General features: G+C 38.3%; 1 protein-coding gene across 1 annotated transcript; it reads left to right on the top strand.

Moving 5' to 3' along the window:
- The first annotated feature begins 51043 nt into the window (after window positions 1-51043).
- Window positions 51044-111678, top strand: MTMR9 (myotubularin related protein 9). Its single transcript, XM_058550405.1, has 10 exons — window positions 51044-51311; window positions 63600-63708; window positions 74538-74663; window positions 84945-85118; window positions 87220-87437; window positions 88321-88482; window positions 91030-91171; window positions 92957-93177; window positions 106109-106260; window positions 109523-111678. The coding sequence occupies exons 1-10, from the start codon at window positions 51130-51132 to the stop codon at window positions 109684-109686; spliced, it is 1650 nt and encodes a 549-aa protein (XP_058406388.1). The 5' UTR covers window positions 51044-51129; the 3' UTR covers window positions 109687-111678.
- Window positions 111679-144179: the final 32501 nt, after the last annotated feature.

Here is a 144179-nt window from a genome sequence, read left to right as displayed (position 1 = left end):
TTCAGTTCAGAAAGATTTTGAGCCTGGGGTTTGCTTCTTGAACAGCAACTGTCTCCAACACCTGTTTAAATAGTAGATTCAAAATAAACCACGTGATTAAAAGGCAAAGAAGTAAGCTTTGAGTTATTTCACTTTTGTCATTCTACGTGATACAAACTTGGAGTTTTTGTCTTTGTGTTTAAAATTTAAAACAGTTCCAGGTTATGGGATAAATAATTCCTGAGGATATAATATACAGCAGAATGACTATAGTTAACAATACCATATTATATATTTGAAAGTTGCTAAGACAGTTTAATCTTAAAAGTTCACATCAGAAGAAAAAAAATTGTAACTATGTGTGGTGATGGATGTGTTGGGGCCATCCCAAAATATGCCACAAGGGCACATTGATTATTTTAAACTAAAAGTTACTTGTTTTTACTTAAAGGTTTGATCCTTCTCTCTCTGTTTCTCCTGAAAGCAGGAAATAAATCTTCCATGTAAAAGGAACCCTCCCCACACCAGGATATAGCTACATCTTTATCACCAACGCTAGGGAATTCAGGGCCGAGAAGCCTGTATATACAAATCTTATTACTTTTACTAATTTACTACTTCAAGATAAACTCTGCTCAAATTCCTCACTAATTACGTACCCTAACCTAAGTTTCTTTGTTCTGTCATTTCCTCACAAATTTATTGTTTCTTTGTATAAAAAGATTTATAAACTGTCTGCTTTGTTCAGTTGGAAAGCATCATTTCTCTATGATTTCCTGGGTGCACATATTAAATTGGTTTTTCTCCTGTTACTCTAGTCTTATGTCAATTTTATTATTAGTTCAACCATAAGAACTCATGAGGGGTATGGAGGGGAATTTCCCCCTTTCTGACAGTTTTGGCAAGCCAGCAAGGAAAAATCCCTGGCTGGGAAATTGCTTTCTCCCTGAGGCTACTGCAGATGAAGGATCCTGGGATGTCTGACAGAAGCCATCAAAAAAATTAAGCATTTCTTACTACATCAGCCTCCCGGATCTCTGTCTGCGGGAATCTAGTCAGGATGAAAGTGGTGAGAATCATTTTTTTCCTATTTCTAAATTTAGATTAGCAGGAAAAAATATTTGTGAAATTAATTTCTTGGGCAAAAGCAACTCTGGTAAAGATTTGGGATGAGTACTCTTGTTTTCTGTTGATTTCATTTCTCCAAAAGATGGTCATTGTTTTCTTTTTGTTCCACCAGCTGGAGGATGTATATGCATCTGGCAGGCAGCCAAGTAAGCTGTGGATCTGAGCTTAGGGAATCAAAAATGTTGGGTGAACTTTTGGCTTGGTACGTCACCCTATTCTGTTCAAAAGTGGGGGAAATATGTGATTGCCTGTGTTTTAGAGTGGTTTTTTAAAACAGAGGCTCTCATAGATACTGCCTTTACTTTTTCAGGCTAACTCTGGGAGTAAACTATGGATCTTGTGAGGGCTGCATCCTTTGCCCTCTCCTTTGGGGATGCCTTTTGTATCCATGGTTAAGCCATAAAAAGGCTTATTGATTTGAGTCGTATTAAGATCCTATTTGCCAATGGCCAGATGATGGATCCTTTCACTTGGACAAACTTCTAAATTGGAAAAAATTTTCTAGAGGGCTCTCATATTGGTATTATAGCTAGCCATTAAGACTCCCTTAATAAGATGGAAGAACAAAAATTAGAGCAAAAATCAAAGTCCACTCCTATTTGCCTTCAGACATTTGCAGATATCATAAAAAATCAGGACACTGGAAATACAATCGTCTGGCACTTAAGTAGAAAAAGAAAAAAAAAATAACATAATAGCTAGACTTAGGGACTCCCTAACAAGATGAAAGAAGAAAAATTTAGACTTAAAATCTAATGTAAAACTCCCTTCTAAAATCTGGCCCCATCTGCCTGTTCTAGCTTCCCTTTCCTACAAGATTTACAGAGATTTACTCTAGCCTAATCTCTAAAAGTATACAGGTTACTCATGCAGGTTACTCTGCAGAAAATGAATTCAGCAGAAGCACCTGGGACAGGCAGTAGGGCTTGCTTTGCTGGGCTCTGTGATCAGGCTCTGCCAGCTTCAGGCCTTCCTACGCAACGTCCTTTGTGGATATATCCTAGAATCCCCTCCAAGGGAATGTATGTGCCCTGGACAACAGCCCTTTTACCTCCACTCAGTGGCCATCTGTAATGCCCAGTCAAGAGAGGAAAGTAAAATTTCATGTTGTCCCTTCCTTTCCAAATCCAGACCCACTAGTTATTTTTTTTTTTTAAGATTTTATTTATTTTATTTTTCCCCCCAAAGCCCCAGTAGATAGTTGTATGTCATAGCTGCACATCCTTCTAGTTGCTGTATGTGGGACTTGGCCTCAGGATGGACGGAGAAGTGGTGCCTCGATGTGCACCCGGGATCCGAACCCGAGCTACCAGCATCGCAGCGCGCGCACTTAACCACCAAGCCACAGGGCTGGCCCAGATGCATTAGTTATTGATGCTTTCTCTCTCAAGGATAGCTATTGCCTTCTTGCTTGTCTCATTTTGCCTTGCTGGTCTGAGGGATTGGCTTGGCTTTCTGCCCGCCTGGGACGCGCAGGCTGGTGGTTCTTTTGGCTGTCTTTGGGAGTGACTCTACATCTTGGGAAGGTAACAACCTTTGAGGATGCCTCTTGGGTGCATGCAGTTGTCTAATACTGCCAGAAATATTCACTGTTTGTCCCGGCTGAAAACTGACAGGGTATTTAGAAGGGCTTTTTTAGTATCTCTATGGCCCAAAATTGGCCCAATTGGAAGCTGACATTCAGAGCCTGATAGGAATTGTTTTATAGGCCTTCTTCCCAAAATTAAAATAAAACTATGTACCCAGAGTGAAAGAAGCAAATTAGGAATAAAGTAGTTGGAGGGGTAGATAAACCTATGATGTCATTTAAGTTACAACCCAATTTCTGAGGAATTGAGTGCAACTGTCCTTATCTTACAAATCTTGGCAAAACTGGAAATACAGGTCTGGAGGCAGTTCAGATGCCACCCATTCCCTCACCCATCCCAAAACCTCCGCTATTTATCTCAAAAGGCTTGTAACCCCTCCAGGAACTCTTATCTAGACCATCCCCAATTCCTAAGACTGAAGGAAAAATTTAAATAACAGTCACCCTGAAACTCCTAGGAAAAAACTTGCATTTATTCCCCCCTGTCTTTTGAAGTTGGAGATTTTACCATGTCTTTGGAATGTAAACACCCAGGAGATAACAGCCCACAATCAGCTGAGCCTAAGCCCGGCTAGCTCAATCAGTAAAGCTTGAGGTTCAAGACAAAAAAGAGAACAATGGTCATTTTAAATTGCAAGCTGCTAGAAAGGTTCTCTTGCCCAAAATCTAATTCCTTAACATTAGTTGTCTAGGGTAAATATAAATCTTAGAAGTCTTCTCCACAAATATTAACAACGAAAAAAATTTAAGCAGGTAATCTTAACTTGTTCCATCTGCTAGAGAGTTATAAACTAGTGAGTTTTGTATTGTACCTGATTCATGGCTAAATTTTTAAAATAAAGGCTATAAGATCTCTGTCTGTTTATACATATTTATGTATGTTATAGATATGGTATTTTTCTACCACTGGATGGTAGTAGCAAAATTATTTTCTAAAAGAGCTCTATTTAATTGACTTAAAGCAAGCACTTGTATAAATTATATCTAAATGTAATAGAAACTAATCCAAATGATTTTCAAGTTAACATGATGTAAAATAATTTTTGGTAAATAAAAGCTTATTTAAATTTGTTGGCTTAATTAAAATAGGCATGCCTTCAGAGTTATCAGTATTGGATATAATGCAGACACGTAACTTTTATTTTACCTGGGTTATTAGTAAAATAAACTCATGTTATCTCTGTTATAAGATTTGTCAGAAAGAAAAAATAACTTAAGATATGATGGCTAACTGCTTTAATGTCCCACGAAATTTTCACGAATAATGTTAAGTATAATTGTTAAGAAGAAGTGAATTATATAGATGTTGATGAACATCTGCAAAAATTATGTTTTATGCTGAGTACTTAAAAATAGCATCCAAAAATCTCTTTGGTAACTTGAAACTTTAGAGATCTGTTAAATTAAATTAAATGATGGGAAATTCTTTGAATATCTAGATCATTTCCAGATAAGATAAAATAGTAAAACATTAATTACTGAACAGAGGTTTATCTACTTTTGGCTTCCTATTGCAGAGAAACTAAAGATAAATTTGAGTCGATTAATAAACATGTCCTGTGCAACATTCAATTATTGCACTATGAAGAAACATATGTTTCTAGAAATTATAAGATGTGTTCATAAATTTGCCAATATAAAGAATATAGGTATAACATGCCATTCATAATTGCTTACTACTTAGTTTTCACCAGAAATTAAGCTTTCTAAGAGTTAAGAATTCTAATTAATATATATAATTAAAGCTACTAAAATAATAAGGAAAGAATGTCTGTATGCAAGGAAAATAAGATATATATATGTATTTTTTTGGTGAGGAAGATCGGCCCTGAGCTAACATCTGCCAATCCTCCTCTTTTTTTTTTTTTTGTGGCTGAGGAAGACTGGCCCTGGGCTAACATCCATGCCCATCTTCCTCCACTTTATATGGGACATCGCCACAGCATGGCTTGCCAAGCAGTGCGTTGGTGCGCACCTGGGATCCGAACCGGCAAACCTCGGGCCACTGCAGCAGAACGCGAGCACTTAACCACTTGCGCCACCGGGCCAGCCCCAAGATATATGTTTTTGAAAAAAAATACAAAGAGTGGAGATCTGCTTTTGTTGAGGGAAAGAAAAATAATTTTGTCCCAAAATAAAGCTGGCTATTTCTGAATGGATAAGAGAACAAGGGGCAAACTAAAATGGACATAAAAAATTATAGAAGATTTATGAATAAGGAGTCTTTGGAAAGAGATTTTGCGTGTGGTCAGGGCTAGCTAAGATTGAAAAAAATTTAATTAAGTGAATAAGTTTTAACATCAAAAGTAAGCTGGTACAAAATTAAGATTTGGTTTTCTCTCTTTATTAAAAATATAAAGTAAATAGAAAGTGAAAAAAAGAGAGAGAGAAATTTTACCTTGTGTGGCCAAACTAGCTAAAATTAAATTATTATTTTAAGAGTTTTTAATATAAGCTTTAATATCAATAGTGTACTTATGTAAAACTGGAACATGATATTCTTTTCATTTCTTAAAAGAACAAAGTTTTCTTAGAATATTGATCTGCCCCTGATAAGATATTATGAAAAGAAAGCAAAGATTTTATGTTTTGCCAAAATAATTTTCTGTGCTTTATTAGATCTTTGATTACTTAAGAAAACTGAATCTTCTCAATTGTAAGAGCTAAGTTTTGCTAACAGTTGTGTAGCTTTCCATATTTGCCTTTAAAATCTTTTATCATCACTGGTTAAACAGGTAACTAAGTATTGTTTTTATACCAACCTATGATCCTATTTGACCAGTGTTTAAAACCTTTTTGATATTTTTGACGAACTTCCCAAAATCAAATTCTAAATGAAGTCTTTTGACCACAACTAACTTTGAAGTTTTTCAGAGGGCCCCTGGAACATTTCAAAGGATGTGTTCTCTCTCCTTAAAAAAGGGAGATGTTAAACTAATTAGGCTTATTTGCCATGTTAAATTACATGGGAAGCATTGTCAAATAAGACATAACATTCAGCCTTCTTTATGTTATGTCTGTATGTTATAAGAGTTCCAGAAATTATGTGAAATTTCTGGAAGTCTGATATGTCCTGATATAAAATGTTGTCTGTTATCAAAATTGAGGCTTACAATACCAGGACTGAATCTGAGCATCAGGAAAAATGCCCTGGCTGACTTTCACGCAAAGGCAGCAGCAACAGAATCTATAAAGTTTGTGGCACATATGAATGAAGTCCACTCTGCTTCTGCAAAAAAAGTGACTTCTCGGGGCCACCCGGTGGCACAAGCGGTTAAGTGCACATGCTCTGCTGCGGTGGCCTGGGGTTTGCTGGTTTAGATCCCAGGTGTGCACTGGCACACCGCCTGTTAAGATATGCTGTGGCGGCGTCCCATATAAAGTAGAGGAAGATGGGCACGGATGTTAGCCGAGGGCCAGTCTTCCTCAGCAAAAAAAGAGGAGGATTGGCATCGGATGTTAGCTCAGGGCTGGTCCTCCTCACACACACACAAAAAAAGTGACTTCTCATTGCCAGACTTTTGCCATCCTGATGTCCTTGTAACATGGCAACAGTCTGCTCCTAAATCAGAATAATTAAGATGTGTGAACAAGGGCTATAAATGAAACAAACAGCCAGGGCTATGGGAAACCCACGTCAGCCACCTGGTTCTTCCTGGCTTCCTGGAAAACCCCATTTTTTGGTTTTTGCATTCCTTCACCCACCATATGAAAAACTACTTATGTCCCCAGACGCCTCAGGACTCCTCCATTTAGGTCCTTTGAGCACCTGCAGTTGGATTTAATTCACCTGCCGCTTAGTATGGGTCATCAATATGTTCCTGTTGTTGTATGTATGTTTTCTGGATGTTTTGAAGGCTTCCCTTGCCACAAAGCTGATGCTTTCACTGTGGCAAAGAACCTATTAGAAAATGTATTTCCCCCTTGGGATATACCTTCCACAATCTTCGGCTATCAAGGTACATACTTCACAGGGAAAATCACACAAGCCTTAACAAAAATCTTGCAAACTTCTTGGAATTATCACTATCCCTATCACCCTCAATCATCAGACAAGGTCAAAAGAACTAATGGAAAAACTAGATTCAAGCAGAACAAGAATTAACCACATGGGGCTAAATGAACAGATGAGGATGATTGTAATTTTTAAGACTTTTTATCTGAAATATTACTGTCTTTTAAAAATCTTTTGAGGGCCGGCCCCGTGGCTTAGCGGTTAAGTGTGCGTGCTCCGCTGCTGGCAGCCGGGGTTCGGATCCCGGGCGCGCACCGACGCACTGCTTATCTGGCCATGCTGAGGCCGCGTCCCACATACAGCAACGAGAAGGATGTGCAACTATGACATACAACTATCTACTGGGTCTTTGGGGGAAAAATAAATAAAAAATAAAAATAAAATAAATAAAAATAAAAATCTTTTGTTTTTCCAGATTTAAGGAAAACTTTTGTCTTTTCTCTTCAGCTATCTATGACTTATGGCAATTTGGTGAATTATACCTTTGTAAGCAGAATTGAAGCAATCACTTTTTCTCCCTAGTTGATCCCTCCAGAATTCAGAAACTCTCAGTTAGTATTCATATTTTCATGACAATATATTTATTTGCATAAGTTCAAAAAGAATCTGTTCTCCTTGTTAACAGGACACAATTGAAAATATTGGTTACATGACCAAGGCTTTGACTCAAATGTCATGTTTGAGAGAAACATGCATAAAGTCAGATATGACCAAACAGCTTTAAGAAACTAAGGTTGACTCTATGAAGCCAATAAAGCCCCTTGGGAAGACAGCCTGGGACCTTACTTACATATAGGGCTTCCGACAGCCTAAGTAGGTGAGCCAAGAGGGTCACTTCCTGGCCAGTGCAGAAACCTCAACATATGTTGGGAGCCTCAAGAAGAAAGGCACTCACCCAGATCTATAGGTATTACAGACAGAGTCTGATGGCAAGTCTTTGGTTTGGCTTTTAATCTCAAGAGGCTATTAAAAGTTCAGCCTAGAGATTCCTTATGAAAAGTTCCAGCAAAGCAAATTTCAAAGAGCCTATATGATCAATTGCTATTCTGGCTGTACTTGTGTAGATAACTAAGCCAAATTTATTAAAACTAGACTTATTTTGAAAGCAAATTAGTCTTAATTTGATTATATTTGGTAAAAAAAATGAGAGTGATTTTAGAGAGAAAAATTGTGTTTCAGTAGAAACTGTAATTCGCACTTGTTAATTTTCCTTGAAGTTTTGTTATTTACCTAAAAACTGGACTGGATCCTAAATTCTAATTTCCTCCAATATCTGGCTACAACTCTCTAAACTAACATTTCCAATTTTTCTCCCTCTTTTGACTTGGAATCATTGAGAACTAAAGCTGCCCTTTTCCTGGAAGCCCTGCAAACTGAAGCTGAACAACTTGATATAAACTTAGAGAGATCACCACAATAGCCCAAGTATTAGACATGTAAATAGACAATCCTCATGCCTGTTGCTGTGTAAGCCACTCAGAAAGTTTGCCTGAACACCTGATGACATCATCAGAGATATTTCAAACTGCAAAAGATGTTTCAACCCTGACGTCTAGAAATCTTCTTGACTGGCTTCCCTCTAGTTTCAGCAACTGATTTATAATTTGCTCCAACCATTAACCATTATTTTTATTTGTTTCCATAGAAATGCCTCTTATTAAATACCTGATGGCTTGCACCATAGACCTAACTTTGAGAATCCACCTGCATCACTGCCTTCTGAAATGAGACACAATTGTTTAATGGAAGTGACTTATTTTTTAAGACTAAAAGAGTAATTTAAAAGAATAATGGAACAATCTGCCAGCTCAACTTTTAATATATGAAACTTCCAGGAAAGTTTCAGAGGAGGGAACTGTTGGAGCCCAGAACTGCCCCAAAATATGCCACAATGGCATACTGATTATTTTAAACTAAAGTTACTTATTTTGGCTTAAAGTTTTGACCCTTCTCTCTCTGTTACCCCTGAAAGCAGGAAACAAATCTCCCATGTGAAAGGTACCCTCCACACACCAGGATATAGAGACATTTTTATCACCAGAGCTAGGGAATTCAGGGTTGAGAAGCCTGTATAAACAAACCTTGTTACTTTTACTAATTTTTACTACCTCAAACCTAAACTCTGTTCAAATTCCTCACTAATTACATACCCCAAACGTAAGTTTCTTTGTTCTGTCATTTCCTCACAAATTTATTGTTTCTTGGTATAAAGAGATACATAAACTACCTGCTTTGTTCACTTGGAGAGCATCATTTCTCTATGATCTCCTGTATGCACATATTAAATTGTTTTTTCTCCTATTAATCTGGCCTTATGTCAATTTTATTATTAGTCCAGCCATAAGAACTCAAGAGGGGTTAAAGAGAGAATATCTCTCTCCCAGACAGATGTTAACTAAACTTCTTGTGGTAATTATTTTGCAATATATACATATATCAAATCATTATGTTGTACACCTAAAGCTAATACAATGTTATGTGTCAATTATTTCTCAAAAAAATTTTAACAGTAAAACAGACTGAGACAGTGAGATCTAATATTTTCTATTGGCAAGTGCAAATTTAGTTCATACATGAAATATATTACTAAATTTGAATATATTTAAATTGAAATGTATTCTTTCTTTAAGGTGTGTGTTTTGAAACTATAGACTGAACCCAGAAAATAATGATTACTACTGAATATTACATGACTGTTACTAAAAGTAATTTTGTTGTATAGTGGAGGGGGGCTGTTAGAAATGATCCACTCCCAGGTCTTAATTATGTAAGGTTCGCCTTGGTCTTAAGTCCCACGTAATTTGCTTTCCACCTCCCTTTCTGGGAGGTGTCCAGTTGCTGACAGTCATTTAAGAAAGGAAGGGAGGCCTTCTTTATCAGGAAACTGGATCCTGCTTTAGAGAAGCTGGGAGAGTAGTGCTGGGCTGGGAAAAGCTTCTCAGAAGTGGAGAAAATGAGATCGGCAGCTCCAGCTGAGCCATGTGGGTTCCCTCCCACTTCCTCTAGCTCTTGCCAGTTTCCTAATCCTCTCCAAGGCCAAGCTCATCCCACTCCTGCACCTTCCTTTCATATAAGGAGGCCCTATTTGGGAAGATCTTAGAGTACCTAACAAATAGCTACTTTGGTCTGCAAGCTACAGAAGTGTTCAATTTGCTCATCCAAGACAGAGGAGCAGGGTCAGGGAGGGATGATTTATTGAAAGCCCTGCTGTGAGTATGTTCTGGCTATGAGCTCGCCTGTGATATATAATTTCATCCCTCCGTGGAACTTGGTCAGTTTTTACCCATTGAGAGAAACTGACAATGTTTCTATTCCTTCTAGTTGGCATTGTTGCAATGTTTCTGCTCCTCTGGTTTGCACTGGAAGCAAAGTTCCCGCTACCATATTGGAAGGCCTCTGGGAAAGCAACAACATCCCTTCATGTCTGCAGTGAGGGTTAAGCAGTATAGCCAACTCCATTCCCCAATAGCTTCCAAGCTAGTAACAACTATTCGCCATTTACTAAGGATAGAACTGCATGTCAAACAGTTGTATCTGCATTATTTCTAATTCTTGCAGTAATTTTAACTTATGGGTGCAGAAACTGAAGCCCAGAGAAGTCAAGCAAAGTTGCTCAACCTCACCCAGATAATGATATGAACAGCAAGCAAGCCCTCATGGAGAGTTCATGGAGTACCAGGCACTCCTCCAGGCATGGTATGGAAATGAGCTCTCTATTCCTCCCCCAGATCTTTTTTTTAAAGTTTTTACAAATTATTTTTAATTGTGGTAAAATACACATAACATAGAATTTACCATCTGAACCATTTTTGGGTGTACAATTCAGTGTCATTAGTGCATTTACATTGTTGTGCTACCATCACCACCATCCATCTCCAGAACTCTTTTTATCTTGTAAAACTGAAACTCTGTACCCGTTAAACAATAGCTCCCCAATCTCTCCTCCTTTCTCTCCCCAATTCTTTCAAGGCAGATACTATAATTATCCCATCCCCATCCTACAGATGAGGAAACTGAGGCCTAGGGAGATTCAGTAACTTTCCCAGATCACAGCTAGTCAGTGGCAGAGCTGTAATTCAAAGCCAGACGTTCTGGCTCCAGAAGTCCGGTGCTTAACTACTCTAGGGCCTCAGGGACGTCTAACAGCGCTATGCTATACTATCCTTCTGCTATTGACCCCATCCAGAAGACCGATAAATGGAGGCCTAGAAAGGTGCAACAAGTTGCAGATAAATCCTTGTAAAGGCAGAAGGGGGTTTTGCATTCGGACCCCTTGCAACCCATGCTGATTAGCCTGTGGCTTTCTGCAGGTCGATTAGATTAGAGCAGTGACCCATGTCCCTTGAGTCCTGCTCTCTGCTTCCATCCATATCTCAAAGCAGCCCTGGTCCTCCCCTCAGTCCTGTGTGCAGTCATGGGCTCCAGCTTGCCTGTGATGAAGGAAGTGAACTCCAGGCTTCAGGTAATGAGCGGCAGGCTGCATCCCAACTGGGACACCCTGCGTTGATCCTTCTGTCACTGCTGAGGAAGCCCCTCTTCACCCTTCCAAACCAGAGCTCACCTCTCTCACACCTCTGTCACCTATTTAACACTCGATGGAAGACCAGCTGGACCCTTACCTACATTCGGGGGGGGGGGGGTCAAGGAGGTGGCACAGTCCTGCACACACATTTCACATCCTCATCCTTATTTACTTCTACCAGCTTTTCCTTCCTATTTCCAGCCCTTAAAATGACCATCCCTGAGGAAGAGCGGCTTCGTCATGATGGAAGTTGATAAGGAGATTTTTCCAGTGGATCCATGTAAGATTGACGGCCTTCCTCGGAGAGGTAGAACGTTCAAACTCTAATTCATCAGCACATTCTGTGAGCTTTACCCAGAATAAATCCCACCACTGACCTCTGCTCCCTCCTCCACGAGCAACACCCTAGTCCAAGCCCTGCGTTCCTCGCCTGGCAGGCACTCTCTGAGACCTCTCTCAACCCTGCCACCTCCTGGGCCCAAGTGGCCAGAGTTAGCCTTTAAAAAGTCAGTCAGATCCTCCAAGGTCAGGAACAAGACAAGGATGTCCACTTTCACCACTTCTCTTCAACATGGTACTGGAATCCTAGCCAGAGCAATTAGGCAAGAAATAAATAGCATCCAAAGGGGAAAGGAGGAAGTAAAATTATCTCTGTTCACAGGCAACATGACATTATATGTAGAAAACCCTAAAGATTCCACCAAAATCTGTTTCAACTAATAAATTAATTTAGCAAAGTTGCAGGATACAAAATCAACACACAAAAATCAGTTGCATCTCTATACACTAATAATGAACAATCTAAGAAGGAAATTAATAAAATAATCCCACTTACAATAGCATCAAAAAGAATAAATACTTAGGAATAAACTTAACTAAGGAGGTGAAAGACTTGTACACTGAAAACTATAAAACATTGCTGAAAGAACTTAAGGAAGATACAAATAAATGAAAAGATATCCCGTGTTCATGGACTGAAAGATTCAATATTATTGAAATGTCCATACTACCTAAAGCGATCTACAGACGCAGTGCAATCCTTAACAAAATACCAACACGGTTTTTTTCAGAAAGAGAAAAATCCATCCTAAAATTCATATAGAATCTCAAGAACAAAGCTGGAGCACTTACACTTCCTGATTTCAAAACTTACTACAAAGCCATAGTAAAACAGTGTGGTACTAGTATAAAGACAGACATACAGACCAATGGAATAGAATAGAGAGCCCAGAAATACACCCTTGCATATATGGTCAACTATATGCAACTTAATTTTTGACAGAAGTCACTCAATGGGGATAGGACAGTCTTTTCCACAAATGATGCTGGGAAAACTGAATATTGCCAGGCAAATCATGAAATTGGACCCTTACCTTACACCATACACAAAGTCAAAAATTAATTCAAAATAAATCAAAGACCTACACACAAGAACTAAAACTATAAAATTCTTGGAAGAAAACATAGAGGGAAAGCTTCGTGGCATTAGATTTATCAGTGATTTCTTGGATATCATAACAAAAGCACAGGCAAGAAAAAAAATAGATAAATTTGCTACATCAAAATCTAAACCTTCTGTGTATCAAAGTACACAATCAATAGAGTGAAAAGTGGAATGGGAGAAAGTATTTGCAAATCACATATCTGATAAGAAATTAATATCTAGAATATATAAAGAACTCCTACAACTCAATAACAACAAAGCAAAGAACCCAATTAAAAAATGAGCAAATGGGCGGGCCCCGTGGCGGAGTGGTTAAGTGTGCGTGCTCCGCTGCTGGCGGCCCGGGTTCGGATCCCGGGCGTGCACCGACGCACCGCTTGTCAGGCCATGCTGTGGCAGCATCCCACATAAAGTGGAGGAAGATTGGCACAGATGTTAGCTCAGCGCCAGTCTTCCTCAGCAAAAAGAGGAGGACTGGCATGGGTGTTAGCTCAGGGCTGATCTTCCTCACCAAAAAAACAAAAGTGAGCAAAGGACTTGAATAGACATTTCTCCAAAGAAGACATACAAACGACCAATAAACACATGAAAAGATGCTCAACATCGCTAATCATTAGGCAAATGCAAATCGAAACCACAATGAGATACCACCTCATACCCATTAGGATGGCTACTATTAAAAAAAACACACACAGAAAATAATTGTTGATGAGGATGTAGAGAAATTAGAACCCTTGTGCATTGCTGGTGGGAATATGAAATGGTGCAGCCTCTGTGGAAAACTGTTTGGTGGTTCCTCAAATAATTAAACATGGAATTCCCATATGATCTAGCAATTCTACTTCTGGGTATATATTCAAAAGAATTGAAAGCAGAACTCAAAGAGATATTTGTACACCCATGTTCATAGCAGCATTATTCACAATAGCCAAATAGTGGAAACAACCCAAGTGTCCATCAATAGATGAATGGATAAAACAAAACGTGGTATATCCATACAATGCAATATTATTCAGCCTTAAAAGGGAAAGAAATTTTGACACATATGACAATATGGATGAACCTTGATGCTAGGTGAAATAAACCAGTCACAAAAGGATAAATACTGTAGATTCCACTTATATGAGGTAACTGGGTAGTCAAATTCATAGAAACAGAAAGCAGGATGGTGACTGCCAGGGGCTGAGGGGAGGAGAGAATGGGGAGTTGTTTAATAGATACAGAGTTTCAGCTTTTCACTATGTAAAGAGTTCTGGAGATGGATGGTGGTGATGGTAGACAACAATGTGAATGTACTGAACTATACACTTAAAAATGATTAAGAGGGTAAATTTTATGTTATGTATATTTTGCAAAAAAAGAAAAGTTAATCAGACCATTTCATATGTCTTCTCTGAGTCCCTCATGGTTTTCCATCTCACTCAGAATGAAATCCAAACTCCTTCCTCAGCTGAGAGCTGGCCCTACACTCCAGCCACACGGGACCCTGCTTTCCCCGCACGCGCCCCATACCTCCTGTCTCAGGGCCCTCGCTCTTGCTCTTTGTTCCCTCTTCATGGCAGGCTCTTTTCCCAGATAACCGCACGGCCCATTCCTCTATTTCCTTCAAGACTCTGCGTGAACATCACTTCCTTTGACCACTATGCTTAAAATAGCACATCCCTCAAACACCATATCATACTTGATTTTTCTTTATAACTTTCATCAGTACCTGGCATTATCTTAACCATTCACTAATCTCTTTATTGTCTGTTTCATCACTAGAATGTGAACTCCGGAAGTCCGGAGACTTTGCCTTGCTCGTTTCTGTGACCGCCTGAAACAGAGCTGGCCCACAGTAGACATTCAGTAAACATGAGTCGAACGGACTCATGAAGGAAGAATAGCACACAACAGACGTGTTGGTGAAACTGGTGGATGAGGTAGCACTGGGATTGGCCGAATGGTGGAATCAGGATCCCAAAAGACCTTGAGAGGCTGGTATGCTGGGCCTAAATTAAGAACTAAGAAACTTAACAAGTGTACTTGTAAAAGGTTGCACGTGGGTCAACAGCACAAATCAGCACAGGATGAGGAGGAAATTGGCTAGATAGCAGCAGCATAACTGGCAAAGACTTGGAAGCTGCATGTCGGCAGAAAGCTGCTGATGGGGTAGACGGGGCCTGCGGCAAGACCCTGTGATCTTAGCCCACACGGGGAGTAGAGTGACAGGGCTTCTGTCCTTTGTATGGGACACTCCACGGGGCAGCCCCATCGTTCAGGGCTTTATACTTTAAGCAGATGGAGGTTATTCAAGTATGTTCTGAGCACAATGACCAGAATGGCAAAGGCATTCAAACTCACATCCTGTAAGAAAGAATAGAAGGATCTGGAATGGTTAACCCATAAATGATAGATTTGGAAGCCAGAGAGAACTGAATCAAATTCTGCTTCTGCCTTTTATTAGCTGCAGCACATGGACAAAATTCTTACCTCCATGGTTCTTAGTTGTCTTATTGTCAAAGCCAGTGTTGTAGAAGGTAAAATATAACTGCTTGATAACTACAAAGTTATCATACACAGGGACCCTTACTGTGTCCTCTAGAAAATTTGAAGAGTGATCCATTTAAAATATATATCCAACTGTCCTCACTGAAATTGTCAGTGAAATGTCCTTTACCAGAGTTCGAATATCACGTGTCAATTTAGCATTTAAGTTTAATGCCCCCTTTTTATGAATTTTTATCCATGGGTGGGCATCCCAATTTGAGGCAACACATATATGATCAGAATTAAAACTAAACGTAAGTGATGGAATATCATGATAGTAGGAGCAGATGGAACATTAAGAACAGAAACAGCTCCAAACAAATAACAGCTTTTGTGTCTCTTCTGTCAGGTTGTTTTCTGGACAGTCTTGGTCCAGCAATCTTGGGAGATCCTATGCTTGCATCTTTTTTTTTTTTTTTGTGAGGAAGACCAGCCCTGAGCTAACATCCATGCCCATCCTCCTCTTTTTGCTGAGGAAGACTGGCCCTGAGCTAATACCTATTGCCAATCCTCCTCCTTTTTTTTTTTTTTCCCTTTTTCTCCCCGAAGCCCCAGTAGATAGTTGTATGTCATAGTTGCACATCCTTCTAGTTGCTATATGTGGGACGCCACCTCAGCATGGCCGGAGAAGCGGTGCGTTGGTGCGTGCCTGGGATCCGAACCTGGGTCGCCAGTAGTGGAGTGCGCGCACTTAGCCGCTAAGCCCCGGGGCTGGCCCCCTATGCTTGCGTCTTGACCAAATCCATCTTGAAGAGCTCGGTTTTAATTTTCCTGTAGGTTGTACCATTCAAGAGTTACATTTGGGAACACAGAGTTAATCTGCTCTCTGGTGGGTGCTCAAGGTCTGCTCCCTGTGGAGCTACTGCAGTGTCTGAGTGGACTCAACAGGTGTCCTTCCATTGGGATCTGAAGGCTATTTTTTCTCGGTGTTCCTCTTGTCTCTGGTTTCTAGTTCATGGCATGGCCCTCAGTGAGGCGTCAGGGGCAAGATAGCGGCGACTTGCTGAGGAGAACACTGGCCAGCTCAGTCTAGCTTTTACAAAAGTGGACAATGTCAGAATGTAACAGCTGATAGTTAGGGCAGCTATATAATGTATAATCCAAACTCGGACACTTTCGAGAGTGAAATGAGGGGGTGGGTATGAATAATTACACTGGAACAATGTATTAGTCAGGGTTCTCCAGAGATACAGAACCAACAGGAAATATACATATGTATAAATTATAAGAAATTGGCTTATGTTACTATGGAGGTGGAAAAGTCCTAAATCTGCAGTCAGCAAGCTGGAGACCTAAGATTGTTGGTGGTATAGTTTCAGTTCAAATCCAAAGGCCTGAGAACCAACAGCCAACAAGTGTAAGTTCCATTCTGAGGGTAGAAGAAGACCAACATCCCAGCTCAGTCAGGCAGAGAGAGAGAGAGAAAGAGGGAGAGAATTCTGCCTTATATACCTTTTGGTTTTACTGAGGCCTTCAACTGATTGGATGAGGCCCACCCTATTAGGAGTGCAATCAGCTTTACTCAGTCTACAGATTCAAACATTAATCTCCTCCAGAAACACATTCGCAGACACACCAAAATAATATTTAACCAAATATCTAGGCATTTGTGGCCCAGTCAAGTTGACACGGAAAATTAACCATTACAGACAACAAGCAGAAACTAGGACTGGAAAAACTAGGATGTACGATCACCCCAAGCAGAGTCCTGCAACGGGGGTACCACACTAAAATGCAGAGGCCTTCCAGGAGCTATTTCACAAGGATTTGTTATTTTCTTGTGCAAAGGAATGAATTCTCATGAGTATGAAAGATGAAAGAGAAGACCAAGACATTTCAGTTTCACCAACTGGGTTAGCCAATTTGGTTTTGACAATTCTATCAACCTGCTTCACTTTTTCCAAGTTTGGGAAATGTGGATATAGACATGGGTAGAGAAATTGTTAAGTGGCCCCAGTAACCTGCCTGATAGCTAAAAGAGCTTGTTCCGTCAAGTGAGCCTCTGTCCGTAGGGTGCACTGAAGGTGTTCTCCAGGTTAGAATGAATGACATACTGTACTAACATCTTTGCAACAGGATAAAGGCGGGCTTTGCGATGAAGAGGTGACTTCACCTAATCCGAAAACACACTCGCTTGGAGGACATGTTCCGTAAGTGCAGGGATGCAATTCACACGGACCTGGCGGTGCTGCTTGACGACCTCGCCACAACTTTACAGACATCCTAGGGTTATGCTGGTTGCAGGCGAGACAACTAGTTATACAAATGAAGATTTAATAAAATTTCCATACCACTGGGTATTCTCGTACTCAGGCGTTGATTCTTGCCTTTCTGGCCTGTGCTATGTCCCAGAGCTAAGAGTACGTGTATTCATCTAGGCGCCACCAAGTGGCCGTTTTGGGAAAATTAAAGATGAGGGGATTCCAAAAAACCTGTCAGGTTGTCGATATGGGGCTGGATCTTGGAAACAGCAACTAAAACTAAATTAAAAACCAGAAGAAGGGGATTTTTAGAACAGGAAAATTATTCTGTATGATACAGAATGATGAACACATGTTACTATACATTTTCCAAAACGCATAGAATGTACTACACAGAGAGTGAACTCTAATGTAAACTATGGACTTCAGTTAACATTAATGTGTCGATATTGGTTAATCACTTATAACAAATGTACCACACTAATATAAGATGTAAGTAATAGGGGAAACTGTAGGGTGGGTGGGGGCGGGGTAGAAGGAATAGATGGAAACTCTCTGTAAACCTAAAACTATTCTGAAAAATGAAGTCAATTAAAAAACAAAACAGAGAATTATCAATTTATTAAGAAAAAAGAAATTTATTAAGATAAAACAAAAATTTATTCTGATACAAGGTATTAGAAAACAAGAAATGTCCATTGTCTTCGCTCCGTTATTAACTAGCCTAATATATTTTATAACAACCACGTCTGGGGGTAATATTACAATCATTACGATTTTATATAAAGTCGGAAAGTACCCGAAAGCTGAACCCGAGTCCGTACCACTGTTAGCAGACTTTTCGAGAAGCCAGAGCACACTCCAGGGTGAGGACAATCTCTACTGGCTCTGCGGCCGGCGCAGAAGGAAGGTCACGTGTCCCCGCGGAGCGCGAAGAGAGCCCGCCGCCGGGCGCTCGCGGGCCTCTGCCGGGCCAGCCAGGCGCGCTCAGGCGTTCACTGTGACGAAGCTGGCGCCCGGCTCCTCGCGGGCGCCGCCTACACTGCGCGGCCCCACGCTAATCCAGGACAGGCGCTGTCCCGCCGCGGCGGGGACTCCTCCCTGCGGGCCCCGACGACGACGACGGGCCATCGCCCCTTACTCCCCAGGGCTTCTCCGATGCCTTGGCCCGAATGGCCTTGTGCCCAATGTTTAAATTGGCCTTGTGCCCGAACAATGTTTAAATGCCAACGCTATTTAACCCTTTGAAACTCTAATTTTATAAACATAATCATCTTAAACATGCTAGTAGGCAATGTATAATAGATCGGTTTTTACTATCTTCATTGAGTGTGGTAAAGATATATGTGTTTATGTGGACAAGAAATGTGGAGGCCAAAACCACAGGAGCATGTACTTGACTTTCTCTTTGTTTCTAAATTTAAAATTCTTTCTTTGGAGAATTTTCAGATACATAAAGGTTACTCCCTAACTACCTCAGTTGATACTTAAAGGTCTCAAGTCAATTAGGGATCTTGGGAAATGTATTTTAAGTTGACATTAAAGAAAATATAATCACTGTTATTATGACAAATTTGTTGGGGAAATACAACATTCCAGACGGTGCCGGTGGAGTGATTCTATAGGTTCCCATAGTCCGCAGTGTTTTACGTGAAGCCCTTAGTTGTTAGTTAAATGCACATGCTTACATTTACAGTCTTAAATAGTTCGTGTAAGTAATGATAACCTATATGACAAGTATAAGGAATTTAGGACATTCTACTTAGTTAAGCTTGTGGTAAAATAATAACTCCAAAGTCTTGCATAAACTAAAATGTTATATTTAAATTATATTGCACACTGTGATAAAATCAGAGAGAAGATATCTATCTTTTAAATCAAAATTCATAATTGATTAGGAGTATTAAGTGAACTTGAAATGTGGACTTTTATATAATTTTCTTGTACTTATTTTTACTAAGCAATATTAAAATTCTTAAAATTTTACTTAAAATTTTAACACAAAAAGGTTTTTGTAGAACCATTATCTGGTAATTGTTGGCCTAATGCTGATTGTATCTCTTTATTCCTTGCAATTGAGCAACAGGAACCTCTATGTTATTAAACTAAAGTTGCATTTTTCCTTTTCCTGATCCAAAAGCTTTTTAGAGAGAAATGGTTAGAAAGCAGGAATACTTTTTACACTGCTATTAATGACTTATTTATACATTGTTTTAAAAATTTTTTAAATTTTTAATTTAAAAAAATTTTTGATTTTTCCTTTTTTTTTCTTTATTGTGAACTTTTAGTTGTACATTATTGTTTGTCAGTCACCATATAAATGCATCCTTCACCTCTTGTGCCCACCCCCCACCCCCCTAGCCCCTGGTAACCACCAAACAGTTCTCTCTGTCTCTGTGTTGGTTTATCTTGCACTTATGAGTGAAATCATGTGGTGTTTGTCTTTCTCTTTCTGGCTTATTTCCCTTAACATAATACCCTCCAGGTCCGTCCATGTTGTTGCAAGTGGGACAATTTTGTCTTTTTTTATGGCTGAGTAGTATTCCATTGTATATATATACTACATCTTCTTTATCCACTCATCAGTCGAGAGACACTTGGGTTGCTTCCATGTCTTGGCTATAGTAAATAATGCTGCAGTCAACATAGGGGTGCATAAGCCTCTTTGGATTGTTGACTTCAGGTTTGTTGGGTGGATACATAGTAGTGTGATAGCTGGATCATAAGGTATTTCTATTTTTAATTTTTTGAGGAATCTCCATACTGATTTCCACAGAGGCTGCGCCAGTTTGCATTCCCACCAGCAGTGAATTAGAGTTCCTGTTTCTCCACAGCCTCTCCAGCATTTGTTGTTTTTTGTGTTGGTGATTATAGCCATTCTAATGGGTGTAAGATGATATCTTAGTGTGGTTTTGATTTACATTTCCCTAATGATTAGTGATGTTGAACAGCTTTTCATGTGCCTATTGGCCATCTGTATATCTTCTTTGGAGAAGTGTCTGTTCATTTCCTTTTCTCATTTTTTGATGGGGTTGTTTGTTTTCTTGTTGTTCAGTTGTGTGAGTTCTTTATATATTATGGAGATTAGTCCCTTGTCGGATATATGGTTTGCAAATATTTTTTCCCGGCTGATGGGTTGCCTATTCATTTTGGTCCTGGTTTCATTTGCCTTGCAGAAGCTCTTAAATCTGATGAAGTCCCACTTGTTTATTTTTACTTTTGTTTCCCTTGTCCGAGTAGACATGGAATTCGAAAAGATCTCTTTATGACTTGATGATGAATAGTGTACTGCCTATATTTTCTTCCAGGAGTTTTATAGTTTCAGGTCTCACCTTCAGGTCTTTGATCCATTTTGAGTTAATTTTTGTGTTTGGTGAAAGAAGGTGGTCTACTTTCATCCTTTTGCATGTGGCTGTCCAGTTTTCCCAGCACCATTTATTGAAGAGACTTTCCTTTCTCTACTATATGTCCTTAGCTCCTTTGTCAAAGATTAGCTGCCCATAGATATGAAGTTTTATTTCTGGAATTTCAATTCGGTTCCATTGATCTGTGTGTCTGTTTTTGTACAAGTACCGTGCTGTTTTGATTACTATCGCTTTGTAGTATGTTTTGAAGTCAGGGATTGTGATGCCTCCAGCTTTGTTCTTTTTTCTCAGGATTGCTTTAGCTATTTGTGGTCTTTTGTTGCCCCATATGAATTTTAGTATCTTTTGTTCTATTTCCGTGAAGAATATCCTTGGGACTCTGATTGGGATTGCATTGAATCTGTAGATTTCTTTAGGTAGTATGGAGATTTTAACTAAGCTTATTCTTCCAATCCATGTGCATGGAATATTTTTCCATTTCTTTAAGTCATCATTGATTTCACTCAATAATGTCTTATAGTTTTCATTTTATAGGTCTTGGTTAAATTCATTCCTAGATATTTTATTCATTTTGTTGCAATTGTAAATGGGATTGTCTTCTTGAGTTCTCTTTCTGTTAGTTCATTCTTGGCATATAGAAATGCAACTGATTTCTGTAAGTTGATTTTGTACCCTACAACTTTGCTGTAGTTGTTGATTTTTTTCTAATAGTTTTCCAGTGGATTCTTTTAAGATTTTCTACATATAATATCGTATCATCTGCAAACAGTGAGAGTTTCACTTCTTCGTTGCCTATTTATATTCCTTTTATTCCTTTTTCTTGCCTAATTGCTCTGTCCAGAACTTCCAGTACTATATTGAATAAGAGTGGTGAGAGTGGGCACCCTTGTCTTGTTCCTGTTTTCAGAGGGATGGCTTTCAGTTTTTCCCCATTGAGTATGAGGTTGGCTGTGGGTTTGTCATATATGGCCTTTATTATGTTAAGGTACTTTCCTTCTAAACTCATCTAGTTGAGAGTTTTTATCATAAATGGATGTTGGATCTTGTCAAATGCCTTCTCTGCATCTATTGAGATGATCATATGGTTTTTATTCCTTGTTTTGTTAATGTGGTATATCACATTGATTGATTTGTGGATGTTGAACCATCCCTGTGTCCCTGGTTTAAATCCCACTTGATCATGGTGTATGATCTTTTTAATGTATTCCTGTATTCGGTTTGCCAATACTTTGTTGAGGATTTTTGTGTCTATGTTCATCAGGGATATTGGTCTGTAGTTTTCCTTCTTAGTATTTTCTTTGTCTGACTTTGGTATCAGGGTGGTGTTGGCCTCGTAGGATGTGTTGGAAAGTGTTCCATCTTCCTCTATTTTTTGGAATAGTCTGAGAAGGATAGGTATTAAATCTTTGAATGTTTGGTAAAATTCTCCAGAGAAGCCATCTGGGACTGGACTTTTGTTTTTTTGGGAGGTTTCTGATTATTATTTCAATCTCTTTACTTGTGATCAGTCTATTCAGGTTCTCTATTTCTTCTTGATTCAGTTTTGGGAGGTTGTATGTGTCTAAGAATTTATCCATTTCTTCTAGATTGTCCAATTTGTTGGCATATAGTTTTTCATAGTATTCTCTTATCATCTTATGTATTTCTGTGGTGTCCATTGTAATTTCTCCTTTTTCATTTCTAATTTTATTTATTTGAGCCTCCTCTTTCTTTCTTGGTGAGTCTGGCTAAGGGTTTGTCAATTTTGTTTGTCTTTTCAAAGAATCAGCTCTTTGTTTGATTGATACTGTCTAATGTTTTTTTTGGTTTTGATTTCATTTATTTCTGCTCTGATTTTTATTATTTCCTTCCTTCTGCTGACTTTGGGCTTTGTTTATTCTTCTTTTTCTAATTCTGTTAGGCATAGTTTGAGGTTACTTATTTGGGCTTTTTCTTGTTTGTTAAAGTGGGTCTGTATTGCTGTGAGTTTCCCTGTCAGGACTGCTTTTGCTGCATCTCATATGAGTTGGTACAGTGTATTTTCATTTTCATTGGTCTCCAGATATGATTTGATTTCTCCTTTAATGTCATCAATGATCCATTGGTTGTTCAGTAGCATGTTGTTTAGTCTCCACATCTTTGTCACTTTCCCCGTTTTTTTCTTATAGTTGATTTCTAGCTTCATGGCATTATGGCCAGAAAAGATGCTTGTTACGATTTCAATCTTCTTAAATTTATAGAGGCATGTCTTGCTTCCCAGCATATGGTCTATTCTTGAGAATGTTCCATGCGCACTTGGGAAGAACGTGTAATCTGCTGTGTTTGGATGGAGCTCTCTCTATATATCGATTAAGTCCATCTTGTCAAGTTTTTTGGTTAAGTCCATTATTTCCTTATTGACTTTCTATCTGGATGATCTATCCATTGATGTAAGTGGGGTGTTAAGATCCTCTACTGTTATTGTGTTGTTGTTAATATCTCCTTTTAGGTTTGTTAGTAGTTGCTTTATGTACTTTGGTGCTCCTGTGTTGGGTGCATATGTATTTATAAGTGATATGTCTTCTTCGTGGAGTGTCTCTTTTATCATTATATATTGCCCCTCTTTGTCTCTCATACCTTTTTTATCTTGAAGTCCACTTTGTCTGATATAAGTATGGCAACACCTGCTTTCTTTTCTTTGCCTTTAGCTTGGAGTATTGTCTTCCATCCTTTCACTCAAAGCCTATGTTTGTGTTTAGAGCTGAGATGCGTTTCCTGGAGGCAGCGTATTGTTGGGTCTTGTTTTTTAGCCCATCCCACCACTCTGTGTCTTTTGATTGGAGAGTTCAGTCCATATACATTTAGGGTAATTATTGATATATGAGGGCTTAATGGTGCTAATTTATCACTCACTTTCTGGTTCTTTTGCATTTCTTTTGTTTCTCGTCCTGTGTATTTTGGACTACCAATTGAGTTTGGTAGCTCTGTATGGAGGTTCTCTTAGTTTTCTCTTTCTTTACCATGTGTGACTCTGTTCTGATTATTTGGTTAGTGGTCACCATGAGGTTTGTATAAAAAAAATCTCGTGGATGTGATAGTCCATTTTTTGATGGCCTCTGATTCCCTTAGACTAAGTCGATTTGATCCCTTTCCTCTTCTCCTTCTAAGTTATTGTTGTCACAACTTATTCCATCTTGTGTTGTGAGTTTCTGTTTAAAGTGATGAGGTTATATTTATTTTTGGTGTTTTCCTTCCCTTGATCTTTGGTTCTATAATTAAGTGTTTGCTAATCTATTCTGATAGAAAGCTGCAATTTTTCTGGTTTTGTTGACCTGTTTTCCTCCTTTTTCAAAACTTTGTATCCCCTTTCTCTTTTTTTTCTCAGACATGAGGGCCTTCTTGAGTACTTCTTGTAGTGGCGGTCTTGTGGCAGTGAACTCTCTTAGCTTTTGTTTATCAGGGATAGTTATTATTTCTCCATCATATCTGAAGGATATTTTCACTGAATAGTATTCTTGGCTGAAAGTTTTTGTCTTTCAGAATTTTGAATATGTCATTTCACTCTCTCCTAGCCTGTAAAGTTTCTGTCAAGAAATCTGCTGAGAGCCTAATAGGAATTCCTTTGTACGTTATTTATTTATTTATTTTTTTGTCTAGCTGCCCTTAATATTTTTTCTTTGTTGTTCACTTTTGCCAGCTTTACTACTATATGCCTTGGAGAGGGTCTTTTCATGCTGACATATTTAGGAGATCTATTGATTTCATTCACTGATATTTCTAGCTCCTTCCCCAGGTTTGGGAAGTTCTCAGATATTATTTCTTTGAACAAGTTCTCTGCTCCATTTTCCCTCTCTTCTCCCTCTGGAATATCTATAATCCTCATATTGGATTTCCTAATTAAGTCGTGTATTTCTTGGAGAGTTTCTTCATTTATTTTTAGTCTTAGTTCTCTTTCCTCCTCCATCTGGAGCATTTCTGCATTGCTGTCCTTGATATTGCTAATTCTTTCCTCCATATTGTCGGCTCTGAGGCTTAAGGCTTCCAGATTTGTCTTTATCTCCTTTATTGTGTTTTCATCTCTAAGATTTCTGACTGGTTTTTCTTTGTAGTTTCAATCTCTTCTGTGAATAAATTCCTGATTTCATTGAATTGTCTATCTGTGTTTTCTTGTATCTTGTTGAGCTTTTTTATGATAGCTATTTTGAATTCTCTGTCATGAAGAGTATACATTTCTGTGCTTTCAGGGTTGATTTCTGGGTGCTTGTCATTTTCCTTTTGGTCTGGAGATTTGATATATTTTTGCATAGTGCCTGTCGGTGTTGGCTTATTTTTCCTCATAGTGAAAATATCTGGTCATGGTTTCCTCTTGCTGCTGAGGGATGGAGGTCAAGAGCTGTGTATTCTGTGCACACCTCGATCTGTGGGCATTCTGCTTGGACTGTGGCTGAGCTGAGGCATGCCTGAGCTGAGGCACAGCTGAGTGGAGGCTGCTGGGCTGGAGCATGGGAACAGCTGGAGCTGGAGCATGGGAACAGCTGGGACTGGAGCTAGGCTGAAGCAGCTGGGGCTCAGGTGTGGGTGGGCAGAAGAAGCCAGAGCTGGAGGGTGGCTGAGCTTCAGCATGGCTGAGTGGAAGCAGCACGGGAACCGCTGGAGCTGGAGCATGGCTGGGTCAACGAGTGGCGGAGTTGAAGCAGCTGCAGCTGCAGCATGGCTGGGCTGAAGAAGCAGGAACTGGAGTGCCACTTGGCTGAAGTAGCTGTAACTGGAGCATGGCTGGGCCAAAGTAGCTGGTGCCAAGTCAGCTGGAGCCTGAGTGTGACCAAGCCAAAACAGCTGCAGCCATGGGGTGATTGAGCTGAAGTAGCTGGGGGCAGGGTGCAGTCGAGCTGAAGGAGTTATGGCTGGGCTGTGGTCGAGCTGATGCAGCTGGGGCTGGGGCGCAGTTGAGCTGGGGCAGCTGAGGCCCTGTGTGGTCGAGCAAGGGCAGCTGGGATCTGGGTGTGGTCAGGCCTAAGCCATTGGGGCTGGGCCGACAGGGAGCCAGAGCTGCTGTGGCCAGTGTGTGGGCACACAGGAGCCGCTGGGGCCAGGGCATGGGTGCATTGTCGCCGCAGGTGCCAGGGCACCAGTGAGCCACTGTTGCAGGTGCCAGTGTGTGGACATGCTCTTGCCGCTGGTGCCCGCCACCTCTGCTGGGGGCTGGGGTGCTGGGGGTCACTGCCGCTGGGACCGAGGCACTGGGGTGTAGCTGCTGCAGGGGCCGGGGCATGAGAGTGCTGCCAATGCTGGTGCCGGGCCTCTGGGGAGCTGCCACCTCTGGGACCTGGGCACGGGTATGCTGCTGCCACTGGCACTGGGGCTGGGGCCAAGCTGAAGTGCTGCTGAGCTGAGGCTGCAGGGCTGCTGTGCTGAAGCACTGGGCAGGCGGGGAGGAGGGGCACTTACATTTGCCTCCGTGGTCTCAGGATTTTCTTGCTTTGCTGTCACTCTCTGCTCCCCCAAAGGGCCAGCTTGTTGAAAGTACACTTACAACAGTTCTGCTCCTTCTGTAGGGGAATTCCCCATGGGCTGTGAGAGATCTTGGAGAGCTCTGGTTTTCCCACGGAGGGCTGCCCCTCCCCCCCTCTCTGAGAGCCACGTGGTCTCAGTCTCAGTGTCGTAGTCCTTGGGGAGGGAAGGGAGCTCCTCTTACCTCCTTCCACTTCCTCTGGGGATTCCAGCACCTCAGCCCTCAGGTATATGGTTGCATGGACGCCTCAGATGTCCCTTGTGTTGTGTGAATAACTTATGTTGGAATATGAATGTCCTTTTTGTTGTGTCTTAGAGGGGGAGAGTTCAATGGGGGAAGCTCACTCTGCCATGATGCTGACATCACTCAATCCTAATTTTTAATTTTAATTGTGAATTGTACTCACAGTTCTGGAAGTCCAAGATCACGGTGCCATCCTGGTTGGGTGAGAGCCCTCTTCCTGGTTCATAGGCACTGCCTTTTTGCTGTGTCCTCCTCACATGGTGGAAGGAATTTGGGAGCTGTGTGGGACCTCTTTTATAAGAGCACTAATCCCATTCATGAGGCCTCCACCCTCATGGCCTAATCAATTTCCAAAGGCCCCACCTTTAACACCATCACATTGGGCATTAGGATGCAACATGTGAATTTGGGGGGGACATATACAGACCATACCAAGTGGCATGGAAAAGGGAAATGGGAGTAGCTGTAGGTGGAACCAAGGCTCCTGATGTGACTTAAGGCAACCACTGCACTTTGGGAATTTTTACAACTTTAGATTTAAAAGCCTCTTGAAAATGAATTGCTTTGGTCATACCAAGTTATCCCTATGAAGGCCATAGCAAGTATGGGTTAACTAGTATACCAGTTTCATTTTTCTAGTTAGTTGTAAGACTCTTTTCCATAATGTATGAACACATAGAAATCAGGAGTTTCTTTGGAGAAAGATTTCTTTCCATAGAACCAGAACAACCCATAATGCAAACACTTACAAAGAGATTTGAAAATTCAGTCCCTTAGTCTCTCTAGACACATTTCAAGTGCTTAGTAGCTGCATGTGGCTAGTGGTTACCCTATTGGACAGAACAGAATGTTTCCATCATCACTGAAATTTCTACTGGACTGTGCTGATTTAGACCGTATTCTCTGAAACATATACCAGTTAAGCATTAACCCTATGTTAATTTGTGTGTTTGCCCTTAGCAGTCGGTTCTTCCTCTCTATCTCTCTCTTTCTTGTAACAGTTTTGTTGAGATATAATTCACATACAAGTTACCCATTTAAACCGTACAACTCAACGGTTTTTAGTATATTCACAGAGCTGTATAGCCATTACCACAATCAATTTTAGAACATTTTTATCACCTCAAAAAGAAATTTTATATCTTTAGCTATCATCCCCCTATGCCCCTGTACCCTCTACCTCTAAGCAACCACCAATCTATTTTCTGTCTCTATAGATTGCCTATTCTGGACATTTCATATAAATGGAATCATATAATATGTTGTCTTTTGTGACTGACTTCTTTAACTTAGCATGTTTTCAAGGTTCATCCATGCTGTAGCGTGTATCAGTACTTCATTCCTTTTTACGGCTGAACAATATCCTATTGTATGGATATACCACATTTTGTTTATCCATTCATTAGTTAATGGACATTTGGGTTTCTACCTTTTGGCTATCATGAATAATGCTGCCATAATCATTCTTGTACAAGTTTTTGTGTGGATATATGATTTCATTTCTTTAGGAGGGGATCGTTGGGTCAAATAGTAGCTCTATGTTTAGCTTTCTAAACTAAAGGAACTGCCAGAATGTTTTCCAAAGTGGTCGCACCATTCTAATTTCTTCAAATTCTTAGACTTATTAACTGACTTTTTGATTCTTTCCATCCTAAGTGGTGTCTCATTGTGGTTTTGATTTACATTTCTCTGATTTCAAGCATCTTTTTATGTGCTTATTGGCCATTTCTATATATCTTCTTTGGAGAACTGTCTATTTGGATCCTTGCTCATTTTTAAATTGGATTATTTGTCTTTTTATTCTTTAGTTGAAAGAGGTTTTTTATGTATTCTAGATACAAATCCCCTATCAAATATATGATTTGCAAATATTTTCTTCCATCTGTGTGTTGTCTTTTAAATTTCTTGAGAGTGTCCCTTGAAGAACAAAAGTTTTTAATTTTGATGACATCCAATTTATCTATTTTTTTTGTTGCATATGCTTTTTATGTAATATCTAAGAATCCATTTCCAGACCCAGCATCATGAAAATTTGTCCCTATATTTTCTTCTAAGAATTTTATAGTTTTAGTTCTTACTTTCAAGTCTGTGATTCATTTTGAGTTAATTTTTGTATATGGTGTGAGGCAGGGGTCTGGCATCATTCTTTTGCATTTGGCTATCCAGTTGTTCTAGCACCATTTGTTTAAAATGATATTCTTTCCTATTGAATAGTCTTGGCACTCTTGTTAAAATCAATTCACCATAGACACATGGGTTTATTTCTGGATTCTCAATTCTACTTCATTGATCTTCATATCTATCCATATGCCAATATCACACTATCTTGATTACCATTGTTTTGCAGTAACTTTTGAGTTCAGGAAGTGTGAGTCCCCAACTTAGTTCGTTTTAAAGATTGTTTTGGCTTATGGGTCCCTAGCATTTCCCTAAGAATTTTATTACCAGCTTGTCAATTTCTACAAGGAAGCTAGCTGGGATTCCAATAGGGACTATGTTGAATCTGAAAATCACTTTGGGGAGTTTTTTTTTTTAAATAATATTAAGGCTCTCAATCCATGAACATGGGATGTCTTTCCATTTATTTAGATCTTTTAAAATTTCTCTCAACAATGTTATGTACCTTTCAGAATATAAATTTTGTACTTCTTTTATTAAATTTATTTCTAAATATTTTACTGTTTTTGATGTAATTGTAAACGGAATTGTTTATTTTATTTTCAGATTGTTCATTGCAAGTATATAGAAATACAATAGATTTTTGTGTGTTGATCTTGCATCCTGCAACCCTGCTGAACTTGTTTATTAGTTCTAATAGTTTTTTTTTAGTGAATTCCCTAGGATTTCCTATATACAAGATTATGTTGAATGTGAATAGAGATAATTTTATTTCCTCCTTTTAAATCTGGATGTCTTTTATTTCACTTTATTGCCTAATTGCCTTACTAGAACCTTTAGTACAATGTTGAATAGAAGGGACAAGAGCACTTTGTCTCATTCCTGATCTTAGGGAACCAATAAGTATGTTAGCTGTGGGTTTTTCATAGATGTCCTTTATCAAATTGAAGAAGTTCCTTTGTCTAGTTTGTTGAGTGTTTTTTTTAAAATCAAGAAAGGATGTTGGATTTTGTCAAAGACTTTTCTGCATCTATTGAGATAATCATGTGGGGTTTTTTTTATTCCATTGATATTCCATATTACATTAATTAACTTTCAGATGTTGAACCAACCTTGCATTTCTGTGATAAATCCCACTTGCTCATCATGGGTAATTTTTTTATATGTCACTGAATTTGGTTTGCTAGCATTTTGTTGAGGGTTTTTGCATTCATATGTATAAGAGAAATTGGTCTGTAGTTTTCTTTCTTTTTTTTGAAGTTTTATTACCTTTTGGCAAAAAGTCCTTGTACATTTAAAGATAAAAGCAAAGTTACATTTAGAATTTATTTCATAGAAAGAGTCATCAGATTATATACATTAGCCATGTCACTTTGAGTAACTTTTCTAAATGGGGGTCTTAAGCTAAAAATGAAAACAAATAAAAACTTTTGGTTAGAATGTTATCCTCTTTGAGTAAAAGTTTCTGTATAACTTAAAGATGAAAAGACAACCAACATTTAGAATTGACTTCATAAACCAATTAATTAAATCTCACTTTGAATGTAGTATCTAAAATAATTTTAGCTTTATTTTCTCCAACCAATCAATATAAATCAAGATACTATGATAAATATGTACATGTTTTTTGTATCAAACAGAAAATAATTTTACTTATTCTAGTAGTTTATATTATCTTTATTAATTCAAATAGGTAAACAGAAAGGCCTTCCTTGAAGCTTCAGCACCCTTGGCAACCATCATAAAGGCAAAATACATTGACTTACATGCAGAGAGATAACACTATCTCTGCTCTGGTGAAAGTATAACATGGTTAGCAAAAAAAGAGAAATTGTACATGAATGCCCTTGATTGTTCAGGAAACTTGTTTTATATTTCAAAAACAAGTAGGCAAACAAGTAGGGAGAAAAAAATTTGGAAGTTGTATTGTCCCACAATAACAATGTGTAAGTTGTAACTCATATTTTCTTAAGATGTTCACAGGCTGGAGCTGGCCTGGTGGTGTAGTGGTTAAGTTTGGCGTTCCACTTCAGCAGCCCAGGGTTCGCTGGTTCAGATCCTGGGCATGGACCTACTCACCACTCATCAAGCCATGCTGAGGCTGTGCCCCACGTAGAAGAGCTACAATCTACATCTTTGACACACAACTATGTACTAGGGCTTTGGGGAGAAAAAAGAAAAAAGAGGAAGATTGGCAACAGATATTAGTGCAGGGCCAATCTTCCTAAAAAAAAGAAAGATGTTCACAGGCATTGCTGGGTGAAGCAGATATGTGAGTTATACCTGTTATTGTCCCCTTGGTTTTGTTGATGAATATACTGTTGGAGTAATATTAAGAATTATTTGTTCAGAAATTATAATGTTGAATGTTCTGGCTCTTGAAAAATAATGGAAGTCAATGGGTCTAGAGCCACTTGAAAAGGAACTTGATTTTGTATAATCGTTTCTGTTTAGAATTTTCTCCACATGAAAAATTATAATTTTTATACCTCAATTAAACAATTGTTTTTCTTTTATTTTGAAAATTACAAAATTATCACATGTGATAGGCTGAATAATGGCCTTCCAAGATATCTACATCCTAATCCCTGGAACCTGTGAATGTTACTTTATAAGGCAAAGGGACTCTTGCAGATGCGATGAGATTAAGGATCTTATGATGGGGAGATTATCCTGGATTATCTGGTAGGCCCAATCCATTCACATGAGTCATTAAAAGTGGAGAATGTTCCAGGTTAGGTCAGATGGATGAGACAGAAAAACAAGAGAGATCTCAAGCATGAGAGGGACTCGATCCCCTGTTACTGACTATGAAGATGAAGGAAGTGGGTCAAGAGCCAAGGAATGCTGGGGTCCTTATAAGAGGGAAACAGAAGGAGTTAGTCATGGTAGTAGGAGATGGGACAACAGAAACAAAATGTTGCAGTGATTAGAGGAGGGGGTCATGAAACAAGCAATGCAGTCAAAGCTGAAAAAGGCAAGAAAAACAATTCTTCCCTCGAGCCTCCAAAAGGAACCACACCTTTACTTTAGCCCAGTGAAGCTGATTTCAGATTTCTGATCTCCAGAACTTTAAGAGAATGTGTTTGTGTTTTTTAAAGCCACTAAGTTTGTGGTAGTTTGTTACAGGAGCAACAGGAAACTAATATGCCGCATTCACTGAAGAAAAGGTGAGAAATTCAGATAAGCCCCAAAATGGATCACACCACTCAGAGTTAAATGCTTGGTGAATATCTTATCAGATTTTTTTTCTATAAGTAAATATGCTCATTATAACTCAAATATGGTTTTATTTGCTCTTTTCATTTGATACTATGTCTTTCTGTGTCAATTTTTAAATATAAAATGTTCAATGCTCTTGTGGGTAATCCTTGTGTTTGGAAAAGGCTTTTCAGATATTTACTTTGGCTTTAGAATTCAATATTCAAGTTTTTGAAGCTACAGGTTCAGATGTTTGTACAGTGGTTTTCTTTTCTTATGATGCCTTTGGTTTTGGTGTCAGGGTAATACTGGCCTCATAGAATGAGTTGGGAAGTATTCTCTTCTATTTTTTGGAAGAGTTTGTGAAGAATTGATATTAATTCTTCCTTAAATGTTTGGTAGAATTGACCAGTGAATCCACTTGGGCCTGAGCTTTTCTTTGTGAGTAGTTTTTCGATTACTAATTTAATCGCTTTATTTGTTATAGGTCTATTCAGATTTTCTATTTCCTCTTGAGTCATTTTCAGTAGTTTGTGTCTTTCTAGGTATTTGTCCATTTCATATATTATGTAATATATCAGCATACAATTGTCCATAGTATTCTTTTTTGGTGTGTGTGTGAGGAAGATCAGCCCTGAGCTAACATCCGTGCCAATCCTCCTCTATTTGCTGAGGAAGACTGGCTCTGAGCTAACATCCATTGCCAATCCTTCTCCTTTTTTTTCCCCCAAAGCCCCAGTAGACAGCTGCATGTCACAGTGGCACATCCCTTTAGTTGCTGTATGTGGAACGCGGCCTCAGCATGGCCGGAGAAACGGTGTGTCAGTGTGTGCCCAGGATCCGAACCCGGGCCGCCAGTAGTGGAGCGCGCACACTTAACCACTAAGCCATGGGGCTGGCCCCATGGTATTCTTTTATAATCCTTTTTATTGATGTAAGATTGGTAATAATGTCCCTTCTTTCATTCTGATTCTAGTAACTTGAGTCTTCTCTCATTTTTTCTTGGTCAATTTTTTTTTTCTGAGGAAGATTCACCCTGAGCTAACATCTGTGCCAATCTTCCTCTGTTTTGTATGTGGGTCGCCACCACAGCATGGCCGCTGACTAGTGGTGTAGGTCCACACCCAGTGAACCAAACCTGGGCTGCCAAAGCAAAATGCACCAAACTTAACCACTAGGCCATGGGGCCAGCCCCTCTTGGTCAATTTTTTTCAATTTTGTTGATCTTTTCAAGTAACCAACTTTTGGTTTCATTGATTTTCTCTATTGTTTTTGTATTTTCTATTTCATTAATTTCTGCTCTAATATCTATTATTTTCTTTCTTATGATTGCTTTAGGTTTAGTTTGCTTCTCTTTTTCCATTGTCTCAGGATGGAAAGTTGGGTTATTGATTTGAGATCTTTTCTTTCTTCATATAGACATTTACAGCTATAAATTTTCCTCCAGGCACTGCCTTAGCTGCACAAGTTTTGGTATGTTATATCTTCATTTTCATTTATCTCAAAATATTTTTCAATTTTCATTTATACTTTGATCTATTGGTTATTTAGGATTGCATTGTTTACTTTATGAGTTTCTCAAATTACTTTCTGATTGATTTTTAAGATTTTATTTATTTATTTATTTTTCCCCCCAAAGCCCCAGTAGATAGTTGTATGTCATAGCTGCACATCCTTCTAGTTGCTGTATGTGGGACGCGGCCTCAGCATGGCCGGACAAGCGGTGCATCGGTGTGCGCCCGGGATCCGAACCCGGGCCGCCAGCAGCAGAGCACGCGTACTTAACCGCTAAGCCATGGGGCCAGCCCCGATTGATTTTTAATTTAATTCCATTTTGGTCAGAGAACATACTTATATTATTTCAGTCATTTTGAATTTATTAAGGTTTGTTTTATGGTTTAACATATAATTTATCCCAGGGAATACTCCATGTGCATTTGAGAAAAATGTACATTTTGCTGTTGTTGAGAGGAGTATTCTATAAATGTAGCAGATTCTATTTTTAAATTCAAAATGGAAAATTTCAAATGCATATAAAAGTAGAGGCAGTATATGATGAATTCTCACGTACTCACCACTCAGCTTTGACAATCTCCTACCTACTTGTGGGAGATTTGACAAGCAAGAACTCAGTGGTTCCTGATCATTCCTGCAACTTGGACTCTCTGGTCAGTGATGGACTCTCTGGCAAGAAGGTCAAGAGACACAGAGACCTTTTGTCATGCTGCCAAAATGTCTTCAGGTCAGGAATTGAAGTGCAAGCTCCAAGTATTGGGTGATCTCTGTTGAACCTCCAAAAATGTTACAGACAAAGGGGCAACAGAATTAAGCCTTGTCAAAATTTTATGGTATGCATAGTATACAGTCAAATAACAGATTCCCTGAGATTCTTGGGGGAGGGTTTTTAATGCAGAATTAGGTTGTTAACATTAGATTGTTTGCTAAAGTGATTGCTTATAAAATGTTAATTTGTCTAAACATTAGTTAAGACTTTGCTGGCAGATCTTAGCATGTCTTTGCTAAGTTGAGCAGATACTCTGTAGTTTTCTGTTTGGTTTCTATTAGTTAAGTACAGATCTCAGTTATTTTTTCTAAAGTCATACTTCTAACACTCCCTTTTATTTCTATAAACATATTAAAATATTTATTTTACTTTCTTTTCCAGTCTCTTCAGTCCTTTGTGAATATGTTTCTACTGTTTCTTCTTTCTCCTGACTCCTACTCATGTGACTTGTTTCCTCTTGTGTCTTATAATTTGTCGTTGTGAGACTGTTCCACGGAACCTATCTGTACTAATTTGACGAGTTTAAGGTGCATTCCTTGAGCAAATAATTACATTTGGTTTTGCAGGTGTCTGATATGTTAGCAATTTAGGATGTCTTTATGCTAAATTATCAGTTTGGTGTTTCTGGGATTCTCAGATAGTATACCTTCTGGCCCTAAACCTGTGTGAGGGAGAAATTCAAATTCTTAAACTTATTTGTCTTCTCTTCACTCAGAGGTGAGGTCAAGACAGACAAGTTTCCTTGCTATCTCTTTAAGAGAGGAAGGATTTTTTTTCCTGGATTACCTAATGAGGTGTGGCTTTCAGGTTCCCAGCCTTATGATGGAAGGGCTCCAGGTAGACTTCCCACCTGTTAGGCACTAGTCTTTGTCTCCTTTCTCCCTTAACCAAACCATTTAAATAGAAACTCCAGGACCCTAGATGTTCCTTACGCAGTAACTGCTTCAGTATCCTTGCTTACTTCTCTGAATTCATAATTTCCATTATTTTTGGCCTTTGAGGATTTTCTTTTACTTTTTGCCCAGCCAGTTATGCATTTAGTAATTTGTTGGGTTTTTTAAATATTTTAAAAGATTTGTTGTTTTTAAAATAAACAAGGGCCAGCCCTGGTGGCCTAGTGGTTAAGTTTGGCGTGCTCTGCTTCAGTGGCTCAGGTTCGGTTCCCAGGCGTGGACCTACATCATTTGTCTGTCAGTGGCCATGCTGTGGTGGTGATCCACATACAAAAAGAAGAAGATGGGCAGCAGATGTTAGCTCAGGGCGAATCTTCCTCAGCAAAATAAATAATAAATAAATAAATAAAATAGACAATTATAAGTGTTTTATACCAAAAGGGTAATTAGAGTTTGTAGTCTGCCATATTGCTAAAAATGGAAGGCAATAGTTTTGTTTTTTTACACTTAAAGCTTTATTTCAGCTAGAACTTATTTTTGTGATTAGTTCAAGGTAGGGCTAAATTTCAATTCTGTAGACTTAAATAGCATAAAAGGAGAAGTACAATGATCAATGGGCACAGAATGGGTGTGTGTTAGGAACTTTGGTGAGTTCAGTTTTAGGGGCAAAATGATGCACAAAAGCAAATATCAAGTAATAAACACATTGCCTTCAAACCTTTGGTTAATGTCTGCTATCCCCCCCAGGCCTGATTTCTTTTGACATCAAAGGTTCAAAATGACCTTTATTCTTTTTTATAATGCTTCATTCACTGCATTTCCTCTCCTCTCGTATGCTAGCTTTCTCCTATTGAGCTTTATCCATGAGGATCTTCTGTTTGCTCTTTATTATTTTACACCTGACTCCTCTGGGAAGGTAGACCTGAATAAAGATGGGCAAATAGGATGGTGGGTAGATTTTAGGATTTTGAACTGCGTTTAGGTCCACATAAAGGTAATCTGGATGCTGATAAATGAGTAAGTGTTGAATAGTTGATCTGTAAATTCAACCCCAAGTAAATACAGACACTTAGAACCCAGGATAAATCCCATTGCAATCAACTTCAAAGAACTGTCCTAATTCTTTGATGTATCAAATATGTACTAAATAAATAAGCCATTGACTAGAACTTGAAGGTGATTTTGTTATAGAGAGATTTAAATGACAACACACAGCCTTTTTAGAAATGAGAGAATGCTAAATGAAGACTATCTTCTATTTAAAGGTTAAAATATCCAACTTTGGAAGCCCTTCCTACCCTTTGATTAGAATAGAAAAGTTTACTATCTCTCCTTTCTTTTTTTTTTTTTTTTGTGAGGAAGACCAGCCCTGAGCTGACATCCAATGCCAATCCTCCTCTTTTTGCTGAGGAAGATTTGCCCTGGGCTAACATCTGTGCCCATCTTCCTCTACTGTATATGGGACACCGCCACAGCACGGCTTGACAAGTGGTGCATTGGTGTGTGCTGGGGAACTGAACCTGCGAACGCTGAGCCGCTGAAGTGGAGAGCACGCACTTAACCGCTATACCACCAGGCCAGCCCCTACTCTCTCTCCTCTTTGAGGACACTATTTTTTATGACAACCTAAATATTATAATTAAGTTATATCTATGTGATAGAAGTTCCAATATTCTATTTTTACTTTTTTCCTGCAGTGAAGCCTAGATATATATTTTTTTTATTTTCTGCCTCTCTACTCGGAAGGGGCCCATGTTTATTTATCCCCACCTTGCTGATATTCATAGAGCATTTGTCACAGTGTTTTCATAGTCCTAACTTACAGACAGTCCGATGACTACATATTCCTGATTGCTTTTACAGTCACTATTACAATAGTTCTTCACTTAGCTCCATGTCCGATTTCTGTGCTTGGCTGAGCACGCAGAATATTAGCAAATTCGAAGATGTCATCTAACAACAAGGAGATGGCTTTTTCCTCTCAGCTTTATTGAGATATTATTGACATATAAGATATGTAAGTTTAAGATGTACAACGTGATGATTTGATGCATGTATCTATTGTGAAATGATTACCACAATAAGGTTAGTTAACACCTCCAGGAGATGGCGTTTTAAGGCTGTCTTCAAGGCCTAGCCTAGATGTTTTTCCTAAAAACTCTTTTTTACTTAAAATGTGCAGAAGCACAATGAAGCCTCTAAATTTAGGTAGTTATTCTTATCTCAAGAATGGGCCTGGAGGGCTGTTTGGCAATCATCTGTGTCTTCTTGAGGTGTTCCAAGAATCTGGCATGGACCCAACTTATCTCTGTCTGTATGCTATCTTCCAAATAACCCACTTAAATTCAGAAGCTGGACTTCTCACTTGGAACTGAGAATGCGATGATATGGGGATGTTTCGGTGGCCATCTCAGACGCCTAAAAGACTCACAGGCAGTGACTGGTGGGATTCCTTTGACAGGTATTATAGTTCAATCTGATGCAGAGAAAAGATTACAGGTCTTAGAACCAGGTGGTCTTGGTTCAAATCCGAACTCCTCCCCAGCTGAGTCATCTGCAACAGGTCATTTTAAGTTCTTTGAGTCTCAGTTCGTTCATCTGAAAACGGGGGAATACTAACCACCTCACAGTATTGTTTTGAAGATTAAATACAATAATGTATGTGTGGTAGGCTGAATAATGGCCCCACAGACATCCAGGTCCTAATCTCTGGAACCTGTGAATGTTACCCTTTATGGCAAAAGAGACTTTGTAGATGTGATTAAGTTGAAGATCTTGAGATGGGGAAATTATCCTAGTGAGCCCTAAATTCAATCATAAATATCCCTATAAGAGGGAGGCAGAGGGAGAGTTGACTACAGAAGGAAGAAGACAATGTGGCTACTGAAGCAAGATGCTGTGAAGATGGAGGCAAGGGCCACAAGCCAAGGAATGCAAGGAATGCAGCTCTAGAAAATGGAAAAGGCAAGGAAACCATTCTGCCCTAAGGCCTCTGGAGAGAGTGTGGCCCTGCCGACAAATATCTTGATTTTAGCCCAGTGAAAATAATTTCAGACTTCTGACTTCCAGAACTGTAAGAAAATAAATGTGTATTGTTTTAAGCCACTAAGTTTGCAGTAATAGGTTACAGCAGCCATAGGAAACATATACAGTATGTAAGGGGCTGGCACACAGTACATGTTCGATAATTCTTGGTTGCCCCACTTTCCCCATCATATACATATTCTGGCCACCATCTGCTGAACACTCGCTGTATCAAGGTGTGATGGCACCCGCAGCTTCACAACCACATGCCGAGCTTATAGAACAAGCTTAGGCTCCCAGAGATTCTGATTCAGTAGGTTTGAGGAGGAGACTGGGAACCTGCATGTTCTCCCACTCCTCCTACCCCCGCAGGAAATCTCGATGTAAATGTTTTGCACCCCACAGTTTAAGAAACACTGCCTATAGCCAATAATGATCTGCTGTCACTACCAAGGTCACCCCAAGGGGATGGAGACAGGCAGGAGGAGGGTCTCAAGCAAAAGCAGTTTAAAACATGCTCTTGAAAGCAGTCTCAGACATCACAAGGGTGTCCTCCTCATTCCAGACCTGCCTTTCTAGAGGACCCGTATAGGTCGTCCTGGAATGAAACGGACTATCCAAATGCCCTTTCCTGGAACCCATAAAAATGATCACAGGGAAGACATTGGCAAATCCTCCTAGGAACTGATGGAATCTACATTTATCACAATCACAAACATAAAGTTTACAAGAACAGCCCTAGGAGTCAAAGAGATGGTGCCCAGCTGAACCACAAACAATAGTGCCTTGTTTTCAATTTTATTAGTAGTTGAGACCTAGCAGGCTCTGTGCTATGAACATAGCCTGAACTGGGCACTTTATGTATTTTAAGTAATCATATAATTTTATTCAATCCTCTTAACAGCTCTGAGGAGTCTATTATTTTCATTTTATAGGTGGGGAAACTGAAGTTCAGAGAGGTTCAGTAAATTGCCTGAGGTCACATAGTTCATAAGTGCTCAGGCAGGGCTCCATGTACTTTCAATGAGTTGACTGCCTGTGGGAGAATTCTGGGCTGCCACAGTGCACAACCTGACCCACCCAGCAGCACTTCTCTGCCACTGGCAACTGCTGTCCCCAGGGAATGCCATCTGGTAAAGTGGCATGAACTTAGGGGTCCAGACTTTGCTTAGTCCACAGCATTCCCCAAGTTCCTTCATTGATTCACTTCTCCCATGGTGGATGGACATGGAAGCCTGGGTCCAGGATAAGGGCTACTGCTGGGGTGGGAAGCTGTGAGGACAAGCTGATGAGCTGTGGCCCAAACATGAGAGAGATGAGAATCATGGCACACAGAGAACCAGGATGGAGGAGTGAGGGGGACCAGAGTGGTCTGAGTTGTTCTTGTTGTCAATCATTTCTTAATCTTTGGTGTTGCACAGTTTTTTGGTTTTTGTTTTTTAATAAAAAGAAGACCATCTGTATTAGTTTGCTCGGGCTGCCATAACAAAGTATTACAGACTGGGTTGGTTTCTCCTGAGGCCTCTCTCCTTGGCTTGCAGACGACGTCTTTTTCCTGTGTCTTCACATGGTCTTCCCTCTGTGTATGTGTCTGTGTCCTATTCTCCTCTTCTTATAAAGACATTAGTCATATTGGATTAGGGCCCACCCACATGACCTTATTTAACTTTAATTACCTCTTAAAAGACAATATCTCCAAACACAGTCACATCCTGAGCTCCTGGACACTAGAACTTCAACATAGTTTTGGGAGGACGCAATTCAGCCTATGTCTGCCTTCAGTCCTATTCAAGCTTTTTAATTTTTTCCTCAAAGGAGAAAATAGTGGTTAAAGCACAGGTCCATCAGAGCGTTGCTTCATTAGGCCTTCTGCCACCATTTTCCTCTGCCACCTTCTCTTATGTGCGTCTTAACTGCCCTTTTCCCGCATGACTATAACAAGGGGAAGATGCCACCTGGGTTGAAAGAACCATCATTCTGACAACACACTCAGTTATAATAGAAACCTAAACATCATACTGATCTTATATTTCCATGGCACTTTACAGTTTACAGCTTTATTTCATAAACCATAACTTTGTTATGTTGGTATTGCTATCCTGATTTTGCGGGTGAGAAAAGAGCGAAGTCGAAGTGACCATCCCAAGACTACATGACTAGCAGTAGCATGTGTTGATATGATCTGCTGAGGTCTCCTCAGTGGCTTGATGTTAGCTAAAGGACATCAGGATTCCCCCTAAGACTAAATATACATATGGGAGAAAATGTTGGTCTTACTCCAAATAGAATCCATCTACCTACCAATGGCCAGGATAGGTAATAACATTGCTTTTTAAATATCTATCTAAGAAGGAACTCTCTTTGGTCTTTAGACAACAAAGGCAAAGAAATATCTTTGGGGGGATCCACAAGTAAATTATTAGTTTAAAATAAACCCTTTCTAATTAGCAGTGTATCAGAACTTCTCTCATGTTGCTTCCCCAACTTTACTTTCTGGGCTTTTGGAAAGTATGACATGATGACACACATGGTTACCCACTTTTGATTGTTCCTTTTTTTAATTACAGACATTTGTTGAGTGCCTTTGTAGTGTAAACCCTGACAGTTGGTGTTTCTTTTTCCTTTTTTGTAAGGCAAGTGCCTGACTAAAGCTTTTATTGCCTCCACTTCAAAGAGGCATCCACTTCAATGACAGCTACCTCAAATAAACACATTGCCAGCTACACGACCAGATAAAGAGCCTCAGTGTGGAACCTCTCCACACTGAGGTTCCTTAGTTTTAGAGACTTTGGTTGATTTCATTAACTGAGCATTTGGGCCACTTGCTTTTTCTCTTCTCATGCTTAAAATTCTTGCTCTTATGTTTTAAATTCACCAATAAAGAGTGATCCCAAGAAATCTCAGGCCCCCACTCTAAACCCCAATAAAAGCAGAACCCCAGGACCATGCACTCTCGCTCTACGCATGACATCACTGTGTGGCCTCAGGTGTGCTGTATAATTTCCAGGTCCTATAGGTAATAAACCTTGATTTTTTCATAGCTTCCTGATGGTTAATGCTGAAGGGCATCTTGCAATCATAATAAGAACCACAAGGGCTGGTTATTGCTGAGACCAGCACCAAACAGCCTTCCACGTGCCTAGCACTGTGAGGAACGCTGAGAGGGGAAGAAGCCTCAAGATAAATAGGATTTAGATCTTTTGCTCTAAAAATCATATGGTCTTAGTGAGAAACTAATATGACCAGGAATATTACAAAAGAGAGAAAGAAGGAAATGAGTAAAGGAATGTCAAGTGTGAACCAAGTAAATATGTGACCAAATTCAATATTCAGATTTAAAATTTGATGACATGATGAATAAGGTCAATTTAAAAACTATGTTCCCTTGGTAGTGATGACAAAGACTCTCTCCTGGACCAGACTCTAGTGAGGCCCTCTGAGCCTTTTTCTCCATTAGGTCTCAATGTTTGCCTATAAAAACCACAGAATCTCTGCACAAATGATTTTACGCCCCCACCCCCCACACATAAAAAGCCTTGAATAGACACTAATATGATGTCTAACAGCTCAAGGCCACATCCCTAGGATGATTGCAGCTGCTTTACAGCACCTGCCTGAAAAAACAAAAAAACTCAGGGCTACCAAAAGAATTTACTGTTTGTTCTAGTCAACACTGGATGATAGGCCACTTTATAGAGCATTTACTAAACAGGCTTACAATTGTGAATACTTCCTTGTCCCTTTGAGATGTATATGTATTTCCTACAACTCAGGAGTGTCTTTCTCAAGGACCTGAAAGCCATTCCTTCGAAATGCAATCCTTAGAAAGGATAGGGCCCCTGTCTCCCCATCTGTGGGAGGATAGGAGCCTAACTTGATAACTGCCAGCTAACAGACCCAGCTGGCCTAGTGACCAAGTCATTGTAATTTTTCACCCCCCTAACTCTGCACAAACCCCTGGTGGTTCCTGCTCCTAATTTCCTTATTCTCTCTTTGAAATGCCCAGTCACCTCTGAACAAATTGAAGTTGAGTTCAGTTCACTCTGGACCCTCTTCCCTATTGCAGTAGTACATTGCTAATTAAAATCTGTTCTTACCACTTAACCTGTGTCTGGCTTTGTTTATTTTTGACACTGATGATGACAGAATGTCCTCTTAAGTCTTAGGATAGGAGATGTCCTCAAATTGAAAGTTGTGAAAAACAGATTTTCGTTGCTCCTTAAAAGTAAAAACCTGAGGGACACACACACACACACACACGCTGAAACCAAGGAGAAAAGGTGAAAGTGAATTAAGGCACTAGAGATTTTTTGGCGAGGAGGAACTGATTAAAAATGTAGCAGAAGACCAGCCTAGAAGAGAACTACTACTTTTTCCCTGCTGTCTAGTCACATATGCCTCCACTCTCCTGGGGATGAAGAGTTGGAGGAAGCAGAGACCAGAGGCCAGCCTATGGGAGACATGTCCTGGGCCGTTGGCTGGTACCTGTAGACAAACTGATTCTTCATTCTTTCCCCGTTCCTCACCCATCCTATCTCAAAAAATAAAAACAAAACTAGACTAAATAAGTGATGGTGAAGGAAGCACTGGCAATAGAAAGAGCATTGATCAGAAAGTTAAAAGAAAATGGATTTTAGTCCCCAATCTGCCACTAACTAGCTGCGTGATCTTAGGTAAGTCATTTCACATCTCTTAGCCTCAGTTTCCTCATCTGTAGAATGAGAGGGTTGGATTAGAAAATTCTATTTAATTCAGATGTATGTATCAAATACTTATTATGTACAAGTTACTGTGCTCAACTCTGGGGGTACAGAGATAAATGAAACCTAGTCCTCGCCTTCACGCAGGTGAAGGAGTTACAATTGCTGGAGAGGGTAATGGATATCACTGACCAATGGCTGGGGCCTGGGCCTGGAAGGAAGTGATCCTAAATTAGGCTAGTAGAGCCTCAAAATCTATCTGAGAGGGGCAGATTTAGCATAAATGACAGTCAGGAAAAGGAAACTGTGGTCAGAAGGTGGAATTTCAGGATTTGAAAATTTCAGATGTAGAGAAGTTCCAGCCGATGACAAGATTACATTACATAGACTTTAAATTACGAATGTGTGATTTAACAACTCATATTTGAACTCCTGCAAGTAACCCCTTACAGTAAAACAATCAAGTTCCCTGCAGTAGTTACTATTGCCAAGTCTTTTGGTGGTCTTTGGTGATCTTTAGGATCTTAACATCCTCAGAAGTGTTGGCAATTATGCTCCCTATGTCAAGGCCACATTAAAATCAAATTACCAATCTAGGCCACTCCAGACCACATGTGACATAAGCCACAGCTCCAAGTCCATTATTGTACTTGTCCATCAAATGCCAGAACTTGCATTAATGCCCATTATATTGTGGCACGTCAAAATTGGTATGTCTTTTTTTATTTTGTTTTTTTCTATCTTAATTTTGAAAAAATTTCAGAATACAGAAAAGTTGGAAAAATAATACACTACACATCCTTAAACTCTTCACCTAAATTAACCAAATATCAATAATTTGCCACATTTTTATTCTGTCTGTGTACATGTAAATGTTATGTGTGTGTTTTCTCTATGTGTGTGTATATATATGTATATATATACACACACATATATAAACAATATACAGTCACTTTTCTTCTGAAACCTTTGAAAGTAAGCTGCAGACATTGTGATACTTCATCTTTAACTTTTTCAGTATGCATCTTTTGAGAAAAAAGACATTTTCCTACATAACTATACTATCATTATCCTATCTAGGAAAATTAACATTAACTTAATGATATTATCTAGTATACAATCCATGTTCACACTTCTCCAAAAATGTCTTTTGTAGTAACTGTTTTTTCTGATTGGGGATTTAATCAAGTTTCCTGCCTGGCATTTGGTTGTTACATCCCTTTAGCCTCTTTGAATCTGGGATGGCCCTCTTGCCTTTTGCTTTGTTTTTGTTTTCCATGGCACTGAATTTTTAGGAGAGCCCAGGCCAATTGCTTTGTAGAATATCCCACTCTGTGGATGTGTATGATGATTTCCTCATGCTTAGATTCGAGTTAAGCGTGTCTGGCCAGAGCGCGTCCCAGGTGATGTTGTGTACCTGTCATTGCCTCACGTCAGGAGCACAGAATGTCTGGGGGTCGCACTGTTGGTCACTTGGTTATGGTGATGATCACCAGATCACTCCATTATAAAGAGAAGCTTTTCTCTTTGTAATTATTTAGTCATCTGTGGAGTGATACTTGTAGATCTGTCCTCCTATGGTGGTCATGTGAGAACAAAAGATGGGGGAGAGAAAAGCAGAATAGGATGAGAAAGGAAAGGCCAGTGGAGGAAAGCCAAAGAGAGAAAAGCAAGGGAAGGCGTAGGAGGGGCAATGGGAACAGGTGTCATCGCCTGTTCAACAGATTAAAGGATTGAAAAAAAACTATATCACATTTAAAATTATATACAGACAGTCCCCAACTTACGATGGTTCAACTTATGATTTTTAGACTTTATGATGGTGCGAAAGCGATATGCATCCAGTAGAAACTGGGTTAGCAGTATGCGATCCTCTCTCGTGATGCTGGTTAGTGGCAGTGAGCCGCAGATCCCAGGCAGCCATGTGATCACGAACGAGGGTGAATAGCTGATACACTTACAACATTCTGTACCAGACAGCCATTCTGTTTGTCACTTTCAATACAGTACTTACTAAATTACATGAGATATTCAACACTTTATTATAAAATACGCTTTGTATTACATGATTTTGCCCAACTGTGGGCTAATGTAAATGTTATGAACACGTTTAAGGTAGGCTAGGCTAAGTTACGAGGTTCGGTTCGTTAGGTGTATTAAATGCATTTTCTACTTATGATATTTTCAACTTATCATGGGTTTATCTGGATGTAACCCCGCTGTAAGTTGAGGAACATCTGTATAAAGCTTCCCCTAAATTGTGTGGGGAAAGAAGAAATGGGAAGCTAGGGAGATGTGATTAAAGAGTTGAGAGCAGACTGAGGTTCCTTCCCTTCTTTATTGGACACTGACCCTGACTTCGGTTCAGTGACAATAAAATAAACTCCAACAGTAGTCACTGAATCAGCATGGCTGACATTCCCACCTAGTAAATTTGCCTACTTCTTAATTAGGCCTTTATTTTAGACATGTCTCTTTATTTTAATTATATCCAATTATATGTAATTGCATATTCTTAGTTCATTTCATTATGGCTACGAGCAGAAAAGCACTTGGCCAAAAAAGAGCGTGCTGACTTTCCGAATATTCTCTTTATCTGTCTTTCCAGCTCACAGTGTGTACAGGGGATGTTGAGTTCACACATAAGTGTTTCCCACTGTCAACTGCGTCCCTGTGGCATACATTCTTGGACACTGCTCCTATTGGAGATGGGATCTATGTCCTCTCCCCATGAAACTGAGTGGGTTTTTCTAACTGTTTGCAATCAATAGAGTGTAGTGGAAGTGGCATTATGTGACATCTGAGTCTAGGTCCTAAGAGTTGATGCAGCTTCTGGTTTGCTCTTGGGAATGCTCACTCTTGACACCTTCAGCTGCCCTGTATGCAGCCCGCCTGCCCTGAGGCTACCGTACTAGCAAGAATATCAAATTACCTGCAAGAAAACCGCAGGGAGAGACCCTAAGACTGCAGAACGGATGCCTGGCCACCCGCTAGCTGCTCTGCCTCACCCCCTCCCACCACTCCACCTTCAGCTACCAACTGCTGGATGTTGTTTTAAGCAATGGGCTGATTTATTTCAGGTGCAATAGCAACAGTCCCTTTTCCTTCCAGTTTGCCACTTTCTTCCAAAGTGCTAGGTTCCTGTTCTTCTGATTGATTTCAAAAAATGAAGTGGCTCAGTGACTGAACCACAGGAACCAGACAGAGGGAATGTGGCTATTAGAATGAAGTATCTGAACACAGACCCATTGATCATATCATTGTCCCTAGAGCTTTTCTTTTGTTGCTGTGTGCAATGAGAACTTAGCCCTCCTTTGCTTACTTAAGAACGGCTGTCTTCTCCTAACACCCACAGTTCAGAATCTTAACAGACTAAAGCAGTGCAAAGTAAGTCTAATTTAAATTAACAGTATGATGGCAAGGGCCCAGGTTTTGGACTCAGAAGTGTTGCCTTTGGGTTTCTGCTTCACTGCTTGGTTTTGTCATTGAAATGACATCAACATCCCTTTGAGCCTCAGTTCTTCCTCTCTGAGCTGGGAACAATACCTCTCCTATCTACTTCACCAGGTCATTGAGAGAGCCATATGTGATAGCATATTTGAAAACATTCCGTGAATTATAAAACAAAGACCAAACGTAAGAGAGTATCAATATCATCATCACTGAGAAGTTATTCATCTGCTTTAATTTCCTCATCTGCAAGGTGGGAGCAATATAACACCACCTTCCTCCTCTCTCATCAAAACGCTGCTATAAACATCTGCAAGACTAGCTAAAGTCACTCAGATTGGGGCAGGGGGAGGAGAGGTCAGGGTGGAATATGTTAAGTAAAATACAGGGAATCTGTTCACAAATATACACAGTGTCTATGAGGTATAGGCACTAAAGTAGATGCTGGGCCTACTGCAACAAAGAATGGTCCTTGCTGTCAAGGAGCTTATTGTCCAGTGGAACGTTATGGACACAGAAAGAGTCTATTTCAATACAGTTTATTAAGAGGTAAAATCAGAGAGAGTAACCAAGGTGGGCTCAGGTCTCATGGGTGGCAATGTAGCACGGTGGCGAAGAGCACAGAGTCTGCGCCCGACTGCTTGGGTCTGCATTCTGATTTCATCACTTATTGCTGTCTGACCATGGAAAAGTTATTAAGAGCTCTATGCCTCAGTTTCCTCATCAGTAAAAGAAGAATCATAACCAACATTAGAGAATTGTAGAAGGGCTACATGAGTCAATACATGTAAGGCATTTAGCACAACATCTGAACACAGAGTAAACACTCAAAAATATGATATATATATATGATATATGCTATATGTATCACATTTTTTTTTAAAGATTTTATTTATTTATTTTATTTCCCCCCAAAGCCCCAGTAGATAGTTTTGTGTCATAGCTGCACATCCTTCTAGTTGCTGCATGTGGGACGCGGCCTCAGCATGGCCGGAAAAGCGGTGCGTCGGTGCACGCCCGGGATCCGAACCCGGGCGGCCAGCAGCAGAGTGCAAGCACTTAACCGCTAAGCCACGGGGCCGGCCCTGTATCACATTTATATATTATATATATCACATAAAATGTGATATATATGTGTGTATACATATATACATATCATGTGGACTCCGTGGTTTTGAAGCCAATATAATGTGGAGCACATAGTTTTGAAGGGAAATCAAGGAAGGCTTCCTAGAGGCAGTGACATAGAGATGAGATCTGAAGGATGATAGGAATTAGCAGGTCAAGGGACAAGGTATTAGGAATGAGGTGAGTATATAATAGGCAGAAGGAACACCGAGATTCTTTAAAGCAGTGCTATCTCAAACTTTCATGTGCATAAAAATCATCTAGGAATCTTGTTAAAGGGCAGATTCTGATTCAGTAGCTATGGAGTGGAACATTTCTAACAAAGTTCCCAAGGAATGCTGATGATGCTGGTCCCTGCCCTACTCTTCCACTTGGTAAAAAGGTTCTGAGTGCAAAACCTCAAAAGGAAACTGTGAGCTATTTAAGAACAGTTGGCGTGAAAATCACAAGGAATGGGTTTATGTGGGCTGTTGCGCTGGGTAGGGAGGGAGGAGGAGAGATAAGATCTGCAATGCTGATCACTGCCTAAGGGGCTAAATCACAAAGGGACTTATAAGTTAAGAAAAGAAAAACAGAAACTTGGAACAGCAAATAGGGCTTTAGCTGCCAAGTGGAAAGATGGGTTGGAAGGGAACCCCACTAGAAGACAGGGAACCAACTGAGAGGCTTTTCCTGTTAAGTAACAGAACGTGAGAAACGATGGTGGCCTGAACTACGGCAGTGGCCTTGGGAATGGAGAGAAGCGGTGGAATTCAAGAGCTATTAGAAGATACAATCAACAATTTGGTGATTGATTTGCTTGGGGGATGAAGGGGATAGAGAACACAAGAAAGACATGCATGAGGTTATCAGGTTCGTTTCAAGTGCCTACAGTCCACGTATAATTACAAAGCACATGGAGAATAGCTGCTCATCAATGGCACACAGGCAGCGTCTTCTCCATTTTAGATGCTCCTTCTACTTTTGGCAATTTTTGACCTGCTTTCTTCAAACTACCTTCAAACTGCCTCAATTTCTACTAACTACTCAAGGCCTAGTAGAGAAACACAAAACTAGGCAAGTAAATCTGTACTCCAAAATTTAGCACTTACTCTCTTATTTTGTTCATTAGTTGTGTGGGTGTGTCGGCCTTCCCAAATGAGCTATTACTTTTGGAGGGCAAGGGCTGTGTCAAATCTGTTGTTTCCATTTCCCACAGTGCTGATGAACAAGTCAGCACTTAATACATGCTGGCTGACTATTTGACAGAATAACTTCTAGAAGATTACCTATCAATGCTGTTTATTATCTCACAAAAGATGATAAAAATAATAATATTTGTAAGGTGTTGAGTGCTTTATATGAATTATAAATGCCATCACCTTCTTTGGTTTATCAGAATCCTCTGAGACCTTTACATCCAGGGAATTTGGATAATGACTTTGACTAAAGCTTCATTGAATCATGTCAACGGAATGGAAGCCTATCCCATTACCTCGAACTCTACTGCCATCTACTGCTCATGTAGTAAGTTAACATATTGTGGTCCCCACTCCCTCCATTCTTGACTATTGAATCTTCGTTTTCTTGAGATCTCAATGGCTTTCTATGCTGAGCTTCAACCTAGAGTAGATGTAATTTTCTGAAAGTTTACCGTGTTCCGTTATAACAACCCAGCATGATATTGATAATTTCTCTCGTGGGCAAAAAGTTTATGTCTTTACAGAACATTAAACATTTTAAATTTAATGACACAATAGTCCTTTCATAGGCTTTTTTTTTCTTCTGGAAATCTAAAAGAAAAAAGTCATGAAATTTCTGAAGAATTTTTCCTTAGCTCTGGTAGATATCATTAAACTTGACATCTATCTTGGTTACACTCCCACTTAGGGTGTAAATCCTACTCATCCTTCAATGTCCTCCTTTCAAATGATACCTTTTCTGTAAAACTTTCCCTGATTCTTCATTCTGGAAGTAAATTCTCCCTTCCACAACTGGTAATTGTTATAATGAACCACATAGTGGAAGGACAACAAAAATTCCAATTAAAAAAATAGCTTTATAAGTTATTTCCCCTCATTCTCGCTTCTCTGTTGGTTCCTGTTTTTCTTTTGCAGACAAATAAAATAAAACGAGACTCAGGTGTAACAATCTTATAAACCGTTTTGTTTTAAGAAGAGAACATTTGGGGCCAGCATGGGGGTGTAGCTGTTAAGTCCTCCTGACCCGCTTCATCAGCCCCGGGTTCCCCCAGTTCCCATCCTGGGCACTGACCTGCACACTGCTCATCAAGCCACGCTTAGGCAGCATCCCACACAGAGCAACCAGAACCATGTACAACTATGACATACAAGTATCTACCGGGGCTTTGGGGAGAAAGAAGGGAAAACAAGGAGGAAGATTGGCAACAGATGTTGGCTCAGGGCCAATCTTCCTCAAAACAAAAAAAGAGAAGACGACCAGAACATTTTAGGAAGGGCAAGGACAAAAGCAAGGACATGTGTTGGGTGATGATGAGATTTGAGGCAATTTATTTTGTCTTTGCTGTGAGACTTTTGCCAACTCGCTGTTCTTAGGTACTAGATGGTGAGGATTTCAAAGGTTAATGAAGTGACAGCAGACTGGGACTCAAACCCTTATATATTTCCCCCCTAATTCCCTATCTTAGAATGAAAATGACAGTTTAAGGGGAGAACGGCACCAAGCAAGGAAAACTAATTTGAGTAAACTTCTGGCATAATCTAGGTGTCTGGGAGTAGTTCAGTCGGGTTGTATTTCATGGGGAGGCTGTGCGGTGGTGACCAATGCCCCAACGCCTTGGATTTCATAGATCTAGATGGAAGTCCGGCCTTTGCTACAGACTAACTGCGCTTTAGCAAGTCGCTTGAGCTTCCTCCCAGGACAGGATTAGTCACTTCCCCTTCTGTGCACTGTACGTACGTCTACCTAGGTGCCTCTCACGGGTGTCTGTTCCCCTCCGTCTGGGTCAAGGTCACAGCACCCCGGCGCGGCGCTCTCTGGGAGTCCGCGGCGCCCGCCCCGTGACCCGCCCTTACCCCTGGCGGCTTCTCTGGAGTCAGTCACCGATTCGGTCCCACCCTTGCCATCTCTTCACGGCGAATGGGTGAAAATCGCTGCAATTTACGGCAGCCCCACCCTCAAGAGAGCCCTTGGAGGGATGACTACTCGAGTGGAGGGAGGCAGGTCAGCGACCTCTTCTCGTCACCCCATCGTCCCCGGCCTTTTACGAACAGTATTTGGAGGGGGTGGAGGTGCAGCGGTGGGCGTGAAGGCCAGAAAGAACTTTTTCCTGGTAGGAACACAAATCTTCGATTCTCGCTGTTTCCGGAAGCATTCTTATGGGACCTAGGCGGGGACCGACTTCCGGCTCTGACTTCCCCGTCCTCCAGGTTTCGAGCTCCGCCGCTTCCGCCCGGAGTTGCTCTAGGCTCCGGCTGCGAGCAGCTCCTTCCGTCAGGAGTCCCTAGCGGCTCGGACTTGGAAACTGGCCCTAAAGCGGCCTCCTCCGTCTCCCCTCGGCCTGTCCGCCGGAGGCCGGGTCCCCAGGAGACGGCGGCTGCGGCTGGGCCTGTGGCGGAGCGTTCTCTCTGGCCGAGCCCCGGGCCTAGAGGGAGCGGGAGCTGCGGGGGAAACGCCCCGGCCTGGCCCAGCCCCAGCGCGGGCTTCCCGCGGCCAGTGACCGTGGCCACAGGCCTCGCCGCGCCCACTCCGGCCTGGGGCGGGGCCCGGCCTCCCCGCCCCTCCGGCCAGCCCAGCGCCGGGTCCTTCTCCGCCTCAGCCCCGCGGCGGTGTAACCGCCTAGCACGCACGCCACCCGGCAGTGCCCCGGCTCCGGCTGCTGGGGAACATGGAGTTTGCGGAGCTGATTAGGACCCCACGGGTGGACAATGTGGTGCTGCACCGGCCTTTCTATCCCGCCGTCGAGGGGACCTTGTGTCTGACTGGCCACCACCTGATCCTGTCCTCCCGGCAGGACAACACGGAGGAGCTGTGGCTCCTCCATTCAAACATCGACGCCATCGACAAGCGGTGAGTCCCGTCCCACCTTCTCTTCCGCGGGAGCCTGGGTTCCCGGGTGGACCCAGCGCCCAGCCAGCCCGCAGAACGAGCCCTCTGTGGCCTGGGTTGAGGATTTGAGTTTTAGAAAGCAGAAAACCATCCAAATGAGATACCCGGTTTCCATGAAGTCTGGATGGAATTCCCAGGGTTATCACATGTTTATTGTCCTCGCGATTCTCATTTTTGGTACATACACCATTTGTGTGGATTTTTAACGTTTTCTTTTTAAATTTCTTCTTGCACCATTACATTCCTTGAATATTAATCGTCTATCACAGTTCATGAAGTTGTGATTGAATGTGATTTAGGTAAAGTCTTTACTGGCCACTTTTGAGGAAAACTCAAAGAACTCAGATGTAGTGTCTAAATTCCACAGAACCTTCCCCCCCCTCAAAATTCTTCAGTTTATCATATTTCTCCTAATTCTTACTTTCTGGGTCATCAGTTTAGTAGTTCCCACTATGGGAGATTATAATATCTTTTATGTATTTATCTTTACTCAGTTCTGCTTTTGGAAAGAACAGAGTTGGCTCTTAAGCAAAGGTATTAATTAATTAACTTTTTTTCCATGCACCCTAGACTCTGTCTTTCTAAGGTAGTGTCTCAGAGTCAAAAAGTTATATTTCCATCTGCGGTCAAAATTCCCATTTCCCCAATAGCTCTGTGTACTTAGTCTAGCCAGGAGAAGATAAATAGATTATCCAATTTATACTAAAGTATAAATGAATGACAACAGCTTTTCTATTATCTTTCAGGAGAATTTGAATATAAAGAAGATTCCTAGAGAGGTTATGTGTTAACAGAAAAAAATTTCCAATGGTAGAATTTGAAACAGTAAGAGTGAAGTGGTGATAGATTTATTTTTCCGAGCAGAGGGCTCCTACTACAGTCTTCTTCAGGTCACCTTCTCCTTTGTAAAAGTTTTCAGTGGTCTCTCCTTGCCTGCATAATAAAGTCTTAAACCCCTTAGTCTGTCATTCATGGCAAGCCATGTTTTGGCTCTAAGCTATGTTTCCTACCTTAGTTCTTGCCATTCATTTTCATGAACCCTTTTCACTAGCCAGTCCTCACTCTTTATTTTGCTCATGCATATGCTGCATTCTCTCATGTCTGTATTTTACCGACACGCTTCCTTCTGCCTGGAATGCCTTGCTCCTCCCAAGCTTGTTAAACATTTATTGAATGTCGTTATGGTCCAGACATTTTGTGAGGCATTAAGGACACCAAGATGAATGAAATATAGTTCTTGTCTTTCAGGAGTTGATAGGCTACCATCCAACTGTTACCCATCTATCAATATTCAGTTTAACCATTTCAACTGCCAGCTCTTTCACACATTCTTCTGTTAATCCCACAACCAGAAGTAATTTCCCTCACCTTGGAATCCTGTAGCTCTTTAATTATACCTCTTTCATAGGTGTATATTAAAATTTGTATTTTGATAGTTGCATGTATGTTAGCTCCTTGAAGCAAGGACTTGCATTTGGTTAATTTTTATTTCCTTCAAAACTCCTCTGACTTGGGTGGATAGGCACATTGGAAATAAACAAAGAATTGACCACTGAATGGTCATTGGTGGCATAGAATACAAATTAGAGTTTCTCCATGCCATCAACTCTCTTGCTTATTTAACTTTTTTTGTGGTTGCTCTTCACTCTTTCATTTCATCATATTTACCTAGCATTTACTACATGGTGGGCCTGGTAGGGCTTAAAGAAGTATATAAGACATGGACCTTTTTTTTTGTGTGTGAGGAAGACCAGCCCTGAGCTAACATCTGTGCTAATCCTCCTCTTTTTGCTGAGGAAGACCAGCCCTGAGCTAACATCTATTGCCAATCCTCCTTTTTTTCCCCCAAAGCCCCAGTAGATAGTTGTATGTCATAGTTGCACACCCTTCTAGTTGCTGTATGTGGGGCGCGGCCTCAGCATGGCCGGAGAAGCCGTGCGTCGGTGCGCGCCCGGGATCCGAACACGGGCCGCCAGTAGCGGAGCGCGCGCACTTAACCGCTAAGCCACGGGACGGCCCAGACATAGACCTTTTTAATCTGCTAGAGGGGAAATGACAAACTGTGCACACGTTTATCTTTTTCCTGGGAAGCAGCATGATGTAATGGAAAGAGCATGAGCTAGGTGGTCAGATCAGAGTTTGTTTAATTGTTGCTTTCAAGAAATATTTACTTCCATGTGTCTTGTAGGTGCTGAGCACTGTCTTGGCTCTGCAGATGCAGTGGTGACTAAGACAGACTAGGAGCTTATGTATTAGTGGGGGAGATGAACATTCAAGTTAATCAACAAATAAATATATAACAATGTCAGGTAATAAGTGCCAGGAAGGAAAATAAAGGAAGATGAGAGGATAGAGAATGCCAGGAGGCAGTGTATTTACAAAGAATTTCAGAGAAGACAAGTGACATTTGAATGAATGACATCCAAATGAAGGGAGGAAGCTAGCAGTGTGAATACTGGAGGAAAGAGCATTCCAGCCAGAGGCAACTGGGAATACAAAGACCTGAGACAGGAACTTATCTGGCATGTACCAGGAAGAACCAAGACTCCAGTGGCTGGAGGCCAGTGAGCAAGGAGTAGAGGCTAGGAGGATGGCAGAAACTGGTTGGAGGGGTAAACAGGGGCCAGATCCTGTAGGACCTTACATGCTGTTGTGATGGTTTTCATGGGGAGCCCTTGGAGAGTTGAAAGCAAGGAAGTAGCAGCTGATAGACTTTTTAGAAGATGATTCTGGCCGCCGGCAGAAAATGGATTGTAGGGGGGCAAGAGTGGAAGCAGCAGGCCGGGCTAGGAGACTGTTGAGTAGCTCAGGTAATAGGTGGTGGGGACTTAGAGTGGAAGCAGTAGTAGTGTGGTCAGAAGCGGTCAGATTTGGGATGTATTTTGAAGGTTGAGCTGCTGTGCTTGCTGGTGAATTGTAAATGGGGTGTGAGAGGAAGAGCAGTATTAAGGATGACTCCTTCAGTTCTGCCTCGTATTAGATAAGTGCTCTTGGGCAAGCTGCTGAACCTCTCTGAATCTCAGTTCTATCACATAAGAGGAAGACAACCCCTCTCATATCTAGTAGTAACTTATATTTGAATAACGCTTTACCAGCTTATAGAATACACTACATACGTAATTTTATTTGATCCTTTCAGCAGACAAGGTTGTACACAAGTTTTGTAATTATAGTTTTTTTCTCTTTTGATGGACTCTAGAGGTATAAAGTTGAGTTGATCCTATTCAGTTGATGACTCATCATTTTCATGATTGATTCCTTACAAGGTTTTCTTGGTTTTTTATTTTCTTCTTCTTCAGCCCTAATTTTCACTCCCATTTTCCACCTCATCCTCAGTCCCTACAGGCAGCTATGTTAAATGTTGTTATTTGTCCTTGGATATATCCCTATGAAGCATATGTCACTGTTGTGTATGGGTGTGTGCACACAGTCGTGTGACTTTAATTTACCTGAGTAGGACTATGTTGTAGATCTTGTTCTATTTCTCAACATTTTAATTCAGTACTCTTTTTCAAGATCTCTTCATCTTGCTGAATGTACATCTGTTGCACTGCTTCTCACTGCAGCATAGAATTCCTAAGTGTCTACGACATTTTACTTATCTGACCCTTTACATACTTCCAACTCCCTGCTGTCACAAACATCTCTGATAAACATACTCATTTGGCTCCCATTATAATCTTGTACAGGTATTTCTCTGAGATTGTGCCTAGGATGGATTAAGCCAGAAAGCAGATATTTCCACCACCTTCTTACCAATATTTGGTATTATTGTCTTTCTAATTTTTGCCAGTCTGATGATTGTGAAATAGTATCTCTTTGTTTTAATTTGTATTTCTCTAATTATTGGTGAGTTTAAGTATCTCTTTATACACTTTTTAGCAATTCAGTTTTAAATTTTTTTCCTTTCTGTGAATTGCCTGTGAGTTTCCTTGGCCCACTTTTTAAAATTGGGTTTGTTGGGCCGGCCCCATGGCTTAGTGGTTAAGTGCACGCGCTCCGCTGCTGGCGGCCCGTGTTCGGATCCTGGGCGCGCACTGACGCACTGCTTCTCCGGCCATGCTGAGGCCGCGTCCCACATACAGCAACTAGAAGGGTGTGCAACTATGACATACAACTATCTACTGTGGCTTTAGGGGAAAAATAAATAAATAAAATTAAAAAAATAAAATTGGGTTTGTTGTCTTTCTCATGTTGATTTGCACAGTTCCTTGTATACTCTCTGGGTATTAATTCTTCACTTAGACATTGCAAATGTCTTCTAGTCTCTCACCCATTTGTTAACTTTTTTGGTGCCCTTTGTTGAGCAGAAGTCCTTAATTTTAATGCAAAATTCATCAAATTTTTACTTTATGGTTTGTGCTTTTTAAGTCTTACTTAAGAAGTCCTTCCTTATCCCAAGATAACTAGGATATTCTCCTACAGTTTCTTCCATGTTAGGGTTATAGTTTTACCCTTCATTTTTAGGTCTTTAATTTGTTTGGATTCTACCTTTGTTTCAAGTGTGATAAGAATCCAATTTTGTTTTTCTCCATGTAGCAAGCCAGTTTTCCTAATACTATCATCTAACAACCCATCCTTGACTGATTTTATTATATATCAAGTGGTTTTATATATATGTATATATAATATACACAGCTTTTGCTGTATCCCATAAGTTTTGTCATGTGTTTTCATTTGTCTCTAAGTATTTTCTAATTTCCTGTGTGATTTCTTCTTTGATCCATTAGTTGTTTAAAAGTGTGTTGTTTTTCACAATTTTGTGAATTTTCCAGTTTTCCTTTTGTTACTTATTTCTAATTTCATCCCATTGTGGTCAGAGAAGATACTTTGTATGATACCTATCTTTTTTTTTTTTGATGAGGAAGATTGGCCTGGAGCTAACATCTGTTGCCAATCTTCCTCTTTTTGCTGAGGAAGATTAGCCCTGAGCTTAACATCTGTGCCCATCTTCCTCTATTTTGTATATGGGATGCTGCCACAGCATGGCTTGATGAGCTGTGCATAGGTCCGTGCCCGGGATCCAAACCTGCGAACCCTAGGCTGCCAAAGTGGAGCGTGCGAACATAACTGCTATGCCACCGGGCCAGCCCCAATATCTATCTTTTTAAATCTGTTGAGACTTGATTTGTGGCCTAACATATGGTCTGTCCTGGAAAATGTCTCATGTGCACTTGAGAAGAATGTATATTCTGTTGTTGTTGGATAGCGTGTATATGTCTGTTAGATGTAGTTGGTTTATTGTGTTAAGTCCTCTATTTCCTTACTTACCTTCTGTCTGATCTGTCTGTTATTGTGAGCAAGGTATTAAAGTCTCCAACTATTATTGTAGAATTGTCTATTTCTCCCTTCAATTCTGTCAGTTTTTACTTTGTAGATTTTGATTGTCTGTCATTAGGTGTGTAAATGTTTATAATTGTTGTATCTTCTTGCTGTGTTGAACCTTTTATTAATAGATAATGTCTTTTTTTATCTCTTGTAGCCATTTTTGATTTATAGTCTATTTTGTCTGAGATTAGTATAGCCTCCCCTGCTGTCTTTTTGTTACTGTTTGCCTGGAATGTATTTTTTATCCTTTGGCTTTCAACCTGTTTGTGTCTTTGGATCTCAAGTGAGTCTCTTGTAAGACAGCATATAGTTGGATAATGTGTTTTTATCCATTCTGCCAATCTCTGTCTTTTGATTGAAGAGTTTAATCCATTTACATTTAAAGCAATTATTGGTAAGGAAGGACTTACTTCTGTCATTGTGCTATTTGTTTTCCACATGCCTTAAAGCTTTTTTGTCCCTCATTTCCCGTTTAAATTCATTTCTCATTTTCCTTTGTGTATATTCTATAGCTATCTTCTTTGTGTTTGCCACAGGGATTACATTTAACATCCTAAGGTTATAACACTCTAATTTGAATTTATACCAGCTTGACTTCAATAAGATACAAAAACTCTGCTCCTTTACAGCCCCATCCCCCCCTTCCATTGTTAATGTCACAAAATTACATCTTTATACATCGTGTGCCCCAAAACATAATCTAATAATTCTTGTAAATGCATTAGTCTCTTAAATTATGTAGAAAACAAAATTCAGTTAAAAACCAAAGTTACAGTAATATAGTAATATTAGCTTTTATACTAACAATTGTTTTTTTTCTTTAAATGTATTAGTCTGTTAAATCATGTAGAAAACAAAGAGTGCAGTTACAGACCATTGTTACAATAATACTAGCTTTTATAATTGCCTATGTATTTACCTTTATTGAGTTACTTCTTCATACAGCTTTGAGTTGCTGTCTAGTGTTCTTTCATTTCTCCCTTGAGCATTTCTTGCAGAGTAGGTCTGGTGGTCACAAACTCCCTCAGCTTTTCTTTATGTAGGAATGCCTTAACTTCTCCCTCACTTTTGAAGGACAGTTTCGCCAGATATAGTTTTGCTGGATTCTTAGTTGACAGTTTTTTTCTTTTAGCTCTTTGAATATATCAGCCCACTGTCTTCTGGCCTTCAAAGTTTCTGATGAGAAATCTGCTTATTATCTTATTGTGGATCCCTTGTATGTGACAATTCACTTCTCTCTTGCTGCTTTCAAGAGTCTCGCTTTGTCTTTTGAAAGTTTGATTATAATGTGTCTCAATGTGGGTCTCTTTGAGTTCATCTTACTTGGAGTTCGTTGAGCTTCTTGGATGTTTCTATTCATGTCTTTCATCAAATTTGGGAAATTTTCAGCCATTATTTCTTCAGATATTCCCTCTGCCCTTTTTGCTCTCTCTTCTTTTTCTGAGACTCCCACGATGTATGTGTTGGTCTGCTTGTTGGTATCCCACAGGTCTCTTAGGTTCCGTTCCCTTTTCTTCAGTTTTTTTTCTTTCTGTTCCTCAGACTCATTGTCCTATCTTCAAGTTTGCTGATTGTTTCTTCTGTCTGCTCAGATCTGCCTTTGAGTTCCTTTAGTGAACTTTTCATTTTAGTTCTTGTACATTTCAGCTCCAGAATTTCTTTTTTTTTTTTTTAGGTTTTTTATCTCTATTGATATTTTCGTTTTGTTCACACATGTTCTTAACTTTCTTCACATCTTCTTTTGGTTCTTTGAGCATCTTGAAGATCATTGTTTTAAAGTCTTTATCTAGTATATCTGTCATTAGGTCTTTTTTAGGGACAGTTTCTGTTGATTTATTTTTTTCCTTTTGAATGGGCCATACTGTCCTGTTTATTTCTATGCCTTGTGATTTTTTTTGTTGAACACTGGACAGTTGAATCTAATAATGTGCTAACTCTGGAAATCAGATTCTCCCACTTCCACAGGGTTTGCTGTCTCTTGTTATTTTTTTCATTATTATTTTTGGTTGTTTTGATTGTTGTAGGCTTACCCTGTGCCAAGGATCAGCTTGAGGTGTAAACTTAAGGTCTTCTTAGGTCTTTTCTGAGCCTTTCCCTCGGCATGCGCAGTCACTTCCTAATTTTCCCCATAATATGCAGTTGTTTTTGAATGTCCTAGTGTTTAATGTTTGGCTCCTGAAAGAGGAAAAGTGAAAAATGACGTGGGGGGGAATGGAGCTAGCCTTTTAAAATCCCTAGATGTCACTTGGCGAGGAGAGGCTTGCAGCAGTGAGGGGAGGTGCAACAATAATAGCTGTTCACCTTTGTCTGCACCTCTGTGATCAGAAGCAGCAATCCATGATCAGAGCACTGATCCCTGATATTTGGAGGACAGGGTCCTTTTTGCCCACCCTGGCTCCACAAGCTGTGTGCCAGCTGCTCCAGGAACATGTGCACAGCTGCCTGCCACATGGCTATGGGGATGGGTAGCTGCTGTTTTGCTGGGAGCTGAATTTATCCAAAATTAACTGCAATTTATCATCCAGGTCTTCCCCTGGAAGTTGCAAGCCTTTACTAGACTCCAGAGTTCCAAAATAGTTACATCAAACAGATTTTGTCAGTGCAATTGCTGTGTAGGTGGAGGAACAAATTCCTCGTGCTTCCTACTCCACTGTCTTCCCAGAATCCTTTCCCCTATTGAGTCTTGAGAGTTTTTCTTTTTTTAAAAAAAGTACATTCTAGATATAAGTCCTTTATTGGACATAAGATTTGCAAGTATTTTCTCTCAGTCTGTGAGTTTTCTTTTCATTCTCTTTAACAGTGTCTTTCAAAGAGCAAACATTTTAAATTTTGAAGAAGTCCAATTTATCAGTTCTTTTATAGATTGGGGTTGTGGTATCTTATATGAGAAATCTTTGCCTTACCCAATGTCAGAAAGATTTTCTTTCATGTTTTTGTCTAGAAGTTTTAGGTTTTACATTTATGTATATGATCCATTTTGAGTTGGTTTTATATATGGTTCATGGTATAGATCCAAATTCTTTTTTTTTTTTAATTTTTACGTATAGATATCAGACCATTTCTTGAAAAGTCTGCCCTTTCTTCAATGAATTGTCTTTGCGCTTTTGTCCATGTATAAGTGGATCTATTTCTAGACTCTCTTTTCTGTTGCATTGATTTGTTTATCTTGATGCTATTACCACAGTCTTAATTAGAGTAACTTCATATCAAGTCTTGAAATTATGTAGTGTTAGCTATTGAACTTTGTTTTTATTCAAAGTTTTGGCTATTTAAGGTCATTTGCATTTCCATATGAATTTTAGAATCAGCTTGTCAATTTCTTAAAAAAAGGCCTCTGATTTTGATTGGAATTGTATTGAATCTATTGATAAATGAATTTGGTGAGAATTGGCCTCTGATATCTTAATATTGAGTCTTCTGACCCATGAATAAAGTATAGCTCTCCATTTATTTTATTTAGGTCTTTAACTTCAGCAATGTGTTATAGTTTTCATTTATAGGTCTTTTACATCTTTTGTCAGATTTTCCCCTATGTGTTTCATATTTTTTGATGCTATTACAAGCAATATTTTTAATTTCAATTTCCAATTGCCTATTTGTATTAATCATGTTTTTTACTGTCTCTATTTTATGATACATTGACATCTTAGGACCTTGCAGACCTGGAGAGGGACTGCCCCTTTCACGGTTAGCTAATTCCTAGAGATAGAAAATAACTTGCCTGCAAGCATACCTTTGATATGCAAACCAACCAATCCTGAGTGCATACCCTTTATCTGCCTCCTTTTATTAGGCTTCTGCAATCAGGGCCACTATCCCTCTGCCCTAAATCACCCCAGGGTCAGGTACTGGACAACTAGGGACCACTGTATAGCCCAAAGCCCAACAAAATTATTCAAACTATCCAATCCTAAGCTTCTTTAGCTTGCCTACCCTGCCTTACCCATTGCCCTCCTTGAAACATCACAATGAAGGCTCTGGCCCATGCTTTTGTCTTGTTCTTTCTGCCTTCTGACTGACCCTCATGCTTACCCACGTGGCCCTGCATGGCATGGTGTCACCCCCTCCTCTTGGGAACTGTGAGTAACACCCCGTCTTTTCAATGACAGTCATCTCCTCATCTGTTGGCTTCACCATACCTGAATGAAAACAAAATCCTTGGTATTTTAAATATCATTGCAATAGTATGAGAAATACCATTGATTTTTGTATATTGACCTTGCAGCATTACTAAACTCACTTATTAATTCTAATAGCTTTTTTATAGTTTTGGTTGGCTTCTCTAAATAGAAAATCATGTCATCTGTAACTAAAGACAGTTTTATTTCTTCTATCTCAATCTGTATGCCATTTATTTGTTTTCTTGCCTTATTGCTCTGGTTGTAACTGTCAGTACAATGTTGAATAGAAGTGGTGAGAGTGAACATCCTTGTGTTATTCCTGGTCTTAGTGAGAAAGCATTCGGTCTTTCACTATTAAGTATGCTGTTGGTGGTAGAGTTTTTTGTAAATGCTCTTATCAGTTGAGAAAGTTCCATTCTGTTCATAGTTTTCTAAGAGTTGGGTTTTTTTGTTTTGTTTTGTTTTAAAGTCAGGAATAAATCTTGGATTTTGTCAAATGCTTTTTCTGTATCTATTGAGATGATCATGTAGTTTTTCTTTTTTAGTTTGTCAATATGGTAAATTACTTTGATTTTCAAATGTTAAATCAACCTTGGATTCCTGGGATAAACCCCAATTGCTCATGATATATTAGCCTTTTTATATATTGTTGGATTTAATCTGCTAATATTTTGTTTAGAAATTTTATATCTCTGTTCATAAGGGATACTGGCCTGTAGTTTTCTTTTCTTGTAATGTCTTTGTCTGTTTTTTTTTTTGGTGAGGAAGATCAGCCTTGAGCTAACATCCATGCCAATCCTCCTCTTTTTGCTAAGGAAGACTGGCCCTGGGCTAACATCTGTGCCTGTCTTCCTCCACTTTATGTGGGATGCTGCTACAGCATGGCCTGACAAGCGGTACATCGGTGCGTGCCTGGGATGCGAACCCGGGCTGCCAGCAGCGGAGCGTGTGCACTTAACCACTATGCCACGGGGCCAGCCCCTGCCTGGTTTTTGTATTAGGGTAAGGCTAGACTCATGGAATGAGTTGAGAAGTAATTGCCTCTTCTTCAATTTTCTGGAATAGTTTGTTTTGAATTGTTAGTATTTTTTCCTTAAATGTTTTATAGAATTCATCAGGGAAGCCAACCAGGCCTGGAGTTTTCTTTGTGGGGAAGATTTTAATGAAAATTTTAGTTTATTTAATAAATACAGAATTATTCAGGTTATTTCTTCTTGAATGATCTTTAATAGTTTGTGTCTTCTGAGGAATTTGTCCATATCATTTACCTTGTTGAATTTATTGTCATAAAATTGTTCCTAATCTCCTCTTTTTATCTTTAATGTCTGTAAAATCTGTAATTATTGTAACCTCTCTCATTCCTGATATTGGTACATTGCAAGTGACTTTCTTTTTCTTTTTCCTGATTAGTCTGGCTAGATGTTTATCACTTTTATTGATCTTTTCAAGCAATCACTTTTGCTTTTATTGCTTTTCTCTGTAGTTTTATCTTTTCTATTTCATTGATTTGTGCTTTGATCTTTCTTCTTTAATTTCTTCTGCTTTGGATTTAACTTGCTCTTCTTTTTCTAGTGTAGTGGAATCTGAAGTCACTAATTTGAGACCTTCCTTCTTTTCTAGTGCAGGTGGTCTCCTCAGACTATTAGCCCCACTCAGTTTCCCTCTCCCTGCACTGTGTAGCCCAGAAAATCTCAAGACAGCAAACTGGGGGAGTTGTAGGACTCACCTTGTTTCCCATCTCCCAAGATCTCTCTTCTTTGTTGCCTTGTGTCCAGTGTGTTGAAACATTCCTGCCTTATGTTTTGTCCCAGTTATTTTGGTTGTTTCAGGTGGAAGAGTCTCTGGACCTGTTATTCTCCACCTTTGCCAGAAGTGGAAATGCCAAGAGTATGATTTTTCAAAATAGATTTTATAAGAGGTATTCCACTGTGTTGGTCAGCTGTAGATGTCTGGTAGAATTTTCTTTACTGGGATTTGACCCATGTTGATATGGTTTGCTTTCCAGATTAACAGTGCAGAGATGTGAGGCATGGGGGTACTTACAGTTGAGGTGGAACTCAGGAAAAGTACTGTAGGAGTTGTCTTTCTAAACGGGGCAAAGTATAAGTAAAATGATCAGCTTTTGATCAATCTAAGAATTCCTAGTTTAGGGAATACTCAGAAGTATTAATGGAAAAGAACTGGAGGCAATCAGTGGCAAAGAAAAAGAAAAACTAGAGCTATCATCAAGTACAGACTATAACAATAAATGGAGGATAAAAATCCTAGCTCAGGTAAAATTAAATTTATATCAAACTTACTGATACAAAATTTATGATAAGATATGGCATTTACTCTGAAATTTTCCTTGATTTAGAATAGATATTGCAAGTTAATAATTTTTAAAGACTGAAAAAGAGATACTTATCTTTAAAATAACTGCTGCAAACTTGGACGTAAGTAGATCTGAAATGAACTGTTTTCCTGTGCTTCAGAAATCCCTCCACAAACACTGAACACATTCATTACAGATCTTTTTTCACTATTCTTTGAAGTAAAGCCCCAAATAATCTCCATTAAGTGAATTGGCCTAGTATGAATTACTTTATGTATTTGAAAAATTTTAAATACATAGATTTTAAATAATTTATGGCTTACATTTCAATGATGCAGGCTTGACTCTTCCTTAATTAGACTAATTGGGGAGAAGAAAGTTGAAGATAGATGGTGTTTACAACTACATTCTCTTTTCAATGAAATAATCATATACTTAGAGTTAGGAATATATATGTTCCTAAACATAATTTGTAATTTTTTACAGATTTGTGGGACCACTGGGTACCATCATCATAAAATGTAAAGATTTTCGAATTATTCAGTTGGATATTCCTGGAATGGAGGAATGTTTGAATATAGCCAGTTCCATTGAGGTGAGTATTTTAGAAGCAAAATCTGATGAAAATAAATAGTAATAAAAAAGAACCTTATATTCGGACTCAGTGCAGCTCTTATGTTTCTTCATTAGATATTTAATCATGTTCTGTGACTCAAATATTGAAGACTGATAGGAAAAGCCTCACCCTGATTCATTGTCATAGGAATGTAATAGGATTTTATTTTTTTATTTTATTTTTTATTTTTTTTTTTATTTTTATTGATATTTTAATGGTTTCTAACATTGTGAAATTTTGGGTTGTACATTTTTGTTTGTCCATCACCCCATATATGACTCCCTTCACCCCTTGTGCCCACCCCCCACCCCCACTTCCCGGGTAACCACAGTCCAGTTTTCTCTGTCCATGTGTTGGTTTATATTCCACATATGAGTGAGATCATACAGTGTTTGTCTTTCTCTTTCTGGCTTATTTCACTTAACATAATACGCTCCAGGCCCATCCATGTTGTTGCAAATGGGACGATTTTGTCTTTTTTTATGGCTGAGTAGTATTCCATTGTATATATATACCACATTTTCTTAATCCAATCGTCAGTCGAGGGACACTTAGGTTGCTTCCACTTCTTGGCTATGGTGAATAATGCTGCAATGAACATAGGGGTGCATAAGCCTCTTTGGATTGTTGATTTCAGGTGCGTTGGATAGATTCCCAGTAGTGGGATGGCTGGATCATAGGGCATCTCTATTTTTAATTCTTTGAGGAATCTCCATACCGTTTTCCATAGAGGCTGCACCAATTTGCATTCCCAGCAGCTGTGTATGAGGGTTCCTGTTTCTCCACATCCTCTCCAACATTTGTTGTTTTTTGTCTTGGTGATTATAGCCATTCTAACGGGCGTGAGGTGGTATCTTAGTGTTGTTTTGATTTGCATTTCCCTGATGATTAGTGATGTTGAGCATCTTTTCATGTGCCTATTGGCCATCTGTATATCTTCCTTGGAGAAGTGTCTGTTCATTTCCTCTGCCCATTTTTTGATCGGGTTGTTTGTTTTTTTGTTGTTCAATTGTGTGAGTTCTTTATATATTATGGAGATCAACCCCTTGTCAGATGTATGTTTTGCAAATATTCTCTCCCAGCTGGTTGGTTGTTTGTTCATCTTGATTCTGATTTCATTTGTCTTATAAAAGCTCTTTAGTCTGATAAAGTCCCACTTGTTTATTTTTTCTTTAGTTTCCCTAGTCTGGGTAGGCATGTCATCCGAAAAGATTCCTTTAAACCCAATGTCAAATAGTGTGTTGCCTATATTTTCTTCTATGAGTTTTATAGTTTCAGGTCTCACCTTCAGGTCTTTGATCCATTTTGAGTTAATTTTTGTGAATGGCGATAGCACATGGTCCACTTTCATTCTTTTGCATGTGGATGTCCAGTTTTCCCAACACCATTTATTGAAGAGACTTTCCTTTCTCCATTGCATGTCCTTAGCACCTTTGTCGAAAATTAGCTGTCCGTATATGTGTGGTTTTATTTCTGGGCTTTCAATTCTGTTCCATTGATCTGTGTGTCTGTTTTTGTACCAGTACCATGCTGTTTTGATTACTATTGCTTTGTAGTATGTTTTGAAGTCAGGAATTGTGATGCCTCCTGCTTTGTTCTTTTTCTTTAGGATTTCTTTAGCTATTCGGGGTCTTTTGTTGCCCCATATAAATTTTAGTATTCTTTTTTCTATTTCTGTGAAGAATGTCATTGGGATTCTGATTGGGATTGCATTGAATCTGTAGATTGCTTTAGGTAATATAGACATTTTAACTATGTTTATTCTTCCAATCCACGTGCATGGGATATCTTTCCATTTCTTTATGTCATCGTAGATTTCCCTCAATAATGTCTCGTAGTTCTCATTGTATAGGTCCTTCACCTCCTTGGTAAGATTTATTCCTAGGTATTTTATTCTTTTTGATGCAATTGTAAATGGTATTATCTTTTTGAGCTCTCTTTCTGTTAGTTCATTATTAGCATATAGAAATGCAACTGATTTTTGTAGATTGATTTTGTACCCTGCAACTTTGCTGTAGTTGTTGATTGTTTCTAACAGTTTTCCAACAGATTCTTTAGGGTTTTCTATATATACAATCATGTCATCTACAAATAGTGAGAGTTTCACTTCTTCGTTACCTATTTGGATTCCTTTTATTCCTTTTTCTTGCCTAATTGCTCTGGCCAAAACCTCCAGTACTATGTTGAACAGGAGTGGTGAGAGTGGGCAGCCCTGCCTCGTTCTTGTTCTCAGAGGAATGGCTTTCAGTCTTTCCCCGTTGAGTATGATGTTAGCTGTGGGTTTGTCATATATGGCCTTTATTATGTTGAGGTACTTTCCTTCTATTCCCATTTTATTGAGAGTTTTTATCATAAATGGATGTTGTATCTTGTCAAATGCCTTCTCTGCGTCTATTGAGACGATCATGTGGTTTTTATTCTTTGTTTTGTTGATGTGATGTATCACGTTGATTGATTTGCGGATGTTGAACCATCCCTGCGTCTCTGGTATAAATCCCACTTGATCATGGTGTATGATCTTTTTAATATATTGTTGTATTCGGTTTGCCAATATTTTGTTGAGGATTTTTGCATCAATGTTCATCAGCGATATTGGCCTGTAATTTTCTTTCTTTGTATTGTCTTTGTCTGGTTTTGGTATCAGGGTGATGTTGGCCTCATAGAATGATTCAGGAAGTGTTCCATCTTCCTCTATTTTTTGGAATAGTTTGAGGAGGATGGGTATTAAATCTTCTTTGAATGTTTGGTAAAATTCACTGGAGAAGCCATCTGGTCCTGGACTTTTATTTTTTGGGAGGTTTTTGATTACTATTTCAATCTCTTTACTTGTGATTGGTCTATTCAGATTCTCCATTTCTTCTTGGTTCAATTTTGGGAGGTTGTATAAGTCTAAGAATTTATCCATTTCTTCTAGATTGTCCAATTTGTTGGCATATAATTTCTCATAGTATTCTCTTATAATCCTCTGTATTTCCATGGTATCCGTTGTAATTTCTCCTCTTTCATTTCTAATTTTATTTACTTGAGCCTTTTCTCTTTTTTTCTTAGTTAGCCTGGCTAAGGGTTTGTCTATTTTGTTTATCTTCTCGAAGAACCAACTCTTTGTTTCATTAATCCTTTCTACTGTTTTTTTGGTCTCAATATCATTTATTTCTGCTCTGATTTTTATTATTTCTCTCCTTCTGCTGGCTTTGGGCTTTGTTTGTTCTTCTTTTTCTAGTTCTGTTAGGTGTACTTTAAGGTTGCCTATTAGGGCTTTTTCTTGTTTGTTAAGGTGGGCTTGTATCGCTATGAGTTTCCCTCTCAGTACCGCTTTTGCTGCGTCCCATATGGTTTGATATGGCATGTTATCATTTTTGTTTGTTTCCAGATAGTTTTTGATTTCTCCTTTAATTTCATCAATGATCCATTGGTTGTTCAGTAGCATGTTGTTTAATCTCCACATTTTTGTCACTTTCCCAGTTTTTTGTTTCCTGGTTCATTTCCAGTTTCATAACCTTATGGTCTGAAAAGATGCTTGTTATGATTTCAATCTTCTTAAATTTATTGAGGCTTGCTTTGTTTCCCAACATATGGTCTATCCTAGAGAATGTTCCATGCGCGCTTGAGAAGAATGTGTAGTCAGCTGTTTTTGGGTGGAGTGCTCTGTATATGTCTACTAGGTCCATCTCGTCCAGTTTTTCATTTAAGTCTAATATTTCTTTATTAACTTTTTGTCTGGATGATCTATCCATTGCTGTAAGTGGGGTGTTAAGATCCCCTACTATTATTGTGTTGTTGTTGATTTCTCCTTTTAGGTTTGTTAATAGTTGCTTTATGTACATTGGTGCTCCTATGTTGGGTGCATATATATTTATAAGTGATATGTCTTCTTGATGGAGTGTCCCTTTTATCATTATATATTTCCCTTCTTTGTCTTTCTTAACCTGTTTTATCTTGAAGTCTACTTTGTCTGATATGAGTATGGCAACACCTGCTTTCTTTTGTTTGCCATTAGCTAGGAGTATTGTCTTCCATCCTTTCACTCTGAGCCTGTGCTTGTCTTTAGTGCTAAGATGTGTTTCCTGAAGGCAGCATATTGTTGGGTCTTGCTTTTTAATCCATCCTGCCACTCTGTATCTTTTGATTGGAGAGTTCAATCCATTTACATTTAGGGTAATTATTGAAATATGAGGGTTGAATGTTGCTGTTTTGTCACTTATTTTCTGGTTCTTTTGCATTTCCTTTGTTTCTTGTCCCATTTGTTTTGGACTGCCAATTCAGTTTGGTTGTTCTGTCTTATGATTCTTCTAGTTTTCTCTTTGTTTATCATATGTGGTTTTAATTTGATTATTTGTTTAGTGGTTACCTTGAGGTTTGGGCGAAAAATCTTCTGTATGAGATAGTCCATTATCTGATAGCCTCCTATTTCCTTATACTAAGTCAATTCAGTCACTTTCCTCTTCCCCTTCTAAGTTGCTCTTGTTATACCTTATTCTATCTTGTGTTGTGGCTGTGTGTTTACAGTGATGAGGTTAAATTTATTTTTGGTGACTTTCTTCCTTTGATCTTTGAGTTTAGTATTTAAGTGGTTGCTAACCTATTCCGGTAAAGATCTACTATTTCTCTGATTTTGTCTACCTACTTTTCTCCTTACTCCAAGCTTTGTGTTCCCTTTCTCTTCTTGTTTTCAGGCCTGAGGGCCTTCTTGAGTATTTCTTGTAGTGGTGGTCTCGTGGCCATGAACTCCCTTAGCTTTTGTTTATCTGGGAGAGTTACTATTTCTCCATCATATTTGAAGGATATTTTTGCTGGATAGAGTATTCTTGGCTGAAAGTCTTTGTCTTTTAGTATTTTGAATATATCATTCCAGTCTCTTCTAGCCTGAAAAGTTTCTGTTGAGAAATCCGCTGAGAGCCTGATGGGAGTTCCTTTGTACGTTATTTTTTGTTTTTGTCTAGCTGCCCTTAATATTGTTTCTTTGTCGTTGACCCTGGCTAGCCTTACCACTAGGTGTCGTGGTGAAGGCCTTTGTCTGTTAATATATATAGGAGTCCTGTTGGCTTCGCTTACTGGTATTTCCTGCTCCTTCCCCAGATTTGGGAAATTTTCAGCTATTATTTCCTTGAATAGGCTCTCTGTTCCTCTTTCCCTCTCCTCTCCCTCAGGAATACCTATAATTCTTATGTTACATTTTCTAATAGAGTCCGATATTTCTCGGAGTCTTTCTTCATTTCTTTTTAGTCTTAGTTCTCTCTCTTCTTCCATCTGGAGTATATCTGTATTCCTATCCTCTAAAGTACTAATTCTTTCCTCCATATTGTCAGCTCTGTTCTTTAAAGATTCCAGATTCTCCTTTATCTCCTCCATTGTGTTCTTCATCTCCATCAGCCCTGATAGGTTTTTCTTTATGATTTCAATCTCTTTTGTGAAGAAACTCCTAATCTCATTGAATTGTTTGTCTGTGTTGTCTCGTATTTCGTTGAGTGTTTTTATGATAGCTATTTTGAAATCTCTGTCATTTAGTTTATGGATTTCTGTGTCTTCGGGGTTGATTTCTGGGTGCTTGTCATTTTGTTTCTGGTCTGGTGATTTCATATATTTTTGCATTGTGGTTCCTGTGTTGGTTTTGATTTTCCTCATCCTGGAAGTCTCTGGTTGCAATTTCCACCTGCCGCCACTGTGTGGTGGTAAAGGGCTGTGTAGTCTAAGCCCCCTGCGCTCTGCCCCAGTTTTTCTGCTGCGATCCGCAGTTTTGTTTTGTTTTGTTTTGTTTCTTTTCCCCACTGCGATCCACGGGTCCAGTCCAGTTTATTCAGGTCTGCCTCGGACCGCTAGATCTGGTCGAGCTGCAGACTCCCGGTTGCGGGGAGGGGGGAGCTCTCTCTTTTGCCCTCTGGGTCCCTGACGTGGGAGGCTTCTCGTTTGCCCCTCTTTATCCGCTCTCTGGGTTGCTCAGATGTTGATGGTAGCCCTGTGGCTCCTCTGAGCCCTCTGTGCGGGAGTTTCCCACTGGCTGAGAGAGCCCGAAGAGCTACAGTTTCCCGCCAAGGGCCGCCCCTCCCCCCTCTCTGGGAGCCGCGCGGACCGGATGGCTGATCTGATGGGGAGGGAGCGGAGTTCTCCTTACCTCTCCCCACTTCCTCCGGGGGCCCAGCACGTTCCGCTCTCAGATGTGCGGCAGTGTGGATCCCTCCGCTCCAGCTTTTGACTGTCTGGGATTCCGTTGTTGGTCTGTGGCTGTTACTTTTGTTGTATTTTGTGGGGGAAGAGTTCACGGGAACGCTCACACCGCCATGATGCTGACGTCACTCTCTGTAATAGGATTTTATTGACTTATAGCAGTTTTTTTTTTTTTTAAGAATAGCTTTATTAAATACTGAAATGTCTTTTTTTTTTTTTTTTTTGTAAGGAACATCAGCCCTGAGCTAACATCCATACTAATCCTCCTCTTTTTGCTGAGGAAGACCGGCTCTGAGCTAACATCTATTGCCAATCCTCCTCCTTTTTTTTCCCCCAAAGCCCCAGTAGATAGTTCTATGTCATAGTTACGCATCCTTCTAGTTGCGGTATGTGGGACACGGCCTCAGCATGGCCGGAGAAGCGGTGCATCGGTGCACGCCCGGGATCTGAATCCGGGCCGCCAGTAGCGGAGCACACGCACTTAACCGCTAAGCCATGGGTCCGGCCCACTTATAGCAGTTTTTATTGTTGCTTATTCTTCTAGGTTCATCCATGTTGTAGCATGTGACAGGATTTCCTTCCCTTTTAAGGCTGAATAATATTCCATTGTGTGTAGATACATGGTGTGGCTTTTTTTAAAAGTTACTTCTTTTATAGAGCAAGTAACAATGATTGTAGCCTTTCGTTTGTTTTTAGTAAATCTGGATTTCCATATGTCATGTTTGCCTAAGACAGGGTGCGTTTGTTTTATATTTGTATAAACAATATTGAATATCTGTTCAGATTACAAATAATAGAAATTTTACTTGGGTAATTTAATATTTAAATTGAAGAGCTCAGACTATTTGCTTCCCCACTCTAACCAACTATTTTGGTATACACTCAGATTTTAAATTGCCTTGTTTTAAATCATTGCCACTAAATTATAGCAATTAACTTTATGTTTACAGTATTTTCTACATAATTATAGAGAGACACTGATTTTTTTTTTTCCTCTGTCTTTGGGTAACTAATCTGGGCTCGTGTCCAAAGTAAATGCTATTGGCTTAACTATTAAGAGGGCAGAAAGGTTTAAAAAATCTGTAAGTAGGATTTTATTTGGTTTTTAAACAAGGATGGAGAAATAGAGGAACTGTTGTGGTACTGAGAAAATAGCATGTAACATTTTTCTTTCTGCCTTTGCTGAATTTTTCTTAAGGAAGTGGGATTAGCTCAACTGTTTGTCTTACATATCTGTCATTTGCAAGGAACATAGTAATGTTGATTTGACCGAATTTGCTAACATGAGTGAGAAATGCACTGTGGTTTATAGGCTGTTAAATTGAAATATGTCCTGCTGTTTGGGCAGGGTAATACTACTGACCCACTTCAGTTGAGCATGTTTGTTTTTTTGTTTCCAATTATGGGCTTTGATTTTTACTGACCCGTCTATGTTTTTCTTCTTATTTCTTTTATAACTTGTAAGATAGCTGGTTGGTGGGTGTTAGTGAAGTTGCCTGTGCTGAATGAAGCACAGTGGTGAAGAAATGGGACAGAGCATATTACCCCACTTTCTGATTGCATTTACTTCGCTTAGTGTTAGGATCTGACGCTAATCAGTTGTTCAATTAGCTATATATATGTTACCTAAAGCTCTTTAGAAACTGACTGATTATATAGAAGCCCTGACTGCTGAAAAGAAGTCATAAATTATGAGCCATTCTCATAATTTGACCTCAGAAAGTGAATGCTATATTGATCATTTTTATAGCATAGTAAATACTTGTAGTGAACTTGGCCTCTAGCCTTTTCCTGGCATCCTGTTTCCCTCCCTCCCTCTATATATCTTGAATGATTTGGGGGTAATAAGTGAATTTCTTATATAGCAGAGTTGAGCTGTTTTTTATAATCAAGAGTCCATATATCCAAATATATTCTGCTGCCACAAATAGAATTCCATTGGAAGAATAACTGGCAATTGCTCAGTTTTCTAAATTGTAGCAGGAAGTCTGATGAAGCTTTTTTCTTTGTAGATTCAACTGCCTTTTGGAGTGAAAATGTTTTCAGTTCTTTCAGAATTATTGTGTTTAAAGGAAAAGTCCTATCTCTGGTGACATAAAATCTAATCACAACACATCAAAGTATGAGTGCTTATTGCCTGCCAGAGTGGTTGCTGACTTGCATTTAAAATAATGGTTGTATCAGCCACTATGGAAAACAGTATGGAGGGTCCTCAAGAAATTAAAAATAGAACTACCATATCATCCGGCAATCCCACTTCTGGGTATATATTCAAAAGAAACAAAATCATTATCTCAAAGAAATATCTGTACTCCCGTGTTCATTGCAGCATTATTCATGCTGTCGATGAATAAATGGATAAAGAAAATAATGGAATATTATTCGGCCTTAAAAAAGAAAGCAATCCTGCCATTTGCAATAACATGGATGAACCTGGAGGGCGTTATGTTAAGTGAAATAAGCCAAACAGAGAAAGACAGATACTGCAGGGAGTCACTTATGTGTGGAATCTAAAAAAACCCATCAAATTCGTAGAAACAGAGACTAGAAAAATGGTTGCCAGGGGCTTGGGTGTGGGGGAAATAGGGAGAGGCTGGTAAAAGTTACAAACTCTCAGTTATAAGATGAATGAGGTCTAAGGATCTAATGTATAATATGATGACTATAGTTGATAACACTGTATTGTATACTTGAAATTTGCTAAAAGAGTAGAACTTAAAAATTCTCGGCCACAGGGGGCCAGCCCTGTGGCTTAGTGGTTAAGTGCTTGCGCTCCGCTACTGGCGGCCCAGGTTCGGATCCTGGGCGTGCACTGTCGCACTGCTTGTCTGGCCATGCTGAGGCCGCGTCCCACATAGAGCAACTAGAAGGATGTGCAACTATGACATACAACTATCTACTGGGGCTTTGGGGAGAAAAAGGGGAAAAAAAAAGGAGGAGGATTGGCAATAGATGTTAGCTTAGGGCCGGTCTTCCTCAACAAAATGTGGAGGATTAGCATGGATGTTAGCTCAGGGCTGATCTTCCTCACAAAAAAAAGAAAAAAAATTCTTGGCCCCAACAACAAAGGTAAATATGTGAGGTGATGGATGTGTTAATTAACTCAGTGAGGGGAATCCTTTCACAGTGTGTGCATATATCAAATCACCACTTTAAATATCTTAAACAGTTTTGTCAGTTCAGTAAAAGTGAAAAAAAACTAAAGATGAGAAAAATTTTAAAAATATTGCAAAGAATATCTTAAAAATAAATTAAATAAAATAATGGTTGTATTGATTGATGACAGCTCTGGCCTAGATTAGATGTGGTCTTTCTGCTGCTGTTTGGTGTGACTGGCAGCCAAAGACAATATGGAAGTGGATAATGGATTATACAGCTGTGCTTCTCCATATTTTGTGTTTTATGAGCTTTGGGGGAAGGCTTCATGATTTATGGACAGATAGCAGAATAACTTCAGATGGAGATGTTTTTGTTAAACTACACGTCTATCTGTTTTTTAATAAGTCATGGGCCCATACTTTTGTGAGCCTGGTTCTTCTGTGACTTAGGAGGTAACTATTCTGAGAGTTTTGGGGTACTAGCATGATGTTGAGTGTCTCCGTAATTACTGCAGTTTGAATTATGCTAATTGATTTTGGTGCCCGTTTTTTCAGCCATAGAAATGCTGTCTATAACTCCCTGTCAGAAGGACGAAAGTGCCGTCTGTCTGTTCCTCTCATCTGGTCAGGGTTTCCTGGCATTGTTACCCAGAATTCAAGGCTCCAGATGAATATAGGCTCATTTTGGGACCACAGTTATTGCCCTGGCTTGAGAATGGGTCACTGCATCGCAAAGATATGATGGTACCTGACCAAATGGCATATCACTCTAGGCAGGGAGGAAATGACCATTGATGGAGCATGTGTAGAGCATATAATATATGGAGCATATAAAAGCTAAAATTATTTCAGAGTTTATTATGTGCCGGGTACTATTCTAGGCCTGTTACATACATTATCTTTCTTAATGCTCCCAACAGCCCATGAATTAGGCACTGTTATTTTCCCCATTTTACAGCTGAGGAAATTGAGGCATGCAGTGGTTGCATTACTTAACTCAAGCACAGTGCTCGAGTAATGCCCTGGGATCTGGACTTTGAGTCCAGCAGTGTGACTCCAGTCTGACTCTTTGGCCACTAAGCTATGTCACCCTTTTCACAGTTACTAACAGACCCTGATTTTAAATAATTTATTTATGTTTATATAGTTGATACCTGGATTTTGAGCTAAGGCTTTAGTGACTAACCAAAATGTATTTGTTCCCAGATTTCCAGAAATATTTGGACCTTTGTATTAGGTTTTATTAAGTGGTGTCAAGGAGTTATTTCACTTTTCTTCTAGAATAGGGGTGCATATTTTTTGTCCTTTGTTCATTCAGCAAATGCTAATTGAGTATATGTTATGTGCCAGGTATCTTGTTAGATGCTGGAAGCGTGGAAATTAGCTTCAATAAGCTATAATTGTATCTAGTGATATACGTTAGAGAAATATATTGGGTGCCCATCATTATTAGGCCATATTTGTTTCATACCAATTTGGCAGTTAGAAAGTGTTTCAAACTATGATATGTTCCTTTTTTCCTTTCTTTATTTCCTTGTTACCCCCTAGGCATTGTCCACCCTGGACTCCATCACTCTGATGTACCCTTTCTTTTACCGGCCCATGTTTGAAGTGATAGAAGACGGCTGGCATTCTTTCCTTCCGGAGCAAGAGTTTGAATTCTACTCTTCAGCTGTGAGTAACTTTTGAGAGAACTCTGGCTCATGAGAAATAACCCAACACCTTACTTTACTTGTGAAAGTGATCACTTCCTTTTGATAAGTAATAAGGTTCGGTTGACTTATCCATGCCTAAAAGAAGTAATCTATTAGCTATTAGTGCTGCAGCCTCTGCCATTCAGAGATTTGCATAATTTGTTCTCAGTGCTGCAGCTCAAGTGATTTTTCTTCTAGGGATTTACTGTATTCCAAATGTTACTTCTTTAAATTTTGCAAATGACATTGATAAAATATTAAGATCTTCATAAAGATAGTCCTGACATGTTTTGAGTTAATTGTTGGGTGTTTTAAAAGTGTCTCCATAGAAACAACTTTATATGTAGTAATTAGGTTCTGAGCCATCCCAAAAAAGTCTGTTGAACCCACCGTGTACCTAAGCCAGCACTAGAGAAATGTAGATCACATTTGTGTCTGTGGGATGATTTTTGTGTTTTTATAATTTGGGTTACTAAGACCAGGTTACTAGAACCAGTGTTTTTTCTCATTCACCATTTTACTTCTTTCTTCTTCCATCATACCTCTGTAAATGGATCCTGAGGGGATCAAGCAGTAGGGACCAGGGTACCATGTAATTTAAAGAACAAAGGTGTCTACAGCAGCAAAGTGAGAAAGGAAAGGGAATTTTACATTGTTATGTTTAGAACATTTTTATGTAGTTCGTGGATAACTACCTATATTTACACTTATATTCAGTGTCTTTATTGCATTAAAAACTATGTGGTAAACATTCTCAAATGTGTGATGCTTTTCTCTTGTATCAGTTAACTGTCACCTCACAGCTGCCTCAGAGGAATCCTGAGTTATTTCCTAGATGGAAAATGGCAGTCAGAATGTGATCAGGAAGGGAGATGTCTGGACAGTTTACTTGGTTACCTAAAAATGTCTGTGCAAATGACCTGCCCATGATTTACTTGGAGTTAGGTGCCATAAGTGAAGCAGTTTAAGTACATTCTACAAGTCAACATTCAAGTCAATCTCCTATTCTGTGGAGAAATTCCCTGTGCTAAATACATCCACGATGTGGTTGTCCAGCCTCTACTTGAAATCTCTAGTGCAGGAGAATTCACAAATCATACAATAATGTCCCATTTGGGGACAACTCTAATACTCCGAGCTGGACTCTGTCTCCCTGTACTTAGACCCAAAGTTTCTGATGTTACCTTGTGTTATTCAGCTTGTTTTATTCGTCTACTGTGAACTCTTCTTCAAATTAAGAAATTTTATATCCCCATTGCCAGCCCTGGTGGGTTAGTGGTTAAGATTCGGTGCCATGGTCTGGGTTTGTTTCCTTGTCAGGGAACCACACCACCCATCTGTCAGTTGTCATACTGTGGCAGCTGCGTGTTGCTGTGATGCTGAAAGCTATGCCACCAGTATTCAAATACCAGCAGGGTCACCCATGGTGGACAGGTTTCAGTGGAGCTTCCAGACTAAGACAGACTAGGAAGAGGGACCTGGCCATGCACATTCAAAAAACTGGCCACGAAAACCCTATGAATAGCAGCAGAGCATTGTCTGAGATAGCGCCAAAAGGTCAGAGGATGGTGCAGAAAGACCGGGCAGGGTTCCACTTTGCTGTAAGCAGGGTTGCTAGGAGTCAGAATTGACTGGACGGCACTAAACAAATGTCCCCATTAAGTTTTCCTTTCTGTAAATATCAGTATTTACTTCAACCTTTTCTAATAACACTGATCTCAGGGCCCCACACTGTCCTGGTTGCTCTTCTCAGCAGGGTCTTCAGTTTGTCATTGATTCTTTTAAAATATGGTACTCATAACATTTAGTGTAGACTGGAACTATTACTGATACTTTAAGGCTGCCTAAAGTTGCATTAGCTTTTTTGAGAATTAAATTGCTAATGAAATAAAGTAAAATTCCTACATCTTTTCACATGTGTTGTTAAGAGATCCTCCCTACATTTCTGTTATTTTATTTATTTATTTTTACTTAGATTCAACACTTTTTTCCTAGTAGGCATTTCCTTTTTGGTTTAGCTAATTAAGCAATTTGTATATTCAAAGTTCTGTCATTTTCCTGCAAATTTCATAATAGAATATAAGCTGCTGGATTATAAACTTTACGAGGGGCAGAAACCACGTCATTCTTGTTCCCTACTGTACCCCTAGCACATGATAGGCAAGCAGTAAATATTTGTTGAGTGAATGAATGTAGGAATGTGTTTATGTAGGATAGGACAAAAGGGCAATAAGACCTTCTATATATCATTAGAAATCCTCTGCCAGGTAGACCTCTATCACTTAATCAGTATTCTTTGAATAGAGTTTTTTGACCATCTGAAAAACTCTTTAATTATTAATATTAGACAGTCTTCACTTCTCTATTATGTCCAAAAGAGACATGTGTTATTGAGAGTACAGAGTACTAAAACTAGCTGTCAGGATATCTTGTGTTGCATCCCAGATATGTTATTGGCTGCTTGACTCTCTGGGACTTTTCCATGTCTACAAAATGAAAGTATTGAACAAAATGATCTCTTGAGTTCCTCTCACTTTTAGCATGCTTTTATTCTAAGATATCGTGAAAGATTATTTCAGATACTTTGAAATACACATGTATGGTATGTCTGTACTCCTCCAATCTACCACTTTATAAATTATATACAAAACAGATGATAAGGTTCTGTTCTGCTTCTGGTGATGGTTGAGTAGCTCCTATCCGACAAGCCGTCCTGCAGATATCAATGACAAACTGTGAATAAAATACAAAAAACTACTACTTGCAAGTGTTGGTAAGTGAACAGAAAGCAGCATATTTTGGAGGGGGTGAAAACTTAGAGAAAGTGTATGTCAGAGTGAGTTTCCTGTTTGGAGGGCTTTGTCCTGAGGGCAGCACAGTTGTGGGATTGATGGTGTGGAACAGCTAACATTCCAGTAGAAAGCCCACTTTCTCTCTGGTGGGGGAAGGGCCCAGAGCAACCAGAGAGCCAGAGAAGGGGCACCTTGATTCTGTGTACAACCCCAAATCTCTGGCTGACTCTTGAACCACGCTTGCATGGGGCAGACTGAGAGCAGTTGGAACCAAGATCGGAGCTGCCATGCACCTCAGGTGTTACAGAGTTTGCAGTTTAAGTCTAACCAAGTTAATTGCCTGCAAAAACAAAAATATTAATGCTCTTCAAAGGAGTATAATAGAACGCAGAATTTCCACAACATAACATTCACAATGTCCAAGATACAATCCAAAATTGAGCCAGGATATTGTGACCCATTCTCTAGAGAAAAGATAATTGACAAATACCAACCCTGAGGTGACTCAGATGTTCAGATTATCACACAAGCACTTTAAAGCAGCTTTTAAAACTGCCCAATTTTCCAGAAAGGAAAAGACAGGAAATTGCAACAGAGAAATAGAAAATATTAAAAAGAATCAAATGGAACTCTTAGAAGTTTTTGAAAATTATATCTGAAATAAAAAATTCACTGGGTGGGCTAAATAGCAGAGAGGAGATGACAGAGGAAAGAATCAGCGAACCTGAAATTAGAGTAATAGAAATTATTCAGTAGAAAGAAGGGGGAGGGGAGAAATTGCAGAAAAATAAACAAAGCCTCAGGGACCTGTGGAACAGTATCAGAATGTCTAGCGTATGTGTAATTGGAGATCTGGAAGGAGAGAACAGAGAGAATAAGGTAGAAAAAATATTTAAAGAAATCATGTTCAAAAACTTTCCAAATTTGATGAATGGTGTAAATTTAGAAAGCTCAGCAAGCCCCAAACAGGATCAATATGAAGAAAACCATGCCTAGGCACGTCATAGTCAGACTGTCGAAGAGCAATATAAAGAGAAAATGTTGAAAGCTGCCAGATAAAAACAACACATTACATATATGGAGACAACAATTCAAATGACCTTGAACTATTCATCAGAAATTATGGCGCCCAGAAGAGAAATCTTTTAAAGTGCTGAAAGGAACAAAACCTGCCAATCCTGAATACTATATCTGGGGAAAATATCTTTGAAGAATGAATGTGAGACAACATTTTCGGATAAAAGGAAACTAAGAATTTGTCGCCAAGAGACCTCACTGTGAGAAATGTTAAAGGAAGTTCTTCAGACTGAAAGGAAATAATACCAGAGGGAAACTTGACTATTCAGAATGATAGAAGAACATTGGAAATGGTAAATATAACAGGCTATTTTTTTCCTTTTTAATGTCTTTAAAATATGTATGTTTATTTAAAACAAAAACTATAGCATTGCCTTTATGGTGTTTATAGTGTATGTAGACATATTACATATGGAAATTACAGCATTAAAGGTGACTAAGTGGGGTGGCTGAATGAATAAATAGACCTGTACAGTTTTAAAGTTTTTACATTTTATATAATGTGGGCTAATATTTAAGTTAAAGATATATATTATAATCCCTAAAACAGGGTTTCTCAACTTTGGCACTATTAACATTTGGGCCAGATAATTCTTAGTTGTGAAAAGCTGTCCTGTGCATTGTAGGATGTTTGGCAGCATCCCTGGCACCACTAGATGCCAGTAGCATTCTTCTCTCCCTCCCCTAATTGTCTCTAAGCATTGACAAATGTTCCCTTGGAGCAAAATCACCCCTGGTTGAGAACCGTTGTCCAAATCACCCCTGGTTGAGAACCATTGTCCTAGAGCAATCACTCTTTTAAAAATGTGAAGAGGTATAATTAAACAGTTAATACATACATTAAAATGCAATTCTAAAAAGTATTTAATCTGAAAGAAGGTGGGAAACAAAAAATAGCATTAAAAACTGAAAGAATAAACAAAAAATAAATGCTGGACTAAACTACAGCCATATCCATAATTATTTTAATATTGATGAGCTAAACACTCCAGTTAAAAAGTGGAGATGGTCAGAATTAGTTACAGGGAAAAAAATCAAGACCTGAATATAAGTTGTGTGCAGGAGATGCATTTTGAATGTAAAGACACAGATAGGTTGAAAATAAATGGGTAGAAAAAAATATGCCATGAAAACAATAAGCATAAAAAAGCAGAAGTAGCTGTATTAATTCCAGATTAAAAAAGGACTTCAAGACAAAATATCATCAAATAAAGAGGGTTATTTCATCATCATAAAATTTTTCAGGAAGATATAACTATATATATATATGCCTAATAGCAAAAATTGATGGAAATGAAGGAAGAAATAAGCAATTCTATGATCATGGTAGGAGATTGTTAAAATTGTCCTCTCAGCAATTAATAGAACAACTGGACTAAAACAACAACAACAACAACAAAACAAGGAGAGACATAGAGAATCTGAACAACACTATCTGATATTTATAGAATGCTACTCTCAACTTCTGCAGAATAAACAGTATTCAAGAGCACATGGTATATTTCTCAAGAGAGGCCATATGCTGGGCTATTAAATAAATCTCAATAAATTTAAAAGGATTGAGGGCCGGCCCGTGGCTTAGCGGTTAAGTGCACGCACTCCGCTACTGGCTGCCCGGGTTCGGATCCCGGGTGCGTACCGATGCGCCGCTTCTCCAGCCATGCTGAGGCCGCATCCCACATACAGCAACTAGAAGGATGTGCAACTATGACATACAACTATCTACTGGGGCTTTGGGGGAAAAAAAAGGAGGAGGATTGGCAATAGATGTTAGCTCAGAGCCGGTCTTCCTCAGCAAAAAGAGGAGGATTAGCATGAATGTTAGCTCAGGGCTGATCTTCCTCACAAAAAAAAAAAAAAAAGGATTGAAACCATACAGAGTATAATTTCTGACCACAAAGGAATTAAATTAGAAATTAATAACACTAAGGTATTTAGGAATACCTCGGGTATTTCTAAATTAAACAAAATACTTGTAAATAATCCATGAGTCAAAAATGAAATCATAAAAGAAATCAGAAAATATTTTGAACTGAATGATAATGAAAATGCAACATATCAAAATTTGTGGAATATAGTTAAAGCAGTGTTTAGAGGGAAACTTATAGCTTCAAAATGCATAAATTAAAAAAGAAAGGTCTAAAATCGCTAATTTAAGCTCCAACTTAAGAAGCTAGAAAAAAAGAGCAAAGTAACTGAAAAGAATGAAATAATGAAAATAAGAGCAGAAATCAATAAAATAAGTAGAACTAACAAACAGGTTTAGCAAGGTTGCTTGATCTAAGTATACAAAAACTAATTGTATTGGCAACAAGCAATCTGAAAATGAATAAAATACTTAGGAAGAAATTTAACAAAAGAAGTGCAGGATGTGTACACTGAAAAACATAGAACATTGCTGAGAGAAGTTAAAGAATATCTAAATAAATGGAGAGATATACCATGTTAATGGACTGGAGGACAATACAGTCACGTACCACATAATGACATTTCAGTCAATGGCGGGCCACTTATATGACAGTGGTCCTATAAGATTAGTACCAAATAGCCTAGGTATGTAGTAGGCTATACCATCTAGGTTTGTGTAAGTACACTCTATGATGTTTGCACAATGGCAAAATTGCCTAACAATACATTTCTCAGAAGGTATCCCCGTCGTTAAGCGACACATGACTGTATGGTTAAGATCAGTAGTGAGCTGACTTCTGTAAAGGACCAGACAGTAAATAGTTTAGGCTTCGTGGATCATGCAGCTTCTGTTACAACTATCCCACTCTGCTGTTGTAGCATGAAAATGGCAATAGAGGGCCGACCCGGTGGCACAAGCTGTTAGGTGCGCATGCTCTGCTGCTGCGGCCCGGGGTTCACTGGTTCGGATCCTGGGTGCGTACTGACACACTGCTTGGCAAGCCATGCTGTGGCAGCGTCCCATATAAAGTGGAGGAAGATGGGCACGGATGTTAGCCCAGGGCCAGTCTTCCTCAGCAAAAAAAGAAGAGGATTGGCAGATGTTAGCACAGGGCTGATCTCCTCACAAAAAAAAAAAAAAAAAAAGGCAATAGATAATACATCGATGAATGGGTGATATTCCAGTAAAACTTTATTTACAAAAATAGGCAGTGGGCTGGGTTTGGCTTGTGGACTATAGTTTGCTGACTTCTCATTAAGATAACAGTTCTTTCCAAATTGATTTATAACTTTGTTGTAATTCCTATCAAAATTCCAATAGATGTCTTTGTAGAAATTGACAAGATTATCCTAAAATTTGTGTGGAAATACAAAGTTACTAGAATAGCCAAAATGACTTTGAAAAGAAAAGGTTAAAGATTTACATTACTTGATTTCAAAACATATTATAAAGTTACAGTAATCAAGAGAGTATGGTATTGGCGCAAGGATAGACGTATAGATCAATGGAACAGGATAGAGGATCCAGAAATAAACCCTACCATTTACGGTCAGTTAATTTTTACCAGAGATGCCTAGGCAATTCAATAGGGAAAGGATAGCTTTTTCGACTAATGGCATTGGAACAATTGGATACCATATATAAAAAAAAGATGAACCTTAGATTTTTTTACTTCATACTATCCACAAAAATTAACTCAAAATCTATGATAGACCAAAACATGAGAGCTAAAACTATAAAACTTCTTGAAGAAAACACAAGAGAAAATCTTTATGACCTTGGATTAGGCAAAGATTTCTTAGATATGACACCAAAAGTGACTGAAAGCAGATTAATACTTTCCTAGTGTTGGGTGTGGAGGGAGAGATATGGATTGCAAAAATACACAAGGGATTTTTGTGGGAGATGATTGAAATGTTTGTTATCTTGATTGTGGCAGTGGTTTCATGGGTGTATACAACTGTCAAGACTCATGAAATTGTGCACCCTAAATGGATCTAGTTTATTTTTCATATAAATGATAAAATCTCATTAAAGTTGATTAAAAAGAAGAGAAAAGAATAACAATGTAAAGGTTAAGTAGCTGGTTAGAAACAACTAAAGAGAGAATTAGTTATATGGAATATAGATCAAAGTAATTACTCAGGATACAGAACAGAGAAATAAAGAAGATGGAAAAAATGATAGAAAAGTTAGACGTGCATGGATGATGACAAAGAAGATCCAATACTTATTAAATGGAAGTTCAAGAAGATAATAGAGAAAATGGAAGAAGGACAATATTCAAATAGGTAATGGCTGAGAATTCTCCAGAATCAATAAAAGCCAAATCCTTAGATTAAGGTGTCCCAGCAGACACCATGCAGAATAATCAAAAAGAAATCTTCACTTAGATGTGTTAACAGTCCATCCATTGAATGGTAAGGCAAAGAGAATATTACAAAATTAGCCAGAGAGAAAAGACAAATTACATACATGGTATAACAAAATTAGAAGAGAAAAAACAATTTGATAAAATTAAACATCTATTGATGATAAAAGCACTTAGTGGAATTTGAAGGGAACTTATTTAATCTGATAAAGGGTAGCTACCAAAACCAAAACATACAAAAAGCAAATCTTTTATCATTCCCTTTAAGTTCAAGAGAGAAACAAGGATGCCCACCACCACTACTCCTAGCCAGCTCAGTTAACCAAGAAGGAAAAATAAAAGATATAAGGATTGAAATGAAAGAAGCAAAATTGTTATTATTTGTTGATATGCTTGTCCTCATAGGAAACTGAAGGAATCTTGAGATTGTAGACATTTCTCTACACCAACTACAATTTTCAAAACATGCAATAAAAATATAAGGCTTCTAGAAATATATCCAAGAAAAGATATGCAAGACCTTTACTGAGAGAATTATAAAACTTTTTTGAAAAATATTGAGAAAGTTTTAAAAAAGTGGAGAGACACTGTGCTCATGGACAGGGAGATTGAATATTATAAAGCTGTAATTGTGTCCAAATCAGTCTATAAAGTCAATGCAATCTTATTAAAACCAATGGGTTTTTACATAGAGTTTGGTAAAAGTTACATGAAAGAGCAAAGGACCAAGAGGAGCCAAGGTGTTCTTAAAGAACAAAAAGAAGAGAAGAGGAGACAGCCTACTAAATATCAAGCTTATTCTAAAAGCTATGGGACTTACTATAGGTAGATCAGTGGGACTGAATAGAAAGCCCTATATGTATGGAAACTTAATATATAACAGAAATGGCATTGCAGATCAAAGAGAAATCATATTATTCTCTAGAGTAAGAAATCAGTAAATAATACCTAATAGTGAAAAATCAAGAAGTAACAGTATAATCATGTTATTTAGAAATTTGGAGGTGAACACCAAAAAAGAAAAAAAAAAAAGCTAGAAGAGTTGAAAATGGTTGCCTCTGGGGAAGGGGAATTAGGAGATGGGTGAGCAGGAAACAGGTAACTTCTTTTTTTAAAATAATGTATCTTTTAGAAATTATCTTTTTAAAATTGATAATGAATAACTTTGAAAAATTTCTTTAAAATACAATATTGTATCTTGTATAAAAGGGTTTTTTGAAAAAATACTTTGTCCTACAGTACATCTAACATACTTCAGTTTTATCCTCCTGGTGGCCAGTATGTTAGGCCGACGCTGATTTACAGGAACATATTGAAATTTACATAAACATAATTTTATTTAATTATTCTTTTACCATAAAAAGCTTTTTATAGTCTTCAAGTGGTTTTCATTTTTGATATTGGAAATAAGTTGTCATTTGACAGTTTTATATTGTATACTTTTAGTCCTTAGCATGTTGAGTTAGAAATTATTTCATTGACTTCTAAGTATAATCTTAGTAAGAAAGATGTTACCAATCTTTCTATATTTTTCTCCTTTTTTAAATAACATAAAGGAACAAGGATTTAGAGTAGGTAGTAGCTTTATTCTCATCTGTTCTGGTTAAACATTATCTAGAATATTATAGTCTTCCTGTTGCTGTACTTGAAGAGTACCATTAACAAAGTAAATGGTACCCAGAAAAGGATGAATGAGATGATGTTGGCCCTGATAATCGTGGATATACTTAATATATTTAACTTGCAGAATAGAAGACTAGGGGAGAAACAACTGTCTTTTACATATTTGAGAGGATGCCATGTGAAATAGGGAACTTGTACTGAAATCATGGTAAAAACCAATAGAGGAAATTACAGAGCAACATATTTTGCTCAATATGAGGAGGAACTTTCTAGGAACTAGGGATACCTAGCATTGCAGGAAGCTGACTCTGAAGAATGAAGCTCCTTTTCTCTGGAAGTATTTAACTATGGGCTAGATATTCCATTAAATTCCTGAGAGATGGCTTCTTCATTGTGTGAAAGTTGATCTCTAAGGTCCTCCAAAATTGTTCAGATTATTTTGTGACATTGAGATACTTCTTTAGCTTTGAACTATTTTGCGTTTTTCAGACCAGTGAATGGAGGTTAAGCTACGTCAATAAGGAATTTGCTGTCTGCTCCTCTTACCCACCAATTGTCATAGTGCCCAAATCCATTGATGATGAAGCTCTTCGGAAGGTAGCTACATTTCGACATGGAGGACGCTTCCCAGTACTCAGCTATTATCATAAAAAAAACGGAATGGTAAGTGACCGCACTGCTGCTTGATCTACTGAAAGACTTGATTTGAGAATCTTTTCTTAGAAATGTTCCCCCTTTCTGTGTACTTGGTCATTGAAGTGATTAGTCTCTCCTACTACATCTTGCTTCATTTAAACTTTAGGGAATCAGGAGTAGAGTGTTTTCTGTGATCAGGATATGACTTTGAATTCTTTCTATGATGCTGCTCAACCTTAGAAAAGCCCAAGACAAGTTTATCTTTAGGACTCAGTACAAAGGGAACTAATGTTCATTTGATTCTTAAAGTAGCACTCTTAGAAAAATAAATTTCTATGACCAGAATAATGGTAAGACACTTTATTTTAATTATTCTCACCAAATTTCCCTGTGAAAGGTAAATTAAGCAAACGTTTTTGTTTTCAAAAGGGAGAAGAGTGACACATGTCATTAGTCACAACTTAAGTAAACATAGGAGTCAGGAATTGAATAGGCAAGTGCTCACTGTGTATTTGTTTCCTAAATACTTTCTAAATCTGTTTCTCTCCTCTTATTATCTCTCAGTCAATAAACTGCTTCTCATTTTGAAACCAATAGTATAATAGTGGGTTATAGCTATCTTCCATTTTCTTTTTTCCCCTGGTAACAAGTAAAAATGGATATTTAGGATAAAAAGATTTCTAAAAATTTGCTACTTTGGCATCACATCATCTCTCCTGCTTGCTCAGTAGTATTTCTCTTCAGTAGGATTCATTATAAAGTATTTTAACAAATGATACTGAATATGCTGTTGTGTCCATTTACGTGGGAAGCACAGTCTGCGAGTTAGCCATTGTCATCTTCTGGTTGACCTTTCTTGATCATGGTGAATTTCAAGATAAAGATAACAGTATATATTGTGGGGTGAAATGAAAATAATTCTAAACTATTCACTAGAGAAGAGATCAGTATAAGAGACACTGATTTCTTGAGAAAAGTTTCAAAAGCAAACCTTTGAAAATATATACTTGGTAGTCTTTGGAGACAAGTGGTGAAGTCCTGGAATACTGAAAAGGATGGAAGAAAGCCACTGGAGAATAAATAATAGACAAGCAGCTTTCAAGATATTGAAAATGATTCCGAAAACAAGAATAGTGCATAAAATTTTTTATTTTGCCATTGGTGCCTTTTCTCTTCATAATTCTTGGTAAAACCTGCCAATCCTGCGCTGGCCCCCGTGACTTAGCGGTTTAAGTGCATGCGCTCCGCCACTGGTGGCCCGGGTTCGGATCCTGGGTGCGCACTGACGCACCACTTCTCCAGCCATGCTGAGGCCGTGTCCCACAAACAGCAACTAGCAGGATGTGCAACTATGACATACAACTATCTACTGGGGCTTTGGGGAAAAAAAAAAAGGAGGAGGATTGGCAATAGATGTTAGCTCAGAGCCGGTCTTCCTCAGCAAAAAGAGGAGGATTAGCATGGATATTAGCTCAGGGCTGATCATCCTCACACACACACACAAAAAAAACCCTGCCAATCCTAAGTTTATGTAGTTGAAGCAAAAGTTTACTGGCACGTAGGCCATTATTATTACCTTTATTATAGGGCCAGGTCCACTCTGTAATCAATTCATTGACTAAATGAATTGTAATATTTGATCTTAAACTATAATTTATCATGTGAAAGTATTTTGAGATAGTAGGAAGAAAAACTGTAAAAGTGTAAGCCTTATTTTGTTTTTTTTGTTTTTAAATATTTTTGAAGATTTTATTTATTTATTTATTTTTCCCCCAAAGCCCCAGTAGATAGTTGTATGTCGTAGTTGCACATCCTTCTAGTTGCTGTATGTGGGACGCGGCCTCAGCATGGCCGGAGAAGCGGTGCGTCGGTGCACGCCCGGGATCCGAACCCAGGCCGCCAGCAGCGGAGCGCGCGCACTTAACCGCTAAGCCACAGGGCCGGCCCAGCCTTATTTTGTTTTACGATTAGTAACTATTGTCAATACATAGAAATATTTATTTGTTTTAGGATCAAATCCATTTCTAAAGTGTCACACAGTTGTTTTTGAGATACTCTTAATCTAGCTAATTCATTTCTGTTTTCAGAAACAGCTACGATTAAATTTTAAACTGCATTGTGCTTCTAGGTAATTATGCGAAGTGGTCAGCCACTCACTGGCACAAATGGGAGACGGTGCAAAGAAGATGAGAAGCTGATAAATGCTACTCTCAGGGCAGGAAAGCGTGGCTATATCATTGACACTCGATCTCTGACTGTAGCTCAGCAAGCTAGAGCCAAAGGAGGTGGCTTTGAACAAGAAGCTCATTATCCCCAGTGGAGGCGGATTCATAAGTCCATTGAGAGGTAAAAGATTCTGGAGACAGTAATGGACTCTTATTTGAAGCTAATTAGAGTGAGTGAGCCCTTAGCTGTTCAAAAATCACAAGTTTTCAAACGAACCCACACATTAACTTAGAGTCAAAAATTGGCTGGATAGCCTATCATTCTGTTTTATATGATAAGCAGAAAACTTATCTTGGATGCCCACAGGTGAGTTTTAGTCAAATAGCATTCTTTCTCTAAGTCAGCCCTGAAGTTTTATCATTACAGGGTCTCCTCCTCTACTTGTAGATCAGTGGTCACCAAACTTATTGAACAGATGTGCTAAGGATAATTATATTTTCCTAAGTCAAAAGACTTGAGAGATTTCATTTCCCCCATACCTACCAATTCTCACACCCTGTTTCTCCACCTATATTATCTCATGTTTATGCTTGTAAGTAGTGGTTTAGAAGTGCTTCTGGATGGGTAGGTGGGAGTTGGAGCTAATAAAACAATGGAGTCTGAGCTGGCCTTGGGCATCCCTGCTAACGATACCAGGTATCTCATGTTGGATCCATGGCAATAGGATTGCAGATGTCAGTGGTGCTGTCTCATGACTTGTCATAAAATGCAGTGCTCTGGCCCTCTCCCTAGTCAGATAATTCAGCTAATGCGAACTGGGTTTAATCTGTTCAGATGAGGAACAGTTTACCATGACAGGCATTTTAAGCGTTTTTGCAACCATGTTTAAATATCGTTTTTCACTCTTTAATACTCAAGTTACTGTACAGCGAGGTAAATCTTTTTATAGTATTTTGAGCTACTTTTGCTCTTTGATATATTGGAGGCTGAGTTTTTGGTTTGTTTTCTTCCTTCAACATTGTATTTTTTGTTTTCTTTTTTACTATTTCTTCTTTTTTCAAAGGTATCACATACTTCAGGAGAGCTTAATCAAACTTGTGGAAGCTTGTAATGACCAAACACATAATATGGACCGATGGCTCAGTAAATTAGAAGCCTCGAACTGGCTGACTCACATCAAAGAGATTCTTACAACTGCGTGTCTAGCGGCTCAATGTATTGACAGGTAAAGGGCATTTCTGCCTTCTGGAATGGGACATGCCCTGCTGACTAGACTTTGCTTTTATCCAGACATATGTTTATATATTATGTTAAAGTTGGTGCCTATTGTATATCTTATGTTCAGATCATTTTATAAATTACTATATAAGATAGTCAATGCCATTTAGTTATCAATGAAGTATGTGCATAGATTCTGGCATTTAATTGATAATTAATGTTTATGACACAAATATTCTAAGTACTAAAGGACCTAGTTTTTCTATAAAATCCTAAAATTATGAATCTACCAATTTTCCTTTTCTTAAACTGTGAAAAAGAATGAAAAGAAGTTTTCTTATTTCTTCTCTGAGGGCCAAACTTGCCTTCTTACTTTTGAAATATCAGTGAAAGAAAACATGTAGTTTTGTTTCACAGTAAAATGATTCTAATCTCTCTGACATCTTATTACAAACTACTTGATATGTGCAGTTATAGCAGGATCTCAAGTAGTGATGTGAAGTATATGAAGTGATTTTAGTTTATTCACTCAGTTGAAGGTTGCTAATCCTTGAGACTTGAGGCAGAAGACTTGAACAGAGGCAGAAGGATTGGTATAAGTTGTTGCAGAAGCTTAGAATGCCCTTTTTAAGAAGGGGATTCCTACTGAAATAATAGGTAGGTATAAGTATTGCCACTAAATAGTTGGATGGCACTTTTCTTTGAGACTTCAATTTGTTTTATTGATGCTTCCAAATTAAGGAAATATATATGTAACTTTTTTATGGTTAGTGAGAAATTGATAATAGAATGGGTTGCTTAAGATCTTGTGGTAAGACAGTGACAGAACCAAAAATGGATGGAGACTCTTGGTGTCAGGATTCCGAGGCTGTCACTGTCCTTTATTTTGGGCAAAGCTCATTTATCTAATAAAACACGGGAGTTAAAGACCAAGGTTCTGTGGAGAGAAATCAATAATACAGAATGTTGAGGTATTACTATTAAGAGTTTTGTTTCTTTTTAACCTAACTTAAAAAGATTTCCCCTTACATGATGAGTGCAGAGGCTTCTGTTTTCTTATGAAACATGAATTGTAATAGACACTTGTCACCGTGTTGTCTGAGTTTTCAGCCATAATAACGAGATGATGTAGGTCAAAGCAACCGTAGGTACAGAACAGTATTTGTCATCGCTACCTTTGTTTAGTTTGGGCTGCCCACCTTAAACAAACCGGGACTTCCACACTCTTAGGAGATTGAAGGTTTGGGTTTATTTTGCCATGTTTGAGTTCCCTTTTCTGATACATATTAGCTTATTACTTATACCTCCATAAAAATCTGCCCTTATAATTAATTACTCAAAATGTAAAAATAGACCTTAACTTCATTGAATTAAATTCAGAATATACCACAGATAACTAAGATACATATTCAGTATATTCAGAAGCCTCAAAAAACTTCCTCATACCCTTCAGCTTAATCATTAGATTTCATCCTAAGAATGAGGTTGTTAACCTAACCATAGATAAACATCAGGGAGCCTTATTTTTAAATTAAGAACTCTTAAATAATTCAGCAAAAGACAAAAAAGCTAAGTACATTATTTACAGTGTAACAAAAATTGAGAATAACCTAAATGTCAGGCTATAGAATTAAGTAAATTGTAGTTTATCACTCAATAGAATATTATATAACCATTAATACAATACTTCTAAAGATGACATAGAAACATGGGAAAATGTTTATAATAAAAGTAGAAATAATAAGAAATTACCTTTTGTTATAGCTATGTAAAGTACGTACATACGTGGGAAAAGAATTAATAGTACTAACCAAACATGAAACTTTTATGTGAAAGTGGTGAGCTTATTTTCCTTTTTTGTGAAATTTTCTTCACTGACGTTTCAATAAAAAGAAATGAAAGGAAGGGGAGGGGAGAAGATGTAGTTAATTTAGTTTTTGGTGTCTTCTCCCACTCTCTTTAGAATAAGGGGGTCCCAGATAGCTCCTAAGTATTGTGGTATAGTGGTATCATTGCCACAGACTTTCTAGATTAACATTTTTTGGAGTGTTTTGTATTTCTTTCTGTTTTCATGTTTCTCAAAGTGTGGTTCAGGACTTGTTTCCCAGATCCATTACAGTTTATGAAGGCGTCCTTACAGTCAGCAGATGGTGAAAAGGTAGAATCAAGATCAGAGAGATATAGAAAAATAACTAAGTGTATGTTTCTAGGTTTGATGAGGAAAGGCTTTAAGCAACTATTAAAGCAGAAACGGTAAGCGCCTACCATATGTGATAAGGACTGCTTTTCGGTTTTGTAAAGGGAGAAGAAATTCAGCTAAAGGGTTCTGTGAATTTGTTAGAACTTAAAGCGGTTTTTGCCGTGTGAAATTTGGGACTCCTTTTAGTTTTATTTTTTTGCCAAGGGAAGCTTTCTTCATATGCCTTATTTAGCCTTACCAGACAGTGCAGACTATATAAGACTTTGAAATATTGTGCTCAATAAATGTTTATTATTAACAGAGTTGGTTGACATGTTGGGAGTATCTCATTTGTACTCTGGATTTTCCTGTCAGGGAAGGAGCATCCATATTGATTCATGGAACAGAAGGAACCGATTCCACACTTCAGGTCACCTCCCTGGCCCAGATCATCTTGGAACCAAGAAGCAGGACCATCCGTGGTTTTGAGGCCCTGATAGAAAGAGAGTGGCTGCAGGTGGGCAGAGGAACTGCTAATAATTGATGTTGTGATCCTGATGTGTGGGAGCAGATACTATGTATGAAATTTTAATTGATTAACTTATTTAAATTGTATCTTTAATTTTCTGGGGGACAATTAATCTATCGTCCTCCTAATAAATGTTTGTCATCTTTACTGCCTCTCAATTTCTGTATCTCTCTTTGCTTATATTGCTCGTTTGGCACTTTATTCCCTTAACAAACTCTCATTAGTTGTATTGTTACCCACAGGGGAAATACAAAGAATGTAAACACATGGTCGTGTCTTGCAGAGCTTAGTCTTGTCAGAGATGAAAGACGGAAGCCAGGGGAAGGGGAAGTAGAGACTTGCAATACAAGGCGCATGCTTCAGCGCTTTCTGCCTTTTGCTCATCTGGCTTCATCCCGTCCTCTTCCCCAGCCAGGTGAAATCCTTTGCCTCCCTTAAGATCCAGCTAAATGTCACTGCTTTCATGAAGTCTTTGGGACCTTAACCTCCTTCACAGATGAAATGGGTGCATTGTCTTCATGTCATGTTTCCTGAACTAGACCCAAATAAAGTGACTTCTTTGAGGCCAGAGAACCATGTCCAATTCATCTGTGTATCCCTAGGATACAACACAGTATTGTCACCTAATGCTGAATGACAACTAAAATAAAGGTCTCATAAAATAGATGGAAATTCTCCAAGTCAGAGATTAATTTATGAATGTATATACACTGTGTAATTTAGTAAATAATTGTGATTGGAAACAAATGTTTAAGATATATCTTGAAAGTGGAAGTATCTCTAGAGAAAAATCATTTCTGGCCCTTCTAGTTACAATTCGGATGTATTATGTGTTAATGCATCCCATGTCTACCCTGCCTGACAACTGACCTTTATCTCTAAGTCAGACCATCCTAAATGTTTGGTGAATATCTATTCAGCTACATTCCTCGTGATGCATAGCAAACAAACAAATGAGTATGATTTATTTATTTGTTTATATATTACCATTTTAGTGGGTATCAAAATCCCATTAGCTACTGGAAAATGTTCATGGCATTATCTTTGTCAGATAAAGTAGTATGATGGCCCAAAGATAAAGCAGGTTTGGGATAAGGTCAGTGCTCAGGTTCTGGGCAGGCCAGAGAGCCAAAAATTATTTTTAAATTTCCTGTGGTCAGTAGATGGCAGACTCCTCCAGTTCTTTTTGGGAGAACATGGAAGCTAAGGACAGCTTTATCTCTAATATAAAAATATTCCTAAAGATCTCTTCATGACAGTCACTTTTTTCTTATGTAATTAAAGATTTACTATCAGGAGTGACCTTATACAGTTTGTCTATAAGCGCCCCATCTTTATCTCCATTTAGTGGTGAGGCTTATGTAGCTTACCGTCTACAATGCTTTGGATAGATAGAAGGTGATAGCTGTCTTTCACTTTGTACCTGAAGAGCTCATGTCCTTTGACTTTGCTCCAAATTTCAGACCTAGAAAGATGTATAAGTTTTTCATTACTGAAGTTCGTTATTCTTCCATTTGATATTTCAAGGACAACTGCAGTTCTTATGCTTATGTCTTAACTGCACAGCCTCAGTAAGTATTTGAAAATTGTCTTTTTCCTTAGTTGCTGAAAATTGTTTTAAATCAAGAAATCATTAACCTAAACAGCAAGCCACCTAAATTATACGGTGTTTCATTTAATGAGTTGCATGTAACTGTGTGAAATAATGTTAATAGAATGTGCTCTAATGTGATCTCGCTAGGATATGACTGTCACATTTCCATCTTTTCTCAGGCTGGTCACCCATTCCAGCAGCGCTGTGCACAGTCAGCCTATTGTAATAGTAGGCAGAAGTGGGAGTCGCCTGTATTTCTTCTCTTCTTGGACTGTGTATGGCAGATACTTCGTCAGTTCCCCTGTTCTTTTGAATTTAATGAGAATTTCCTCATCATGCTTTTTGAGCACGCTTATGCCTCACAGTTTGGAACGTTTCTGGGCAACAATGAAAGTGAAAGGTGGGTACACTGCTCCCACGGGGCCATTTCATTTTTAGTTGTTTTGGTCACTTCCTAAGAAGGATCTGAATTTGGTTCTACATTAATGTTATTTACAAGATGGTAGAGGTTACAGTTAGTATAAATTAAATTGCGTGAAGTGTATTCCTGTTATGAGTCTATCACAGGCTAAGTGAGAGCATATCCTAGACTTTGTTCTATTAGATTAAAATTAGTCCATACACTAATTAAAAAGCTTTGAGTAAATTGGGCAACCATTTTAAATGTTAATTTCCTTATATAGGATCATAGCATCTAACATCTCGAAGAAGCTTTAACATATAATCCAACTCTTCCCTCCATCCAATTTTATAGATTAGGAAGATAATATCCAGAGAAGTTAAATGCCTTGTTTAGGGACACACAGCCAGTTGGTCACCAAAAGTATGGCTATAGTACAGATCTTCCTACTCCTGTTCTAGACTTTCTCTATTACACCTAGAAACTGTCCTCAGGCCCAGAGTGACAGTCTCACTTCACAGCCCAGACACCATCAAGTTTTATAGGTTTATTCAGAAGCTTCATATCAGAATGATCTGTAAAGGGGCTTAACTGGTAATCATCTCACTTGGGTACAATCAAAAGGCTTCTACTGGGTGGGAGACAGGATTTGTTCCTTGGCTGGTAGCTGGCATCATTTAGTTGAATAATAAATTTAAACAATTAACAGTTTTTCACAAATGGAATTACTGCATCTTTACCAGTTTAAAATTCAAGCACATAGAGCAATACATGTTTTTTACTTAGAGCTACTTTACTTACTTACTTACTTACTTTACTTTTCAACATGAGAGTCTCTTACAGACTCTTGTCTTCAGAAGTAGGAAAAAATTTAGAACTATTTGAGCATTCTAGAAAGTTCTCTGTCAACATAGTTTTTCCATTGTGCTTTGGCTATAGCTACTACAGCCACACATGTTCATATGATCAGTTTGACTAGAAAGGTAATTTAATGGATGCGTTTATAATTTATACTGTTTCTTCTTTACTCCCAAGGGTATTTGCTCTGAATGCTTTCTTTGATAATAGTATGGAATTGGGACAGGATTTGCTTGTTTGTAGGCATGTTCAAGCTGAAATGTCTCATGTGGGCATTATAAAATTGAACCTTTGTAAAAACATTTAGATGGGTCGGTAGTTGGGTTTTCCCCTGGGATGTTTTTATTAAGAGTTTAGGCTTAAATGAATCTTTGAACATTGTACCACACATTTTTCATAATTTCATTAATATGAAATTTACTTTTGGTATTTTGGTGTCATTTTAAGTTGACTTTCTAGTAATGATTATACTTAAATATTATTATACTTATATTCATTACTTATGCCAAAAGAACAGGTCTACTTCTAAAAACTAGGGTTTGAATTGACTCATGATGGAGATGTCATAAATATTTCACTTTCCCACTCCAGAAACTATTCTGTAACACCACAGTTAATCCAAATAAAACATAATTATTGATAATTTCTTTCCTTATTAACAGGAGGTGGAAAGTTTAATGCTTCCTGACTTTAGGGTTCTGTTCACCTCTGTTCTAAAATCTAGAATTTTGCTAGACAAAGGAGAGAGTTTAATTAGAAGAGATGACCAAAGAGAAAGCAATGACCATACTTTTTTCCTTTTAAATATTATATACACAAGAATAAGAAGTTTTAAGGTTTCTTATTAATACAGAGTCTAAAATTACTTGAACCTATTGAATTTGGAGATTGGAACATTAACTGGTCCTGTAAAAAAAATCTTTAAAAACCACCAAAACTTCTTGGTGAAAGGCAATTTCAGTTAAAAGGGAAACTGCAGCCTTTTTAAAAAACGGCTTTATTGAGATATTATTCACTTACCATAATATTTACCCATTTAAAGTAATTCAGTGGGTTTTAGTTCATAGTATATTCAGAGTTGTGCAACCATCACCAAATCTAATTTTAGAACATTTTCATCACTCCCAAAACAAACCCCATATCCATTAGCAGTCATTATGCATTCTTCTTCCCTTATCTCCTAACCCCTGGTGACCACTGATCTGCTCTCTGTCTATAAATTTGCCTGTTTGGATATTTCATATAAATGGAATCATACAACATGTGGCCTTTTGTGATTGGCTTCTTTCACTGATCATCATGTTTCCAAGTTTCATCCATGTTGTGGAATATATCAGCACTTCATTCCTTTCCATTACTGAAGAATATTCCACTCTATAGATATATCCATTTGTCAGTTGATGGACATTTGGGTTGTTTTCCCCTTTTGGCCACCATGACTAATGCTGCATTAAACATTTGTCTGCAGCTTTGTGTATGGACATATATTCATTTATCCTGGGTGTAAACTTAGGAGTGGAATTGCTGGGTCATATGGTAACTCAGATTTTGAAGAACTGTGAAACAAAGTGGCAGCACCACTTCCCGTTCCCACCAGCAATGTTTGAGGGCTCCAGTTTCTCCACATCTACACCGTTTTTTATTGTCTGCCTTTTTGATTTAGTCATCCCAGTGGGTGTAAAGTGGTATCTCATTATAGTCATTCGCATTTCCTTAATGACTAAGGATGTTGATCATCTTTGCATGTGCTTCTTGGCTCTTTGTGTATCCTCTTTGGAAAAATATCTATTCAAATACTTTGCCCATTTTTTAATTGGGTTATTTGCCTTTTTATTGTTGAGTTGTAAGAGAATATTAATAGAGATTGCATTGAATCTATAGATTACTTTGGGTAGTATTGCTCCCTCAACGATAATAAGTCTTCCAATCCATGAACAAGGATGTCTTTCCATTTATTTAGCTCTTTAATTTCTTTTGGCAGTATTTTATAATTTTCAGTATACAAATCTTTCATTTTTGTGGTTAAATTTATTCTTGGTATTTTATTATTGTGGATGCTATTGTAAATGGAATTGTTTTCTTATCTTTTTTGGAGTATTCACTGTTGGCGAATAGAAACATGACTTTTTTTGTCTATCTTGTACCCTGCAATTTTGCCAAATTTGTTTATTAGCTCTAGTAGTTTTTGTGGATTCTTTGGGATTTTCTATGTATAGGATCATGTAATCTGCAAATACAGACTGTTGTACTTCTTCTTTTCCAATTTGGATGTCTTTTCTTGCTTTTTCTTTTCTAATGAACTTTGAGTATGATGTTGAACAGCAGTGGTGAAAGCAGGCACTCTTGTCTTATTCCTGATTTTAGGGAGAAAGCTTGCCGTCTTTCACCATTGAATATGATGTTAACTGGTGTTTTCATAAATGCCTTTTATCATTTGAAGAAGTTCCCTTCTATTCCTAATTTATTGAGTGTTTTTATTATGCAAAGATGTTGGGTTTTGTCAAATGCCTTTTCTGCATTAATTGCAATGATCATGTGGTTTTTTTCCTTATTCTATTAATATGTTGTATTACATTGATTGATTTTCTTATGTTGAACCATTCTTGTATACCTGAGGTAAAGCCCATTTGGTCATGGTGTATAATCCTTTTAATGTGCTTTTTTGTATTTGGTTTACTAGTAGTTTTTTGAGGATTTTTGCATCTTCATTTATAAGGGATATTGTATTATTGTAGTTTTCTTTCCTTGTGATGTCTTTGTCTGGCTTTGGCATCAGGGTAATAATAACTTCATAAAATAAGTTAGGAAGTGTTCTTTCCTTTTCTGTTTCTTGGAGAGTTGGAGAAGGATTGGTGTTCATTCTTTTTTTAATGTTTGGTAGAATTAACCAGTGAAGCCATTTGGTCGTGGACTTTTCCTTGTTGAGAGGTTTTTTATTACTGATCAATCTTTTGTTGTTGTTGTTTTGGTCTGTTGAGATTTTCTGTTTCTTGAGTCAGTTTAGGTAATTTGTGTGTTTATAGGAATTTGTCTGTTTCATCTAGATTGTCTAATTTGTTGGTGTACAATTATCCATAGTATTCTCTCTTATAATCCTTTTTATTTCTGTAAGGTTAGTAATGTCCCACTTTCATTTCTTATTTTAGTTATTTTCATCTTCTCTTTTGTTTCCTTTGTTATTCTAGCTAAAGGGACAATTTTGCTGGTCTTTTCAGAGGACTAACTTTTGGTTCCATTGATGCTTTGTATTGTTTTTTTATTTTCTGTTTTGTCTGTCTTCTCTCTAATCTTTATTTTTTCCTTCCTTCTGCTAGCATTGGTTTAGTTTGCTCTTCTTTTTCTAGTTCCTTAAGGCACAAAGTTAGGTTAATGATTTCAGATCTTTGTTCTTTCTTAATTTTTTTTTTTGGGGTGAGGAAGATCAGCCCTGAGCTAACATCCGTGCCCATCTTCCTCCACTTTATATGGGATGCCTCCACAGCATGGCCTGACAAGCAGGGCATCTATGCCGGCCCGGGATCTGAACCCGGGCCGCCAGCAGCGGAGCATGCGCACTTAACCGCTACGCCACAGTGCCGGCCCTCTTTGTTCTTTCTTAATGTAGGTGTTTATTGCTATAAATTTTCTTCTGCACACTGCTTTTACTAGATCCGTATAAGTTGTGTTAGCATGTTGTGTTTTTGTTTTCATTCATTGATAAGTATTTTCCACTTTCTCTTGTGATTTCTTCTTTAACCCACTGGTTGTTTAAAAGTATGTTATATAATTCCACATATTTATGAATTTTCCAGTTTTTCTTCTGTTATTGATTTCTAACTTCATTCCATTTTGGTTAGACAAGATACTTTGTATGATTTGTTTTGTAGCCTAACATGATCCATTCTGGAGAATGTTTCATGTGCCCTTGAGAAGAATGTGTATTCTGTTGTTGTTGGTTATAGTATTCTATATTTGTCTTACATTTTGTTCAAATCCTGTATTTCCTTATCTGTCTAGTTGTTCTACACATTATCAAAAGTGAGATATTGAAGTCCTCAACTATATTGTAGCATTGTCTATTTCTCTATTCTGTTATGTCAGTTTTCGCTTCATATATTTTGTGACTCTGGTGCAAGGTGCGTATATATTTATAATTATTATATCTTCTTGATGGATTGACCCTTTTTTCATGATATAATGTCCTTCTTTGTCTCTTGTAAGCGTTTTTGTCTTGAAGTTTATTTTGTCTGATGTAATATATCCACCCCAGCTCTCTCGGTTACTATTTATATGGAAAATCTTCTATCCTTTCACTTTCAATTTATGTGCATCTTTGACTCTAAAGTGAATCTTTTGTAGGCAATATATATTTGGATCATGTTTTTTAATCCATTCTGCTAATCTCTGCCTTTTGTTTTTTTTTTCCGTTTTTTTTTTGTGTGTGTGTGTGAGGAAGATCAGCCCTGAGCTAACATCCATGCCAATCCTCCTCTTTTTGCTCAGGAAGACTGGCTCTGGGCTAACATCTGTGCCTATCTTCCTCCACTTCATATGAGATGCCGCCACAGCATGGCTTGACAAGCGGTGCATCAGTGCACGTCTGGGATCCGAACCTGGGGCCGCCAGCAGTGGAGCGCCTACACTTAACCACTACCACAGGGCCGGCCCCTAATCTCTGACTTTTGATGGGACAGTTTACTTCATTTATATTTAAAGTGATTACTAATAAGGAAAAACTTATTTCTGCAATTTTTTTTTTTTTTTTTTGTGAGGAGGACTAGCCCTGAGCTAACATCTGATGCCAATCCTCCCCTTTTTTCTTGAGGAAGATTGGCCCTAAGCTAACATCTGTGGCCATCTTCCTCTACTTTAAATGGGACGCCGCCACAGCATGGCTTAACAAGCAGTGCGTCGGTGCGCGCCCGGGATCCGAACCTGCGAACCCCGGGCCCCCGCAGCAGAGTGTGCGCGCTTAACTGCTTGCACCACTGGGCTGGCCCCTATTTCTGCCATTTTGCTATTTGTTTTCTGTATGTCCTATACCTCTTTTGTTCATTTCCTCCATTACTTACCTTCCTTTGTGTTTAATTGATTTTTTATAGTGTACTATTGATTCCCTTCTCGTTTCTTTTTGTATATATTTTAAAAATATATTTTTTTAGTGGTTACCAGGCAAATTTCAGTTAACATCCTAAATTTATAACAATCTGGTTTGAATACCAACTTAATTTCAATGGCATACAAAACTGTTCCTATACAGCTCTGCTCCCCTGTATGTTGTAGTCACAAATTACATCCTTATACGTTATATGCCCATTAACATAAATTTATAATTGTGTTTATCCATCTCTTTTAAATTATGTAGGAAGTAAAAAGAGTTACAAACCAAAAATACAATAATAACTTACTTTTATACTTTCCTATGTAGTTATCTTTAGCAGAGTTATTTCTTCATATGGCTTCGAGTTACTGCCTATTGTCCTTTCATTTCAGCCCTCAGGACTCCCTTTTGCATTTCTCTTGTAAAGCAAGTCTACTAGCAATGAACTCCCTCAGTTTTTATTTATCTGGGAATGTCTTAATTTATCCTTAATTTTTAAAGAATAGTGTTGCTGGATGTAGAGTTCTTGGTAGGTAGTTGTTTTCTTTTAGCACTTTAAAAATATCATTGCTCTCCCTTCTGGCCTACATGATTTCTGGCCTACAGATTTCTGATGAGAAATCTGTTGTTAATCTTAATGAGGATCCCTTATACATGAGGAGTTACTTCTCTCTTGCTGCTTTCAGGATTCTCTCTTTGTCCTTGGCTTTAGACAGTTGGATTATCATGTGTCTCAGTGTGGATCTCTTTGCCTTTATTATTCTTGGAGCTCACTGAATTTCTTGAATATGTAGATTCATGTCTTTTATCAAATTTGGGAAATTTTCAGTTCTTAATTTTTTGTGTGTGTGGTTCTTTTTGTTTGTTTGTTTGTTTCCATCTCTATTGGGGTATAATTGACAAATTGGCCATTAATTCTTTATATAGTCTTTCTGCCCCTTGCTCTCTCTCCTCTCTTTCTGGGACTCATATTATGCATATGTTGGCACCACAGGTTCGCTTAGGCTCTGTTCATTTTTCTTCACTCTTTTTTTTTTGTTCTTCTCCTCAAGAGTGGGTAATTTCAATTGACCTATCTTCATCTTTGTTTAGTCTTTCTTTGCTTGCTCAAATCTGCTATTGAAACCATTTAGTGAGTTTTTTATTTCAGATATTGTACTTTTTAGTTCCAGAATTTGTGTTTGCCTCCATTTCGTAATTTTTTGTCTCTTTATTGATATATTCTGTGTTTTGAGACGTTGTTCTCCTGGTTTCCTTTAGTTCTTTGTTCATAGTTTCCTTAGCTCTTTGAGCATTTTTTAAGACAGTTGATTTAAAGTCTTTGTCCAGTAAGTCCAAAGTCAGTGCTTGCTCAGGACAATTTCTGTTCATGTTTTTCTATGAATGGGCTATACTTTCTAGTTTTTTTGCATCATTTGCAATTTTAAATCTGGACATTTAAAATATTGTAATGTGGTTCTCCAGAAATCAGATTCTTCCCACTCCTTGGAGTTTGTTTTTGTTGCTTGCTGTAGGCTGTAGCTGTTCATTTATTTAGTCATTTTCTAAACTATTTTTGTAAAGTGTGTATTCTTTCTCATGTGTGGTCTCTGAAGTACCTGTTCTTTTAGTTTGTGTTCAGCTAGTGTTTTGACAGCAATTTCCTTGAATACCAGGAGGCAAAAGAGAGAGAGAGAAAAAGAGGGAGGGAAAAGAAAAAAGGAAAACAACTCAAGACAAAGAAAAAAAAAATCCTCTCACTGTCTTTACAGATTGGCTTTGTGCTGGAATGTTCTTTCAATGCTTAGTCAGGTCTTAGCCTTCACTTCCTGCTCTCATTGAGCCTAGAGAGCAGCCAGAGCTGAAGATTTGGGATCTTCTCAGGTCTCTTCTGAGCATGTTTCCTGCCTTAGGAGTGCATGTAGCTTTCTAAATTCCTCACTATACATTGGCACCTTTGCATTCCCTGATTTCCCAAAGAACCTTATTCTCTGGGCTTTTGATGCTCTGTTGTATCCCTCCACCATAATCTTTTCTTCTAAATGGCTGCAGGTTATTCATTCGCTTTATAATGTTTTCTAAGAATGCCCGCCACTTTTCTGCCCACAGTGATTTCCGAGTTAGGTGTAACAAAGACAAGTGCTTCAGGTAGCCCCTGGACAGGTTAGAAAGGACAGACACAATTCTTTGTGAATAAAGACTGCTCTATTCCTTCTGGAGCCAGGGACCAGTGTCCCATACTGGGAACATGGGCTGCCATCTTCAGGACCTCCATGAGCTAAGGAGTGGGTGGGGCAAGAGCAAATAAAAATGCCATAAAGCTTTCCTGTTGTTTTTAAATTACCTTTTCCTTGATTCTGTGTTTGCTTGTGTGCTATAAACCTTTGCCTATTTCCCAGAGGTCTGACATAGTTGGTTCTAACAGTTTCTGCCAGTGTTTCTGTGGAGGGATGGGCATTTGGAGCTGCCTGCTCTGCCATTTTTGCTGGCATCACTCTTCCCCTTCATTTTGTTTTTTTTTTAATTAATTAATTAATTTTTTTCCCTCAAAGCCCCAGTAGATAGTTGTATGTCATAGCTGCACATCCTTCGAGTTGCTGTATGTGGGACACGGCCTCAGCATGGCCGGAGAAGCAGGGCGTCAGTGCGCGCCCGGGATCCGAACCTGGTCTGCCAGCAGCGGAGCGCACGCTCTTAACTGCTAAGCCACGGGGCCGGCCCTCTTCTCCTTCATTTTTGAAGCATAATTTTCCTGGATATACACATCTTGGTCAACAGTCTTTATCTTGCAGCACTTTGAATATGTCATACCACTGCTTTCTGGCCTCATAGTCTCTGATAATAAGTCATTATTTTTATTGAGGATCCCTTGTATGTAATAAGTCATTTTTCTCTTGCTGCTTTTACAATTCTCTCTTTTTCTTTGGCTTTTAACAGTTTGATATTGATGTATCTAAGTGTGGACCATTTTGAATTTATCCCACTTCGAGGTCTTTGAGCTTCTAGGGTGTGTAGATCAATGTTTTTCATCACATTTGAGAAATTTTGAAACATTGTTTTCCAAACATTATTCTGCCTCTCTCTCTTCTCCCCTTCTGGGACTCCTGTTATGCATACATATGTTGTGTACTTGGTAGTATCCCACAGATTTATGGAGTTCTCTTCAATTTTCTTCATTCTTTTTTTTTGTTTTCCTCAGAAATTGATAATCTCAATTGACCTATCTTCAAGTTCACTCATTCTTCTGCCAGCTCAAATCTACTGTTGAGCTCCTCTGGTAATTTTTCATTTCGGTTATTATGCTTTCAAATCAGGATTTCTATTTGGTTCTTTTTTATATTTTCTACCTCTTTATTGATATTGTCTGTTTGGTATGGCATTGTTGTCATACTTTCCTTTAATTTCTCAGGCATCGTTTCTTTAGTTCTTTGAACATATTTGTGATAGCTGATTTAAAGTCTTTGTCTAGTAAGTCCAATATGTCTTTCTTCTCTTCTGGGGACAGTTACTTCTGTCAGCTATTTTGCCCTGTGTATGGGCTGTACATTTCTGTTTCTTTGTGTGTCTTACAATTTTTTTTGAAAACTGATATTTTAGGTAATATAATATGGCAAATCTGGAAATTAGATCCCCCTATCTTGCAAGGGTTTGTTGTTGTTGCTGGATTTTTGTTTTTGTTTTTTTTCTTTTTTTGTCTTTCTTTCTGTTTAGTCCCTTTCCTGGACTAATTCTGTAAAATTTGTATCTCCTCTAGTGTTCAGCCACTGAAGTCTCTGCTCAGATAGCTAGACTTAGTGGTCAGCTAACAATTAGTCAGAGATTTCTTTAAATGTCGTGAATGAATAAATCTTTCACCCTTTGCTGAGGGGCTCTGTGTGTGTCTTGGGGCATGGCTTCAACACTTGGGTAGTTTACAACTCTGCTTTAGCCTTCAGCTTGAACAGGGCCTCAGGTTCAGCCAGAGAAGAAAAACTGGAGCTGTCGCAAGTGTTTTCTGGGCATGTGCACAGCCCTGTACACATGTACACCCCTCTAAACTCTCAGGCTTACGTCAGAGCTTTTCAAAGCCCCACTATGGACGTCTCATTCCCTAAATCTTTCTTTTATGATTTTGGCCAGCCTCTTCTTCGCCCCAACTGATATGGCAGCCTCAGGCAGCTGTGGTATTAGACAGTTTCTGCTCGTTGCTTTTGACAGATACGCTGGGTGATAAGGCTTTTTCCTCAGAGAGAACTCGGAGTTAAGTCAAATAACTATACCACTCTGCAAAGGAGGCTTTGCCAGGGAGCTTGAAAGACATATAAATAGTGATGTGTTCTGGGGGTGGTACTTTTTGAGGAACTCCAAACCTGGTCTACCCCTCCAGTGGCTGCAAGGCTGCTGGTTTTCAGTGATACTGTAGAGCTGGGGAAAGGGTGTTGGCAGTAGGCCAAGTTAAAAATGCCGCAAATCCTGCTGTTCTTCCAGAGGTTCAGCATTTTTTCTTGGAGAAGTGCTCCTCAGATTGTTGGAAGCCTTTTGGTAATTGAGAACAGAGTTGAGAAAATGTTTATTTTGAGTATTTTTGCCACTATTTGTTACTTTTTGAAGATGATATATGGAGGTCCTTCCTCTGCCATTCCAGAAGTTCCCCGCCTAAATGCAACATTTTAAACTATGCCCTGAGAAACTTTAGGTACATTTCTTTTTCATTGTCATCAGCCCCTTTCTCCTTCTCTCCAGTGTATTAATGGAAAAAGTTCAAGACTGAAATTAGAAGATCTGAGTTTGAAGCTCCACTATGCCACTTACTAGCTGTGTAACTTCTCTGAATCTATTTCTTCTGATGTTAAAGGCAAAAATTAATATCTGCCTCACTGGGTTGTAGTGAGGATCAAATAACACATGTGAAAGCTCTTAGCATGATACCTGTCACTTCATAGGCATTTAAAAAATGTTAGTTCATTCATCCATTCCTCCTTGAATCTGTCACCAGCTCAGCCAGCAGCCTAGAACAGACCACTGATGACATTTTGACACAGAGCCACAAAATTACTCTGGCTGGCACTTTGATTCTACTGAACATGATAGCAAGTAACTCATGCTCTGTGTCGTCGGATGCAAAAAAAGGAAAAGTAATTGGTAACCTCTAGTGGGAGTCAGCATGTGAGATGAAACCTGTTTTACAGTTCATTTGTTAGACATTAATACTAAGGGATGTTAAAAAATATTATACTAAAAAGGATTCCATGGTCAGATATGCTTTTAAAATGCTGAACAAAACAAAATTGTGTATGTAAAAGAGGCTTTACTGTTATTTTGATTTTTGTTTGTTGGTTGGTTTTTAGGAGATCAAAGATTATGTCCAAGTAATCATCACAAAGGCAACTCTTTTCATGGCACTTAAATGTATCAGGAATCTAATATCCTATCCCACCATTTCTTAAAGCATTTCCTACTTAGCCCTGGACTGTACTGTGATGGGAGGAGAGGGGGAATTAGTGATTCACATAGTCAAGGAAATTTGGGGAATGTGGCATAAAATAATCCCCTCTCAGAGAGTCATGAAACAGTCATTAAAGGCTTTAAGATGCCCTTTGATAAAGCAATGTATATAACTTTCATTCATCATTTAAATAATATGTTTGACTCTGGACTTCTTTTTGGTGATTACCTATTAATATCCCTCAGAACTAGCTTTCATTAAAGAGATCACAAACAGATTTTTTTGGTGAGGAAGATTGGCCCTGAGCTAGCATGTGTGCCAGTCTTCCTCTATTTTGTTTGTGGGACGCCGCCACAGTATGGCTTGATGAGCGTGTGTAGGTGTGCGCCTGGGATCCGAATCCTCGAACCCCAGGCCACTGAAGCGGAGCGCGCGAACTTAACCGCTACACCACCGGGCTGACCCCCTGCACAAATAGATTTTATCTCACGTTCTGATTCCCATTGGGTAGAGCCTACCAGTAGTACTAACTGAGAAGGATTTTGAAGCTGTGTCGGGTGGGCTTAGTTGGAAAAGTTTCAGTGATTGGCTAGCCATTGGCTTGGGGGTGCAGTGGTCTCCTGTCCTCACCATGCCTGGTTTCTGGGAATCCAGTATGGGACTTGCTATCCTAACAATTAAATTCCACTGCCACATGGGTTCTGTGATTATGTGCGTTCTTTTTATTGCTAGCATAAAAAGAATGCACATAATTTACTTGCCTGAAGCTTGTAAGTAATCAGTTTCAGAGACAAAACCAATTTTACAGTAAAATTTTCAGCTTAAACATAATCCTGTGAAAATTGAATGTATTATCTTTTTGGTTAATATAAGGTTTACCACAAATTATCTTTAAATCCTTCTTAAAATTTATTTTTTCTAAAATGTGTCAGGTCACTTTCCCTCCCTAACCGTTTATTCCATGTTAAAGAGTGTTATAGAATTTCAGGATTATTATGAGGACTGTTCATTTTATATAAATTTATATTAAATCTGCATTTACATCAAGATGCATATTTATTTTTAATCTTTGATAGTATTTTATGTACATGTAATTTATTTGCTCTAAAAGCTGTCTAAAAAATTTTGTTTTGTTTGACATTTGACTCAACCTCCACTTTTAATATGATATGTATGATTTTTGTGTCTTTACATTTTAGTCTTCTCCAAAACAAAAAAGTTAGAAAGTTTTTTTTATATTTAGCAATTTTAAATTAAAATACAATCCCAGATAAAATAAAGGACTTTTGCATATAGTAACTTTCTCTGGGTTAATATTTAACACCGAACCTGACATGACCAGATTCTGATTTTATCCTTCTTGTTGGCTTTGGAAGCCTGTAAAACAGTGTTTGTTTTGTGATTGTTGAGAGTTATATGATGCAGGTTGAATTTTCTGACAAACATTTTTATTTTACAATGTTTTGTTCTTCTAAAAGTCTTGTGTTTTGCTTTCTAACATACAGAGAGAAATTGTCCTATTAGGAGGAGCATGTAATAATGGTTATTATAAATTAACTGCTTTAATGGCAATTTTCTTTCTTGATCAGATGTAAGTTGAAGCTACAGCAGAAAACAATGTCTCTGTGGTCCTGGGTCAATCGGCCCAGTGAACTGAGTAAATTCACCAGTCCTCTCTTTGAAGCCAACAATCTGGTCATCTGGCCTTCAGTTGCTCCACAGAGTCTTCACCTATGGGAAGGTAAGCCATGCATCCTTTGCAAATTTTTGATTAATAGTCAAGGATGCTCTCTCAACTGCCTGTGAGTACATGCTGTTGTTGATATTTGAAGATAGTGAGGTGGACCTGACCCTCAGACTTTGGTGTAATTATTTTTTTCTCAATAAGGGCATGGATCTCTCTTTCATATCTGTTATCTGGTCACACTTTTTTTTTCAGTCCCCATTTGAGACATTAACAGTGATTATTTAATGGATACTGCTGTTTGTATTGGATATTTTCCCTATTAAGGGAAGGTTAAAATAAGAAGGTACATTACTTTTTTTATCGTCATTAAATAAAACAAAATTTACCAACTTAACCATTTTTAAGTGTACAATTCAGTATTGTTAAGTATATTCACACTGTTGTGAAACAGATCTCCAGAACTTTTCATCTTGTGAATTTGAAACTCTATACTTGTTAAACAACTTCCCATTGCCCCTCTCTCCAGCCCCTGGCAACTACCATTCTGCTTTCTGTCTCTGTGAGTTTGACTGCTCTAGGTTCCTCATATGAGTAGAATCAATTGTCTTTTTGTGACTGGCTTCTTTCACTCAACGTACTCAAAAGTTGCAGCATGTGACAGGATTTCCTTCCTTTTTAGGGTTGAATAATTTTCCATTATATCTATCTATCTATATATACACACTACATTTTGTTTATCCATTCATCCACTGATGGACACTTTGGTTGCTTCCACCTTTTGGCACATAGGTGTGCAAATATCTCTTCAAGATCCTGCTTTTAATTCTTTTGGTTATGTACCCAGAAGTGGAGTTGCTGGATCCTATGATAATTCTATGTTTAATTTGTTGAGGAACTTCCATACTGTTCTCCATAACAGTTTTACCATTTTACAATCCCACCAACAATGCACAAGAGTTTCACTTTCTCCACATCCTTGCCAATGCTTGTTAATTTCTGGTTTTTTTCCCCCTTTAGTAGTGGCTGTCTTAATGGGTGTGAGGGAAAGTACATTACTTTTTGTGTAAGAAAGTTGGTAGGTGGTTGGGACAGGAATAAATTTTAAGCTCCTAAGAGATGGCTTCTCTCTGTTTACTTTATTAAGCAGTCCTTAGGATAGGTTCTTCTGTTAAATGCTATTGAAGGATTATGTGAGCTAGTCATTCTAGTAAGGTTCTGTAACTGTGCACAAATGCCATCCATCAATGTAGTAATGCAGACTTGGAATTCACGTGGAACAATAATCTATGCTTAATTTTCAAATCTGTTCTAAAGGAGTTTTACCTACAGTAATTTTTCAGACTCCTGAAGCTTATCTCCTTAAATACCAAAGCTTTTTTTAAAAAAAATAACCAAAAGCTATCTAAAATATATTAGCCATTCATTAAATGAAGACTGTAAATATCATTTAATTTCATTTTAATCATTTTTAAGGTAGTAAGTACATCTTTATTCGTCTTTGTATTAAACAGTATAAGGTATACACATAGGAGTGGTAGCTTTTTGGTAAATTGAACTTAATTACCGTAAATGTCAGTTATTATACTGTGCTCTAATATGTTATGCCCTCAAGGGCAACTCGTGTGGAAAACTGTTTGCCCTTTATGTGTAAAGGGGTCTCAGATTGCTTTGCTTTCTCAGTTTGAGACTGAGTCTGTTTCTGTCACTTCTCTGGATGTCTGCTCTCACATCTTGTTCCTCTTGGCATATCTGTCATTAGCTGCTGTCTCCCCCCTCAGTTTATGCTTCTCATCTTATCTGTTGAGGTGTCCCTTAGTTAGAATTGTGGGGAAATGGCCTCAGATAGTCTCAAGATTCTCTGAACCCGAGCTTTAGTGCTTTGGGAATTTTTGGCTACTCAGAACTTCTTGCTTACTTTCTTGATTACTTCTTGCTTACTTTCTTGATTGTTGTAGATGGTCATAGGTACAGTATAAGTTATCTCTTAAATGAGAGATTGCAGCCCAGCTTCGTGTTTAACACTTCTGGGACAGTTTACTTAGAAGCCGCTGTCATGTTTAATAACTGAATTGAGAGACTTACTACTTGGGAGAAAAGCCAAATTTGGGAGTTGGATGGCCTAAAGGCTGATTTAACTAGTTTTTACCAAACCTCATTGAGAGGTTAGGGATTAAGTGATAGAAGGAAGTCCTTGTTGTTATTACAGGAATGAATTCCTACCATTCCATTAAGAATACACTTTCTATATTTGTTTAGTGCCTCCTCAACTTAGAACTGGAAGAAATTCTGTGTTAGATAAAATATTCTCATGGTAGGTATCTGGATTGTTCAGTGAGACTACTCTTTAGTCTTAAAATGTCTCTCTGCTGTTTATATTTACGTCATAGTTAACCATTAATATTAAGTAATTCTTGTATTGAAGAACAGAATTTTAAAAATAGGTTCGTATAGTAGAAAAATCAACACAGGTCAGTCTTTGTGCTTCTGTTTTTCCCTTTCTGATAGAGACTAGCATTTGGGCGTGTCCAGAAGGACTCTTGAGGGCCCAGGGCAGTTTGGTTTATAGAAAGTGTTTTAATGAACGTAAAACCTTTGTGGACTTGCCAGCTGCTTGACATGTTGCAGCCTGGAAACGTTTTGTACCTCCTTATTTGAATATCTTTAAGCGATTATTTTGGGATGATGTAGTTAATGTAGGTCCATGTAGATGAGAGAATGTCTCCATTTAGTCCATAATAAAAGGATAATTGTTATTATTCGGGGAAAGAAGCAATTGCCTGCAGAATTGGAAAACTACCTTTTAAGTAAGAGAGAGGAGAGAGAGTGCTGAAGTTTAGGCTTCTAAATAACAATTTGTGTGGTTCTGCTTTTACACTAACTGCCACTTTTCCAGTGAAAATGATTTCACACAGAGGGAGTCTTATAGGTCTAGGTGAAGTTCTATAATTGTAAAAAAAAAAAAAAAAAAAAAAGATTTGTGTTGTGAAACTGGAAAGTTTATGGCATATAAATTAGCTTGTTTTCCTGAATATATCACAGAACAGTATTTTGATCTATTTCATAATTTTGTGGGGTTTTTTTGAAGAATTAATGACTGTGTACATAGAAATAGAGACTTCTTGAATACTGTATTTAATTGCACTCTTTTGGTATCTCAAGATTCCTGTATATTTTAGAGCATAATAAAACAGATGTGAATTGTGAAAAAAAGAAAAAATAATGTATAATTCATGGAATTATGTATTATTCACAAGTATGATATTAATTCATTGTATGTATCTTTCTCCCTCCTCTTTTCCTTTCCTGGATTCAATAGGTATTTTCTTACGTTGGAACAGATCCTCCAAGTATTTGGATGAAGCATATGAAGAAATGGTTAACATCATTGAACATAACAAGGAATTACAAGCAAAAGTAAATATCCTTAGGAGGCAGTTGGCAGAATTGGAAACTGAGGATGGGATGCAGGAGAGTCCCTGAAAGATCTCCCCGCAGTCTTCGTGAGGACCGTCCCAGACCTGTATCCCGCCTCTCTCTCCTTTTGCCCTTCGGTTCACTTTTACACAGTAGCCTTGAACTTGAGGCTTTAGATGTGAGAACCCTCTAATGTAATGGATTTCTCAATACTTTATGAATGAAACTTACTATAATTACTCACGTTTTATGTGGCTGTTAGGCCTCTTCACTTTGGGAGCAGGAAGGAGGTGCTAGTCATTTTATTTTATGTGAAACAGGTAACCAGTGTAATGCCATTCCTGTTACATGCCATTTCATCATAAGCTTCTCTCTCTGTCCACTTTCCAAACAATGCTCCAGACCAGTCAAGGATATGATTAATCTCTTTAGGGAATATTTGTTAGTTTAAAAAAATGATCAGACTTTTAAACACTCTGAATATAGAAATTTTTTCAAAACTGAAATGGTTGATAAACCAAGAATTTTGTGTTTAATATGCCATGTCTGGTATCTTTGCCACATAAAATAGCCATTCTCTTTAAAATAGTCTTAGACTAACAAAGCTGAATTCATTCTCATTCTGGTTTGTCAAGAAAGGAAAATCTGAATATTTATTCAAGGTAAATTATTTTTACAAGGGCAATAAGTATAGTCTTCTGACATTTACATTGAGAAGAAGTAAGTTTAACAGTAGACACTAAAAGTATGTGCAATATAGAAATCAAGTAGGAATTTGTCACTGATACGGTATCATTACTGTTGAATTGGTTTTTCAGGTTTTTGACCATACATATTAAATGTATATCAAATGCTGGATGTCACATTACACCATCATTTAGAATAGATGTTAATTTGTTATAGTTAAGCTGCAAATATGGTTTCCTTAAACCAGAGATGCACTCCCCTCGTCTCAACTTCTTATTGCTCTGGTTTACGTACATGTGTCTGTGTTTTATTGCGTTTTAAGTATTCTAAGAGTTTACTGATACTAAGGTTAAAACTTTCATGTTGGCTTGAGCCTTTTGAAAATTTATCTTGATTCTGCTGATTTGTCCATTATATGTTAGGCAAATATAATTTAAGTGGACGTGAACATTTATGAACATGATGCAGCTATGTTTTAAACTTCAGAAACAGATTTGAAATGTTTCAGTGTTATGGAAACAGTGATGACTATATTTATGCTGTACTGGTTTATGCCTGCGACTCTAAAAGTTTGCGGTTCAGTGCTTTCCATGTATGTTTCTGTTTTGTGGCATTGCTCATTTTAATAAATACTATCAATTCTAGTTTTCCTTTAAAGGATAGTTGAAGAACAATCTTTAATACTATTTATCCCCATCTGTACGTATCCATTTCAGTGTAAAGCACACCAAAACTGAACCCTGCTTTAGAGCTATGTATTGAGCTAAAAATACAGTTTTTAAAAACTGACTTTAGCAAAATCTGTGGCCACATTAAGAAGCCTTAGAAAGTGGCAAATACTTTCTATCTCCAGTTGCCCAAGCTTTATCTTTTTTCTGTTTCCTCAGACTTTTGTAGCAAAAGGCTACACAACAGTTCACAGTCAGAACTCTTTTGGTCATTTTGCCTGCCTTCTTCTCTAAGCTCCATTTTGTTCTTGCCTGTAGTTATGAATCTCAGGGCATTAAAGCCCTCACAAAAAGGCTAATAAGGCAAGGAGCCAAGGAGATGTACTGTCTTGCTATAGATATCTCTGTGTTGTGTGAAATGTCTATATTAATTTTTTAAAAGAGGAAATACCCTAGCTTTTTTATGGCCCCTCGAAATTGCTTGCTGCATTTGTTCAGGCAGTTGACCTTTTCATTTTCTCCTATTTTTGTCTCAAGACTAGATATGAAGAAGGAGCCTTTTTCTTCTCAGTTAACGGACCCATAAGGAAAACCATCTAGAGATTTTTTTGTGATTCTTTAGAAGTGACTCCCACTGGTGAAATTGATTGGCCACAGGGCTTCCATGGGTGGAAACTTTGGAGGGTGTTTTTATTGGGCTTGGTCGTGGAGAAATTATATGCCATCAATTTACACTGACTCCCACTGGTGAAATTGATTGGCCGCAGGGCTTCCATGGGTGGAAACTTTGGAGGGTGTTTTTATTAGGCTTGGTCGTGGAGAAATTATATGCCATCAATTTACACTGACTCCCATTGGTGAAATTGATTGGCCACAGGGCTTCCATGGGTGGAAACTTTGGAGGGTGTTTTTATTAGGCTTGGTCGTGGAGAAATTATATGCCATCAATTTACACCTGTCTTCCTGATGAACATTTTATGTGTAGCCAGAGTACAATAATAGCATAGTGTTTCAATTTTTTTTCTTCTTATTGGGACAGCAATCTTAAGCTGTTTGGACAAGTTAGCATTTTGTATTAATTTATAATTAGGGATTGTCCAAACCTCAGTTCTGTTTATAGATCGTAAGAACAAACTTTGATATCAGTGCACTTTCAAAGGAGTCATCTAATAATGCAAATGTTAGAGTTTTCCCAAACTCTAGAACTCTGTCAAAAACAAGTGCATTATCAATTTAATTTGAAGAGGGTTTTTAATAATATTAAGTTACCCATCACTTGGATGAGAAGAATAGACACAATGGATGTACTCATGAGAAGATACTTGCTAAACATTGTTTGGGGAATTGTCTTTGATAAATGTGGTTTTAAAAACTTTAATGAAGAAAATTGTGGCAGAAAGTGAGCAAGCAAATTGCCCCATAGGTGCCAATAATAAAGTGAGATATAATCAAGTTCATGTATATTAGGCATCTTCCGTATTCATTTATAGTGAAGGCTGGTTTACATTTTGGGATGCAAAAAGTAGGCCCCACAAAGAATATTTTAAAAATAAAAAGGATTGCTACAGTCCTCTATCAGCCATACAAGGATGCTTAGATTTAAATTAATAATTTTTTAAAAATCAGAAGAACATAGTTGGTTGATTATATAAAAATGCTGTAACCTTTTGGGTGGTAAGACTTTTTAATAATTAATTAGTGAAAATTTTTTATTTTGGTTTCATTAAATGGAAAGAAAACAAGCAGAAATTGTAAAATCTAATAGGTTTAAAACAATCTATTAATGTATTTTATTTCTAAGAAAAATTAGGCCTTTGAAGCAAGATTTTAAAGCGATGTTTGGGAAACTTTGAAAGACAATAAACAGTCATTTCAGATCCCATATGGGAAACTTAAAACTTTTCTTTGAACTCTGAAGCCTGAGTTACAGAGGTGTTGCCATTGCTTTTCATTTCAAAGGATGAAGTTTAGTGAGATTTTAGTCTTTGTTTCAGTCAGTATTTATATTAAATGAAAAAGCAATATCATGGAAAAGATTTGACCAGTAGTTGTCTCTTGAAGTGAAAAATAGGAGGAATATTTTGCTGCATTTTAAAACATCTGCTTAAAGATGTGTAGTTAATCTGGTTTCAGGATTAGTTATTTTAATTATCAGGCTTAACTAGGTCATCAGGTGCGCTTACTATCAGGCTTTAACCTGAGCAAAAGTTTTGGTATTTACCCATCTCCGGATTTAATGAATGAAAACCACATGAGGGTATTATGAGCACTCTTCATCAGAAAGTCATTTCCTGGACAAAAAAAATGGACAACTTTTAGAATAGTTGATCCCCTGTTCTGGCAGCTTTGAAATTTACCAGAGAATGAAGTCTTTCAGTACATCTGATACAGGTTTATGCTATACCTCAAGACAACATAGATTAGTTATTTCTTATTCTTTAACGAGGGTCAGATCTTTTTTCCCCCTCCAGAGCTGGTATCTTAAGTGATTACCAGATAGTATTTTTATGTAATTCACCGTCTGAACAAAAAACATTAAAAGACTGATTTATCCATTAATATTTATTCCAGATGATATGAAATGCTAATTTTCTTACAGTATCAGTTTTCTAATTTTTGTTTTCCTGAATAAAACTACTTCTACCTTCACTCAGTTTTTATAATCTAGTGTCCACAGCATCTTCTTCCTTTAAACCAATAGCCCAGAAGAGACCCTCTGAAACTCTAAGACTAGGTTTTAGAAAGTCTGAACTTGTTATATAAATTCCCTTTAAGAAACCCAATGTCCTATTTTTGAACTACACTGCAGAACTGTAGTTTGTGCTTAATTTAGTGAAAGATAGTGGGGCTCACTGTAGACACTACATTATCCTGAAAAATAATTCCTGATACGAGCTTACTGACTTAGAGCCATTCTGTTTAACCATCTGTGAATATACAGATTAACTGTATTTGTGATTTGTAATAAAAACAAGTTGTGCAACACTACCTGTGTCTGTCTGCTCAAGACATTTGCTTCACTTTTAAAATGCACATGTCTTTGAAGAGGATTATTCTACACAAATACACCCTGAGTTTCATCGTTTAGAATCCTTATAGATCTATTACCATCTACACTAAAAATGTTGTACAACTTAGTTATATATATATATACATAAAAGAATATGTATTTCTTCAATAGCCGGGTATTTGGATTGTACTCTTGATATATTGGAATGTGACTCTTGGATCTAAGTGCACTATTATTCATGTCTTACACAATAAAATTGCACTGTATGGCAAATGTGTCTATAATGTATGCTTTGCTAAAACTGCAGAGTGCTGTATTGTACAGGTTTCTATATTGTGAACCTGTCTGTATATAGTCTTAGGGAAAAATTCTGAACTTTTTAAAGTCTATGTAACATTTTAATATTATTTGTAATGTTCCCTAAGTGATAAGTTCACTTATGTCCTAAAACTGGAATCATTCATTTTGAGTTGGCTGCTCTGTCAAGCTTGGTTTACTGAATGAAGAAACAGTCTTTTTGAACGTGGTACTGTTATCTTAGCGTGTAAGATTTGTCTGTGGTATTCTCCCTCTGCTTAAGAGGACTGTTGCACATATGCTAGTGTTAAATTTCTATAGACAATGGTAATAAAATTTGTATATTCAAGTGCTAGTAAATTAAGTCTGTAGGCTGACTTTAATTTTTTTCAAATATTTGTGAAGATTTTGGCAGTGTCTCAATTAAAGCTACTATATATTTTGAACAAATTTAGGTCTGCAAAAACATTGTAAAATACTACAATGATCTCCCATTTACTGTTCACCTAGATTAAATAACTGTTAACATTTTTTCACATTTGATTTAACACTCTTGAGTGTGTGAGTGTGTGTGTATTATTACTATTATTTTGCTGAAACATTTGAGGGTAAGCTGCAGACATCATGACCTTTCCATCTAAATACTTCACAGGTATCCCAAGAATTAGGAGTATGTATTATATATACTATTTACTCAGTATGTATTGATATGAATAATCAATGAGGGAATAGGGAAAGCTCCTCTTAGAGTAGATTACCAACTATGAAATGTAGATTGATAAAATTAGGAAGTCACTATTTGGCAATCATCACAGTAATAATTAATTGATCTAGGAGTTGTCATCAGTTACTAAATCATTGTCAGATACTGAAACTAGCATGAAAGTTTGTAAGGAAAAGCATATAGTCTCAAAGCATCTATCCATAAAATACTTAGTAGTTACAACGGGGAAAACAGTACCTTCACAGTGAAGGAACGTGGTAGATACTACCTTATCCAAGCATAATTAACATCACTATTAATGGGACATACCAACATCATGTGCCTTCTGATATAATCTTCTGAGAACACAGCATCACTTCTGTAGCATTTTTACAAAAACATCTTTAATTATGAGGAAGCATCAGGCAAACTTAAATTGAGGGACATTCTACAAAACAACTGGTCTGTATTCTTTACAGAAATGAAGCTTGTAGAAGAAAAGGAAAAACTGAAAACCTTTTGTAAGTTTGAAATTATTTCAAAAAAATTTTTAAAGCACAAAGTGAACAAACAGCAGATGGCATTCATACAAAGTTATAAAATTAGAATCAAAATATTTCAGCTGATGAAAATTATCCCCCAATAAATGAAATATTAAACAGAAGAAACAGACATTCCAAAAGGGATAAATACCTTTAAACAAAACTTACAGATATGAAAAAAAAAATGAGAAATTACAAAACTCAGGACAGAAATAGACCGAAAACAAATCAAAACAGGAAGGTAGAAAGCAAGAGTTGAAGGAACTCAGGAAAGAATTTGAGGATTAAAGACAAAGTCATTTTGAAGATAAAATTAAAGATACTCAAGGGAGAATAGGTTCAACTGAAAATTTATTAAAGAGCATTGAAGAAAAGCATGCAAGGCCAAGAGTGAAAATAAAAATAATAAGCCAAAAGGATCACAGATAAAGTGGTCAATGCAGAGGACACACAAAAAAGAGCCAATGTATGAGTAATTGGAGTCCCTGAAGAAGAAGAGCAAAATAACAGAACTAATGTTTAAACCTGTAATGCAAGAAAAGTTTCCACAAATAAAAAAAGGTCTGAGTGGAGTTGGCTCCAGATTGGTCAATTCCAACACATAGCCTAGTAAAATCTTAGACTTTAAATATGAAGAGGAAAAAAATCCCCAGGGCATCTAGGAAAAAGAATCCCTTAAAATCATGTTGCCATTAAAGCTCTCAACAAGAACATACCAAGTAAGACAATAAGGAGAACAGCATTTTTGAGAAATAACAAAAAGTATGAGCCAAGGTTTCTTATTCAGCCAACTTGTACTTTAGGAATCAAAGCTGTTGAAAAGTTTTTAAGCATGCAAGAACTCAGGGACTACTGTAGTCAGTAGCGTGTCCTGAGAAATCTGTGAAAGGATGAGTTTCATCCAATTAAGAGAACACTGGGAAAACTATAGCTTAGGGCTCTGAACATATTGTAACTGTAGATCCAAGACCAAGACAAAGGTAGAGACAAGAGTAGAAGAATATTATGTAGAAATTAAGTATTCTGACAAAGTAGAAATAATGCAATTTTTTTTTTAAAGATTTTATTTATTTATTTTTTCCCCTCAAAGCCCCAGTAGATAGTTGTATGTCATAGCTGCACATCCTTCTAGTTGCTGTATGTGGGACGCGGCCTCAGCATGGCCGGAGAAGCGGTGCGGCGGTGCGCGCCCGGGATCCGAACCCAGGCTGCCGGCAGTGGAGCGCGCGCACTTAACTGCTAAGCCACGGGGCCGGCCCAATAATGCAATTTTTAAAATAAGAGGAAAAAGGAGAAAGGGTAGCTCATTGACTGTCATTTAAGTAATAGGTAGACATCAAAGATATCATTTAAACCTAATAAATCAAGTTGTATAGAATGTTAAGTTAGGACAACAGTGTCTATGACCACATTTATAAATAGTATTATAAAGATATCGCTTGAAAAAAAACAAATCTTTTTATACCCAAAGAAATAAAAAGTCCAAAGGAACAACATAAAAAAATACAGTAAATACAATACACACAGTAAATATAACAAAACAGTACGACAAATGAAACCAAACATCAGACATATCAATAAATGTGAATGGGCTTGATTCATCTATTTAAAGATCTTAAAATTGGCTTATAAAGCAAAACCCAGCTCTATGCTGTAAACTACAGAGAAAATTAAAACAAACTGACTCAGGTTAAAAAAAGGAATAGTGTACAATTCAGGGCTTACTGTATTACAAACTCACAGTAATCAAAACAATGTGGTACTTCAATAACACAGACGTGAAGACCAATGGGACAGAATAAAGAGCCCAGAAATAAACCCTTGTGTGTATGGTCAAATGATCTTCAAGAAGGGTGCCCAGACCACATAATGGAGAAAGCACAGTCCCTTCAAAAAATGGTATTGGGAAAACTGGATACTCACAAGCAAAAGAATGAAGTTGGACCATTACCTTATACCATATACAAAAATTAACTCAGAATGGATTAAAGATGTAAACATAAGCCCTAAAATAATAAAACTCAAAGAAGAAAACATAGGCAAAGAGCTTCATGACCTTAGATTTGGCAATGATTTCTTGGATGTCACACCAAAAGCACAGGCAACAAAAGCAAAAATAGACAAATGGGATTACATCAAACTAAAAACTTCTGCACATCAAAGGAAACAACAGAGTGAAACAGCAAGGTACACAATGAGAGAAAATATTTGCAAATTATGTATCTGATAAGGGGTTAATATCCAGAATGTATAAAGAACTCCTACATCTCAGCAACAAAAACCAAAATAACCAGATTAAAAAATGGACAAAGGACTGGAATAGACATTTCTCCAAAGAAGATGTACAAATGGCTAACAAGCCTATGAAAAGATATTCAACATTACTAATCATTAGGGAAATGCAAATCAAAACCACAATGGGATATCATCTCACACCCATTAAGGTGGCCACAAAAAATAACAAGTGTTGAGTATATGGAAAAACTGGAAACTTTATGTACTGTTGGTGGGAATGTGAAATGGTGCAGCCACTATGGAAAACAGTATGGCAGTTCCTCAAAAAATTAAAAATAGAATTACCACATGATCCAGCAATCCCACTTCTGGATATACATCAAAAAGAATTGAAAGCAAGATCTCAAAAAGATATCTGCACACCCATGTTCATTGCAGTAATATTCACGATAGCCAAACAACCTAAATATCCATCGATGGATGAATGGATAAACAAAATTGTGGTATATACATATAATGGAATATTATTCAACCTTGAAAAGAAGGAATTCCTGTCACGTACTACAACATGGATGAACTGTGAAGACATTGTGCTAAGTGAAATAAGCCAGTCACAAAAAGACAAATACTGTATGATTCCACTTATATGAGGTAGCTAAAGCAGTCAAATTTGTAGAAACAGAAAGTAGAATGGTGGTTGCCGGAGGCTGGGGGGAGGGACAAATAGGGAGTTATTGTTCAAATGGATATAGAGCTTCAGTTTTGCAAGATTTTGAAAAAGTTAGTATTGTTAAGTATATTCACAGCAACGTGAATATACTTAATATTGAACTGTATACTTAAAAACGGTTAAGATGGTAAATTTTATGTTATGTTTTTCACCACTATTAAAAAATTTATAATAAAATAATGTGAGTTTAATACACCTACTTTCCAATTTTTAAATATTTTTAAACTACTGTAATGTTCAGGAAAAAATAAGCCATTGAAAAAGCGTATAGGGTGACATCAGCAAACTGATAAAGTAGGCAGATCCAACCTCTTATCTGCACACAGAAACATCAAAAAACAAACTTCAGAACCAAGTCCGTCAGAACTCTAGAAAACAGTCAAGGTTTATAGCAACCAATCAAATGCTGAATAAATTAAAAGACAACTTGAAAACTGTAGGAAAAAGTTTGTGGCATTTTTACTTGCAGTTGTCCTACCCCCTCTCCAGCACGGTGACAGTCTTTAAACAGTGCCAGCCTGTGTTACCATTGTGGACTCCTGGTGTCTGGTTCTGAAAGGAGTAAAGAAGGCCTTAGTCAAAAATTATTGCTTATGTCTGTTGTAACCTGTCTGCAGAATACCTACAGGACTGACAGAAGGTGTTTATCTCTGTTTCACCTAACTCAGAGATCAGGCTGGAAAGGCTGTGGACTTTGATTGCAAATACTGCAAGGAGAATTAACAACCCACAAACACCTGGGCAAAATATTCTAGTCAAGATATATAATAGCTAAGATACCTAAGGCCTAGGAGGAAAAGCTGGGGGAGATTCTTTGGGAAATTAAGATAATTCAAAAGAACTTGTGTGTATGGGGTAATATAGAAGGCCTAGGCTAAGATGCATGTTTAGAAAAGTGTTTAGAAGACCCTAAGTTTTCACTTAGGAATGATTCCTAGTGATTCCTGTGATTCCAACCCAGTGCAAGCCTGGTGTTGAAGGAGGGCCCCAACAGAGAACTGATCTGCAAAGATTGGAAGAGGTATTTTTTGTTTGCTTGTTTTTACTTATTTTTTAAGCTTCTGATATTCAAAGAAATCTCTGCCAAAACATTAGATGAACAGGAGCTGAAGGAACAGAGACCTCACTGACCACACATGACAAGGAATATAATCTTTACAAAACTAGTTTTAAAAAGTAAACAAATGGACTCCTATAGCCTTCAATAATAATAAACCAAAAAAAGCCCCTAGCAAACTGGGGAAGGGTGAGAATCTAATTTCCAGTGTTACCACATCATAATATTCAAATGTCCAGTTTTCAACAACAGCAACAAAATCGCAAGGCATGCAAAAAAAAGAGGAAAGTATGGCCCATTCAAGTGAACAAAATAAATTGAAAGAAACTATCGCTGAGAAATTCCAGACATTGGACTTACTAAAAAAGACTTTAAAATGACTATCTTAAATAGGCATAAAGAGCCAAAGGAAAACATAAACAAAGAATTGAAGGAAATTGAAAAATGTATGGACAAAATGTAAATATCAATAAAAAGATAGAAATTATAAAAAGAAATCAAACAGAAATTCTGGAGCTGAAAAATGCAACAACTGAAATGAAAATATCACTAGAAGAGTTCAACAAATTATTTGATCAGGCGGAAGAAAGAATCAGCAAACTTGAAGATAGGAAAATTGAAATTATCCAGTCTGAGAAGCAGAAAGAAAAAGGATGAAGAAAAGTCAATAGGCCTAAGAGACCTATGGGACACCATCAAGAGGGCCAATATATGGATTATGAGAGTCAAAGAAAGAGAAAAAGGAGAAAGGAGCAGAAAGATTATTTGAAAAATTAAGGGCTGAAAACTTCCAAATTTGAAAACAGACATGAATTTACAAATCCAGGAAATTTGATGACTTCCAAGAAGTATAAACTCAAAGAGACCCACACTGAAACACATAATCAAATTATTGAAAGTCACAGACAATGAGGAAATATTGAAAGCAGTGAGAGAATCGATACATACAAGGGATCCTCAGTGAGATTATCAACTGATCTCTCATCAGAATCCAAGGAGGCCAGAAGGCAGTGGGATGATATATTTAAAATGTTGGAAGAAAAAAAACTTAACTGAGAATGCTATAACCAGAAAAGTTGTCCTTCAAAAATAATTAAGAAATTAAGATATTCCCACATAAACGAAAGCTCAGGGGGCTTGTTACCACTAGATCTGGTCCACAAGAAATACTAAAGAAAGTTGTTAAGAGTGAAATGAAAGAACACTATACAATAACTCAAACTCATATGAAGAAATAAATATCTCTGGTAAATGTAAAAAATTGGGCAAATAAAAACAATATTACTACAACTTTGGTTTGTGTCTCCACTTTTAATTTTCTACAAGATTTAAGAGACAAAGGCATAAAAAATAATTATAAATCTATACTATTGGGCACACAATATATAATGATGTAATTTGTGATATCAATAACAAAAAAGGTGGGGACAGAGCTGTGTAAGAGTAGGGTTTTTGTATGCTATTGAAGTTAAATTGATATCAATTCAAATTAGATTGTTGTAATTTTAGGTTGCTGTATGTAATGCTCATAGTAACCACAAAGACAATATCCATAGAAAAGGAAACAAGGAGGAAATGAGAAGGAAATAAAAAACTGTCACTTCAAATAATCACTTAAACAGAAAAGATAGCAATAATGGAGAAAATGAGGGGCAAAAAGCTACCAGACATACAGAAAACAAATAGCAAAATGACAGAAGTAAATCTTTTCTTATCAGTAATTACTTTAAATGTAAATAGATTACATTTTCCAAGAAAAGGCAGGTAATGGCAGAATGGATTAACAAAACAACATGCTCCCCTGGGTATGCAAGATTTGATCAATATTCGAAAATTAATTAATGTAATCTATCACAGGCTAAAAAAGAAAAATCACATGATCATATCAATGGATTCAGAAAAAGCATTTGACAAAAACCAGCTCTAATTCATGATAAAAACTCTCAGCAAACTAAGAATAAAGAAGAACATCCTCAACTTGATAAAGAACATCTACAAAAAGCCTACAGCTAACATTATTCTTATTGGTAAAAAACTGGCTTTCCCACTAAGATAAGGAGCAAGGCAAGGATATCCCTTCTCACCACTCCTTTTCAACATTGTACTGGAAGTCCTAGCTAATGCAATAAGACAAGAAAATGAAATTAAAGACAGAGAAGGAAGAAATAAAACTGTCTTTGTTTGCAGCTGACATGATAATCTATGGAGAAAATTGGAAAGAATTGACAAAAAGCTGAAACTCATAAGTATAGCAAGATTGCAGGATACAAGGTTAATACACAGAAGTCAATCATTTTCCTATTTTCCAGTAATGAACAAGTGAAATATGAAATTGAAAACACAATACCAGGGGCCGGCCCCGTGGCATAGCAGTTAAGTGTGCTGCTGGCGGCCCAGGTTCGGATCCTGGGCATGCACCGATGCACTGCTTGTCAGGCCATGCTGTGGCAGCGTCCCACATAAAGTGAAGGAAGATGGGCGTGGATGTTAGCCCAGAGCCAGTCTTCCTCAGCAAAAAGAGGAGGATTGGCATGGATGTGAGCTCAGGGCTGATCTTCCTCAAAACAAACAAACAAACAAAACCCCAAAAAACTACAATGCCATTTACATTAGCACCTCCCCAAAATGAAATACTTTGGTATAAATTTAACAAAATATGTACAAGAGCTATACGAGGAAAACTACAAAACTTTGATGAAAGAAATCAAAGAAGAACTAAGTAAATAGAGAGATTCCATGTTAATGGATAGGAAAATTCAATATTGTCAGGATATCAGTTCTTCCAAAATTGATCTATAGATTCAATGCAATTCCAATCAAAATCCCAGCAAGTTATCTTGTAGATTGACAAAATAATTCTAAAGTTTATATGGAGAGGCAAAAGGAGCCGAATGGCCAATACAATATTAAAGGAGAAGAACAAAGTTGGATAACTGATGCTACCCAACTTTAAAACTTACTCTACAGCTACAGCAATCAAGACAGTGTGGTACTGGAGAAAGAACAGACAAATAGATCAATGGAACAGAACAGAGAGCCCAGATATAGGCTCATACAAATATAGACAACTGATCTTTGACAAAGGACCAAAGGCAACACAATAAAGAAAAGATAGTCTTTTCAATAAATGGTGCTGAAACAACTGGACATACACTTGCAAAAAAAAAAAAAGAGAGAGAATCTAGACATCTAGACACAGACCTTACATCTTTCACAAAAATTAACTCAAAATGGATCATAGACCTAAATGTAAAATGCAAAACTATAAAAATCCTAGAAGATAACATAGGAGAAAACCTAGATGACCATGAACATGGCGAAGACTTTTTAGTTATAACATGAAAGGCACAATCCATGAAGAAAACAATTGGTAAACAGGACTTCATTAAAATTAAAAACTTCTACTCTGCAAAAGACATTGTCAAGAGAATGAGAAGACAAGCTACAGATGGGGAGGAATTATTTGCAAAAGACATCTGATAAAGGACTGTTATTTAAAATATACAAAGAACTCTTAAAACTCAAAAATAAGAAAGCTCACAATCCAATTAAAGGTAAGCAAAAGATCTGTACAGGTGCCACACCAAAGAAGATATACAGATGCCAAATAAGCCTATGAAAAGATGCTCAATATCATATGTCAATAGGGATTTGCAAAGTAAAACAACGAGATACCACTAGACGACTATTAGAATAGTGAAAATCCAAAACACTGACAATTGCTGGTGAGGAGGTGTAGCAACAAGGACTCTCATTCATTGCTGGTGGGAATGCAAAATGGTACAGCCACTTTGGAAGACAGTTCGGGAGTTTCTTACAAAACTCAACATATTCTTACCATATAATCCATCCATTGTACTCCTTGGTATTTACCCAAAAGGAGAAGAAAACTGATGTCTACATGAAAACTTGCACAAGGATATTTATTGCAGTTTTATTCATAACTGAGAAAGTTCAGAAGCAACCAAGGTGTCCTTCAGTAGGTGAATAGTTACATAAACTGTGGTATATCCAGATAATGGAATATTTTTCAGTGCTAAAAAGCAGCGGAATATTATTCAGAGCTATCAGACTGTGAAAAGACATGGAGGAAATTTTAAATGCATATTCCTAAGTGAAAGAAGTCATTATGAAAATGCTATATACTGCATGATTCCAGCTATATGACATTCTCGAAAAGGCAAAACGATGGAGACTACAATGGTTAATGTTATGTGTCAACTTGACTGGGTACCAAGATTAAACATTATTTCTAGATGTGTCTGTGAGGACGTTTCCAGATGAAATTAGCATTTGAATCAGTGGACTTTAAAGTAGATTGCCCTCCCCAATGTGAGTGGATATTATTCAATGCGTGAAGGGCCTAAATAGAACGAAAAGCAGAGGAAGGGAGGATTTGTTCCCTTTCTGCTTGCCTGCCTGAGCTGGGACCTCAATCTTACTCTTGGACTGGGATTTACACCCTTGCTCCCCTGGTTCTAAGACCTTCAGACTTGCACTAGAATTACACCACCGACTTTCCTGGGTCTCCAGCTTGTAGACAGCAAATCGTGGGGCTTCTCAGCCTCCATAATCATGTGAACCAATTCTTCATAATAAGTCTCTATCTATCTATCTATCTATCTATCTATCTATCTATCTATCTATCTATCTAGCAGGGACTCAAATAGATACTTCCGTACCAATATTCATTGCAGTATTATTCACAATAGCCAAAAGGTGAAAACAACATAAGCGTCCATCAACAGAAACATAGTTTGAAGAGTTGTAACTCCCACATCACAAAGCAGAATATATAAGGGTGTGTGTGTGTGTGTGATGGTTAGTTTCATGTGTCAACTTGACAGGGCCATGGGGTGCTCAGATATTTGGTTAAACATTATTTCTGGGTGTGTCTGTGAGGGTGTTTCCAGGTGAGATTAGTATTTGAATCAATAGACTGAATCAAGCAGATAGCCCTCCCCAATGTGGGTGGACATCCTCCAATCCATTGAGTGCCTGAGTGGAACAAAAAGATAAGACAGGGGAGAATTGACTCTCTCTGCCTAACTTCCTCAGCTTAGACGTCGGTCTTCTCCAGGCCTCATAGTGGAACTTACACCATCAGCTTTGCTCATTCTCAGACCTTCAGATTCAGACTGGAACCTCACCCTGGCTTTCCTGGGTCTCCAGCTTACAGATAACAGTTCATAGGACTTTTCAGCCTCCATAATCATGGGAGCCAATTTCTTATAATAAATCTCTTTATAAATATTGTTTCTGTTTCTCTGGTGAAACCTGATTAATACAAGGTGCTTAAAAGCTGAAAATATCAAATACCTTCTAAACTAGCGCAGTCCACTCTTGGCTACTCTGCATCTGTGTCCATCCTTCTAGACATAGTTGGCTTTCCATTCGACAGTAACAACTTTATGTTTTCACCTAACAAGATTTAACTGTTCTTCACACAAACAAAGATGCTGTTGGCTTCTACCTTAAATGGTGAGACACAAAATCATCGTATAGTCATTGTATCCATCTCTGGGCAATGTTCATATTATTCATTTCCAAGAAGTGTTAATGATCCTGAAAATTAAGTATAGTCTGACTTATAACCTAAAAACTAAATTGAAAATTTAACTAACATAAACAATTCTTATATAAAATAACACGAGGAAAGGGGGAAGAGAGAGAATACACACACACATCAATGAAGAAAATGTGCACACTAACTATAATCCTCACTTTTGTAACTGGTCATGAGGCTGCAGTTGACATTTATAATTCCTTTTCCCACAACCCATTCCATGTTTTCCTTACCTTCAACCAAAACATCACACTATTGGGGTTCTTTAGCTGGTGAGGTGACTCAAACCTTCATTTCTGAAAGTTCTGAATGATCTGGTCTGTTGTCTTTTTGTTGTTGTTGTAAATTTTCAATACATTTTACTATTGGACGTGGTCAGACTAAGAGATAGCCCAGAGAATCCCCTGGTTTGCAAACATAATCCTCTTTGCTCTCACTGTGTGAAAACAACCCAATTTTACCTTGGTAGTCCAGATCAGTCATCTCAACCACAGAACAATACTCTGTCTGTTTAGTTGCATGAGGAACCCAAAACGGGAAGGTGGCAGCCTTAATTTCCGAATCAAAAACAATTGTTATGCCCTTTGGTGGATGCATTCTTCCCTTGGTAAATAAGACCCCTGACCAGCAGACCTTAAGGCTGTGAGGATGAGAAGCATGTGTGTGTGTGTGTGTGTGTGTGTGTGTGTGTGTGTGTGTGTGTGTGTTTCCAAATTTCCCCTTTTATGAGGATACCAGTCATATTGGATTAGGTTCCAGTCTAATGACCTCATCTTACCCAATTACATCTGCAATAATCCTATTTCCAAATAAGGTCACGTTCTGGGGGTTAGGACTAGAACAGTTGCATTTGTGGGTGATGAAATTCAACACACAACCAATACCATGATAGTGAACAACACATTCTATCCAGAGATAGCCAGAAGTATTACAGGCACGGAAGGCAAATCTATATACGGAATATATGTCTATTTGAGTGAGAACAAATTGCTTCCCCTTCCACGATAAAAGAGGTCCAATGTAATCAACCTGTTACCAGGTGGCTGGCTGGTTTCCCCCAGAGACAGATGTCACACCAAGAGATCTTCATAAGATTTTGTTGTTGATGGGATTGGTGATCAGAGTGGAGGTACTCAGATTGGCCTTTGTCAGAGGAAGTCCATGTTGCTGAGCCTATGCACAGCCTCCATCCCTGCCACCTTGGCTACCTTGTATCTATTTCCATTAAGCAAGAACAAGGGCTGCTGGAGACAGAGGCTGACTGATCCATAAGCTCTATGATCCACAGAATGTGTCAACTTGTCCACCTGATTATCGAAAGCCTCCCCTGCAATGGATAAACTTTGGTGAACGTTCACGTGGGACAATAATATCCTCACATTCTGTGCCCGTTCTTAAAGGTCTATTTAAATACATCTTCCCCAGATTTCCTTGACATCAATCTTTCAATCATGTTCTTTACAATTCCCTCGCCATCCAGTCACATCATCTGCCCACGAATCAATATAGATCTGTGCTTCTGGCCATCTATAATTCCAGAAAAGTGGGCAAATACATCTTTGAAGTTCTGCAACCTGGGACAATGTCTCCTCATGGGTCCAATATTTTTCCTTCTCGTTAACTTGTCATAAGGAATTCCACGTTGGGCTAAAGGAGAGCTAAGACAATGCAAGCAGATGTAGGTGTCAAGGGGATCTGAAGCACCTGCTCATGCAACTTTATAGTGCCTTCTGAACCTGCTCAGGTTCCATCTCAAATACCGTTTCCACTTGAGGATGGATTACTACTGTACACACCAAACCTTATAGCTTGGTAAGGCAGATAACTCCCAGTTCATAATGGGTACCTCAGGTTGCATGAGTTCTTGATGGTCCATGGTCCATGGTCCATCTTGACCAGAGTTTAATAGCAAGCCAGAAGCTGTTTCTCAAAGGCAGAATGGTAGTCTGAAGAAGAGGGCATTGCTTTGCTCCAAAATCCTAGAGTTATGGATTGTGATCTCCTATTGAGACTTATCAGAAGCTCCATACAGCACTCCGATTTCCCATAGACACCTCAAGTTATCACTAAATCTCTAAGTGGCAATGCAACTTGCACTACGTTCTGGACTTGTTACAGAGCCTTCTCTTGCTCTGGTAATCACTTAGAACTAGCAGACTGATGGGTTACTATACAGTAAATGGGTCTAAGTAGTACACTCAAATGTGATATACGTTGCCTCCAAAATCCAAAAAGGCTTACAAAGCATTGTGCCTCTTTTTTAGTGGTTGGCTGTGAAAAGTTTAGTAATTTTCTTTTACCTTAGAGGGATATCCTGACAGGCTCCAGACCATTGTACACAAAGAACTTCATCAAGTTGGCAGGTCCCTGAATTCTTGTGGGCTTTATCCTCTACCTTCTGCCTTGCATATATCTTGCTAACATACATAAAGAACTTGCCACTTCCTGCTCATCAGCTTTATGTCAATCAGTTTTATGTCGTCATGGAGTGACCCAGTGTGGTATTCAATTTTTTTTGCATGTAGTGATGTGGGGTTTTTAATTGAGGTCACATTGGTTTATAACATTATGTAAATCTCAGGCGCACATCATTGTATTTCAGCTTCTGTATAGACTGTTCATGTTCACCATCAAAAGACTAGTTTCCATCCATCACCATATACAGGCCCCCTTTACCCCTTTCACCTTCTCCTCATCCCTTCCCCCTCAGTAACCACCAATCTGATCTCTGTGTCTATGTGTTTGTTTTTCTTCAACATATGAGTGAAATCATGTGGTATTTGTCTTTGTCTGACTTGTTTGCTTATTGTAATACTCTCAAGGTCCATCCATGTTGTTGCAAATGGCACAATTTTGTCTTTATTATGGCTGAATAGTATTCCAGCATATATATATACACATACATACATACATACTTATATACCACCTCTTATTTATCCATTCATCTGTTGATGGGCATTTAGGTTGCATCCAAGTCTTGGCTATTGTAAATAATGCTGCAATGAATGTAGAGGTGCATATATCTCTTTGAATTAGTGTTTTCATGTTCTTTGGATAAACAACTAGAAGTGGAATAGCTAGATCATATGGTATTTCTATTTTTAATTTTTTGAGAAATTTCCATACTGTTTTCCATACTGGCTGCACCAGTTTTCATTCCCACCAGCAGTTGTGTGAGGGTTCTCTTTTCTCTACAGTGTCTCCCACACTTGTTATTTCTTGTCTTGTTAATTCTAGCCATTCTGACTGGTGTGAGGTGATATCTCATTGTAGTTTTGACTTGCATTTCCCTAATAATTAGTGATGTTGAACATCTTTTCATGTGTCTGTTGGCCATCTGTATATCTTGTTTGGAAAAATGTCTCTTCATATCCTCTGCCCATTTTCTGATCAGGTTGTTAATTTTTTGTTGTTGAATTGCAAGGGTTCTTTTCATATTTTGGAAATTAACCCCTTATTGGATATATGATTTGCAAATGTTTTCTCCCAGTTGGTGGGTTGTCTTTTTGTATTGTTGATGGTTTTTTTTGCTGTGCAGAAGCTTTTTAGTTTGATGTAGTTTCATTTGTTTATTTATCCTTTGTATCCCTTGCCTGAGGAGACTTGGTATGCAAAACAATACTGCTAAGACCAGTAGAGTGTACTGACTATATTTTCTTCTAGGAGTTTTATGGTTTCAGGTCTTACATTCAAGTCTTTAATCCATTTTGAATCAATTTTTGTTTATGGTGTAAGATAATGGTCTGCTTTCATTCTTTTGCATGTGGCTATCCAGTTTTCCCAAACAATTTAATGAAGAGATTTCCCTTTCTCCATTGTATGTTTTTGGCTCCTTTATTGAAAATTAGCTGTCCATATAGGTGTGGTTTTATTTTTGGGCTCTCAATTCAGTTCCACTGATCTGTGTGTCTGTTTTTTCTGCCAATACCATGCTGTTTTGATTACTATAGCTTTGTAGTATATTTTGAAGTCAGGGATTGTGGTATCTCCAGCTTTGTTCTTTTTTCTCAGGATTGCTTTGGGTATTTTGGGTCTTTTTTTTTGTTCCATATAAATTTTAGGATTCTTTGTTCTATTTCCGTGAAGAACGTCATTGGGATTCTGATTGGGAGTCCATTGAATCTGTAGATTGCTTTAGATAATATGGACATTTTAACCATGATGATTCTTCTAATCCATGATCATGGAATATCTTTCCATTTGTTTACGTCCTCTTCGATTTCTTTCAATAATATCTTACAGTTTTTAGTGTATAGGTCTTTCATCTTCTTGGTTAAATTTATTCCTAGATATTTTATTCTTTTTGTTGCAATTGTAAACAGGATTGTATTCTTAATTTCTCTTTCTGCTAGTTCATTGTTAGTGTATAGAAATGCAAATGATTTTTGTATGTTGATTTTGTATCCTGCAACTGTACTGTATTCATTCATTATTTATAACAGTTTTTTGGTGGATTCTTTAGGATTATCCATATATAGAATCATGTCATCTGCAAATAGTGACAGTTTTACCTCTTCCTTTCCAATTTGGATCCCTCTTATTTCTTTTTCTTGCCTAATTGCTCTGGCTAGGACTTCCAATACTATGTTGAATAAGAGTGGTGAAAGCGGGCATCCTTGTCTTGTTCCTGTTCTCAGAGGAATAGCTTTCAGTTTTTCACCATTGAATATGATTTTGGCTGTGGGCTTGTCATATATGGCCTTTATTATGTTCCTTTTATTCCTTTTTCTTGCCTAATTGCTCTGGCCAAAACCTCCAGTACTATGTTGAACAGGAGTGGTGAGAGTGGGCAGCCCTGCCTCGTTCCTGTTCTCAGAGGAATGGCTTTCAGTCTTTCCCCGTTGAGTATGATGTTGGCTGTGGGTTTGTCATATATGGCCTTTATTATGTTGAGGTACTTTCCTTCTATTCCCATTTTATTGAGAGTTTTTATCATAAATGGATGTTGTATCTTGTCAAATGACTTCTCTGCGTCTATTGAGATGATGATGTGGTTTTTATTCTTTGTTTTGTTGATGTGATGTATCACGTTGATTGATTTGCGGATGTTAAACCATCCCTGCGTCCCTGGTATAAATCCCACTTGATCATGGTGTATGATCTTTTTAATGTATTGTTGTATTCGGTTTGCCAATATTTTGTTGAGGATTTTTGCATCAATGTTCATCCGCGATATTGGCCTGTAATTTTCTTTCTTTGTACTGTCTTTGTCTGGTTTTGGTATCAGGGTGATGTTGGCCTCGTAGAATGATTTAGGAAGTGTTCCACCTTCCTCTATTTTTTGGAATAGTTTGAGAAGGATGGGTATTAAATCTTCTTTGAATGTTTGGTAAAATTCACTGGAGAAGCCATCTGGTCCTGGACTTTTATTTTTTGGGAGGTTTTTGATTACTATTTCAATCTCTTTACTTGTTATTGGTCTATTCAGATTCTCCATTTCTTCTTGGTTCAATTTTGGGAGGTTGTATAAGTCTAAGAATTTATCCATTTCTTCTAGATTGTCCAATTTGTTGGCATATAATTTCTCATAGTATTCTCTTATAATCCTCTGTATTTCCGTGGTATCTGTTGTAATTTCTCCTCTTTCATTTCTAATTTTATTTACTTGAGACTTTTCTCTTTTTTTCTTAGTAAGCCTGGCTAAGGGTTTGTCGATTTTGTTTATTTTCTCGAAGAACCAACTCTTTGTTTCATTAATCCTTTCTACTGTTTTTTTGGTCTCAATTTCATTTATTTCTGCTCTGATTTTTATTATTTCTCTCCTTCTGCTGGCTTTGGGCTTTGTTTGTTCTTCTTTTTCTAGTTCTGTTAGGTGTACTTTAAGGTTGCCTATTAGGGCTTTTTCTTGTTTGTTAAGGTGGGCTTGTATCGCTATGAGTTTCCCTCTCAGGACTGCATTTGCTGCATCCCATATGGTTTGATATGGCATATTATCATTTTCATTTGTTTCCAGATAGTTTTTGATTTCTCCTTTAATTTCATCAATGATCCATTGGTTGTTCAGTAGCCTGTTGTTTAATCTCCACATTTTTGTCACTTTCCCAGTTTTTTTTTCATGGGTCATTTCCAGTTTCATAGCCTTATAGTCTGAAAAGATGCTTGTTATGATTTCAATCTTCTTAAATTTATTGAGGCTTGCTTTGTTTCCCAACATATGGTCTATCCTAGAGAATGTTCCATACACGCTTGAGAAGAATGTGTAGTCAGCTGTTTTTGGATGGAGTGCTCTGTATATGTCTACTAGGTCCATCTCGTCCAGTTTTTCATTTAAGTCTACTATTTCTTTATTGACTTTTTGTCTGGATGATCTATCCATTGCTGTAAATGGGGTGTTAAGATCCCCTACTATTATTGTATTGTTGTTGATTTCTCCTTTTAGGTTTGTTGATAGTTGCTTTATGTACATTGGTGCTCCTATGTTGGGTGCATATATATTTATAAGTGATATGTCTTCTTGATGGAGTGTCCCTTTTATCATTATATATTTCCCTTCTTTGTCTTTCTTAACCTGTTTTCTCTTGAAGTCTACTTTGTCTGATATGAGTATGGCAACACCTGCTTTCTTTTGTTTGCCATTAGCTTGGAGTATTGTCTTCCAACCTTTCACTCTGAGCCTGTGCTTGTCTTTAGTGCTAAGATGTGTTTCCTGAAGGCAGCATATTGTTGGGTCTTGCTTTTTAATCCATCCTGCCACTCTGTATCTTTTGATTGGAGAGTTCAATCCATTTACATTTAGGGTAATTATTGATACATAAGGGCTTAATGTTGCTGTTTTGTCACTTATTTTCTGGTTCTTTTGCATTTCCTTTGTTTCTTGTCCCATTTGTTTTGGACTGCCAATTCAGTTTGGTTGTTCTGTCTTATGACTCTTCTAGTTTTCTCTTTGTTTATCATATGTGGTTTTGTTTTGATTATTTGTTTAGTGGTTACCTTGAGGTTTGGGCAAAAAATCTTGTGTATGAGATAGTCCATTACCTGATGGCCTCCTATTTCCTTATACTAAGTCAATTCAGTCACTTTCCTCTTCCCCTTCTAAGTTTTTCTTGTTATACCTTATTCTATCTTGTGTTGTGGCTGTGTGTTTACAGTGATGAGGTTAAATTTATTTTTGGTGAATTTCTTCCTTTGATCTTTGAATTTAGTATTTAAGTGGTTGCTAACCTATTCCGGTAAAGATCTACTATTTTTCTGAGTTTGTCTACCTACTTTTCTCCTTGCTCCAAGCTTTGCGTTCCCTTTCTCTTCTTTTTTTCAGGCCTGAGGGCCTTCTTGAGTATTTCTTGTAGTGGGGGTCTCGCGGCCATGAACTCCCTTAGCTTTTGTTTACCTGGGAGAGTTACTATTTCTCCATCATATTTGAAGGATATTTTTGCTGGATAGAGTATTCTTGGCTGAAAGTTTTTGTCTTTCAGTATTTTGAATATATCATTCCAGTCTCTTCTAGCCTGTAAAGTTTCTGTTGAGAAATCTGCTGAGAGCCTGATGGGAGTTCCTTTGTACGTTATTTTTTGTTTTTGTCTAGCTGCCCTTAATATGGTTTCTTTGTCGTTGACCCTGGCTAGCCTTACCACTAGGTGTCGTGGTGAAGGCCCTTGTCTGTTAATATATATAGGCGTCCTGTTGGCTTCGCTTACTGGTATTTCCTGCTCCTTCCCCAGATTTGGGAAATTCTCAGCTATTATTTCCTGGAATAGACTCTCTGTTCCTCTTTCCCTCTCCTCTCCCTCAGGAATACCTATAATTCTTATGTTACATTTTCTAATAGAGTCAGATATTTCTCGGAGTCTTTCTTCATTTCTTTTTAGTCTTAGTTCTCTCTCCTCTTCCATCTGGAGTATATCTGTATTCCCATCCTCTAAGGTGCTAATTCTTTCCTCCATATTGTCAGCTCTGTTCTTTAGAGATTCCAGATTCTCCTTTATCTCCTCCATTGTGTTCTTCATCTCCATCAGCACTGATTGGTTTTTCTTTATGATTTCAATCTCTTTTGTGAAGAAACTCCTAATCTCATTGAATTGTTTGTCTGTGTTGTCTCGTATTTCGTTGAGTGTTTTTATGATAGCTATTTTGAAATCTCTGTCATTTAGTTTATGGATTTCTGTGTCTTCGAGGTTGATTTCTGGGTGCTTGTCATTTTGTTTCTGGTCTGGTGATTTCATATATTTTTGCATTGTGGTTCCTGTGTTTGTTTTGTTTTTCCTCATCCTGGAAATCTCTGGTTGCAATTTCCACCTGCCACCACTGTCTGGTGGTAAAGGGCTGTGTAGTCTAAGCCCCCTGCGCTCTGCCCCAGTTTTTCTGCTGCGATCCACAGTTTTTTTTTTTTTTTTTTTTCCCCCCGCTGCGATCCACGGGTCCAGTTGTTTGATCAGGTCTGCCGCAGATCGTTTGGTCTGGTCTGTCGCGGATCACTTGGTCGGGTCTGCCACGGATAGCTAGGTCTGGTCTGGTCGGTTGAGCTGCAGAGTCCAGTTTGCGGGGAGGGAGGAGCTCTCTCTTTTGCCCTCTGGGTCCCTGACATGGGAGGCTTCTCGTTTGCCCCTCTTTATCCGCTCTCTGGGGTGCTCAGATGTTGATGGTAGCCCTGTGGCTCCTCTGAGTCCTCTGTGCCGGAGTTTCCCACTGGCTGAGAGAGTCCGAAGAGCCATGGTTTCCCCGCCGAGGGCCGCCCCTCCCCCCTCTCTGGGAGCCACGCGGACCGGGATCGCTGATCTGATGGGGAGGGAGAGGAGTTCTCCTTACCTCTCTCCACTTCCTTCCGGGGGCCCAGCACGTTCCGTTCTCAGATGTGCGGCAGTGTGGATCCCTCCACTCTAGCTTTTCACTGTCTGGGATTCCGTTGTTGGTCTGTGACTGTTCCTTTTGTTGTATCTTGTCGGGGGAAGAGTTCACGGGAAAGCTCACTCCACCATGATGCTGACGTCACTCCTCTGGCCTTTATTATGTTGAAGTATTTTCCTTCTATACCCATTTTATTGAGGGTTTTTATCATAAATGGATGTTGAATCTTGTCAAATGCTTTCTCTGTGCCTGTTGAGATGATCATGTGATTTTTATTCTTCATTTTGTTAATGTGGTGTATCACATTGATTGATTTGCAGATGATGAACCATCCTTGAATCCCCCGAATAAATCCCACTTGATCATGGTGTATATTCCTTTTAATGTATTGTTGTATTAGATTTGCTAATATTTTTGTTGAGGATTTTTGCATCTATTTTAATCAGTGATATTGGCTTATAATTTTCGTTTTCTGTGTTTGTCCTTGTCCGGTTTTGGTATCACGGTAATGTTGGCCTTATAAAATGAGTTAGGAAGCATCTCATCCTCTTCAATCTTTTGGAATTTTGAGAAGGATAGGTATTAAATCTTCTTCAAATGTTGTAGAATTCACCCAAGAAGCCATCTGGTCCTGGACTTTTGTGTATTGTGAGGTTTTTGATTACTATTTCTATCTCTGTACTTGTGATTGGTCTATTCAGATTATCTATTTATTCTTGATTCAGTTTTGGGAGGTTGTATGATTCTAAGAATTTATCCATTTCTTCTAGATTATCCGATTTGTTGGCATATAGTTTTTCATAGTATTCTCTTATAATCCTTTGTATTTCTGTGGTATCCATTCTAATTTCTCCTTTTTCATGTCTGATTTTATTTATTTGAGTCTTCTCTCTTTTTTTTTTAGTGAATCTAGTTAAGGATTTGTCAATTTTGTTTATCTTTTCAAAGAACAAGGTCTTAATTTTATTGATCCTTTTAATTATTTTTTTATAATCTCTATTTCATTTATTTTTGCTCTGTTTTTTATTATTTGCTTCCTTCTACTGACTTTAGGCTTTGTTATTTTTTCTAGTTCTTTTAGGTGTATGTAGTGTTTGTTAGATTACTTATTTGACATTTTTCTTGTTTGTTGAGGTAGGCCTGTATTGCTATAAATTTCCCTTTTAGTACTGCTTTGCTGCATCCAATAAGTTTTGGTATGTTGTGTTCTTATTTTCATTCATCTCCTGGTATTTTTTATTTCTCCTTTGATTTCTTCACTGATCCAATGGTTGTTCAGTAGCATGTTGTTTAGTCTCCACATATCTGTGACTTTCCCAGCTTTCTTCTCATAGTCGATTTCTAGTTTCATATCATTGTTGTCAGAAAAGATACTTGATATGATTTCAATCTTCTTAAATTTATTGAGAATTGCTTTGTTTCCCAACATATGGTCTATCTTTGAGAATGTTTCATGTGAACTTGAGAAGAATGTGTATTCTGCTGCTTTTGGATGGAATGTTCTGTATACATCTCTTAAGTCCTTCTAGTCTATTATTTCATTTAGGGCCAATGTTTCCTTGTTGACTTTCTGTTTGGATGATATATTCATTGATGTAAGGGGAAGGTGTTAAAAAGTCCCCTACTATTATTGTGTCGCTATCAATTTCTCCCTTTAGGTCTGTTAATAGTTGCTTTATATACTTTGTTGCTCCTATATTAGGTTGTTAGGTGTGTATATATTAATAAGTGTTATGTCTTCTTGGTGGAATGTCCCTTTTACCATTATATAATGTCTATCTTTGTCTTGTTATCTCTTTTGGCTTGAAGTCTATTTTGTCTGATATAAGTATGGCTACACTTGCTTACTTTTGGTTGCTATTTGCTTGCAGTATCATCTTCTGTCTCTTCACTCTGAGCCTATTGTTTGTCTTTAGAGCTGAGATGGGTCTCCCAGAGGCAGCATATTGTTGGGTCTTGTTTTTTAGTCCAACCAGCCACTCTGTGCTTTTTGATTGTGAATTCAATCCATTTATGTTTACAGTGATTATTGACATATGAGGGCTTAATACTGCCATTTTATCTTTTCTTTTCTGGTTATTTTATATTTTCATTGTTTCTTTTTCCTTGTATTTTTTCTGCCATTTCAGTTAGGTGGTTTTCTGTGATATTTTCCTCAGTTTCCTCTTTATTTATGATTTGAGACTTTGCTCTGATTTTTTGTTTTGTGGTTACTAAGAAGTTTTATAAAAGATCTCATAGATGAGTTAGTCCATTTTCTGCAGACAGCATCTTATCTCCATTAGCCTATGCAGGTTCCATTCTTTTCCTCTTCCTCTTCTATGTTTTTGCTGTCAGAAATTATCCTTTTTTGTGTTGTGAGTTTATGACCAAATTGAAGTGGTTATAGTTATTTTTGATGCTTTCTTTCCCTTTAGCCTTTATGTTATAATTAAATATTTACTAATTTATTCTGATGTAGAATTACAATTTTCTGATTCTGTCTGTCTATTTATCTCTTTGCTCAAAGCTTTGTAAACTTTTGCCTTTTCATTTCAGGTAGGAGGGTTGTCTTCAATATTTCTTGAAAGGCAGGTCTAGTAGCGATGAACTCCCTCAGCTTTTGTTTGTCTGGGAAAGCCTTTATTTCTCCTTCATACCTGAAAGATAACTTTGCTAAATAGAGTATTCTTGGCTGATAGTTTTTGTCTTTCAATATTTGAATATACCATTCCATTCTCTCCTAGCCCATAGAGTTACTGCTAAGAAATCCACTGATAGCCTGATGGGAGCTCCTTTGCAAGTTATTTTCTTCTCTCTGGTTGCCCTTAATATTCTTCCTTTGTCATTGACTTTTGACACTTTTAATATACTATGCCTCGCAGAAGGTCTTTTTGTGTTGAGATAATTAGGAGTTCTATTAGCTTGTATATCCAGTTCCTTCCCCAGGTTTGGGAAGCTCTCAGCTATTATTTCTTTGAATAAGCTCTCTGCTCCTTTCTCCTTCTCTTCTCTTTCTGGGATACCCATTATCCTTATGTTGCTTTTTCTAATTGAGTCAGATATTTCTTGTAGAATTTCTCCACCTTTCAAAAATCCTAGTTCTTTCTCCTTTTCCACCTGAATCATTTCTGGATTTCTATCTTTGAGCTCACTAATTCTCTCTTCCATATGGTCTGCTCTATATCCAATGCTTTCTGCTGTATTTCTCATCTCATTAATTGTGTTCTTCATCTCCAGAATTTCTGCTTGTTTTTTTTGTAGAGTTTCAATCTCTTAGGCGAAACACTCCTTCTGTTTATTAATTTTATCCCTGAGCTCATTGTCTGTCTGAGTTTTCTTATAGTTCATTAAGTTTCTTCATGACAGCTATTTTGAATTCTCTGTCAGTTAGATTGTAATTTTCTGTGATTTTAAGTTTGGTTTCTGAAGAGTTGTCATTTTCCTTCAGTTCTGCCATGTTACTGTAGTTCTTCATGATTCTTGATGAGTTGTTCCTTTGCCAGTGCATTTGTGGTCATAAACACCTTTCTTATTTGGGTAAGGCCTTGGTTACTTTGGTTCTGAGCTGCTTCTGGTTGTATTTGAGATTCTGCACTTTTCACCATCTACTGCCTCTGCCAGAGACATTATCACTGCCCTCCTTGTGCTGTTTGTGCCATCAAAGTTGCTGGTGCCTTGCTGCTTACAATGTCACTGCAGTCTCAGATGTTGCCTGAGGAACTTCTGTTCCTTCCAGGGTTGCCTGGGTCTCATGTTCCCCCACTGGCTTTCCATGGGCTTGGGTGCTGCTGCTCCATGCACCACCTATGCTGCTGCCGCTGGGTCATCTAGAGGTGCTGGGAGCACTGCTGCCAGGGTGGCTGGTTTCATGGGTGTTGCTGTCACTTTCAGGGGCCTGAGGTCTTGTGTGCAGCCCCCGCTGCTGGTAGAGCTAGTGTCAGGGGTGCCACCACTGGGGGCTGGGTCACAGGTTCTTCTGTGGCTCCTGAAGCCTCATATCTCAGGTGCTACTTGGCATTGCTGGGGAAGGGGCAGGGGCTAAGCTGCGAGTACCATTGCTGCTCCTGCAGTCTCTGGTTGCTGGCACACATGAGTGTGCTTTTTGAAACCTCAGGTCAGGGCACCACCACCACTGCCAGGAGCAATTGCATTTTGGATCACTGCTGAGGGAGAGGGAGGGGCTGCTCCCCTAGTTCCACTGCCTCCAGGAGGTCCAGTACACCCACCTTCAGATGTATAAATGCATGGATCTCTCAGGCGTACTGGTGTGCTGCACAGAAAGTCCTTTGTTGGTCTATGGATGTCCTACTGGTTGTAGCTTAAAAGGGAGAGACAAAGGGAACAACTGACTCTGCCATGTTGCTGATGTCACCTTGTGATATTGTAAGAACATCAAAACAATAGAAATCTCTGCAGAATATCTATGGCAAATATACATGGCAGAGAGCAGGAGAGTGTACATATCCCTGAGGCAAGACTGTGAAAATGGACTCTTGGCCCAGCTAGGTAATAGCAAACTACTTCTAGTGATCCTTGCAATTGGTATACAGAAGTAAAAACAAAAATTCACCAGATTGATAGATGTATTCTAGGAACCAATGGCTAAGTTCATTTGCTACAATAAAGGTGGAAAGATGGATTCCTGGAGCTTCCTATTCTGCCATCTTCCTTCAAGTCGCTCTAGAGGTTGATTCTTCACCATTGTTGCCCTCCTAGGATTTGCTGCCGCCTTTCCTCAAGGCTTCTAAGACAATGACTATAAATAGTGTTGAAGCTCAGCATGGCGATAAATATTCACCACAAGACCTGTAGGACCTGGCTAATATGTTTAGGGGAACACATTTGAGAATGTGTCTTGAGGATGCTGCCCTGGGAGCTGTGGAGTACAAGATTGGGTAAGGAGGAGTAATGATATAGGTCCACTCTCCCATCACTCAGAATTTAACATCCTGGCAAGGACACTTGGAGCTGATGCTTTAAAAATGATGGCCTTCAGTAAATGAAGTGGGGATGCCAGAACTTCCTTGGCAGAGCATTGAGGAATGACTTAAATGTCACACCGAGATGGGCATGACAGAATAAGGTCCATTACATGGACCAGCTCCCTTTGTTCACTGGGAGGGACACTCCCTTCACAGTAGCAATAAGAAATGTGCTACTGAGGTAGCACTGGCATTGTTGGGAAGTTCAGTGGTGGCTGTCCTTTGTAGGTCAGTGTTGATTATAGAGGAGGTGGCTCTTAGAACTGGGCTCCATAGTGTCACTGGGGAGGGTAGAGTTTCAGAATAGCAGAGGACAGATGTCAGCAATTAATCTTCAGTAGCAAGGTAGACATAATTACTGTAATGGGAAGCAAAGCTGGAATGGTGACCAGGGGACCCTTTTTCACAGGAATCTGTGGCAATGGCTAATTGACCATGGTGATCCTGTGGACAAGACAGACAGCCAGTGATGGTAATGCTTAACCCTAAGAAAGATGTGAGCAAGAGTGGGTGAGTTGAAGACTGATGTCAGCCAGCACAATGGAGAATCACATTTCCTTGCTTACTTTTCAAATCTCAGCTATTCTAAGACCCAGAGTCTATTGAATGAAGAGGAGGCTGGTTCCCCAGCCTGCATTTAATGACTCTGCAACACCATGACAAGTTTACACAGTAGCAATTTTCCTCAATCCTTCCCCAAAGGAACATGAGGCCAATTGCCAGAATAACTGTCCACTGGGGGAAAGGGCATCCCCTGCTCTTTTGAGGTCTGTTAGATGTAACATCTGAATGGATAAAGATATCATGAGATCCTCAACATCATCATGACCACCTGTTAGAGTGGGGCCATATGAGTCCAGGTGACAAGTGAGGTCACAGTGGCAGAGATTAGTACCATCTTCAAGGACTAAAGGATTCAGGAGTGTCAATCCCCTTCACATTTCCATTTAATTCATGAGTCAGACCCTTGCAAATCCAGGTGAGTTATGGTGGATAGTGGTGAATTAGTGTCAACTTAAACAAGTGGGAGCTCCAATGAGAGCTGGTAGGCCCAGATGTTGTATCTTTACTAGAACAGACCAACAGAGCCTCTGACAATTGGTGAACTAATACTTAGCTGGCAAATTTACTCATTTTAGTCCCTGTCAGGAAGGAGAACAGGAAGCAGTTTGTATTCCCAGGGTACAGTCAGCAGTATTCATTCATGATCTTGCCCTAGGTCTATGTTAATTTTTCACTCTCTGGGACAATACAGTCTGAAGCGACCTTGATGGTTTGGCTATTCTGTAGAACGGGGATCAGCAAATTAAGGCCAAATTTGGCCCAATCTCACCTACTGTCTGTTTCTGTAAATAAAGTTTTGTTGGAAAATAGCTATACTCCTTCATTTATATATTGACTATGGCTGCTTTTGCTCTACTATGCAGAGTTGAATAGTTGTGACAGCAAAACTGAGAGTATGTAGAGAGAATCACAACTTACCAGAGCAGAGAGCCAGGAGCACAAACACCTGTGGGAACTAGCACCGAGGTAGGGAAACCTCAACTGTAATTGATGAATTGCAATAGGCTCAGCATGGACAAGTCTGAGAGTTAAAAACTCCAGGGAGACTTAGTCATCACGGGCCCCACACTCTTGTGAATTTTATGCAGGAGCTTGACTGGGTTCTCACAGCCAACAATCAGAAAAATCTCCTCATGCTTCTGGGAGGAAGAGGGGAGAAGGAACCAATTTGAAATACACAAGAGCGTTCTGCTCTTCTTAACAAGGGGAAACTATTTAGGCAGAGCCTAACTGACCTGGGGGAAATTTTCTTAGGCCAGATAAATAACTCATCCATTTTCCAGTTTCCAAAACATTGATTTTTCTTGTCTGCCAACATTTCTTCTCCTCCTCTCTTTATCGTGATCTGTTTATACCCATTTTATTCCATTACAGTCATTTTAGAGAATGCTTAGGGAGCAGAACTCAAAGCTTTGTTTTCAATATTCTACATTTACCCTGAAGTCTCTTTATGTTTTAAAATTGCCATGTATTTGTCAAAACAAAGTCAAAAGAAACTTTTATAAACATTTATTGCTGCCAACAATTGTTTTGTTGTTCCTATCCAGACTTTATTCATACTATACCTTTTTTAAATGCAGTTATCCAAGTGATAATTTTATGTTTTGATTAGTTCTAAATTATTCATAAATATATTTTATATAAATATAAAAGCTGCATGGTATTCACAATTACCGTGTAAATAAACTATGCCAAATATACATTTCTTTTGCAGACGCTGTTCTGACACACACACTCAACAGAGATCCTTTCCCCTAATTATAAAGGGGGCTTCCTGTGCTGTGATACCTACAAGGGCTAAGACATTAGTGTGAGTCCAGGGCTCTTTGTTCCATCATTTTGACCTGATAGATGTTTTGACTCTGTTCATAAATATAAACATTTCAATAAAAATCATGCAAATGTTAGGTTTTTTCATTGAGGAAGTATTTTCTGCTGCTAACTCTGTTTTGAGATTTGCCTCGGATCAAGGTGACTTCCCTATCTGCCAGAATTGCCAGATCCACCTAATGACTGTATTAATCAGGGTTCTCCAGAGAAACAGGACCAATAGGTTATATCTATCTATCTATTGTCAATGCAAATAATCAATAACCAATCTATTAATAAGAAAGATAGAGTGATATTTATTGAACCTAATGTGAGGACTAGTCCGGAAGTGCTTTCTTTCACAGAGAAGAAAGCACTCTGGGGAAGTGTGGTTTACAGCATGGTTATATACCATTGCAGAACAAAGAACATGCATCAAGTGTGCAGTTTTCTCCCCCAAAGTCACAAGGAGGTTTAGCATGTACACAGCAGGTCAACTTTACCTTAGTTCTCTGGGAAGAAAAGCTTATCTTCAATGAAGTACTGATATCAGTGTCAGAGAGTGGGAGACATTCATCCCTATCTTTAAGGAGTGTGGTCTTTGCTTTGGGAAAATGTTTGAAGCAGATGTACAGTGCATGTTTGGTGGGCCATAAGTCAGGCTGCTCTGGGAAAAACAAGTTTTAGGCCGAATCAGATTTAAACCACAATGGCTTCCCCATACACTTCAATATTTGAAAACTTATTATTTTATCACCATCTATCTATCGATAGAACAATTTATTTAATTAATTTATTTTTTATTTTTTTGCTGAGGAAGACCAGCCCTGAGCTAACATCTATTGCCAAACCTCCTCCTTTTTTTTTTTCCCCCCGAAAGCCCCAGTAGACAGTTGTGTGTTATAGTTGCACATCCTGCTAGTTGCTGTATGTGGGATGCCGCCTCAGCATGGCCCGACGAACGGTGCGTCGATGTGTGCCCGGGATCCGAAGCTGGGCCGCCAGTAGTGGAGCGTGCACACTTAACCACTAAGCCACAGGGCCGGCCCCCTATCGATCAATTTACTATAAGGAATTGACTCACCAGTTATGGAGCCTGCGAAATCCCAAGATCTGCAAGCTGAAGATCCAGGAAAGCCTGTGGTGTAAGTTCTAGTCCGAGTCTGCGTCCCAAGGAAGGAGAAGACCGATGTCTCAGCTTGAAGACTGTCAGAGAGAGAGAGAGGACAAATTCTCCCTTACTTGGCTTTTTGTTCTATTCAGGTCTCCAACAGATTGGATGAGGTCCACCAACATTGGGGAGGGCAATCTGCTTTACTCAGTCTACCAATTCAACTGTTAAATCTCATCCAGAAACACCTTCACAAACACATCCAGAATAATGTTTAACCAAATATCTGGGCATCCCATGGCCCAGTCAAGCTGACACATAAAATTAACCATCATGATGACAATGACACAGAAATTTCAGCACTCCAAGAGACAGACACTGGGCTGTGTCTTATTAAATGTCACACCCAAACCAACTTATACTAAAGAATTTTTGTCAGACAATTTGTTTATGAGCATGTGTCAACATTTAATTATAATCTTGTACACCGAGGAAATATTTCTAACAGGTCAGCTCAAAGAGTCACTCTAGATAGGGACATATCACGGGAAAAGGAAATTATTGGAGCAATGGTCCTCAAAGTGTGGTCCTTGGGCCAGCAGCATGAGCCTCACCTGGAGCTTGCTAGAAATACACTCTCAGACCCCATCCCATACCTCCTGAATCAGAAATTCTGGGGTGGGGAGCAGAAATCTGTGTGTTAACAAGATCCCCAGGTGATTCTGTTGCATCCAAAAGTTTGAGAATCACTGGATTTAATAATAATTGTTAGGCTAGATGCTTAAAGAAAAAGTCGGGTTCAACATCACTAGCCTCTTAACTGTCTGCAGACAGTCAATGGGGAGGTGGAGGTGGGTGGGTAACTAGCTTGTCAGAGCAAGTCCTAATCAGAGAATTCCTTAAGCATTTATTTCAAAAATATTAACTTCTTTCTAGAAAGAGGTTATGAATTATAGAACATGCCTTGGATGATTTTTTTTTTTTTTTTGAGATATTGCCTGCGTTGCTTTCATCTGTTCTGCTGGAAGGTGGAAAACTTCAAGGGTATAAGCAATCCTGAGGCCTTTTACAAAAAGGAGAGAGAGAGAATCCTCACAGCCTGCAGAGCCTTTTCTGGAAACTTCTAGACCAGTGACGTGCTATGGAAATATAACGTGAGCCTCCAATATGAGCCGCATATGTAATTAAAAAATTTCTGCTAACCACAAGCAAAAGAGTAAAAAGAAACAGGTGAAATTATTTGTAATATATTTTATTCAACCCAACATATTCAAAATCTTATCCATTTAACATGTAATCAATATAAAATTTATTAATGACGTACTAGTCCACGTTACTTTTTTTCATACTCTATCTTCGAAATCTGGCGTGTGCTTTACACTTACAGCACATCTTGGTTCCGACTGGTCGCACTGCAAGTCGCACCTACTGTGCTCAGTAGCCACACAGTGGAGAGTGGCTGTGGGACAGTGTAGTCCAGACCTTCTATGCCTGTAACTAGAAGGGGATCCTTGGTGCTTTTTTTCAAAAACTGGGGGCAGATCTTGTGGCCTGGTGATGTCATTTAGTCACTTGTTCCCTGGGGCTTAATTCTATTACTCCCTCTGAGCACAAGTCGCTGTCCAGGCAACCCTACTAGACTTTACACGGAAGCAAGACCCTGCCTTCGTATTTTAGATTAAAGTACTGTGGGATCCTCAAACCAAACAGAGAATTTGCGTGTATTGTTCATTCTTCCTTAATTACACATGCAGGTATCTTCAACAAACAAAAACACTACCGTTGGACATGCTCTGTTTAGGAATTTATGGTCATAAACTTTTCCATATTGTCTA

This window comes from Diceros bicornis, chromosome 11 (genome assembly GCF_020826845.1).
Source record: "Diceros bicornis minor isolate mBicDic1 chromosome 11, mDicBic1.mat.cur, whole genome shotgun sequence".
NCBI lineage: Eukaryota > Metazoa > Chordata > Mammalia > Perissodactyla > Rhinocerotidae > Diceros > Diceros bicornis.
Note: the sequence above shows the minus strand (reverse complement) of the source record. Positions and strands in the feature narration are given on the sequence as shown.

Bases quoted from the DNA above. Each gene is read 5' to 3' on its own strand.
- MTMR9 (XM_058550405.1), top strand. From the start codon at position 51,130: ATGGAGTTTGCGGAGCTGATTAGGACCCCACGGGTGGACAATGTGGTG. The intron at 51,312-63,599 runs GTGAGTCCCGTC...AATTTTTTACAG, and splicing joins ATCGACGCCATCGACAAGCG to ATTTGTGGGACCACTGGGTA. The intron at 93,178-106,108 runs GTGGGTACACTG...TTTCTTGATCAG, and splicing joins GGCAACAATGAAAGTGAAAG to ATGTAAGTTGAAGCTACAGC.